Genomic DNA, 144,179 nt, shown 5'->3' with positions numbered 1-144,179 from the left:
ACATTAGCCAATACAAGCCTGCAAGTCTTTCTCTTCAAATCCCAACTACCATAAACACAATTTTACTCCAGGTTTCCATAACAACCCAGCCATTTTTCTTTTCTGCTTAAAGGGGTGGGCATTGCAGAGGTCACTGTATTCAAAGTGGCGGGCACAGTGGAGGTCACTGTTATTAAAGGGATGGGAAATGTGGAGGTCACTGTTATTAAATGGGTGGGCACTGTGGAGGCCACTGTTATTAAAGGGGCATGTGTTATGAAGGTCCCTGTTAAAGGGGCGGGCACTGTGAAAGTCACTGTTAAAGGGGCGGTGACCTTGAAAGTCACTGTTAAAGGGGCAGTCACTGTGAAAGTCACTGTTAAAGGGCAGTCATTGTGAAAGTCACTGTTAAAGGAGCGATTGTAAAAAATGATGTTACAGCATGCTTGACAAAGGCTGAGGACAGCCGAAACATTGCATTATCTGTTTGGACATATGCTATGAAATACTACAATAAAGGAGATCGTTGGAGATGCTGCTGTAACATCATTTTTTACAATTGTTCTGTGTCCACGTGGGATCCGTGGTATTGGATATAGCTGCTGCATTCCACATACAAGCTCTGGGATACCGTTGTGTGCTGCTTCTCTTCACCTTGATTTGTTAAAGGGGCGGTCACTGTGAAAGTCAATGATAAAGGGGCGGTCACTGTTAAAGTCACTGTTAAAGGGGCGGTTACTTATTATTTCTGTATGTAATTATTATTAATTATTAATATATGTAATTAAGATAATGTGCATTCTTTACCCTTTTCTTCCCCCCAGGTCCGGTGACTGTGGAGGCCAGGTCATCTGGCGCAGCACCCCATCACTCTCCTTCATGGTCAAATAGCCCTTACACAGCCTGGAGGTGTGTTTGGGGTCATTGTCCTGTTGAAAAATAAATGATGGTCCAACTAAACGCAAACCGGATGGAATAGCATGCCGCTGCAAGATGCTGTGGTAGCCATGCTGGTTCAGTATGCCTTCAATTTTGAATAAATCCCCAACAGTGTCACCAGCAAAGCACCCCCACACCCCCACACCTCCTCCATGCTTCACGGTGGGAACCAGGCATGTAGAGTCCATCCAAAGACACGGTGGTTGGAACCAAAGATCTCAAATTTGGACTCATCAGACCAAGGCACAGATTTCCACTGGTCTAATGTCCATTCCTTGTGTTCTTAAGCCCAAACAAGTCTCTTCTGCTTGTTGCCTGTCCTTAGCAGTGGCTTCATAGCAAATATTCTACCATGAAGGCCTGATTCACACAGTCTCCTTTTAAGAGTTGTTCTAGAGATGTGTCTGCTGCTAGAACTCTGTGTGGCATTGACCTGGTCTCTAATCTGAGCTGCTGTTAACCTGCGATTTCTGAGGCTGGTGACTCGGATGAACTTATCCTCCGCAGCAGAGGTGACTCTTGGTCTTCCTTTCCTGGGGCGGTCCGCATGTGAGCCAGTTTCTTTGTAGCGCTTGATGGTTTTTGTGACTGCACTTGGGGACACTTTCAAAGTTTTCCCAATTTTTCGGACTGACTGACCTTCATTTCTTAAAGTAATGATGGCCACTCGTTTTTCTTTACTTAGCTGCTTTTTTCTTGCCATAATACAAATTCTAACAGTCTATTCAGTAGGACTATCAGCTGTGTATCCACCTGACTTCTCCACAACGCAACTGATGGTCCCAACCCCATTTATAAGGCAAGAAATCCCACTTATTAAACCTGACAGAGCACACCTATGAAGTGAAAACCATTTCAGGTGACTACCTCTTGAAGCTCATCAAGAGAATGCCAAGAGTGTGCAAAGCAGTAATCAAAGCAAAAGGTGGCTACATTGAAGAACCTAGAATAAGACATATTTTCAGTTGTTTCATACTTTTTTGTTATGTATATAATTACACATGTGTTAATTCATAGTTTTGATGCCTTCAGTGTGAATCTACAATTTTCATAGTCATGAAAATAAAGAAAACTCTTTAAATGAGAAGGTGTGTCCAAACTTTTGGTCTGTACTGTGTATATATATATATATATATATATATATATAACAAAAAAAGAAAAAAAAAAAAAAAAAAAAAAGGCACCGCAGCACATCCGTAGGTGAAAAATGGTGGATCTTTATTCACCCTTGCGACGTTTCAGTCCTCTTACTGGGACTATTATCAAGCTTGATAATAGTCCCAGTAAGAGGACTGAAACGTCGCAAGGGTGAATAAAGATCCACCATTTTTCACCTACGGATGTGCTGCGGTGCCTTTTTTTGTTCTACATTGTACACCTTGGCAAGGTGCTATCGCCGCTGGCACCCATCGGTCGGACACCAGGAGTGCTGCCCTGATCCTACACAATCTATATATATATATATATATATATATATATATAGGTAAAAATATGGCAGCACCAACCAAAAAAAGAGGAAGTGGGTGCTAGCTCAAAGGGAAAGTCTTACCCAAAATGTATAATGGAAAAATAGAGCAGCACTCCAAAATTCCTGTGAAAAAAAGATGTTTTTATTCACCCATTGGTGACACAACGTTTCGGCTCTGACATGAAGTCTTTCTCAAGCAATGTGAACAATCCAAAGTAGACATATATATAGTGAGAGGAAGTGACATCATCACATTAGAGTGTTTTCAGAAAAAAACTGCTTTAACCCATACTGGCGTGAACAACAATATAAATACATCAAAATATTACAATTTATCAAAAAAGCATGTGTGATGAATTCATAATACAATACAAAACAACAATGTCATAAATATCGATATATAATTAGTACAAAATCAATGTGTACATAGAGTGCTATAAAGTTACTCCCATAAATGGTTAAAAACAGTTGTTCCAATTCATTTGTATGTGAGAAAAAGCAGGACCACATGATGGTGGGCGTAAGTGAAAACACATGCCAAGGCAACTTACACAACCACATTACAGATTGACCCCGATCGTCCAGTGCGCATGCTCCAGGCGGCGCATCATATCAATGTCATATAGAAGCGTCATAACAACCATGTGCATGCGCAGTATTCAGTATTCCTCAACAATTGCCATCTTGGAATAGGTAAAACATAGGCGAAGCACAACTGTAACACAGCGTCCCCACCTATGTAAAATACCATTCAAACCATGTGAAACCATGCTGTTCACACAAAAAACACACTGTTGCTTATAGAATCATCTGTTGAATCACATACATGGAGCACTGTGTGGGAGGCGCCAAGCCACCAGCGATTCCACAGAGTGTTAACCCTGCTGATCCCGCAACATTATGAGGGATCTGCTCGTATCATCACACTCACACTTAAGGAATCTGAACAACCGTATCATCGCAAGTAAATAACGCATGTAAAAAAGACGCCTAACAAATAAATCTGGGGTTGAAGTTACGTTGATTGTGCATCACATCGTCCATCAATCATGTAGTCCCTGGTTATTCACCACCATAATCTGTATACAAAAATGAGAAAGAAAAGAGAGAAAAATAATTACTATAAATATATCCTGCATATATTATAATATAATAGTTACATTACAACCTAACTCGAGGATAAAGACACAAGCGAACATATAGTTGGAAAGGGCAAGCTAACTTCCAAATACCTATCCTAAATTGAAGTCTGCATTGACGCCATGGGGTCTCAAAGAATTGAGGGTGTATATCCACCATATTTCTTTTTTCTTTAATAATGAAATCCTATTACCCCGCCCCCTTTCCTGGGCATAGATACATAATCTATAATCCAGCATTTGAGATATCTTTCTTTATGATCGAGATCCACAAAATGCTTGGAAACAGGCTAATCCAATCTTTTTTGTCGAATACTAAACCGATGGTTATTCATTCTAGATTTAAAATCCGTAGAGGTTTACCCAACATATAAGATATTACACGGACAAGATAATACATATATAACATGATCCAAAATACATGTCAGGTGGAAACGAATAGGATAAGTCACACCTGTAGATGGATGAACAAACATTGTTCTTTTGTATTTTATTATGAATTCATCACACATGCTTTTTTGATAAATTGTAATATTTTGATGTATTTATATTGTTGTTCATGCCAGTATGGGTTAAAGCTGTTTTTTTCTGAAAACACTTTAATGTGATGATGTCACTTCCTCTGACTATATATATGTCTACTTTGGATTGTTCACATTGCTTGAGAAAGGCATCATGTTGGAGCCGAAACGTTGCGTCACCAATGGGTGAATAAAAACATCTCTTTTTCACTGCAATTTTGGAGTGCTGCTCTATTTTTCCATTATCTATATGTGATTTATGTGTTACCCAAGATTCACAAGACCCTGGTTGATCCCCCGGGACGTCCCATTGTCTCGGGGTCTGATTCCATCTTTTGCAATATAGCTATTTTTTTGGACAAAGTTTTGCGTCATTTCTCTACAGGGGGTTGTTCTTATATACAAGACACATCGGACTTCCTGGTTAAACACGGGGAGATTGATTTGGTACACTTGTCCCCTGTGCTACTTGCCTCTTTTGATGTAACCTTGCCGTACACTTCGATTGTACATGAGAGTGGTATCTTGGCTTTTTAAAAATGCTTATGTTGTCATCCTTCACTTCTCATGCATCTGAAATTATTATTGTTCTGCTGAACATTATTCTACATTCTAATTACTTTCATTTCCAGGATGTTTTTTATTTGCAGAAACGTGGAGTGGCTATGGGGTCTCACGTGGCCCCCACGTATGCAAATATATTTATGCGGTGTTGTGAGGAGGATGTCCTCTATCTGTCCCACCACTTCAGACATGTTCTGAGGTGGTGGAGATATATCGACGACATCTTCCTCATATGGACTGGTAATGAGACTGACCTGAATGACTTTCATGTGTTTCTGAACAATCATGATAATAATCTGCAATTCATACTTGTATATTCCAATACTAAGATCCAGTATTTGGATACCAGGGATATATACAGTGTAGGTACTCTTTACACTGAATTGTATACCAAACCCACTGAAACTAACACCTTTTTGTGTTATAATAGTTCCCATTCCAGGAAGATGATCCAGTCGCTTCCCTTTTCTCAATTACTCAGGGTAAAACGTATTTTCATCATTACTTTAAGAAATGAAAGTCAGTCAGTCCGAAAAATTGGGAAAACTTTGAAAGTGTCCCCAAGTGCAGTCACAAAAACCATCAAGCGCTACAAAGAAACTGGCTCACATGCGGACCGCTCCAGGAAAGGAAGACCAAGAGTCACCTTTGCCGCGGAGGATAAGTTCATCCGAGTCACCAGCCTCAGAAATCGCAGGTTAACAGCAGCTCAGATTAGAGACCAGGTCAATGCCACACAGAGTTCTAACAGCAGACACATCTGTAGAACAACTGTTAAGAGGAGACTGTGTGAATCAGGCCTTCATGGTAGAATATCTGCTAGGAAACCACTGCTAAGGACAGGCAACAAGCAGAAGAGACTTGTTGGGCTAAAGAACACAAGGAATGGACATTAGACCAGTGGAAATCTGTGCTTTGGTCTGATGAGTCCAAATTTAAGATCTTTGGTTCCAACCACCGTGTCTTTGTGAGACGCAGAAAAGGTGAACGGATGGACTCTACATGCCTGGTTCCCACCGTGAAGCATGGAGGAGGAGGTGTGATGGTGTGGGGGTGCTTTGCTGGTGACACTGTTGGGGATTTATTCAAAATTGAAGGCATACTGAACCAGCATGGCTACCACAGCATCTTGCAGCGGCATGCTATTCCATCCAGTTTGCGTTTAGTTGGACCATCATTTATTTTTCAACAGGACAATGACCCCAAACACACCTCCAGGGTGGGTAAGGGCTATTTGACCATGAAGGAGAGTGATGGGTTGCTGCGCCAGATGACCTGGCCTCCACAGTCACCGGACCTGAACCCAATCGAGATGGTTTGGGGTGAGTAGGACCGCAGAGTGAAGGCAAAAGGGCCAACAAGTGCTAAGCATCTCTGGGAACTCCTTCAAGACTGTTGGAAGACCATTTCAGGTGACTACCTCTCGAAGCTCATCAAGAGAATGCCAAGAGTGTGCAAAGCAGTAATCAAAGCAAAAGGTGGCTACATTGAAGAACCTAGAATATGACATATTTTCAGTTGTTTCACACTTTTTTGTTATGTATATAATTCCACATGTGTTAATTCATAGTTTTGATGCCTTCAGTGTGACTCTACAATTTACATAGTCATGAAAATAAAGAAAACTCTTTGAATGAGAAGGTGTGTCCAAACTTTTGGTCTGTACTGTATATATACACATGTACTACTGAAATACAACTTAATGTGATTGAGCTGATACTGACAAAGTATAAACTGCTAGTAATGCTTGGTCGATGATCACACAACCAGAGTGGTGCAGCCTTTATTTTGGGTTCTGCAGCACGGTATATGTTGAGGCAGGGTCACATTAATACTGGGTTGCATCTCCTCTTGCTGAGATACAGGCTGCCACCCTGGCATTTAAACAGTCATACAGATACTGAATATCTTCCTGTGGTATGTCTTCCAAGCTCTTTCAACTTGAACCCATCATTCAGCCAAGGTGGTTGTTGGCTTCTGTAAATGGGAAATCTGTCGCCTTATCCAGTCCCAGACATTCTCTATGAGGGAGAGATCTGACAACCAAGCTGGCCAGGGGAGCTGCTGGATACTCTGAAGAGCATTGTATAGCCCAGGCAGTGTGTTGGTGGTGTTATCTTGTTGGAACACCACATCTCCTAAGTCAAAAAGGCTTCCTTCCACAAATACTAGATAGGAACGGCCATGGCAGCTAATAGCACAACACATGACTGCTGCTACGATTAGTACCAAAGCAGAACCTGCTTTCATCACTAAACACTACGGTTTGCCAACGTTGGCCGCATCAATATATAATACATCTAAATTTATAGTATCTGCACAACTCAGGTCAGTATAGAAAGATAGTGTGTGATCCCTCTTATAGCAGCATATGCAGTACAATGGGATGGCACATAGCAGTGGTTGTGATAAGGGGTCTCTTCCTACACAAATGCCATCTTCAGCTTCTGAACAAGGTAGCTCACATCCCCCCATGTATCCACTGACATTTCATTGTGGCTGTGTGTTGGGTGCACATCCAATACCATCTCCTCCATAATAGTCCCACTTAAGAATGTTGGAGGTACTGTACCAGATAAAGAGACAGCATGACTCTGAAGACTTAAAGGGGTTATCCAACATCATACAACAGTCCCCCCTATGTGTTGGGCCCCTCAGAGGGAATATACTTACCCCACTCCCTATGCCGCTCCTGGTCCCAGAACCGCCTCTTCTCCCTATACACAGATGAAAACATCTGGTGTTGGGGGGGAGCAGCCAATGGCTGGTGGGGACGAGCCTCCCTAGCATCGCGGGTGACGCTAGGGAGGTTCCCTCCCCCTGACACCGGATGTTTTCATCCGTGTAAGCCTGTATTACACAAGCCGATTGGGAAAGTGATTGTCGGGAGGCAATTGCCTGCTAGCTAGTGGAGGAGACTACCTCTATTACATGCAGTGATCTCCTCCTTGTCTCCATCCTATATAGTGGTTTGCCGGTGGCAGATCTGCTGCAGACAAATGAAGGTTTTTAACCCCTTAAGGTCTCAGCCCTATTTCACCTTAAGGACTTGGCCATTTTTTGCAAATCTGACCAGTGTCCCTTTAAGTGCTCATAACTTTAAAACGCTTTGACTTACCCAGGCTGTTCTGAGATTGTTTTTTCGTCACATATTGTACTTCATGACACTGCTAAAAATGGGTCAAAAAAGTTAATTTTTTTGGCACAAAAAAATACAATTTTTACCAAAATTTTTGAAAAATTAGCAAATTTCAAAGTTTCAGTTTCTCTACTTCTGTAATACATAGTAATACCCCCAAAAATTGTGATGGCTTTACATTCCCCATATGTCTACTTCATGTTTGTAGTATTTTGGGAATGATATTTTATTTTTTGGGGATTTTACAAGGCTTAGAAGTTTAGAAGCAAATTTTGAAATTTTTAAGAAATCTTTTTATGGACCAGTTCAGGTTTGAAGTCATATTGTGAGGCTTAGATAATAGAAACCTCCCAAAAACAGAAACAATTTAGAAATTTAAATTTTTGGGAAAATTTTCCAATATAATCATTTTTTTCCAGGAGTAAAACAAGGGTTAACTGCCAAACAAAACTCAAAATGGGTTGCCCTGATTCTGTAGTTTGCAGAAACACCCCATATGTGGTCGTAAACTACTGTTTGGCCAAACGGCAGGACATAGAAGGAGGGGAACACCATATGGGTTTTGGAAGGCAGATTTTGCAGGACTGGTTTTGTTTATACCATGTCCCATTTGAAGCCTCCTGTTGCATCCCTAGTATAGAAATTTCAAAAAAGTGACTCCATCTAAGAAAGTACACCCCTCAAGGTATTCAAAACTGGGTTTACAAACTTTGTTAACCCTTTAGGTGTTCCACAAGAGTTAATGGCAGATGGAGAAACAATTTTGAAATGTCTATTTTTTGGAAAATTTTCCATTTTAACCCTTCCTTTATTACCGGAAAAAAAGGGGTAACAGCAAAACAAAACTCAAAATGGGTTGCCCTGATTCTGTAGTTTGCAGAAACACCCCATATGTGGTCGTAAACTACTATTTGGCTAAACGGCAGGACATAGAAGGAGGGGAACGTCATATGGTTTTTGGAAGGGAGATTTTGCTGGACTGGTTTATTTACACCATGTACCCTTTCAAGCCCCCTGATGCACCCCTAGAGTAGAAACTCCATAAAAGTGACCCCATCTAGGAAACTACGGGATAAGGTGGTTGTTGTTTTGAAACTATTTTAGGGGTAAATATGATTTTTGGTTGCTCTATATTACTCTTTTTTGAGGCAATGTAGCAAAAAAAATTAATTCTAAAATTGTTTCTACATTCGCTATTTAGTTTTGTGGAACACCTAAAGGGTTAACATAGTTTGTAAAGTAACTTTTGAATACCTTGAGGGGTGTAGTTTCTTAGATGGGGTCACTTTTTTGGAGTTTCTAGTCTAGGCTACATCAGGGGGGGCTTCTAATGGGACATGGTGTAAAAAAAAAACTGTCCATCAAAATCTGCCTTCCAGAAACCGTATGGAGTTCCCTTCGTTCTATGCCCTGCTGTGCGGCTATATAGCCATTTTTGCAAACTACAGAATCAGGGCCATAAATATTGAGTTTTGTTTGGCTGTTAACCCTTGCTTTATTACCGGCAAAAAGGATTCAAATTGAAATTTTGCCCAAAAATAGGGGTTTTGGCACCGTTTTTGTTTTATATTTTTAACACCGTTCATCCGAGGCGTTTGGTCAAAAGTTATTTTTATAGCGACGACTTTTACGCACGCGACGATGCCCAATATGTATGCCTCTCAGACTTTGGAGACACTAAGCAGGCATCCTAAAAACTGCGGCCCTCCAGATGTTGTAAAACTACAATTCCCACCATGCCCTGCTGATGGCTGTAGGTTGGCTGGGCATGCTGGGAGTAATAGTTTTACAACATCTGGAGGGCAGCAGTTTGAGAATGCCTGCTCTAAAACTAATATTTTTATGGGGGAAAAAAATTGTTTCTGTGTCTCCAAAGTCTAAGAGCCATAGTGTTTTATGTTCTCTAGTGGACTGTTGGGGATTATAAAAATTTTGTACTCCATGGAAGTGTGATACTCCCTGAAGCAATCGATAACGCAGAGGCCCATGTGATCGGGGCACGTGTCACATTGAGTAGTGGTGTCCTTCCATATCCCCCTCTTGTGACACACTCTGCATCTTTTTTGGGTTCGTCCCTTCTTTCCAGTATGGGGGACCACACCTGGAAAGTGTTGGCCAGGGACGATCCGGGCGCCTCCAGTTCCCGAGGTACTCCGGCCTGCTCTTTCCCGGTCCGAAAAGATCAGGTCTTTGAGGACTGCCTCATAGAACTGGAGGAATGTCCCTGTGCTGCCAGCGCTTCGGGATAGTACAAAAGAGTTGTACATGGCAACCTGTACCAAGTAGACCGCAACTTTTTTGTACCATGCCCGGGTTTTGCACATGGCATTATATGGCTTGAGGACTTGATCAGAGAGATCAACTCCTCCCATATACCGATTGTAGTCGACGATACTGTCCTTATACCTGACCAGCAACAGGTTTCCACTGGTAAGTGCACGGGTCTCACCCCTGGGGATAGGTACCTGGAGGGGGTGGGCAGGGAGGCCGTGTTGATTTTTCTGCACGGTCCCACAAGTGAACGTGGATCTGGCGGCAAGGGACCTGAACAAGGGAATGCTGGTATAAAAGTTATCCACGTACAAGTGGTAACCGTTATCCAGCAGTGGGTACATAAGGTCCCACACGAGTTTCCCGCTAACACCCAGAGTGGGGGGACATTCTGGCGGTTGAATACGGGAATCTCGCCCCTCGTACACACAAAATTTGTAAGTGTACCCTGAGGTACTCTCACAAATTTTGTATAGCTTCACGCCATACCTCGCCCGCTTTGTGGGAATATATTGGCGGAAACTGATAGGGGGGGCAAGTGGCAGGGGGGGGGTCTGCTAGATGGATCAAAGAAAGTTTTGTGTAAAAGTTCTTTTTTTTTTTTTTTTCCTAACTAACTTTTCCCTTCTTTCCCTTCCTAATGGTGCCTCTCCCTCACTGACCCTAACCTACCTGGGTGGCGATGGGTGCAGGAGGGTGATGGATGCCGATTAGGGGGACACAGGAGCTGGACGATGCTGCATGGTCAGGGTGCTGGACAGGAAGAGGAGGGGAGAGAGGAGCGCAGGAAGTTTGAATCTCGCGCCTCTCTCCCCTGCACCAATCAGCACCCTGGACAGCAGTGTTCAGCACCAGGGCCAGCACCGCCTCTGCAAATCCTCGCACTGCGATTGGTGGTGTGCAATCAGTCTTTTTCCGGTTCATCGGGTCACAGGACACCCGAATGGACCGGAAACACAGAAAACCGCAGGTCGGAATTGACCTGTGGTTTTCTGAGATTGTCGATACGGGGGGGGGGGTTGAATGATTTCAGCCGGCATCCCGTTCCTGCGTTGTTACGGGATGCCGGCTGAATGATTTCAGCCGGCATCCCGTTCCGATTAACCCCCGCGGCACCGGAATTGCGAATTAAAGCCATGACATACCGGTACGTCATGGGTCCTTAAGGATTCGGGATCCATGCCGTACCGGTACGTCATGGGTCCCTAAGGGGTTAAGCACGCTTAAAAATCACAATTGCCTGATGAACAAGTGTTTGCTCATTCATTAGCGATCATTTGCACAAAAATCGGCAGATGTGATACAACCTGAAATTAAGGCTTTTCTGTAAACTGTCTACAACCACATTGTTCCTCTATCCAAGCACAATGTCTAGTGCAACAGGCTTCACTGCACCAGTAAATGGGATGTCTATTGCAGGTCTCAGAGTATACAACCCTTTCTCCTGTAATCTTCTGTAGATGAAGTGACTGAAAATAGTCATCACTGTCGCATCTAGTGGACAGGTTAGTAGGAAAGCAAGGCACAGTGCAACATCAGGTAGTGTATGGTAGAACACAGATGGGTTCTCACCTATTGTTGTTGTTGTGTAAGCCACAACAACTGTAAAGGCAAATAATCAAAGGGCTTTCCAGGGTCTGCTCAATCCACATCATGGGTCCAGCCATCCAGGCTTCAAGACATGAAGAAACAGTAAACTGAAGAACAGTAGCACAGATCAAAAATATCACTGGAATTTGCGCTTAAGCCAATAAAAGCAGTCTTTATTGAGGTATAATTAAAAGTGCATAAATAAAATGTATTTTGAGGTCTTGCCCATTATTCAGTTACAAGGTACAATCAGTGCAGTATGGATAGGAAGAAATAACTTATGATGTTGTAACCCTGAAAGGGTTGTTCCATGAAAAATATTCTAAGGTTTCAAACCAGCACCTGGATCTGAATACTTTTGTAACTGCATGTAATTACAAATTAGCATAGCCACTGAGTTATTCAATAAAATGTATCTATATAGCGCCACCTGCTGTTTTCTTAAAATTTCTTTGTCTGGCTCACATGCTCAGTTTAATCTTTTAAATACCTCCTGAGTTGTGATAGGGAGAGCAGAAAAGACACTCCCGTTGGGTTGTCAGCGTAATATCAATCTAGCAGAACAATAAATGGGGAGATCTATGGATCCATGTGAGGTACAGGGCTGGTTCGAGGTTTGTTAGAGAGAGACTGGCATGTACTATATGATGTCTGATTTTCCCTTTTTACATTAGTCATGGGATAACCCCTTTAAAGCTGGGTTCACATCACGTTTTTGACATCTGTTTTACATATACGTTGGAATTAAAAAGGATATAAAAGCATAGCACACCCCGCTTTTGTATCCCGCAGAGACTTTATTAGATTTTATGTTAACGTACACGTTTTTTTTTTTTACAATGGAACTCAATGGTGAAGGATGTATGGCATCAGTCTGAGACATCCGTATGAGATATTCTATTTTTGTACACATTAAACGGATGACAAAAACGTGATGTGAACTCACTCTACGCTCTAGAGGTCTTAGGGTAGGTTAACATATAGTGCTCAACTGACAATTCTGTACTGGTGGAAATTGTATGAGACTAAAAATGCAGCTCTTGGGACACTGGTATGAGCTGTCCTATGAATTTATCTGTCAATTGTCACATAAAGAAAAAGCACTCCATGCACTCTGTACTGAGGTTGGATACATGTGGTCATGACACATCTGAGCATCAGTTGTAATGGTCACAATTCCACCAGTCACCAGAGGAACAAATTGTACCTGGTTGTCCAGGAGGGTCCATGAGAAGTTGTAATTAAGTTCAGGAACTACAAAGCACAATAGGAAACATACATTTTTTTTCCCTCTCACCATCCCCAGGATTTTGGCATATTAAGACTCAAAATTGTGAAAATGGTAAATTTTGAGGTATCACATATAGCCTGTTTCTCAGGCTTTTGTTGCCTTTATTCGAACTTAGGGGCACATTTATTAAGACCGGTGTTTTAGACGCCAGTCTTAATAAAGACCTATAGCTGGCAGAGGATCCCTCAAAGTTATAAAGAGGCACAGGCGTGGAAAATGGCCACCACAGTTTTAGAACTGGCATGAGCGGGGCTAAGTCGCAGATAGTGGCGCTACTAACTGTTGCGCCTCCATCTATGCCTAAAATACACCTACCGTAAGTGTATATCAGCTTAGTAAATGACCCCCGTAGTTTGGACATTTTAAAGCATAAACGGACAAATACGGAGTGCAGGCTAGATATCAAACTGTTGACGGGTTGAAGAAAATTCTTTCATCAGCACAAAATAAAAAAGTTAATAAAACATGGGAAATATTGTAAATTACGTACAACAACCTTTAATACATGACACTTCATAAAAACGAATACTTTTTAGCAATTATGATAACACTACAATTAACCTTTATGCACAAATGTTGTGGGAAGTAATTAGAATCTTGCTGATATGAACCATGGCTGGCTAAAGTTAATACTAGACAAGTTTTAAAATGAAGCCTTGACATACTGGCACATACATACAATTCTTTTCACTGGCTGATCTTGAAGGCCATAAAGAAGACGCATTGTTCTTTCAAGTGTTACTTTTACGCTTGTGATTTCTTTTTTTATTTTATCTCCAGCAGACTTCTGTGTTAAATAATAATGAAAGTGTCTCTCGAATAGGCTTTTGTCTCAGAAGGTGCACGCACATGGAGAGCACAGGGTAGAAAAAAAAAACGCACAGAACGATTCAACATCATTGGAGGCATTAAACCTGGAAACGTCTATCCTAATTGGATTATATTGGGCAGGAAATCTCTGTAGCATGCTGGGCAAATGACCCTGAAAGTTTCAATTTAACTCTAATACAAAGACAAAAAAAATCCACCTTGAAAAAAAAAAGATATTTTTGAATATCTGATGTACAAGCCTTTTCCTGTAATAAGCATCAATAAAGAAAGATATTTTTCATGGATCATTTTATTAAAACACACCTTTCAGAACCATAAATATATCTTCTTTTACAAGCTTAAAAAAGACCTTGGTTCTAATAACATCACACAAGAGCTGCCAGTTCAGTAACTTTTAAAAGAATAAAGATAATAAAATAAATTCACATTTTACATTTTTGTTCCTTTTTTTCCCCCCAACACCATGGAAAGATTTTCCACTGAAGAAGCAAGAATTGGGAATTCGTAACCAAAAACTAAGGGTCTATAATTTTAAAGCAGGACATTACAGAAAAATAGAGTGGTCCGAGGAAATGTTTCGGTTTTACAGAGTCACATCTTGCCTGCAATTCTAATTTACATTTTCACGTATTCTTAAGTGCCTTTCAAATTATTTACCTAGATATTTATTTATTTTACGGCTCCCTGCTGAGCAATGAGTGGTTGGTAATTCATCCATCTGTCTTCCTTGCGCTATTTAACTATTTATCATGTCAATCACTGTGCCACTTCTGAATAGAGGGATACTATAATAATATTTAATGATTCTGCTGACACATTTTCACTATGTTTTGCCTAATGACCTACAAACTATTTTCTTGTTTGACAAGAATACATTAGCAGTATATTGATGTATGCTATCTGATCTGGTTCTGTTTGTAATTTTGCATTTGGACTTAATATTTTTTTGCTTAAAATCCATTATTCGCATGCCAGTATATATTAAAATAGTACTCTCCAAATGATAATGAATAGCATTCAGAGACAATATATGTTGCTACAAATCAAAAGACATCATTATCCTGCTTCAAACAGCATAAATAACTTGGATTTATTGGCAACAAATCTATACAGATCCCAGATCTTACAGATGCCCTAATAATTCAAAATTAGTTGGGAAAAGTGCTGCTGGGGAACAACAAATACTACTGAATACTGGCTCAATTAAACTGGTTTAATATTTTACTACACTTCTGAATGATACAAGTAACATTTCAATGCACAATTTGGTGGAAACCTGGTTGGTTAGCACTAGGCATGAGCGAATCGACTTTGAATGAAACATCCGAAGTCGATTCACATAAAACGTTGTTCTAATACTGTACGGAGCAGGAGCTCTGTACAGTATTAGAATGTATTGGCTCCCATGAGCCGAAGTTATTGCTTCTCGAAGTCTTGAGAGACTTCGCACAATAACTTCATAAATTAATTCGTACTGTAAAAAAACATTTTCCAAACTTAGGTTTGGTTCCAAGAGGTACCTTGGAGTACACATCAGTTTTCACATTGCTATTTCTATTGCTGTTCTCCTCCCTTCTCTGATTTCTATTTTTTTTTTATTCTTTATTTTTTTTTCTAGAATTTCTTGTTCCACTTTATCTAGATTTTTGCACAGTTTCTGTTGGAGACTATTGTGGGGACTTTCAATGCAATAATGGAATCATAATATTATACCCAGAACTGCTTTATTTCAACATTTGCAACGTCGGGACTTGCTATACTGTATCAACTCAACAAACCTATAAATATACAGTGACTGTTAGCAATTAATTTTACTGAGCGGCTTCATCAAAGTGTACAATACACATCCAAAGTGTACAATACACATCCAGCTTACCTAGAGAGATAGCTGAGAAGTCACAGAGCTCTGTTTATATTAATTTTTATTGATAATTTTATTCATATAATTTTTATCTGCATTTTATTTCCTTAATAAAGTATACGTGTATCCAGCTGTAATACTGCTACTATTGTATCAATTAACATATATACAGACGTGGACAAAATTGTTGGTACCCTTTGGTCAATGAAAGAAAAAGTCACAATGGTCACAGAAATAACTTTAATCTGACAAAAGTAATAATAAATTAAAATTCTATAAATGTTAACCAATGAAAGTCAGACATTGTTTTTCAACCATGCTTCAACAGAATTATGTAAAAAAATAAACTCATGAAACAGGCATGGACAAAAATGATGGTACCCCTAACTTAATATTTTGTTGCGCAACCTTTTGAGGCAATCACTGCAATCAAACGCTTCCTGTAACTGTCAATGAGACATCTGCACCTCTCAGCAGGTATTTTGGCCCACTCCTCATGAGCAAACTGCTCCAGTTGTGTCCGGTTTGAAGGGTGCCTTTTCCAGACTGCATGTTTCAGCTCCTTCCAAAGATGCTCAATAGGATTGAGGTCAGGGCTCATAGAAGGCCACTTTAGAATAGTCCAATTTTTTCCTCTTAGCCATTCTTGGGTGTTTTTAGCGGTGTGTTTTGGGTCATTGTCCTGTTGCAAGACCCATGACCTGCGACTGAGACCAAGCTTTCTGACACTGGCTAGTACATTTCTCTCTAGAATTCCTTGATAGTCTTGAGATTTCATTGTACCCTGCACAGATTCAAGACACCCTGTGCCAGACGCAGCAAAGCAGCCCCAGAACATAACAGAGCCTCCTCCATGTTTCACAGTAGGGACAGTGTTCTTTTCTTGATATGCTTCATTTTTTCGTCTGTGAACATACAGCTGATGTGCCTTGGCAAAAACTTCGATTTTTGTCTCATCTGTCCACAGGACATTCTCCCAGAAGCTTTGTGGCTTGTCAACATGTAGTTTGGCATATTCCAGTCTTGCTTTTTTATGATTCGTTTTCAACAATGGTGTCCTCCTTGGTCGTCTCCCATGTAGTCCACTTTGGCTCAAACAACGACGGATGGTGCGATCTGACACTGATGTTCCTTGAGCATGAAGTTCACCTTGAATCTCTTTAGAAGTCTTTCTAGGCTCTTTTGTTACCATTCGGATTATCCGTCTCTTAGATTTGTCATCAATTTTCCTCCTGCGGCCACGTCCAGGGAGGTTGGCTACAGTCCCATGGATCTTAAACTTATGAATAATATGTGCAACTGTACTCACAGGAACATCTAGTTGCTTGGAGATGGTCTTATAGCCTTTACCTTTAACATGCTTGTCTATAATTTTCTTTCTGATCTCTTGAGACAGCTCTTTCCTTTGCTTCCTCTGGTCCATGTCGAGTGTGGTACACACCATATCACCAAACAACACAGTGATTACCTGGAGCCATATATATAGGCCCAATGGCTGATTACAAGGTTGTAGACACCTGTGATGCTAATTAGTGGACACACCTTGAATTAACATGTCCCTTTGGTCACATTATGTTCTGTGTTTTCTAGGGGTACCATCATTTTTGTCCATGCCTGTTTCATGAGTTTATTTTTTTACATAATTCTGTTGAAGCATGGTTGAAAAACAATGTCTGACTTTCATTGGTTAACATTTATAGAATTTTAATTTATTATTACTTTTGTCAGATTAAAGTTATTTCTGTGACCATTGTGACTTTTTCTTTCATTGACCAAAGGGTACCAACAATTTTGTCCACGTCTGTATATATATACACCCTATTGAAACAGGATTGGTTAGGGGGTGGCCCCAAACTGAAGGCCAATCCCTCCCCCTGTATAATTCCAAATAAGTGACACACAGTGATGGAAAAGTGAATCAACAGAATATAGTCAAGTATGTGTTAATGATCACACTTACATATACAATGTAGAAAGAGTCATTCTCACAGTTCGGACGGGAGAAAAAGCGTACATCGCATGCTACTGCGCATGCATAGATAGCCTTTCTGAGCTCGCATTACCGTCTGGGACTATGCAGTCGTATGATTGGCCCTGCGGTCACATGACCGGAACATGGAGCTGAGGTCAGAGCTCTTTGATAATCTGACCTGGTCACATGCCGCTGTGTTTCATGGTAACATAGCAACCACAGGTCCTTGCTGAATAAAGGCACAGACTTGGTATTAAGTCCCAGAAAATAGAAACATTTATGTGAAAGACAAATTTAATCTTGCTGTTTCTCCTGTCCTAATAGAAAATATTAATGTTATTAATACAGACAGTTCCTGGCGTATTACCAACCACCGGACCAGCTTTAATAGGGGGTTAATATATAGAAAAAAGAAGTCCCTATTTATATAGATAAAGACTGTTGGATATGTAAATGGAGTCAATTGTATATTAATTCAAGGACCAAAGATTTTGGTCTATCCCAATTCCTACATTCCTAGTAGAGGGCCAAGAGCAAGGATATACACAAGAAATTAAATCAAAAGTAGGTGGGTCTAAGGGCGAACCCCCGTACGTGGGGGAGGAGTTTGAATCAGCACAATAATACCCATAAGTCCCACAATGGGATCCATTCATATGCAAATATCCACACAGACCCCAGTGATATCCACCACCGGGGAATGTATTGGAAAAAAGAAAGCCATTCACACCGGGGAACGCAAAAGGCTGGCACCCCACCAACCCCGGGTACGGGGAAGTGAAATGTGTCCACCCTGGCTGTGTCTGGGTCCAACTCCATTGTGGAGAGGTCCCCTACCCTGCCTGCATCCCTTTAATGGGCTAACCTCAAGCAAACCTTATAGGATATAGTAGTGCTAGCCCTCTATCACCCTAAATAACCTCCAATATACTGCCTCCTCATAAGAGAGACTCTAACCAGGCCCAGAGGGAGGGGGAATTACATGAAGAACAATTATCAAACCGTAATCCCCTTTACATACAACCAGCAGAGAATAATTTTGATTATTGTTCAAATAGTCGGCTTCTGGGTTGTATACGTCAATGACTGTGTGTAATCTTCTGGCTCGGATATGTGTGATTCCAAAATCTCTGTGAAACATAAAAAAACACAGGTAAGTACGGTACATATTATCACAACATATTGTCGGGTACTATATCTTACGTTACAATACAAAACAACACAATCCTAAATCCTGAGTAGCATTTAGAAGAGGAAGCCCACCTTGAACTCCAGATTGAGGCCCTTAGGTTCAAGAGTGTCAAGTTCAAAGATCCATTTCAGTTCCAAGCGCTTCAGAAATTACTCCCGGTCTCCCCCTCTGTGCAATGGGGGAACACCATCAATAATTCTAAACCGCAGTTGTGCCACATTGTGTCTATACCTGAAAAAGTGTTCTGGGACGGATAGTTCCCCCTCCAAATCCCTTGATTGAGTTTGCATTTTGGTAAATAATTTCCGGATGGAATACCTGTGTTGATTGATACTTAGTTTACATGCCTGTGTGGTCTCACCTATGTACAGTAGGCCACACGGGCATTGTAGCAGATATATCACATAATTCGAGGAACACCTTGGGGGACATTTTTTTTTAAGTTGCATTATACTAATTGTTAGCTAAGAATATTTTTTTCAATTGGTCTTTATTAAAAAATTTTAGTTTGCAGGCTTGAATGCTCTCTGCTTCACAATGAATCAGAGAACTGTTTTGTGGGCTGGATTTGTAGCCCTTATCAGTACATTCCCAACAGTTTATAAACACTCATTACAGCTATATGATTATCATTTTGATAAGAATGTAGCTTAAATTAGTGTTTATGAGCTGTCAAGAGTTCAGGGATAACGGCTACAAATCCAGCTGTCAGAGTCGTTCCCTGATGGTAGAATGAAGTGGATAGTCATCTAGTATGAAAATGCACTGAAACAGAAAGCTGCAGAAGAAAAACTGTTGAAAGTTTTTAATAACGACCAATTAAAAAAAGGATTTTTAGCCAAAAACAAGTAGAATGCAAAAATTAAAAAAATTCCCCCAAAGGTGTCAATGTCCATAGCCTTTAAAGAGGTTATTGGAGATGAATGCTCCTTCCTGATATTCTGCCTGGAGCGGCCATGTCGTACATTCATGCAGGCAAGTAAATTATTGTTTCTGGGCAGCAGATTGTGCTGTCTGTACAGCACTCTCCTGCCCAGAAACAATGCAACTGTATGAGGACGAGCAATCTCTGTAGTGATCCCTCATTCTCATATTGTGGAGGTAATCACAGCATGTAAATGCAGTGCTTCACCCCCACTGAATGAGCAGCCAGTTGTCGAGAACACTTCCTATGTAAACCCACCATTACATTTAGGGTGATTACGCTTGAAGATGCCTCTTATTTCAGAAAAGAATGAGTCACGATGTTCTGGTCTACTTTGGTTGGTGTCAAGGCGCAGTGTGGTAAATACACTCCACACTGAACACAGAAGGGAAAGGAAAGTGTATTAGGCCTGGGACCTAGTGAGTCCCTACACCGAGCCCTGACTGCTATCAGTATGAACAGACCTTGATGGTAAGAATGTTCATACGCAGGAACCTAAGTCCAATCTCACCCTAACAGGGCCCTGCAGATAGTGTCAGGACACGGATGGCCTATTCCTTCCCAGATGAAGGAATAGAAGACCCCCTCAGGCCTAATATCAGCAGGTAGTGGAAAACAACAAAGAATATAAACTTAACTTCCAGAAGAATGCGGACGAGCAGGAACTCAGAGAGAACCAACACCAGGACTTCCACTAACAAGGAGCTTTTAACCGCACAGCATGATGGGTGAGGCCAGACTAAATAGAGGAGAAGGAATGACCACTTAAGCTACACCTGAGACAACTTGTGGTCATCTCCAGCAACAACACAGAAAAGTGAAACCAAAAGGGCTATCAATCACGTGCAGCCAGTCTCATCGATCTTCTAGTCCCTGTCACAGGCATGACTGTGACAGTGGGGCTGTTTCAACCTACTAGGGGCCAGGAGACTTTTAATCGTCCTTGCTCTCTTATTAGTTATTTTTTGTTAAACTGGAATGGAGTCTTTCAGAACAGAGTCATTAAGTAAAAAGGGGCAATATTTCCCCATAACTCTTCTTAGTGCAAGACGGATTTTAAGTGGTAATGAAATTTGTGTTATAATCTTTAGATTTTTTGTTTGTGTTAGATACTTTAGTCATTGACAGTGCATTGTCAGCATATTTATTTATCTTTCCAATGATACCCTTCCCTCCCATTGCTGTCACTAAGCATGGACTAGGACATTCAGTTCAGCTCTGTCCTTGGTGCCTTTCAACACATTTTATCCTTATGTGCATATTTGAGTCGGCAACACTATGGCAAACAGCACTAGGGCTGTTCAAGCATAGCGAAGTACAGTGCTTTGAAGTTCACGCTTCTCAATATCCAGTAGTGACACAGAGTGCATCTGTTGCCACCTACCAACAAGAGGGTGTGCTGATCTCATTGTGTCCTCCATTACCATCCAAGCAGTCCTACCTTTTTAGATCGATTAAAATCGAGTTCAATCACCTTTATAGCTATGTATTATACTTTTACTATTGTTTCCTGTGGGCACTCCCACCTCCCAGGGCCAGACAACTATGTATATTCATATGTATATGTATATAAATAGAAGTGTTGTGTGAAGGCTGTTTATATGCCCATTTGCATCTGAAGAAGAGGTTGTGTCCCGAAATGTATTATATTTTGGAATTTATTAAAGCAAGATTGATTCACATCTGGATGAGCACTTGAGTCCGTGCAGCTTACTGTAGTAACCTGAGGTCCTCCAGACACCACCATACACCATTACTCACATCTGGATCATGACTGTGGACACCTGCTGCTGGTTTTAATCCAGAAATGATATATGGATAGAAGCTCACATAGTGGTTGTGGGTGTACACAACTAAAGAAGGTAATAGGAGTATCTTAAAGGGAACCTGTCACCAGTTTTATGGTGTCCTAACTAAGGGCAACATAAATAAGTGACTGATTCGCTTAGCAAAATGCTGGGTCACTTTCTTTAATTTACCCAGTCAATCTGCCAACATCTTTTATTGAAAAGCTCCAGCTCATAATGATGAGTCATGAATATTCATGAGCTCCTGACTCTCCCCGCCCACCTGCTGCTGAATGACAGTTTGTTTCCATAGGAATCAGCAGCAGGCGGGCAGGGGAGTGGCTATAGCTCTGAATTAAATATACGCTGGACTCAATGACATCACGCTGGACTCGAATCAGCTCATTAGCATGCAGCATCTTTGTGTGTATATTATGAGGTAACCATCTGTCACACCAGTAAGTGAATACATCTAAGGTACTTTTTAGTAGTTAATGATTGTATATAATTAGTTAGATTATAATCAAATATCCACATGACAGGTTCCCTTTAAGTTCTAGTACCATTTATCTTTGGTACCAGATGACTATACTACTCTATGTAGCACTGTTGTCTTTTTATCTTTTTTTATAGAATCCTGCAGAAGGCAGGTCATTCCAGTGTTGCTTTCATGGATGAGGGAGTAAAAACTAAATAAGATATTCAGTATTCAAACATTGCTTTTTCCTCTCTACTGTTTGTACTGCAGACTAGAAAATGTATTATATTAAAATCACTATTTTTTAATTCAAGTTTTTATGTTAAATATATTTAAACAGTATTTTGTTTTGCTTTTCTTGTCATCATTTACATTAAAAGAAAATCCTGAAATGTGCCACAACAGTCTATTTTGTAGTGATGACTCCTCAGCACTCATCTCATTATCATTGAAGGAAGGATAACAATGAAAGTCAACACCTGAAAGGCATATAACACAGAATGTACAATTAATAACAGGTAATAGTTCATGCACACAAAACTCTCCCATAAAAGTCAATGAGTCATTCATATTGTGAAGTATATTATTAACTATTAATTATTAAGTATAAAATATCCATATCACTGTTCACTTACACTAAAGTTAGAGAGTTTTGTTCGGCCTTCTATAAAATACCCACACCAGGATTTGATTCAATATTATAGATTATGTTTTGTGTGACACAAATATTGGTTTTCACAAATTTTGCTGCTTTAGTGTTTTTAGATCTTTGTGTCAAATGCTATACAAGTACAATTATAAGTATTTCATAAGATTTTTTTAAACTTGTACAAATACATCAATTCAAAGACTCAGTATTTTCAGTGTTAATCCTTCTTTTTCAATACTTCTACAATTTGCCATGGAATTCTGGATATCACCTTCTGGGGCCAAAACTTGACTGATGGCAACACATTCTTGCCTAATCAGTGCTTTGAGTTTATCAAAATTCTGTGTTTCTGTTTGTCCACTTGCTATTTGAGGATTGCCACAGGTTCTCAATAGGATTGGGATCTAGGCAGTTTCCTTGCCGTAGACCCAAAATTTTAATGTTTTGTTCATCGAGCCACTACCATCATGCTGGAAAAAGCATTGTTCATCACCATATTGTTCCTGGATCATTGGGAGAAGTTGCTTTTGAAGGATGTTTTGATACCATTCTTTCTTCATGGCAGTATTCTTAGGCAAAATTGTAAGTGAGCCCACTCTCTTGGATGAGAAGATGCTTTACGGTTGCCATGACATAGGGATAAAACTGAGAATAATGTAATTGGGTGAGTGTTGATGTTCCCAATAAACCATAAAAGAAGAGGCAATGCCACACTAAAACTATGAAAATTATGGAAAAAAAAGTCCCAATCCGTATGACAAAAATTGCCGCAGCAGTTCCCAATTGTGAAGTGGGTAAAGATCACAGTTCAGACCATGCGTTTTTGAGGGACCGCGCGTTCCCTATTTAGGAGGTCAAACCTCTTCAATGTTGAGGCATCCAAGATTTCTGACACAGGCAAGTAAATCAGGTCCCCACTATCAGTACACTAAGGCACCTGTGGGATAACACCACTAAAACAAGGATTCCTCTAATAGTGAAGCACCGCTAGCATTTGGTTATATAAAAAAGTATTTATTATACATACAAACATATGGTAAAACAAAGCATTCAAAGCTGTCTTTTTCAAATCTGCCCAACCAGGGTTTCGCTCCAAGCTTCGTCAGGGGCGTCACCATATTCTTCCTCCCACATGTTATATACCCTCCCCCCATATATGAATTATAAAGTTAAAACCCATAAAATCCTTATAACCAGTAGAAAATTTTAAAAAAATTCCTTCAGCATCTGCAATCGCATCCTAGGTATAATTTTCTCCCTTTCCATTTCCATTTAGTTTCAAGTTTATTCATTCATATATCCACTCTTGATTACTCACTATCCTCACTCATGACGAGAAATTCAGAACACTCCCCTAGTACACACCTCCCTGTTTTGATTGGTCTCAATCGTCGTGCCTTCTTTTAGTTATACACCTCCCTCACCTCATTGGCTAACGATCGATCTTTTGCTTCTTCGAAATTAGCTACTTTATTCCACCAGGCATGATTTTAAATCCAATTCGACATTAAGTCCCTGTGGCTGGATAGTATCTAGCTCATAGATCAGCTGACCTCCCGCCGATCTATCTTCTTAATCGCATCTCCTCCCCGCCAGTCATTTTTCACCACCTCTAATCCAGTGAATGCAAGCCCTTTAGGGTTTTTCTGGTGGACTTTTTTAAAATGCATCGATACCCCATGGATCTCCAGTCCCTTTTTAATATTATTAACATGTTTCTGTATCCGAATTTTAAATTTTCTGGTTGTGCGACCCACATACTGGAGATCACAAGGGCACTCCAGCATGTATACAACCCCTATACTGTCACACGTAATTTGCCCTTTAATTTTGAAATCTTTATCTCTTTTGGTCGAATGGATCACTGTGGTATTCATCTTTTTCTTTTTATTACTCCTATTCTTACACGGAAGACAAAAATCGCACCACGAAAATTTTTTTTTGTTTCTTTTCGTTCTTCTTTATTTTTAATCGCACTGTGACCCAATCGATTTTTTAAATTCGGTGCCTTTTTGAAAATAAAATCGGGATGACTGGGGATTTCTGCACCTATAATCGGATCGTTCTTGAGTACACTCCAATTCTTCCTAATAGCATTTTTTATAAAGCCTGCTTGGACTGTATATTTAGTGAGAAAGGCAAATCTAAAATCTTTCTTATTCTTCTTTTTTTCTCCCTCTACTTTATTAACTAACCCTTTCTTATCCCAGTTTTCTTGAACCTCACGGCTACATTTCACTAGGTCCTCTTTATTGTATCCCTTCTCCAGGAAAAGATCCTGGATCAGTGAGCTCTGTTCTTGGAGCGTTGCAGCATCAGTGCAGTCGCAGTGAATTCTCCCGATCTGACCCTTCAGGATGTTATTAAGCCAAGGGCCATAGTGGCAACTGGTCAGATCGATAAAACCATTCACATCTCTTTTTTTAAACAGTCTTTGTATTTAAGCTGCCTATCTTCTATAAAGATCGTAAGATTGAGAAAATTCACCACTTTGTCACTGATGCTGCTTGTGAAGTTGATATTCCAATCATTAATATTTAGCTGTGCGATTAGTTCTTCTAAATCTCTTTTTTCTCCTTCCCATATGAGGAAGCAGTCGTCTATAAATCTTCGCCATATATTAAGCTGTCTTTTTCTTTAAAAGAAAAGTTGGCGAAACTTGGGTTAGTTTCTCCTTAAACCAAATATACAGTAATTGTTAAACAGAAATCTACACATTCCACAATAAAATCTCCCTGTTCTTTTGTCATCTCTGGATCAGCTGTGAGTACTTCATGAATGGCCCTAATGCTCAAGTCCTTTGGTATAATAGTGTACAGTGATGTTACATCTACTGTACCAAGCCACATATTTTCTCCACAGGTGTCTATATTTTTTATCAGGTTCAATACACATCCCGTGTCCTTTAAATATGACGGGGCCTTTACAACATACTTCTTAAGAAAATAATCTATATATTCTGTTAGTCAACTTGTCAATGAGTTAATTCTGGACACAATGGGTCTCCCCGGGGGATTGGTCATATCTTTGTGGATCTTGGGGAGTTGATATATTACAGGGATCACAGGAAATTTTATCATCAAATAGTCAAGCTCTTTTTTATTTAAGATCCCTTCATTAAATCCTTTTTGTAACAAGGAATCAAGTTCTTTTTTAAATTCCATTGTGGGATTTTTTTTTCAGAAGCTGATATGTAGTTGTGTCCATTAACTGTCTGTATAACTCTGCCTCATACTTGTCAATATCCATAATTACTACCCCCCCCCCCCCCCTTGTTGGCCGGTTTGATCACTATATTTTTATAATTTTCTAGACCTCTAAGCGCTGTTATCTCTTCCCTAGTTAGGTTATGTGCTCTGGATTTCATTTCAATTTTTTCCAATTCATTGAGTACCCCCCTTCTAAAGGCTTCAATGCATTCATTGTTTTTATTCTTTGGGAAAAAATTAAACTTTTCTCAAAGTGATGTGTGCATGAACTCCTCTTTCCCTTCATTCTTTTCGGTGAGGTTTTTAGTCTTATTTTTTCCTTCATTTTTTTTCGGCGAAGTTTCTAATCAAAGCTGCTTGGCTATTCGCAAAGTATTTCGCTAAATTTAACTTCCTAATGTATTTATGCACATCCAAGAACATTTCCCAGAGGGCCTAAGGTGACCCTGAAGATTTAATAGAATGGGAAAAACTTATGAATGAATGTGGTCTTCGAACCATTAGCTTTATAATTTGTATAAGGAGGAAAAAGCTCAGAAAAATTACCAATAACATAGAAAAAATTCAGCAGTTATTAAAACCTTGGAGGAGCAAGAATATTTAGACCTGAGTAACAAGTGTCAGAATAATCTTATGAGAGCTGAGACAGAAATAAAAAATAAGAAACAAAAAAAGTATAAGAAATTATGTAAAGATTATGATAATAGTAAGGTGTATAAATGGAAAACTAAGGAGGATAAGAAGGCAAACCAAAACAAAGGAGATGTACCCATAGAAGACACAGGCATAACTAACTGCGGTGGTAATATCAGGAATCAGAGAGATGCAGGTGATCCATATAGAGGCTCTAGATATGGGGGCAAACAAGAAAACTCTAGAAAACCGCAATATGTGGATGGTGACATGCAGGGCTATAGACCCTGGAAATTTTTTACGGGAATTTTAGAAGAGGAGTGACAACTATTATCCAAACTATGGGGGGGTTTGCATCCCATCAGCATCAACAATATAATGGGTATGGTAATTCATACCAATACAGGTCTTATGAATATAGACAAAAGTATAATATAGATAACCAACAAAGGAACCCTAGAAGAAGGGATGAAAACAAATGGAAAAATCACCATGTACTCAAGGAGGGAAACAATCAGCGAATTGAGAATTAAATCAAGTAAAAAAACACAATTTTCCACATCAGGCAATAGAGGGGATTCAAAGGGAGAGCTGAATGGGAGAGAGGCAAAAGAATTTAGCCCCCCAGAAAAGAACGTTAGTAGGGGTAAAAGGGGAGGAGTCCAGCATAGAACCAACCCCCAAAAAAGTCAAGGGGGAGAAATAGGCATCTTCAACCTGAGCAACCACATGTTATCAGAACAAGAAAAAGGTGTATTGAGTAAGGGTTTAAAGTTCGCACCCACGCGAGGAATAAATAAGTTTGAAATGTTCTTGGATGTGCATACATACATTAGAAGGTAAAATTTAGTGAAATAGCCAAACAGCTTTGATTAGAAACTTTGCCAAAAAAAATGAAGGAAAAAATAAGACTAAAAACCTCACCGAAAAGAATGAAGGGAAAGAGGAGTTCATGCACACATCACTTCGGAAAAAGTAGAATTTTTTCCCAAAGAATAAAAACAATGAATGCATTGAAGCCTTTAAAAGGGGGGTACTCAATGAATTGGAAAAAATGTAAATGAAATCCAGAGCACACAACCTAACTAGGGAAAAGAAAAAAAATCTTAGAGGTCTAGAAAATCATAAAAATATAGTGATCAAACCGGCCGACAAGGGGTGGGGGGTAGTAATTATGGATATCGACAAGTATGAGGCAGAGTTATACAGACAGTTAATGGACACAACTACATATCAGCTTCTGAAAAAAAATCCCAGAATTTAAAAAAATAATTTATTCCCCTGGGGAGACCCATTGTGTCCGGGATTAACTCATTGACAAGTTGACTAACAGAATATATAGATTATTTTCTTCAGAAGTATGTTGTAAAGGCCCTGTCATATTTAAAGGACACGAGATGTGTATTGAACCTGATAAAAAATATAGACACCTGTGGAGAAAATATGTGGCTTGGTACAGTAGATGTAACATCACTGAACACTAATATACCAAAGGACTTGGGCATTAAGGTGATTCATGAAGTACTAACAGCTGATCCAGAGATGACAAAAGAACAGGGAGATTTTATTGTGAAATGTGTAGATTTCTGTTTAATACACAATTATTTATGGTTTATTTATGGTTTAAGGAGAACTACTACCTTAAGTTTCAGCCAACCTGTTTATGTATGCATGGGAATCAGAGAGAATAACCCCCCTTTTAAAGAAAAATACAGAGTTTGGTCAACTCTATATATATGGCGAATATTTATAGACGACTGCTTCCTCAAATGGGAAGGAGGAAAAAGAGGTTTAGAAGAACTAACCGCTAAATATTAATGATTGGAATATCAAATTCACAAGCAGCATCAGTGACAAAATATCACGATCGGCGTGACTATCACATACGTGACACAGAGGGAGGGAAAGAGGAAGGCCCTGCCCAAGTGAGAGGGAAGGTGGTGACCCCTGACTCACCTTGCGGCTGGCACCTGGCTGCCCTGACGTCCCTAGACGGGTTTCTCACCCGTACGCCGATCACGTGCCTAAAACCCTGGCTTTCCCTAAGATGAGCCCTAGATAGTGAACAGGGCGGTGGGAACACTAGTCCGCACCACTAGCTCTAAAGGAAAACACCAAGGGGAGGACAGACAATACAGACTAAACATATAATCCCAGGTGGGCGACAACAGGAGACAACAAAAAGCCCAACAGGGATCCGGAGGGTAGCACTCTGGAACAACAACCAGGATTCACAGCTCCAGTGGGTCAGTATAGAAGTCCAGGCAGGAAGCTCTATAACTGGCAACTAGAGAAGTGTGAGAGGAGAATATAAGGAGGTTGGGAGTGGCAGACAAGAAACAGCTGAGGAGGAGAAGCTACGGATCCCTGAGTGAGACAAAAAGGATTGCAAGGCAAACACAGAAAACAATCACTAAGAAACAACGTGATCTTTAGACATAGAGCGCGCAGCCACCCGCTGCGACTTCCTGACCCCGGGTATAACGGAGTCAGACGTGGCTCTTGACACCCTCGTGACACAAAGAGGTGAATTTTCTCGATCTTATTATCTTTATAGAGGATAGGCAGCTTAAAACAAAGACCTTTTTTAAAAAAACGGATGTGAATGGTTTTATCGATCTGACCAGTTGCCACTATGGCCCTTGGCTTAATAACATCCCGAAGGGTCAGATCGGGAGAATTCACTGCAACTGCACTGATGCTGCAACGTTCTAAGAACAGAGCTTACTGATCCAGGATCGTTTCCTGGAGAAGAGATACCATAAAGAGGACCTAGTGAAGAACGATCCGATTATAGGTGCAGAAATCCCCAGTCATCCCGTTTTTATTTTCAAAAAGGCACCGAATTTAAAAAATCGATTGGATCACAGTGCGATTAAAAATAAAGAAGAACGAAAAGAAAAAAAACATTTTCCACCAGAAAAACTCTAAAGGGCTTGCATTCACTGGATTAGAGGTGGTGAAAAATGACTGGCGGGTAGGAGATGCGATTAAGAAGATAAATCGGCGGGAGCTAGATCTATGAGCTAGATACTATCCAGCCACAGGGACTTAATGTCGAATTGGATTTAAAATCATGCCTGGTGGAATAAAGTAGCTGATTTCAAACAAGCAAAAGATTGATCGTTAGCCAATGAGGTGAGGGAGGTGTATAACTGAAAGAAGGCACGACGATTGAGACCAATCAAAACAGGGAGGTGTGTACTAGGGGAGTGTTCTGAATTTCTCATAGGAGGATAGAGAGTGAGTAATCAAGAGTGGATTTATGAATGAATAAACTTGAAACTAAATGGAAAGGGAGAAAATTATACCTAGGATGCGATTGCAGATGCTAAAGGAAAAAGTTTTAAAGGAAGTTTTAGTGGTTATAAGGATTTTATAGTTTTAACTTTATGATTCATATATTGGGGAGGGTATATAACATGTGGGAGGAAGAGTATGGTGACGCCCCTGACAAAGCTTGGAGCGAAACCCGGGTTGGGCAGATTTGAAAAAGACAGCTTTGACTGCTTTGTTTTACCATATGTTTGTGAGTATAATAAATACTTTTTTATATAACCACTTGCTAGCGGTGCTTCACTATTAGAGGAATCCTTGTTTTAGTGGTGGTGAAGAGACGTGGATAAAGGAGAGCTGTGGAGCTATACTATGTGCCTCTATATCAAGCTGCGCTTGTGAGTATATACACACAAGGAATTTCCTGGTGACCTGCAGTGCTTCACTATATGCAGATTTTCTGTTATCCCACAGGTGCCTTAGTATACTGATAGTGGGGACCTGATTTACTTGCCTGTGTCAGAAATCTTGGATGCCTCAAGATTGAAGAGGTTTGACCTCCTGAATAGGGAACATGCAGTCCCTCAAAAACTCATGATATAAAAGAAGAGGATTTTATGATAAGTACTAAAAATTCACTTCTCTAGTTCATCTTATTGGGGGACCCAGAAGACTGTTAGATGTATGATGCCAGCAATAACTTGCAAGCAGCTCGGGAAGCAAATGTGTGCGCTGGAAAACATTTGGAAGGTGTAAAGAGAAGACCAGATAGCAAGCAGTCTTGCACACCTGCAGAGCAGGGGTCCAATAGTGCACTGCCCAAAAGGCATCCACAGCACTTGTAGAATGTGTTGTAACTCAGATGTTCCTTTGACTTTTATGTGATATGACTCACCAGGAGACAAGTGGATCCACTGACAGAACCTTTTGGAAGACAAAGGAGACCAACAGGGAAGATACCGTAGATCTGAATGGCTCTACATAAATTCAGATGATATATAGAGGGTGCTCTGGGATAGGAGTGAGAGAAACAAAAAACAACAATATTCTGAAACCAGGGCCTATATAAGATGCCACAGTCAGGCCATACAATGAAATCACTTAGCACAGGACCAGCCCCAACAGGCAAGGAAAAATGTGGGGTAGGCAGACCAGGAAAATAAATCTGTAGATACAAGACAAAAGAGTAAGGGCCCAGTTAACAAAGTGAAGCAGCCCTGGGAGGAAAAAAGCCACCACCCCAGTACAGAAGGCCTGATAATAGGAGCAGAATGTATTATTGGTGGGTGTAACAGTGATACCATTTACACTGGTCACCTTCCACACTAGGGGACAGAAGGAATACAATATTGTCTGTCTCCAACTTAGAAGGGAAATGAGAAAAAAATAACAAACTCAAATAATACATGCAGAATGCAAGTGCATGGAGGTACTAAGTGAAAACTGTCTCAGTGTCTGCAGGTGGTGTACAGCCTGTATAAGACGAGCTAAAACTTAGCTTAGCATCTACTTCTTAGTGGCAGCAGCTTATACTCACGGTTTTCTGCATTCCTCAATGAAATGAAATAAATAGATCTTAAGCCACCTGAACAAATTGAACAACCCAAAATCTCTGGGAGGGAAAGGGTGTGAGCCTTTGGAAAGTCTTCGATTTTAGCTACTAACCATGCCAAGCAATGTGTTATTGGGTAGAATGACCCTTCCTTCTTGTGTCTAATGTTCAGTAACACAAATCTCTGAGCATTGCCACCACACGTTGCACAGAGCTATTTCATTCTGGACATCACTGGTGGTCCAATATTACAGACTTCAGTAATGTGGTCTTGTTACATGTACAGTATCTACCACATACCAGAATATACAGTACATTTGACTGGACAGGCTCTGTTACTTTATATAGAAATTTCCACTAATGGCTTATTGATTCTACTCCAGGATTTTAGGGTGGCAATTGCAATAATTTGCAGGAAACATTTCCTTCTTTTAGTGGGCAGAATAGAACTGAGTGCTATGCTATTCTACCAAATACAAAAATAGAAACCAGAGGTTCTAATATTTCTACCACTAATGACAAAAAGACAAGTTCAAAAACAGCAGCCCTTATTACCTGTATTGCTCTCCATACATTAAAGGTGTTGGCTGCTCTAGCTATGAAGTTCCTAATGTGCTGGAACCTGTATGTATGATTAAATTAAATAGCAGACCCCTCACAAGTCTGCTTGATTGTTTAGTTATCTCTTCATTGGGCAGGATCTGTAGTCTCAGCAACTGCACACTGCATTTCTGATTCTAACATTTCAAATGCCTTCATGCTTTGCATTCCTCCCTATAAACATATCACAGTACACACTCCTGGCAGTCAGGCACATAGTGCATAATGGTACACTGTACAAATCGAATAAGTCTAGCATTCCAGCCATGTCCCCAAATCTACAGTACTTCTTCTAAGACCTGTCCTAAGTAAGGGCCCAGGGTTAAAGTTCCTAACTCTTGAAGACCAGATGACAAACCCCGAGTTGATCCCTTTTCACCCTCCGCACTTGTTGCTTTACAAGGGCCTACTAGAGCCATAGCTACTTTAAGATTGGGCTTCAGTAATTAGGTTCATATAGGTTACACTGGGGTGGGTCTCTGCACTGATAGGAGCAGCACATGCTTTCTTCCAGAAATCATGCTTTCTTCCAGAAGCATACCGAGAGCTCTACGTTCATATGGAATTCTTCCATCTTTTTTTAATGCGTGAACATACAAATTCTTTTACACGGATACATTTTAGGCTGTGTTCACATCATGTTTTTGTCGTGAGGCAAGTAGGCAGGGCCAGGGGTGAGGGTGGAGCGCAGTGGTCACTATCCTTCCCCCTGTGTGTGTGTGGACGTGACCGTTACAGATTAACAGGCCCAATAACCACTGTATCATGAATCCTCTTATGACCCTGACTGACCATGTCTCTAACCTGACACAGATGGTGCAGGAGCTAGGAGAGAAACTCTGTTCTTTTGAGTTAGGGCAAGGTTCTTCCACTCCTCAGTCCTCCAGTCCACATTTTGAGCCCCAGATCAAGCTCCCAGAACCCTTTTTTGGAGACCGGAAGAGTTTGCAACTCTCCTTTAAGGAGAGTTGCAAACTCTACTTCTGTTTGCACCCCGTGTCCTCCAGTCCCGAGAGCCAACGCGTGGGGATTATCATTTCTCTACTACAGGGTGATCCCCAGGACTGGGCATTCTCGTTACCTCCTGGGGCCAGTTGTCTAACTTCCGTGGAGGTTTTTTTCAGGCCCTGGGTACCCTCTATGACGAACCAGACAGGGCCCTGGTAGCCGAGATGGCTCTTAGGGCACTGGTTCAGGGCCATCTCCCTGCGGAGGAGTATTGCACCCAATTCAGACGGTGGTGTGTCCCCTCAGGATGGAATGAACCAGCCCATAAGAGTCAGTTTAGGTCTGGTCTGTCTGATAATTTAAAAGATCTATTAATCAGTTATCAAATTCCAGAGACCTTAGAGGAGATGATGACCCTAGTTGTCCGACGAGTTAGAGAGAGACGTCAAGAACGACAGTTCTGATCTCAGATGGTGGTCCAGCCAGAGGCCTTTTCCAGGGACAACTCTGAGGTCTCCACCGAGGAACCCATGCAGGTTGGCATGACCCGGGGTAATCTTCATCGCAGACGCGGAGAGTGCTTTTACTGTGTTGGATCAACAAGTGTCCTAAGAGGGTCCTCTCTGACAAGTCTCCTAAGGCAAGACAACCTAAAGACCAGGTACACCCATGATTTTTCTAAATGTAAGCTTTTGGTACCCATAACAATTTCTCTGGGGGTTAATAAGTGGCCGGGTAAGGCCTTTATTGATTCCGGTTCAGCGGCCAGCTTTATTGACTTTAAATATGCTAGTAAATTGGGTATTGCAATGTTTGCTTTACCTACACCTATCCATGTCATGGCTATTGATGCTACTCCCCTGATTGGTGGTACGGTGAGGTAATGTACCTCTGAAATTTCTCTAACCGTGGGTGGGTGCCACTCTGAGAGATGTTCTCTTTTAGTCCTGGAGAACCTACCTGTTGAGGTGGTACTAGGGTTGCCTTGTCTCTGTTTATATAACCCCACAATAGATTGGTCCAAAGGAGAGTTGGTGAAATGGGGACCTAAGTGTGACTCATGCTTGTCCGTGGTCCAGGCTGGGGTTTCAGTAAGGTCTAATACATTACCCTCAGTTATTAAGGAATATTCTGATGTATTCTCATCCCCTACTCCAGAGGTTCTACCCCCCCCCCCATAGACCTTATGATTGCGCCATAGAGCTAATAGTGGGTGCCAAATTTCCTAAAGGGCGAATTTATAATCTTTCTAAGCCCGAACGCAAGGCTATGGAAGATTATATTAAGGAAAGCCTTGCTAAAGGTCATATTAGACCTTCAGTCTCTCCTATGGGAGCAGGGTTTTTCTTTGTTAAGAAGGATGGCGGTCTTAGGCCTTGTATTGATTACCGGAGATTAAATAAAATCACTGTCCAAAATAGATACTCTCTCCCATTGATTCCGGATTTATTTAACCAGGTTCTGGGGGCAACCTGGTTTTCCAAGATTGACCTGAAAGGGGCATACAATCTAATCCGAATCAAGGAGGGAGATGAATAGAAGACAGCGTTCAATACTCCGATAGGACACTTTGAATATCAGGTGATGCCTTTTGGACTTAGCAATGCCCCAGCTGTGTTCCAAAACTTAATGAACGATATTCTTAGGGAGTTCTTAGGTAAATTTATTATTGTCTATCTTGACGACATTTTGATATTCTCTCCTGATTTCGAATCTCATGTGTCTCATGTCAAACAAGTATTAGAGGTGTTGAGGGAGAACCAGCTATCCGCTAAGCAAGAGAAATGTGTCTTTGGTGTACAGGAGATACTGTTTCTAGGGCATGTTCTGACTCCTCACGCCTTTAAGATAGATCCTGGTAAGGTTTTGGCAATTAAGAAATGGGTAAGGACTTCATCCTGAAAGGCCTTACAACGGTTTTTGGGTTTCACTAATTACTATCGGAAATTTATCATGAATTTTTCTGTAATTGCTAAATCATTGACCGACCTTACTAAGAAAGGGGCGGATTTGGAGAATTGGTCTACCAAGGCCATTTCTTCATTTGAAACATTAAAAAAGGCATTTAGTAGCGCTCCCATTCTGATCCAGCCTGATCAGGAGAGACCCTTTATTGTGGAGGTGGATGCGTCCGCGCAGGAGCAGTCCCTTCACAAGGTCCTGCTAGCCTCACTAACCTGAGACCGTGTGCCTTCTTCTCCAGGAAATTCTCTCCCACGGAGAGAAACTACGACATAGTGAATAGGGAGCTGCTGGCTATTAAATGGGCATTTGAGGAGTGGAGGCATTTTTTGGAGGGGGCAAGGCATCGGGTAACTGTTGTCACTGACCATAAAAACCTAATGTTTCTCGAGTCTGCTAAGAGGTTGAATCCCAGACAACCCCGATGGGCTCTGTTTTTTACCCGTTTTGATTTCTCCATTACGTTCAGGCCGGGAAGTAAAAATGTAAAGGCAGACGCATTATTTCGGAGCTTCCATGCTTTTCAACCCACTGAGGCACCACCTGAATCCATCCTACCAGCAAACATCTTCTTAGCGGCTCTAACCCAGGATATCTTGGCTCGCATTAAAGCTGAACAACATCTGGCACCGGCATCCACCCCAACAGATAAGTTATTTGTTCCCATACAATTTTGTCTCCAGCTGTTGGGGGAGTGTCACGATTCTGCCTTTTGTGGACATCCGGGTTTTGAGGGCACTAAGGATCTGGTTTCTAGATCTCATTGGTGGCCCACTCTGACCAGGGATGTCAAGTCCTACGTGTCAGCCTGTGAGGTTTGTGCCAGGTCTAAGACACCTAGGACTCGCCCTGCTGGTAACCTACGACCCCTACCCATTCCCAGTAGACCCTGGTCCCATATCTCGATGGACTTTATAACTGACCTACCGCTGGCGGAGGGTAAGACTGTGGTTTGGGTAGTGGTTGATAGGTTTAGCTAGATGGTTCATTTCATTCCTCTGTCTAAACTTCGGAATGCAAAATCTCTGGCGTCTATTTTTGTGAGAGAGATTGTTCGTTTACATGGCATCCCGGAAAATATTGTTTCTTACTGGGGTTTGCAGTTTGTGTCCAAATTCTGGAGGGCCTTCTGTCAAAGATGTAAAATTTCATTGTCTTTTTCTTCCGCCTACCATCCTGAGAGTAATGGGCAGACTGAACGCCTTAATCAGTCTGTGGAACAATTCTTGAGGTTGTATGTTGCTGATGACCAGCAATTATGGGTCAAATTCCTTCCGTTGGCTGAATTTGCTTTGAATAACCGTGTCAATTCTTCTGCTGGGGTCTCCCCTTTCTTTTGTAACCATGGTTTTCATCCTTGTTTTCATTCTGGGCGTCCGTCTCCTCCTCTAACCCTGAAGCGGATAAACTCTCCTCCGAACTGTGCACAGTTTGGGCCCGGGTTCAATTGAACCTAGAAAAGGCTCAAAGTTCTCAAAAACTCAAGGCCGATAGGAGACGTTCAAGGGGGGTGAACTTTCAGGTTGGGGATAAAGTATGGTTGTCCTCCAAGAATCTATCTCTCAAGGTAGCTTCTAGAAAATTTGCTCCTCGTTTTATTGGACCGTATAAGATCATGGAGGTGATTAATCCGGTATTGTTTAAGTTAGGGCTGCCCGAGTCATTCCACATTCATAATGTATTTCATAAATCTCTACTTAAAAAGTATTTTGAACCTGTTGTACCTTTGAAAGCCTCGCCTCCGCCGCTTCTTGTTAGCGATGCTGTCGAGTATGTGGTGTCTAAGATAGTGGATGTCAGGAGAGTGCGTAATTCCTTACAGTACCTGATTCACTAGAAGGGGTATGGACCCGAAGAGAGATCCTGGGTACCCGCCAGGGAGGTTCATGCTTCTAGACTTGTTCGAAAATTTCATTTAGAACACCCTGAAAGGCCATCGCCTGAAGTCTTGGGTCCGGTGGCCCCTCGTAAAAGGGGGGGGTACTGTCACAGGGCACCAAAGGCCCACTCGGTCTCCCATCAGCCGCAGACCTGCTGCTTAGCTTCGGGAGCGAGGATCTGTGTTTGGCCTCATTCCCAGGGCGGCTTTGCTAGCTGGGAGGCTCCCTGTTTCTAGGTCTGCCTTGAGCGCCGAGCTGATCACTTGGTGCTCGACTTGTCTGTCGGTCATGTGACGCTGGCCAAGTCACATGACCCTCAGACCCCACTATAAATACAGGCAGCCTGCTGGCCACAGGTTGCCTGTTAATTCTAGGTTCCTGGCTATTTGTTGGACTACTGAATACTCACCTGATCCTGTTCCCTGACGATCCTTTGCCTGCTCCTCCTGTACTGCGCATCCGTCCTGGTATTGTGACCTCGGCTCCCACATGACTACTCTTTGCGGACTCCTCTGGTACTTCTCTACTCTCCTGGTATTTGACCCTGGCTTCTCCTGACCATTCTTTGCTTAACCCTTTGTACTGCGTAGCTCTCTTGGTTCTGACTCAGTCCGTTATCGTTCCGTATTTTGTCTTGTCTGTCTTCCCTGCACATATCCTAAGTAAAGGACTGTCGTCCAGTTGTCCTGTCATCAGGACTCGTGAGGCAAGTAGGCAGGGCCAGGGGTGAGGGTGGAGCGCAGTGGTCACTATCCTTCCCCCTGTGTGTGTGGACGTGACCGTTACAAAAAGCATACCAAAGTGTTGTACACTTCTTTATTTTATCCATCCTGAGTCCAGCAAAGAATACGTATATGTTAAACTAATGTATATTTTTCAATGGAACCCTGTGGTGACAGATGCCACTATATAGCCTCCACCTGAGGCACCTATTTAATGCATATGTCATGTATATACGTTAAATGGATATACACTCAACTAAAGAATTATTAGAAACACCATACTAATACGGTGTTGGACCCCCTTTTGCCTTCAGAACTGCCTTAATTCTATGTGGCATTGATTCAACAAGGTGCTGACAGCATTCTTTAGAAATGTTGGCCCATATTGATAGGATAGCATCTTGCAGTTGATGGAGATTTGAGGGATGCACATCCAGGGCACGAAGCTCCCGTTACACCACATCCCAAAGATGCTCTATTGGGTTGAGATCTGGTGACTGTGGGGGCCATTTTAGTACAGTGAACTCATTGTCATGTTCAAGAAACCAATTTGAAATGATTCGAGCTTTGTGACATGGTGCATTATCCTGCTGGAAGTAGCCATCAGAGGATGGGTACATGGTGGTCATGAAGGGATGGACATGGTCAGAAACAATGCTCAGGTAGCCCGTGGCATTTAAACGATGGCCAATTGGCATTAAGGGGCCTAAAGTGTGCCCAGAAAACATCCCCCACACCATTACACCACCACGAGCCTGCACAGTGGTAACAAGGCATGATGAATACATGTTCTCATTCTGTTTACGCCAAATTCGGACTCCACCATTTGAATGTCTCAACAGAAATCGAGACTCATCAGACCAGGCAACATTTTTCCAGTCTTCAACAGTCCAATTTTGGTGAGCTTGTGCAAATTGTAGCCTCTTTTTCCTATTTGTAGTGGAGATGAGTGGTACCCGGTGGGGTCTTCTGCTGTTGTAGCCCATCCGCCTCAAGGTTGTGCGTGTTGTGGCTTCACAAATGTTTGCTGCATACCTCGGTTGTAACGAGTGGTTATTTCATTCAACGTTGCTCTTCTATCAGCTTGAATCAGTCGGTCCATTCTCCTCTGACCTCTAGCATCAACAAGGCATTTTCGCCCACAGGACTGCCCCATACTGGATGTTTTTCCCTTTTCACACTATTCTTTGTAAACCCTAGAAATGGTTGTGCGTGAAAATCCCAGTAACTGAGCAGATTGTGAAATACTCAGACTGGCCCGTCTGGCACCAACAACCATGCCACGCTCAAAATTGCTTAAATCACCTTTCTTTCCCATTATGACATTCAGTTTGGAGTTCAGGAGATTGTCTTGACCAGGACCACAACCCTACATGCATTGAAGCAACTGCCATGTGATTGGTTGACTAGATAATCGCATTAATGAAAAATAGAACAGGTGTTCCTAATAATTCTTTAGGTGAGTGTATATATATATTTTTTGTTTTGTTACAGTAGAACTCCGTGGTGATATATGCCACTGCATGGCATTGTCTGAGTCCACTTAATGTGGGACAAAAATGTGCTGTGAAGACAGCCTGAAGGTGCTAAGTCCATACAACCTCCTCCCTCTGACCCGATGTTTCGAAGGATTCCGTCTCCTTGGGGCTGGGCACTCTGAACACAGCCGGTGACTGCTCTAATGTAGACTATTGGTATTTCACTCACATGCTATGGTTGCTTTATTTTATAAGAACATACAGGTATCTATAGGCATACCATAAATGTCCAATAGCTGTGGATCTTACCTCTGGTAACCGCATCTATCTCCAGAATAGTACTCCCCAACCCTATCCATCCTGGATACGGTGGCCAGAACTGTTGGAGATTATGGAAAGTCAGGCAGACTGCGTTTTGCTATGTCTGTATCCTTGTTTATTTTATATTGGGGTTATATAAGTCTGATACAGGAATTACCCTTTAAAGGGATTCTGTCACAGTCCAGCCTGTGACTGGGAATAGAAGATCGAGGAGACTGGCTGACCGTGATTGACAACCCCTTTGGTTTCACTTTTCTGTTGCTTGGAATGACCACACCTCTTGTCTCAGGTGTAGATTAAGTGGTCATTCCTTCTCCTCTATTTAGTCTGGCCTCACCCATCATGCATTGCGGTTGATAGCTCCTTGTTTGTGGAAGTCCTGGTGTTGGTTCTCTCTGAGTTCCTGCTCCTCCGCATACTTCTGGAAGTTTAGTTTATCTTCTTTGTTGTTTTCCCCTACCTGCTGATATTAGGCCTGAGGGGGTCTCCTATTCCTTCATCTGGGAAGGAATAGGCCATCTGTGTCCTGACACTATCTTCATGGCCCTGTTAGGGTGAGATTGGTCTTAGGTTCCTGCGTATGAACACTCCTACCATCAAGGTCTGTTCATACTGATAGCAGTCAGGGCTCAGCGTAGGGGCTCACTAGGTGTGACCATTTCCCTTTCCCTAGGTTTCAGGCCTAATACCTTTTCCCTTCCCTTCTGTGTTCAGTGTGGAGTGTATTTACCATAATTAATTTTGCATCTGCCTAGTGTACCCTGAACACTGCATATTTTTGTCCTGTATACCAGTTTTTCACGTCAACACTTTCTTTCCCCTGTTCTCAACATTGCTGCATCCTGGCAGGATGTTTACATGCCGAACTTCCTGTCTTCATCAGCCTTTCTAATCAAACCCAGCATGCTTTCTTCTGTAATGTTTCTCTGGCCTTGGTCACACTGTTCTCTAAAGAGTAGCCATGCCCTTAGCACTCCCTCTCCATGTTAATTAGGCAGAGCAAGCTCTGTGAAACATTAACCCCTTAGTGACCAGCATGTTTTGGGTCTTACTGACCAAGCATTTATCTTCCTTTTTTCATTGTCGCCTTCCAAGATATATAACTTTATTTTTCTGTCTATATAACTGCATGAGGGATTGTTTTTTATGGGACAAGTTATAGTTTTTAATGGTGTAATTTTGGGGTACACATAACTTTCTAATTAACTTTTATTAACTCTTTCTGGGAGGGAGATGGGAAAAAACAGCAATAATGCCACTGAGTTTTTAAGTTATAAATTTAACAACGTTCGTTCTTTGGTATAAATAACATAATAGCTTTATTCTCTGGGACACAGTGATAACAAATGCATATTTTTTTTATGTTTTACTACTTGTGTGCAATAAAACCCCTGTTTTTTAAAAGGAAGATAATCTTTTTGCATCGCCACTTCCCAAGACCCATAACTTTTTTTTTTTCTTTCTATGGAGTTGTGTGAGGGCTTGATTTCTGCGGGACGACTTGTAGTTTTGATTTGTATCATTTTGAGGTAAATTATGCTTTTTGATCACTTGTTATTCAACTTTTTTCTAACTACTGAAAATAAATTAGTTACGGATGCGACGATACCAAACATGTGGGGGAGATTTTTTTTTTACAATTTTTTTTCATTCCTGCTAAAAAACACTCAAGGCTGGCTTGGGGCCTATACCAGGGCCTAGTAAGACTTTACACACATCGGCACCCTGCAATTGTATTTGCAGGGTGCCGATGGGAGACAGAGGAAGTCCACTCCCTCTGTCACCGCTTACATGTGGGGGGAGCAGGGTACTTTGGGCATAAATCTGAATTGTTTGGGGCACAGATAAAAAATAAATTATTATAAAAGAGGAGAACACTTTAATGCAGCTATGTATGTATATCAACATCTGACACTATCGAAGTTCACAAATTTGACTTTTAAGGTCAGATTCACATCTGTGGCGCTTTCTCTGTGGCGCTTTCCCGTTCCAATATAGAAAAAGCTAATTGTTAAAAAAAACAGACGCTTTAGATCCGGTATATGCCAGATACCAAAGTTGCCCAACAGATTCCACTAACTATAATGGGTTCATCAGGTGTCTGCAATTCTGTCAGACAAAATACCACTGTCCACTGTAGATAACTTCAAACACCGGAATATCCCTTTAAGGCTACATTTACGCGACCGTATTAATGAGTCTGCATTCGTTCCGCAATTTTGCAGAACAAGTGCGGACCCATTCATTTCTATGGGGCCGCAAAAGATTGGGACAGCACACCGTGTGCTGTCCACATCCGTTGCTCCGTGCCGCCACCATTCATAGAAAATAGAACATGTTCTGCCAATAAGGTGTGTGTGCCCTAATCCACACCAACCAATGGCTGGTCACCTTGGGGCACTTAAGCTCAGTGCCTGAGCAAAAGGTTCTGATCTGCTAGTATCCTGCCTAGGTGTGCTGTTTTATGTTTGCCTGCCCATGTAACTATTTCTGCCTGTTTTCTGGACTTGACTTTTCACTGCCTGACCTCCGTACTGACCCAGAGATGCTGCCCTGATGTCAGACCGTTTATCAGATTACATGAACTCTGCCTGCTGTGAATTCGGTCTATCCCTGACTATGGTTTTGCTCGATCCCTTGGTGCTCTGGACCGGTATGTCTTCACCCCTGTGGGTCAGCTGTCAACCAGAGAATACTCCAAGTAGTAGTGGCCTGGTGGTTCCTCTGTAGCAAAGCCTAAACCTGTACACGGGTTAAAGGATGAAAACCAGGGGACCGCAATGATAACGGCCTTAGGAGTAATCACAAGTTAAATCTGTTCCGTTGCCAGATTAGTCCCACAGCCAACATTATTGGTGGCCTACAATTTTTCAAGATATCTGGGATTATGTAGCCTCTTGCACCACCTATGCACAGAACAAGACTTTGAGACAAAAACCTGAAGACTTTGCTTCCTCTGCTAGTCCCTGATGCCCCACAGAAGCGCATAGCTATTTATTTTTATAACTGGCCTTCCTCTGGATGCCTTGTTATCTGGAGAGTGGCTGGCCTGATTTTGTAAAATGGTTAATTTGCACCTCCGTCTGGTCTTCCTTCTGTTGGTCTTTTCACCGACTCATTCCTGAAACACATTTTTCATCTGCATGTCGAGCCCCTTCACATCGTGTCTGATCGAAGAGTGCAGTTCAAATCTAAGTTCTGGGGAGCAATCTTTGCTGGACATCAAATTGGACTTTTCTTTTGCTTAATATCTGCCCACTAATGGGCAGGTCGAACATATCAGTCAGGTCTTGGACAACTATTTGCGACACTTCACTTTTACCTGTCATTACGACTGGGTTGTTTTGCTCCTCTAGGCAGAGTTTCCTACAATAAAGCCCCTTCTTCATACTCTTTGATTGCCAATTGCAGATTCCTCTTACAGTAACTGTCTTCCTCTTACCGTAACTGTCTTCCTCTTACAGTAACTGTCTACTGTCAGAGTTCCAGCAATAACTATGCTCAGATCTGGCAAGAAACTAAAGCTTTTCTACCACAGGCCTCTGTTTACATGAAGACATCCACTAATCGCAAGCACAGCACTCCACCTTGGTTTTCTCCTGGAGACAAGGTCTGGCCTTCCTAAAAAAGCATCAGACTCAAGGTTCCCTCGTACAAGTTGGCACCCCGCTTTATTGGTTCTATTAGAGCTCATGCACATGGTCCGCATATGGCACTCCACAATGCACGGAATAACCACTTAACGGCCATTTTCATGAGCCCTAAAGTAATCAAGTTTGCGAAACAGCCTATTATCATTTAATATATAAAAAATTCAAAATTATAAATTCATAACTATGGTTATTAAAGTATAATTTGTTTTTGACATTTTCTGAATAGGCCTCTGGCACAAAATATATATAATGTACTATATTTACACAAAAGTGAGTTGGCATCTGTCATGAAGAAGCATAGAATATGTGCAAATGAGCATTTTAAGTACTATATCACTCATAAGTACACTATCTATGCTGTTCCAGGACATATAGCCCACTCACAGAACATACGGAGTCTCGCACACATCTGTGGAGCAAGGTACTGGTAAAACCAGCCTGCCGTGCACTGGATTGCAGGAGCGCACAGACTCATAGCAACCACTGACACCATGCACTCCTGCAGTTTACTTGGACTGTGCTCCATGGATTATTTTTTTAATAAAGCAAATTAAAATACTCATAATTTATCAATTATATACTCACAGATTTTCTCTTTTGATCCTGAAGTCCATGCTGTAGCGAACATTTCCTTGCAGACTTTGTCCCATGACCGGTCCTTCACTACCCAGTCTTGGTAGAGTTCAGACCTGGTGTCCCACAGGTCACGGCGCTCTTGGATGAGCACAATCTGTTTTTCAACTTCTATTGAGCTCATTATCACCTGTCACCATCAATCTATTGCACCACTTTCTTTTCTTCTACTGCCAACTTTGTCTCCCTGAAGATCAAGGTCACATGGGGCAAGATTTTTTTTCTATTTCCTGCGGATCCGCAATTGCAGATCCACAATTGCAGATGACATATTTCACCTTTCCGCATATCATCCGCATATTTGCGGACCCATTGACTACAATGGCACCACTTTCCGGAAATTGCGGCCAAAAGTAGGACATGCAGCATTTTTTTTCCAGATCCACATAACGGAACGGAAATGCGGATGTTGACAGCATACTGAATGCTGTCCGCATCTTTTGCGGCCCCATTGAAATGAATGGTGCTTCCTTGGTGATGTCTCCTCTGATGAAGATCTTCTCTGTCATCATCTTCGTCATTCGGTCCAGACAACTTCTCAATACCCCAAATACTATCCTGAAGAAAGATGAGTGCCCCATCGTAATAGTGCTATTCATAGTCCCACAAATAGTAATTCCCTTCTAGAATGCCCTGATTAGTAATACTGCCCCCTACAGTGATAATGCTCCCTAAGAATGCCCCCATTAGTAATACTGCCCCCAACCTTAATAACGCTCCCCAAAGGTTCCCCAATTAGTAGAAGAGCCCTCCAGTTTTAATAATACCCTCACAGAGCCCCCAGTAGAAATAAGGCCCTCTATTGTTTCCCCAGTGGTAATAAAGCTCTCTACAGACCCCTCAGTAGTAGGGTAGTTTTGGGTATCAAAATTTCGATACTTTTGGGTATCAAAATTTTCAATACTTTTATGCCAGTATCGATTCGGTACCAGGATGTTAATTTTTTCTATACTTGGCTACACTACTGGTAGAGAACATGGTGCTTAGCGTGAGCCATGTTCTCTCCGGCCAGACAGCGAAGAAAGAGGGAGGGATGGAATCCCTCCCTACTATGAAGCGGCCGCCGCTGAGCCCAGTGAAGTGAGCGGGTTCTGAAGCTGCCCGCACCACTGCCACCAATTAATGTGTGGCTATTTAAATCAGGAGGCGGGACGGGAGTGGTAATAAACTGCTGCGGCGTCTGAGCTAGTGAGCGCGGCGAACGGCAGCATCCTCCTACTGAGTGTTTTGTGTCCTCCCCAGATTCAGCCCAAGCCCCAGAGTCAAACAGCCAGCATAGCAGATACCTGGCCTGGCCACTAATGATAATTAACCTTTAATACAGATACAGGAGGTGGGTGGTGGCAGGAGAATCACATAGCCAACACCATAGAGGCCAGCACCTGCCTCCTGTATCTGTATTAAAGGTTAATTATCATTGGTGGAGTAGTGCGCCCCCCACAGTATTAAAATCATTGGTGGCAGTGGTCACAGGGCCCCCTCTTCATTGGTGGTGCAGTGGCAGTTGTGATTGGAGCCCCAGCAGTGTAATCGCGGGGCTCCGATCGGTTACCATGGTAATCTCCGTGCTTCTGTGTGCAAAGAGCAGAGAGTGTGAAGTCCACCAAAATATTAAAGGGTTTCCAGAAATACTGTTATGTAGGTGACTGACATTAGCGATGAGCTAATGTCAGCACTACATAACAGTATGTCTTTGACATTTCTCCGTGCAGCCGTTTTGGTAAAATAAGCACTTTTATAATATGCTAATGAGCTCCTAGGTGCTATGTGGGCGTAAAATCAGCACCTAGAGGCTCCGTCTGCTGACCCTTTATCCCGCCCAGGTCCCCTGTTCTGCTCGGCCCGCTCCTCTTGATTGATGTGACGGTTCGCAGCATCGTTGACGAAATCCCGCGCCTGCGCCGTTCACTTCTGTCTTCGGCACAGTGAGTAAAGGCAGCTCTCCTTAGGTGCTGATTTTACACCCACATAGCACCTAGAGGCTCATTAGCATATTATAAAAGTTCCTTATTTTACCAAGACGGCTGCAGGGAGAAATGTCAAAAACATACTGTTATGTAGTGCTGATATTAGCACATCGCTAATGTCAGTCAGCTACATAACAGTACCGTATTTCTAGTGGTAGAAACCCTTTAAGTATAAATAGCCCCCTTTCCCAATTTTACATATAAAATATATAAACAATAAATAAATAAACATATCACATATCGCCACATCTACAAAGTCAAAACTATTAAAATCTTTTAAAAATCTCCTATGCGGTTAACGTCGTAACATAAAAATAAATAAATAAAAACCGCACGATTCTCAAATTTTTTTCCGTCACCTTGTCCCCCCAAAAGATAGGATAGGACTGTTCGATTATGGGCCGGACGTTCCATAAAATGCGGAATGCACAGGGCTTTTTTGGTGTTTTTTAGCGTGGTATCGAATAGTATCGAGTATCGCAATACTTTTTTATGGTGTTGAAACTGAATCAAAATTTTGTTATCGCTGGTAGCAAATGTACAGAGGACAAATACTCCTCCATACGGGAGTTGGTAACGACAGTCATGGTATACTATCTATAATCTACAAAACACTTCTCATCGTCCAATAGAAAGCGGAACTGGGAACAACCTGCGCTATCTGTTCTGTTTTTCATTCCTTGGAGGTTTCATACTCCTCCAGAAGTTATTTTTGTTTTACTAAGGCTACTTTCACACTAGCGTTCGTCGGTCCGCTCGTGAGCTCCGTTTGAAGGGGCTCACGAGCGGACCCGAACGCAGCCGTCCAGCCCTGATGCAGTCTGAATGGAGCGGATCCGCTCAGACTGCATCAGTCTGGCGGCGTTCAGCCTCCGCTCCGCTCGCCTCCGCACGGACAGGCGGACAGCTGAACGCTGCTTGCAGCGTTCGGGTGTCCGCCTGGCCGTGCGGAGGCGTGCGGATCCGTCCAGACTTACAATGTAAGTCAATGGGGACGGATCCGTTTGAAGATGCCACAATATGGCTCAATCTTCAGGCGGATCCGTCCCCCATTGACTTTACATTGAAAGTCTGGACGGATCCGTACGAGGCTATTTTCACACTTAGCTGTTATATGCTAAAATAATGCAGACGGATCCGTTCTGAACGGAGCCTCCGTCTGCATTATTATGATCGGATCTGTTCAGAACGGATCCGATCGAACGCTAGTGTGAAAGTAGCCTAATACTGTCATATTTCGACAAAGATCTTTAGTCTAAGTATAACAGCAACCGCGATATCCGAGTGGTTAAGACCCGTAAGGGTCCAAGTGTTATAATAATAATTGTCACTCATTTCTCTATATTACCAAAACACTTATATTGATAAGCGCTTGTTATGCACGTCTTTCTTTATTCACGGTGTTACATTTGCAACTATGTGAATTTGAACATGTAACTCTACTCTATTCTGTAACACTGCAAGTGTCGCATATATTTTCTTTGTGAAAAACAAATAAAAAGATATTTGTTAAAAATGTTGTTATTGCAACAACCCTACTCAGTAGTAATAAGCCCCCCATAGTGTTGTTAGTAGAAATAAGACAGATCTATAAGTCAGTCCTGTAGAGCCCTCAGTAGTAATAAGAACACCGAATGTCCCCTGGATTTATAATACCCCTACAGTGCTCCCAGTATTTATACTGCCCCTACTGTTATTATGCTCACCCTGAAGTGTCCCAGTATTTATAATGCCCCCTGTAGTTATATTCCTCCCTCCAATATACAGTCCCATATAAATAACAGTCCTCTCTATCTACAGCCCCCTCCAAAATACAGTCCAATGTAAATAACATTACTTCCTCCCCAGCTGCCTTCAACATACAGTACCAAATAAATAATATCCCCCCTTCCCAGCCGCCTCCAAAATACAATACCATGTAAACATCACCCCCTCAACATTCAGTCCCATGTAAATAACATAATTCACCCCCACCAGACACCTTCAACATACAGCCCCATGTAAATAACATCGCCCCCTCAACATTCAGTCCCAAGTAAATAACATCACTCCCTCACTCAGCCCCCTGTAACATTCAGTCCCATGTAAATAACATCACTCTCTCCCACAGCCGACATCAACATACAGTCCTATGTAAACAACATCACTGCCTCCCCAGCCCCCCCGACATATAGTCCCATGTAAATAACATCACTCCCTCCCACTGCCGCCTCCAACATACATAACATAATCCCCTCCCACAACTGCCTTCATCATACAGTCCCATGTAAATAACATCACTCCCTCCCCCTCCAACATACAGTCCCATGTAAATAACATCACTCCCTCCTACAGCCACCATCAACATACAATCCCATATACGCCCCTCCCCAACAACACCCCTCCAACACATACAGTAGTTCCATGTAAATAACATCCCTCCCTTCAGCCCTAACATACTGTCCCAGTTAAATGACCACAACTCCCAGCATTACGCTGCCTCTCCCTTCACTTACATCTCATGTAGCAGACATCACCACAGCTACTTCCCCCAGGACTTCTCCTCTTCACTGCGGTCCTCTCCTGCACTGGTCACATGATGGTGACATCATTGCAGGTCCTTCTCAACAACTGTCTGTTTTACTGGTCACATGATCTATGATGTCACCACAGGTCCTTCAGCTCTTCCAGTGCATTAGATTCAATTGTATTGCCGTCCTGAGGACGGCAATACAGTTGTATCTAGCTGGCAGGCAGGACATTCGGGGCGTGGGACAAAACATCAGGGGCCCAGGCCCCGAATATTTTAATCTAGCATGCCCCTGGATAAGACACTGGGTCTGGAAACAAGAGGGTGAAAAAGTGCTTCCCCCACTGCTCTATAAAAAGACTCTTGGAGGCTACTTTTGACTAGTGTACCTCTTCTGAGAGATTATTGACTGCTAGACATGCCATTACAACACACTTAAAGACATTTTGTGCAGTCAACAGACTTTGAGAAGGGTTACATCATTGAACTGAGAGAAGCAGGATGGTTGTTTCGACAAATGTCTTGCTATCTAGGACGTTCTGACCTGGTAGGAGGTGTTGGGAGAAGTGGTTACATGACAGAATGCATCTGTGGCGAATAGGCTGCGGACGGCCCAGACAGACCACCAACAGAGAGCATGGCTTGATCTGCCAAAAAGCATGTGCAGCTCCACAATATTGTTGTTCACCATCCAGACACAGGTGGCACCTTTATTCCACACCCCTGCTCAGACCATTTCCAGGTGCTTAGCAGAAGGAAATTTGGTGTCAGGGTGCCCATTCTGTGTCCTGCCATTGACAGGCAGCCATCATCACCGTTGTTTGCTGTGGTGTTGTGAAGAAGAAACCTGGACTGCTACAGACTATTGCTTTTAGCAATGAATCCATGTTCGGTTTGGGACCCCACATCAGTCGTGTTTGAGTATGGAGGCCTTGTGATGAAAGATTCAATCCTGCCTTTGCTGTGGAGAGACACACTGGCCCAAATGCTGGTGTGATGAAGTAGGGAGCCACCACACACGATAAGAGGGACACTAACAACTCAGCAATATGTGCAGGACATCCTGTGGCCACAGCAGGAATTCCAAATGGCATTTTTCAGCAGGCTTTGCGGACAAGAATAGGCAGTTCTATGGGGGTGTCGGCCGGGTGTATTGCGGATCCGCAATTTTCTGATCTGCAATACACTACGGATGTCTGACTGGAGCCTACGAATGTGCAGGATGGGACGAATGGGACATCGATACAATTGTAACATTTTTTGGCTCTATACACCACCACAATGGATTTGAAATTAAACAAACAAGCAGACTGTCAGCTTTAATTTGAGGGTATTTACATCCAAATCAGGTGAACGGTGTAGGAATTACAACAGTTTGCATATGTGCCTCCCACTTGTTAAGGAACCAAAAGTAATAGGACAATTGGCTTCTCAGCTGTTCCATAGCCGGGTGTGTGTTATTCCCTCATTATCCCAATTGCAATGAGCAGATAGAAGGTCCAGAGTTCATTTCAAGTGTGCTATTTGCATTTATCTGTTGCTGTCAACTCTCAAGATGAGATCCAAAGAGCTGTCACTATCAGTGAAGCAAAGCCGTCATTAGGCTGAAAAAAAAGAAAAAGAAAAGAAAACATCAGAGAAATAGCAAAAACATTAGGTGTTGCCAAAACAACTGTTTGGATCTTTCTAAAAAGAACACCAGCAACACCAAAAGACCCGGAAGACCACAGAAAACAACTGTGATGGATGACCGAATAATTATTTCCCTGGTGAAGAAAACACCCTTCACAACAGTTGGCCAGATCAAGAACACTCTCCAGGATGTAGGTGTATGTGTGTCAAAGTCAACACCAGAGTGAATACAGAGGGTTCACCACAAGATGTAAACCATCGGTGAGCCTCAAAAACAGGAAGGCCAGATTAGAGTTTGCCAAATGACATCTAAAAAAGCCTTCACAGTTCTGGAACAACATCCTATGGACAGATGAGACCAAGATCAACGTGTACCAGAGTGATGGGAAGAGAAGAGTATGTAGAAGCAAAGGAACTGCTTATGATTCTAAGCATACCGCCTCATCAGTGAAGCATGGTGGTGGTAGTGTCATGGCGTATAGCTGCCAATGGAACTGTTTCTCTTGTATTTATTGAAGATGTGACTGCTGACAAAAGCAGCAGGATGAATTCTGAAGTGTTTCGGCAATATTATCTGCTCATATTCAGCCAAATGCTTCAGAACTGGATGGCGCTTCACAGTACAGATGGACAATGACCCAAAGCATACTGCAAAAGCAACCAAAGAGTTTTTTAAGGGAAAGAAGTGGAATGTTATGAAATGGCCAAGTCAATCACCTGACCTGAATTTGATTGAGTATGCATTTCACTTGCTGAAGACAAAACTAAAGAGAAAATGCCCCAAGAACAAGCAGGAACTGAAGCCAGTTGCGGAAGAAGCCTGGCAGAGCATCACCAGGGATGAAACCTTCACTGTATTTGCAGCTACCACTTCTGTAGGAAGGCTATTCCATGCATCCACTACTCTCTCAGTAAAGTAATACTTCCTGATATTACTTTTAAACCTTTGCCTCTCTAATTTAAAACGGTCCTCTTGTAGCAGTTTTTCTTCTTTTAAATATTCTCTCCTCTTTTACCTTGTTGATTCCCTTTATGTATTTAAAAGTTTCTATCATATCCCCTCTGTCTCATCTTTCTTCCAAGCTATACATGTTAAGGTCCTTTAATCTTTCCTGGTAAGTTTTATCCTGCAATCCATGTACCAGATTGAGTATCAATATCCTTCTGGAGATATGGTCTCCAGTACTGAGCACAATACTCCAAATTAGGTCTCACTAGTGCTCTGTAGAGCGGCATGAGCACCTCCCTCTTTTCTACTGGTAATTCCTCTCCCTATACACCCAAGCATTCTGCTAGCATTTCCTGCTGCTCTATGACAAGCCTACCTAAATATTGAAATAATGACCCCTAAATCCCTTTCCTCAGATACTGAGGTTAGGACTGTATCACTGATTTTATATTCTGCTCTTGGGTTTTTACGCCCCAGGTGCATTATCTTGCACTTATCAACATTAAATTTTAGTTGCCAGATTTTTGACCATTGCTCTAGTTTTCCTACATTCTTTTCCATTTGGTGTATCCCTCCAGAAACATCAACCCTGTTACAAGTCTTTGTGTCATCAGCAAAAAGACACATCTTACCATCGAGGCCTTCTGCAATTTCGCTGATAAAGATATTAAACAATATGGGTCCCAGAACAGATCCCTGAGGTACCCCACTGGTAACAAGACCTTGGTCTGAATATACTCCATTGACTACAACCCTCTGTGGCCTGTCCCTCAGCCACTGCCTAATCCATTCGACAATATGGGAGTCCAAGCCCAAAGACTGCAATTTATTGATAAGCCTTCTATGTGGGACAGTATCAAAAGCCTTACTAAAGTCTAGATAAGCGATGTCTACTGCACCTCCTCCATCTATTATTTTAGTCACCCAATCAGAAAAATCTAAAGATTAGTTTGACATGATCTGCCTGAAGTAAACCCATGCTGTTTTTCATCTTTCAATCCGTGGGATTTTAGATGTTCCACAATCCTCTCCTTAAGTATGGTTTCCATTAATTTCCCCACTATTGATGTCAGGCTTACTGGCCTATAGTTGCCCGATTCCTTCCTACTACCTTTCTTGTGAATGGGCACAACATTTGCTAATTTCCAATCTTCTGGGACGACTCCTGTTGCCAGTGATTGGTTAAATAAATCTGTTAATGGTTTTGCTAGTTCACCGCTGAGCTCTTTTAATAGCTTTGGGTGTATCCCATCAGGCCCCTGTGACTTATTTGCATTCCTTTTAGACAGCTGACTTAGAACCTCTTCCTCTGTAAAGACACATGCATCAAAAGATTCATGAGTCTTCTTTCCTAACTTAAGTCCTTTTCCTTCATTTTCCTTTGTAAAAACTGAACAGAAGTATTCATTGAGGCAGTCAGCTAGTTCTTTATCTTCTTCCATATACCTTCCTTCTTTTGTTTTTAATTTGGCAATTCCTTGTTTTAGTTTCCTTTTTTAATTTATGTATCTGAAGAATGCCTTATCGCCTTTTTTCCCTGACAGAGCTAATTTCTCTTCTGCCTGTGCTTTAGAAGCTCTTATAACTTGTTTGGCCTCTCTCTGCCTAATCTTATAAATTTGCCTGTCATCCTCGTTTAGTTTTTTTTATAATTTCTAAATGCAATCTTTTGGTTTTTAATGATTTTGGCCACTTCTGCTGAGTACCACAGTGGTCTATTCCTTTTTTTACTGACAAGCCTAATGCCATTTTCTGTTGCCTTCAATAGTGCCACTTTTAAGTAGTCCCATTTCTCCTGGACTCCAATGAAACTGTTCCAATCAAATAGGGACTTGTATACCACTAATCTAATTTTAGAAAAGTCAGTTTTTCTAAAATCTAAAACTTTTGTTTTTGTTTGGTGTGACTCAGTCACTGTACTTATAGTAAACCACACTGACTGGTGATCACTAGATCCCAAGATTTCCCCTACAGTAATATCATATACCAAATTCCCATTTGTGAATACTAAATCTAAAATTGCCTCCTTCCGGGTTGGCTCCTCAACTACTTGCTGTAGAGATAATCCAAGTAGGGAATTTAGAATATCTGTACTCCTGGCAGAACTAGCTATTTTGATTTTCCAGTTTACATCAGGAAGATTGAAGTCTCCCATAATGATTACTTCTCCCTTCGATGTCATTTTAGCTATTTCCTCAACTAGTAGATCTAATTCTTTGACTTGGCTAGGTGGTCTATATATCACACCTACACGAGTTACCTTATGATTATCAAGCTGTAAGGTAACCCAAACTGACTCTAAATTGTTCTTGCTAACTTGTATCAAATGAGATTTTATGCTATCTTTCACATACAGGGCCACCGCTCCCCCCTTCTTGCCTTCTCTGGCTTTCCTCTATAGAGAGAACCCTGGTATTGTTATATCCCAGTCATTTATCCCCTTGAACCACGTCTCAGTAACAGCCACTGCATCTATATTCTTAGATGCCATTATAGCCTCAAGTTCATTGATCTTATTCCCTAAACTGCGAGCATTTGTAGACAAGAATCTGAGCTTGTCATTTCTTAATCTTTGTGCTACTGGCATCTTCTGGCTTTGTTCCGGGGGGCAGTTGGACTGCTGGATTATCACTCTTTTGCCCCCTTTCCTAGTTTAAATGCTCCTTAGCAAATACTTGGAACTGTTCACCGAGGACATTCGTTCCCTTGAGAGAAAGATGCAAACCATCTTTCTTGTACAGTTCTTTTCCATTCCAACAAGAACTAACATGAGACACAAAGCCAAACCCTTGGCTTAGACACCATTCACCAAGCCATACATTGAATTCCTTAAGGCGCATCTTCCTGTCATGCTGAAGGTTATGCACAGGCAAAACTGCAGAGAATGAAACAGTCGATGCAACCTCCCGTATATCCTTTCCAAGTGTGTGAAAAGCTTCTTTCATCTTTGAAACCTCATTGCAAGCAAGATCGTTTGTACCCAAGATGGACAATAACATCCACTTCCCTTTCCTGCTTTGCTTGCCTAACAATATTAAGGATCCGTAGTCTATCCCTGCTAGCAGTAGCACCAGGGAGACATCTCACAACACCATTCTCCTCAAATTTCACACCTCGTATGATGGAATCGCGACCAACAGCTGCTTACTATCAATCCTCACCTTCTCCTTTTTGTCTTTGGCTGCAGTCTTGCATACTTTAGGCATGGGAGATGATTGTTTCTCACCCACTGTGCTTGAGCCATCCTCCATGTTGCTCTTGCACTCTGAAAGTGCTGCAAATGAATTATGGAGAGCCACAGACTGTGGGACATGTCTTCTATCCACAACTCTCACTCTACCAGAACCTACAGTAACCCATCTTCCATTTCTAGGGGGCTGCTGTGGCAGTGGCATTGCAATGTTCTCAGCCTGAGTTTGTTTTATGGTTAATTTACAAATCTCATATTTCAAAAAGGTAATTCCCTGCTGCATTATGGAGAGCTGTCTACAGATCAGACAGTATCCAAACCTCTGAAGAGTGGAACCTAAACTAAAAGCACAACAATTCCTGCACAGAACCATATCTGCCATTGTAAAGGTGGCCAAACAGTGAATTGTACAGTTTTCCCCAATAAACTTGCTGTAATATTGTAACCAATGACATAGATCATCAATACAGTCACAGAAAGTTTCATTAGATCCCAACAACTCCTTCTTGGTGTATTTTTTTTGGGTGGGGAGGGAGTAAGAAAAAAATAACAATCTGGACTCCTTAGGCTAGTTTCACACTAGCGGCAGGGGACTCCGGCAGGCTGTTCCGGCGGGTGAACAGCCTGTCGGATCCGTCCTGCCGCTAGTTCACGTGTGCCCCTGGACTTCCGCTCTGTCCTTATTGACTATAATGGGGGCGGAGTTCCGGCGGCACAGCAGCAGACGGCGAGAGGCAGCCGGACTATTTTTGCTGCTAATGTGAAAGTACCCTTATCTGCAGTACTATGCAATTATTGCTTCTGAGAGAAGTACAGAAGAGGAAATGCATGTGCAATAATCCCCACTGTACAGGGTGTGGCAAAAAGTCTGGATACACCGCTTTAACCGATGTAATTGTAGAAAATGTACCATATTTTTCGCCCATAAGACGCACCTAGGTTTTAGAGGGTGAAACTAGGGAAAAAATATTTTGAACAAAAGGTGTGTTAAAATGATTACATTATTAGGAGTAAGGTCACTTTTATTAGGACTGGGGTCACTATATTAGGAGTAGGTCACTTTTATTAGGGGGGTCACTCTATTAGGAGTGGGGTCATTAGAGGTACCTTAAGGATGACTTTCTGGCAGGGAACAGCTCTCACAGCAGTCACAGTGCACGTAGTCAGGAGCAGGCACATATGAAGACTGAGAGGCGGAGCAGGCATGTGTGACAGGGAAGTCTGCTTTGTCCCTCGTCTGCCTGCTCCTGTGCTTCCATAAATTTTCCTCTATAACAGCGCATCTTCGGGCCGGTCGGTCCCTACCACCCAGCACTTGCTGCGGCTAGCCGGTCCTTACCACAGACAACCCACAGAGGCGACCAGCCCCTGCATCCCACCATCTGCAGCAGGCGGCGGTCCCTGCCTCCTAACAGCCGCAGCACGCCCAGCCCTTTGCGCCCAGCACCTGCAGCGCGGCAGTGCAGACTCAGGATGGAAACATGAGTGCCCTCTGATCCCGCATTTACCCTATATACCAGAGCAAAAGTCAAACTTGGAGTGGGAAGCAGAGGGCACTTCCGGCAACTGGAGCACACGCCCGCGCATTTCTTATTTGCAATCCGTATATGGCCCGTATTTTATACACTAGAATCCACTGCTTATATTAAAGGGGTTCTGCAGTTTTTTAAATTGATGATCTATCTTCTGGATAGATCATCGGCATCTGATATGCGGGGGTCCGACACCCGGGACCCCTGCCGATCAGCTGTTTGAGAAGGCAGTAGCGCCGTGGCCTTCTCACTGTTTACCGCAGGCCCAGTGATGTCATGACTAGTATCAATGGCCTGGGCGGGGCTAAGCTCTGTTCACTACTGCCAGTGCCGCTGCCTTTGCAAATTTCCAGGTTTCAATTTCTCTATTTTTTATAATAGATAGTAATACCTCCAAAAAATAGTTATTACTTTACATTCCCCATATGTCTACTTCATGTTTGGATCATTTTGTGAATGTCATTTTATTTTTTTGGGGACGTTAGAAGGCTTAGAAGTTTAGAAGCAAATCTTGACATTTTTAAAAAAAAAATCCAAAACCCACTTTTTAAGGACCAGTTCAGGTCTGAAGTCACTTAGTGAATTAGTTTTGAAGTCACTTTGTGAGGCTTACATAATAGAAACCACCCAAAAATGACCCAATTTTAGAAACTACACCTCTCAAGGTATTCAAAACTGATTTTACAAACATTGTTAACCCTTTAGGCCCCTTGCAGACGAGCGTGTCCGGATTAGGTCCGGATGCGTCCTATTGTACTATGCATTCTGTATTCAGAATCCTATTATTTTCCCTTATAACCATGTCATAAGGGAAAATAAAAATGAACGGGTCCCCATCCCGATCGTCACCTAGCAAACCGTGTGTTAAAATCGCACAGCATCCGCACTTGCTTGCGATTTTCACGCAACCCCATTCATTTTATGGGGCCTGCGTTACGTGAAAAATGCACAAAGAGGAGCATGCTGCAATTTTCATGCAACGCACAAGTGATGCGTGAAAATCACAGCTCGTGTGCATAGCCCCATAGAAATGAATGGGCCAGGATTCAGTGCGGGTGCAATGCGTTCAACTCACGCATTGCACCCGCGCAAAATACTCACCCGTGTGAAAGGGGCCTTAGGTCTTCCACAAGATTCAGAATTTCACTTTTTTGGCAGATTTTCTATTTTAATCATTTTTTTTCTGCTAACAAAGCAAGGGTTAACAGCCAAACAAAACTCAATATTTATTGCCCTGATTCTGTAGTTTACAGAAAAAAACCATATGTGGTTGTAAACTGCTGTACGGGCACACGGCAGGTTGCAGAAGGAAAGGAGCACCATATGGTTTTTTGGAAGGCAGATTTTGCTGGACTGGTTTTTTTGACACCATGTCCCATTTGAAGCCCCCCTGATGCACCCCTAGAGTAGAAACGCCAAAAAAGTGACCTATTTTCAAACATTCATCCCTCAAGGTATTAAAAACTGATTTTACAAACTTTGGTAACCCTTTAGGTGTTCCACAAGAGTTAATGGAATATGGAGAGGACATTTCAGAATTTAAATTTCTTGTCAAATTTTCTATTTAAATTAATTTTTTCCAGTAACAAAGCAAGTGTTAACAGCCAAACAAAACTTAATATTTATTGCCCTGATTCTTTAGTATACAGAAACACCCCATATGTGGTCGTTAACTGCTGTACGGCCACATGGCAGGGCACAGAAGAAAAGGAACTCCATATGTGTCACGGCTGAGGATGGGGAAAACCCTCAGCCGTGCGATGCCAGAAGATGTTAATCGCCACTTGGCCAAGAGCACAGGATCAGGGAGCAGGTCACCTCCTATAACGTCCCTAATCTGACCCTGACTCCTAGCTATATGAGCCGACCCTGATGGTGGGAGGGCTCATACTCCGGAAACCTTTAAGTCCCTACTAGCCCTCAGGGTGGCCCTTACTAGGAGCAGGGTAAGACGACCTGTTCCTCCTGGATACGGAGGAACGGGAGTCTCACTGGCCAAGCTGCAAGGAAGGGGAGACATATACAGACATATAGATATGGCAGGTGAACAATACTGCAGTGCTCCAGACAAAAAAAAATTACCAGGAGCCATTGGCTCCTAAACTAAAAAATTTAGGAGCCAAATTACATTTTTTTAGTCGCCAAATTTAAAATGCATATAATTTTTAAAAAAAGGACTTTGAGAAGATGAGACGCAGGTCACAGTAGTGAGCCAGCACTACATATAGGAGAAAACCACATAGCTCTCACATCCAGGGACATCTTCTGGGGGATAAGGTGACTAAAAATGGCGAATTGCGTGGTTTAGAGTTTTTTTTTCTGTTACGGCCTTCACCGAGCTGAAATATTTTTTTATATTTTAATAGCTCACACTTTTTGGGACGTGGCGATATGTAATATTTTAATTCTTTATTGTTTGTAAGTTTTATATGTAAAACTGGGAAGGGGGCCATTTAAACTTTTAGTATTTTGGTGTTTTTTTTTGTTTAACTTTTTATTTAATAACCATTTCTTCCCTTAGGACTAGAACCTGGATCTTTTCATCCCTTGTGCTATTCACCCTGATAGAGATCTATCAGGGTGAATAGGATCTCACACATCTCCCTGCTGCCCTGTGCAGACAGCAGCAGGGAGCTGAACATGGCAGCCAGGGCTCCAGTAGCGTCCTGGCTGCCATGGTAACGATCTGAGCCCCAGGGGTGTAATCTGCCACTGCCACCAATAGAGGGGATGGGACCCTGTGGCCACCATATAACAATGGCAGGGGACTTGTGGCCAGTGATAATGGGGGGGGGACTTGTGGACAATGATAATGGGGGGGGGGTGAGGCTTTGGGAGGGCGCACTGCATCAGCAATGAATGTAATTAAAAAGGACCTTTCGTGGGGCTGCATAGAGCGGCGCCCAGGGATCTAAGTGCACTTACTATTAGTCCTGGGCGCCGCTCCGTTCGCCCGCTGTGGCCCCCGGTAATTTCAACATTCAGAGCAAGGAGGAGGAGACGCCAGTGTCTGTCCTTCCCCCTGACAGCAGCGCTGACCAATCACAGCGCAGAGAGAGGGAGAAAAAAACAACTCCCTCTCTCTGCGGGTGCCGGGTCTGTGATACCGCTGCCTATACTTATGTTTTACATTCATTGGTGGCGCAGTGGCGACAGCTCCTTCCCTCCTCCTCCCTGCTATCTCCCCATTGGTGGTAGTGGCGGCCGCGTCACAGTGGAGAGGGAGGGACTCCTTCCTTCTCCACTGACTGTGCTAGTGAAGAGAACTTGGGCTGCGCAGGATCGCGGCGGTACAGTCGCAAATGGCGACAAGACTAAAAAGTCTTGTCGCCATCTGCAAATTTTAAGGCGCATTGACGACCGTTTTGGTCGCCATCTGGAGCCCTGTACTGGTTCCAAACTAACATGCCACAGCCTTGCTGACTGGAACCCATGCACCAGATATTGCTGTCCACACAAACACTAAGGAGACAGAACACACAGGAAACCAGGACATCTATAGCTGTAATAAACATGAAAAGGAAGGCAACATCAACTTAACATCACATATAACATTTATGACGACAAGGGTGGCCCTCACTGGCAGATGGTATAAGGGACCAGGAGGGTGCCTCCAGCTTACAAACAAGGCTGGAGTACCCCTCAGACTACTGATCTTAACTGAGGCTTTATAGCCCATGTAGTCACACCCACACACAGACACACCCAGTGCTCACACACAGAAGGGATTTAATCCTTCCTACATCAGACAAGGGAAGACAGCAACTTAAAGGGGAAGTGAACACATAAACAACCCCGTGCATACCAAACATGGAAAGTGCACACCTATCACACAAGTTGCCATAGACAACCGCCTGCTATGACAGCGAGCAGCCTAGCAACCAGCTCCAGCTGCTCTACTGCCACATACCTAATGTTGCCAGCAGCAACCACAAGTGAGGCAACAAACTAGCAGCCCTCACCTGTGATTGAACAAGCAACCAAACCGCTGGCAACAGCAAGCGGTTTAGGAGTCACGACCATGGCCGTGGACAATATGGTTTTTGGAAGGCAGATTTTGCTTCTTTTTTTTTTTTTTTTTACACCGTCACATTTGAAGACCCCCCTGATGCACCCCTAAAGTAGAAACTCCAAAAAAAGTGACCCCATTTTGGAAACTATGGGAAAAGGTGGCAGTTTTGTTGGTACTATTTTAGGGTACATATGATTTTTGATTGCTCTATATTACACTTTTTGTGAGTCAAGGTAACAAAAAATAGCTGTTTTGGCACTGTTTTTATTTTTGTTATTTACAATGTTCATCTGACAGGTTAGATTATGTGGTATTTTTATACAGCAAGTTCTTACGGACGTGGCGATACCTAATATGTATACTTTTATTTTTATTTAAGTTTTACACAATATCATTTTTGAAACAAAAAAAATCATTTTAGTGTCTCCATAGTTTGAGAGCCATAGTTTTTTTTTATTTTCTGGGCGATTGTCTTAGGTAGGGGCTCATTATGCAGGATGAGATGACACAGTTTTTATTTTTTTACGGTGTTCATCTAAGAGGTTAGGTCATGTGATATTTTTATAGAGCGGGTTCTTATGGACGCGGCAATACCTAATATGTATACTTTTTTATTTACTTAAGATTTACACAATAACAGCATTTTTCAAACAAATAAAATTATATTTTAGTGTCTCCATATTCTGAGAGCCATAGTTTTTTTAATTTTTTGGGCACCAGTCTTAGGTAGGGTATCATTTTTTGCGGGATGAGATGACGGTTTGATTGGTACTATTTTGGGTGGCATATGCCTTCTTGATCGCTTGGTGTTGCCCTTTTAGTGATTTTTTTAATAAGTTTTTTTTATGGTGTTCACCTGAGGGGTTAGGTCATGTGATATTTTGATAGAGCCGGTCGTTACGGACATGGCAATACCTAATATGTATACTTTCTTTTATTTATTTAAGTTTTACATAATAATATTTTTGAAACAAAAAAAATCATGTTTTAGTGTCATAGTTTTTTTTTATTTTTGGGCGATTGTCTTAGGTAGGATATCATTTTTTGTGGGATTAGATGACGGTTTGATTGGCACTAGGGTGCATATGACTTTTTGATTGCTTGCTATTATACTTTTTGTGATGTCAAATGACAGAAAATGGCTTTTGACACTGTTTTTGTTTAATTTTTTTGCGGTGTTCAGCTAAGGGGTTAGGTCATGTGGTATTTACCTTTTTATTTTATTTAAGTTTTACACAATAATATTTTTGAAACAAAAAAACTCATGTTTTAGTGTCATAGTCTGAGAGTCATTGTTTTTTTTTTGGGGTGATTGTCTTTGGGTCACATTTTCTGCGGGATGAGATGACGGTTTGATTGGCACTATTTTGGGGTGCATAAGACTTTTTGATCGCTTGCAATTACACTTTTGTGATGTAAGGTGACAAAAAAAATTGATTTTTTGTGGCACAATTCTATTTTTTTTTAGGGCGTTCATCTGAGAAGTTAGGTCATGTGATATTTTTATAGAGCAAGTTCTTACGAACGCGTTGATACCTAATATGTATAATTTTTATTTACTTAAGTTTTACACAATAACAGCATTTTTGAAACCCCAAAAATTATATTTTAATGTCTCCATGTTCTGAGAGTTATAGTTTTTTATTTTTTTTTAGCGATTTTCTTATTTAGGGGCTCATTTTTTTTACAGGATGAGATAACTGCTTTATTGGTACCATTTTTTGGGACATATGCCTTTTTGATCACTTGGTGTTGCACTTTTTGTGATGTAAGGAGACAAAAATGGCTTTTATTTACAGTTTTTTTTTTTATGGCATTTATCAGAAGGCGTGGATCACGTGATATATTTATATAACCGGCTGTCACGGAGGTGGCAATACCAAATATTATTTTTTCCTATTTTTTATATATTTTTTAATTAATTGGGGAAATTTTTTTTTTACATGTGAAACCTTTTTTTAAATTTTTTTTTACAAAACACTTAATTTTATTTATTTTTTACACTTTGTGTTCCCCATAAGGTCATACAAGACCTCTTGGGGACATTTGACTTAACTTTTTTTTTTTTTTCACTATTCCTTTCTCCTGTAACTGGAGCTGAAATAGTAGCCCCACTTACAGGGAAACCCCCCCAGAGAGGCTGTACAGCGCAATACAGGGCTGTACAGCCTCAGTGCAGGGCTGATCGAGGTCTGTGAAAGACCCGACAGCTCCTGCACTCTCCCAACCCCGGCAGTCACATGACCACCGGACCGTGACAGGAAGCGCATAGCTGTGCATGCAGCGATCTAGAAGGCAGGGACACCTGGGAACTGTCTCTGCCTTCTCTCTAGGTTGCCCTGCTGTCACTGACAGCGGGCAACCCGCTCTGCAGCTGCACGATTAGCGTGCAGCTGCAATCTCTGCGTTCCAGAATGTCCATTCAGAGTTAAACATCCACCCATAGGACGTTTATATCCTATGGGTGGATGTGAGGTGGTTAATGAATAGGGCTATTCAGATGGGCATATAATCTCTGTCCGTATTTTAAATCCGCTACATGTCTATGTTTTGTACGTAATTGTTTCCAAATATGCACAATTACAGTCTATGGGAATGAATCAAAAATGCAGAAAGGAATACACATATAAATCCGGATGAAATACTCAAGCAATACTGATGGTATATTAGCAGAGCCAGAATAATGACGGATTTCAATACTCTTATGTGAAAGCGGCCATAGGTGCAGAATAAAATAGTGCGCCCAGAAAATATTTTTAGGTCCTCATCAGTTTGTAACTGTGCTGGTATCCATAATCATTTAACAACCTTACGTGTCAAGGTACTGATGTACATTCAGCCTCGGTTACATGACGTGACCCTCTATGGGAATCGGTTTATTCATATGAAAGAATCAATGTCAGCATCAAAGAGAAGAGAAAATGACCTCTAATCCACATGTAACTGTGGCTGAATGGACATCACTAAATCGATACATACATTTTTCATATATATCCCAGAACATTTACACGTGCTATGCGGGAGCAAAACATTTATTCTGGGAGTGCCTCTTTAACCCCTTCAGGGCAGTCTATTTTTGAAAATCTGACATGTCACTTTATGTGGTAATAACTTTGGAATGCTTTTACTTATACAAGCCATTCAGAGATAATTTTTTCGTGACACATTGTACTTTATGGTAAAGGTAAATTAGAGTCGATATGTTTTACCTTTATTTATTTTAAAAAATCCCAAATTTAGGGAGAATTTTGAAAAATTCACTATTTTGTAAATTTGAATTTCTATGCTTATTAACATTCCCCATATGTCTACTTTATATTTATCATTTTGTGAATGTCATTTTACTTTTTAGGACGTTAGAAGTTTAGAATTTTAGAAGCAATTTTTCAATTTTTTTTAAAAGTTCCAAAATCCACTTTTGTAAGGACGAATTAGTTTTGAAGTCACTTTGTGGGGCTTGCATAGTAGAAACCATTCATAAATGACCCCATTTTAGAAACTACACCCCTCAAGTTATTCAAAACTGATTTTGCAAACAGGAAAATAGAGGCGAAATTTCTATATTTCACTTGTTTTTTGCAGGTTTTAAATTTAAACCATTTTTTTTTCTCTGTAAGGCAGCAAAACAACCCTCAAAATGTATTACCCCGATTCTGCGGTTTACATAAACATCCCACATGTGGTTGTAAACTGCTCTATGGGCACACAGCAGGGCTCAGAAGGGAATGAGCATCATATGGTTTTTGGAGGGCAAATTTAGCTGGAATGGTTTTTTGACACCATGTCCCATTTGAAGCCCCCCCTGATGCACCCCTAGAGTAGAAACGCCAAAAAAGTGACCTATTTTCAAAAATTCATCCCTCAAGGTATTAAAAACTGATTTTACAAACTTTGGTAACCCTTTAGGTGTTCCACAAGAGTTAATGGAATATGGAGAGGACATTTCAGAATTTAAATTTCTTGTCAAATTTTCTATTTAAATTCATTTTTTCCAGTAACAAAGCAAGTGTTAACAGCCAAACAAAACTTAATATTTATTGCCCTGATTCTTTAGTATACAGAAACACCCCATATGTGGTCGTTAACTGCTGTACGGCCACATGGCAGGGCACAGAAGAAAAGGAACTCCATATGTGTCACGGCTGAGGATGGGGAAAACCCTCAGCCGTGCGATGCCAGAAGATGTTAATCGCCACTTGGCCAAGAGCACAGGATCAGGGAGCAGGTCACCTCCTATAACGTCCCTAATCTGACCCTGACTCCTAGCTATATGAGCCGACCCTGATGGTGGGAGGGCTCATACTCCGGAAACCTTTAAGTCCCTACTAGCCCTCAGGGTGGCCCTTACTAGGAGCAGGGTAAGACGACCTGTTCCTCCTGGATACGGAGGAACGGGAGTCTCACTGGCCAAGCTGCAAGGAAGGGGAGACATATACAGACATATAGATATGGCAGGTGAACAATACTGCAGTGCTCCAGACAAAAAAAAATTACCAGGAGCCATTGGCTCCTAAACTAAAAAATTTAGGAGCCAAATTACATTTTTTAGTCGCCAAATTTAAAATGCATATAATTTAAAAAAAAGGACTTTGAGAAGATTAGACGCAGGTCACAGTAGTGAGCCAGCACTACATATAGGAGAAAACCACATAGCTCTCACATCCAGGGACATCTTCTGGGGGATAAGGTGACTAAAAATGGCGAATTGCGTGGTTTTGAGTTTTTTTTTTTCTGTTACGGCCTTCACCGAGCGGAAATATTTTTTTATATTTTAATAGCTCACACTTTTTGGGACGTGGCGATATGTAATATTTTAATTCTTTATTGTTTGTAAGTTTTATATGTAAAACTGGGAAGGGGGCCATTTAAACTTTTAGTATTTTGGTGTTTTTTTTGTTTAACTTTTTTCATTGAGGGGTGCACTGACAACTTTGACCCCACAGACATTTCATAGAATCTAGAAACCCCTGGCTATAAAAATGATCATTTTTATTTCTTCCAATAAAATGTTGCATAAGCCCCCCATTTCTCATTTTCACAAGGAGAAACAGGAGAAAAGGTACCTCAAATTTTATTAAAGGGATTGTCTGAGGTATTTTTTTGTTCTTTGTATGTTTCCAACTAATCAAATATAAGGGTTTTACTATGCACTTACTGCATCTCCAGTTGTTGCTTTCTCAGATTTCACTGAGGGTCACATGACCTGTGATGTCAGCTTCTCTCACTGCTCTGATGTTTGGTGCACAAGCCTGAGAGAGCAGATATGTGTCTGTACACCAAACATCACTGTGCTGGCCACACCCCCTGCACTGCCTTCTGCAGCTGTCTGCTCTCCCTGGATTCTTCAGAAAAGATAAACCCCTTCAGGAGCACAGACTCAGGGCTAAAGGCTTTACTGAGTAGCTGCAGGCAGTGAGGAGACAAATTCTGGGCACAGGAGCTTACAAACTAGAGGAGTTATGCAGAGCATTCCACAAGAACGGGTAGGGAGAAGATCCTATATGTATCAGAAGTGTTATTGTACAGCTGGGACTTGTAGTCCTACACATATAACATGCTGCTCAGTATCCCAGCAGGCACACATGTCACTCAGGGCAGCACTTGTATTCACTCCCTTTGCAGAGCAGTGGGAGGGGCAGAGATTGTTGTTATTGCAGATAAACAAAGGGCCAGAAGAGAACCAGGTAAATATCTTTTTTGCCTAAAACTTACTTAGCTTAGGCTTCATTCACAACACCGCTCAGCCTTTCCGTTCTCAGAGCAGGAGAACGGAAAGGACGGAGAAGACACATAACTGAGCCAAATGGAGCCCTTAGGACCCCATAGACTATAATGGGGTCTGTTATGTTTCTGCTCAGAAGATGATTTTAAACTGGAGACAAAAGTCCTACATGCATAATTTTTGTCTCCGCTCCAAAATCATCTTCTGAGCAGAAACATAATGGACCCCATTATAGTCTATGGCACGGGTGTCAAACACAAGGCCCGCGGGCCGAATTCGGCCCGCCAGACCTCGTCATGTGGCCCGCGTAGCCGCCGCCAGCCTTCACCTTTTATTATCACTTCCTGCAGGCGGCCCCTGCAGGAAGTGATAATAAATCGCATAATGAGCGGCAGGGCTTTTTTTCTGGCGGAACGCACCAGAACGGCGTTCCGCCACCTTTTGACATCGCAGCCTGCCATGCTCCAGCATCGCAGGCTGCGATGTATCAGCGGGGAGGGACTGGGAGCCGGTGCGTTCACTGTGCTCCGGCCCCCAGCTCCAGTAGTTATAAAATGTGTACAATTAATAAGGATTCTATTCATGAGGCCCCCTCTGCAGTAGAACATTCAATATAGCCACATCCTACTCACAGGGCTGTTATCTTAATGCTGGCCGGCTGGGCAGACGAGCGGCAGCGTCACGACTGACGTCATGTGCCCGGCCTACTTTTTGAATGAAGGAGGCGGCGCAGGCATGTGACGTCAGTCGTGACGCTGCTGCTCGTCTGCCCGGCCGGCCAGCATTAAGATAACAGCCCTGTGAGTAGGATGTGGCTATATTGAATGTTCTACTGCAGAGGGGGCCTCATGAATAGAATCCTTATTAATTGTACACATTTTATAACTAGTCTGTACTGGAGCGGCAATGGGGGGGGGTCTGTGGATGGCACTGTTATGGGGTGGGTGGGGGTCTGTGGATGGCACTGTTATGGGGTGGGTGGGGGTCTGTGGATGGCACTGTTATGGGGTGGGTGGGGGTCTGTGGATGGCACTGTTATGAGGTGGGGGGGTCTGTGGATGGCACTGTTATGAGGTGGGGGGGTCTGTGGATGGCACTGTTATGGGGTGGGGGGTCTGTGGATGGCACTGTTATGGGGTGGGGGGGTCTGTGGATGGCACTGTTATGGGGTGGGGGGGTCTGTGGATGGCACTGTTATGGGGTGGGGGGGTCTGTGGATGGCACTGTTATGGGGTGGGGGGGGTCTGTGGATGGCACTGTTATAGGATGTGGGGGTCTGTGGATGGCACTTTTATAGGATGGGGGATCTGTGGATGCCATCCCCAGATCCCCCATTAACAGTGCCATCCCCATCTGGGGGGTTTCTTTGCTGGGCTGGACTTTTATAGCCCCCCCCCCAAATTTTACTTGCATCCCTGTTCTCTAAAGGGGCGGTTTTAGGGGGCGGTCCTAGGCGTGGGCAGATCCCCCATAAGTGTCACCCACAGATCCCCCATAAGTCCGATACAACCGGCCCTTTGAGGATGACCAAACTGCTGATGCGGCCCCCGATGAATTTGAGTTTGACACCCCTGGTCTATGGGGTCCTTAGGCTCCGTTATGTGCCTTTTTCATCCTTATGCTCCTAAATGGAGCAGGAGAACGGAACAGCTGTGGTTATAAATTGCTGTTTGGGCACACAGCAGGTATCAGATAAGAAGCGCCATATGGTTTTTGGAGGCCAGATTTTGGTTTACGGGCGCCATGCTGCTATTGATCAGCTTTTGGTGACCAATTACAGCCATTTTCTGACAACCATAAGTTTTATTTTTCTCTCAAAAGAGCTTTATCATTAGTTCTTTTTTGGGATACATACCACTTTTTGTTCACTTTTTATTTAGCCTTTTTTGGAAGAGGGATAAAAAAAAAAGTGGCAACACTGCCATTGCTTTTTGGGTTTTGTTATGACTCAGAATACTGTGTGAGAAAAATGAAGTTACCTTTATTCTGCTGGTCAGTATAATTAGGGCTCATGCACATGACCATATGTATTTTGTAGTCCACAAAAAACACAGGTGACGTCCATGTGCATTCCATATTTTTCGGAACGGGACAGCTGGCCCCTAATAGAACAGTCCTATCCTTGTCCGTAATGCGGACATTAATAGGACATGTTCTATTATTTTGTGGAACGGACATATAGAAACGGAATTCACACGGAGTAACTTCTTTTTTTTTTTTTTTGCGGACCCAATGGAATGGTTCCAAATACAGTCCACAAAAAAAAAGAATGGACATGGAAAGAATATATGCTTGTGTGCATGAGCCCTTACAGGGATACCATCTGATAGGGTAGATCATGTGATATTTTTATAGAGCCGGTCATTACAGATGCGGCGATACCGAATATGTGTATTTTTTATTGTATATCTCAGATGGAAATGTGAAACAGATGACAAATGTGCATAACAGAAGCAACAAGATCTGTTTTTTATTTATTTATTTTTTTACAGGATCCTGTTTTTTTTTCTTCTGCTCTTCTGATGGATCATAAGAATGGAAACGTGAAATCAGCCTAAGGCCCCTTTCAGACAAGCGAGTATCATGCATCAGACTCGCATCATGCGTCAGCCACAGCACTTGTCCTGATGGGTCATAGCATTATAGTGATTGTATTCTATATTCAGAGTCTATATTCTATAACACTGACATAATGCTGGCAGTGTAATCTCATACATTCCAGAACTGTAAGGGTTACATAACATCATAAATCACTATGATGCTATGCGACCCAGTCAGTGCTGGGAGGTCAGGCCAGGAGCTGTCTTATACTAACACTGCGAGTCTAGAACAACTCGCGCATCTGAAAGGGGCCTAAGACTTAAACATGTATTCCTATCTCAGACTATGGGGTCATATCGCTAGTATACGCCCCTATTGTCTGATTGGTGCGGGTACCCACCTCTGGGACACGCACCTATCTCGTAAACAGAGCCAGCAAAGTGAAGGAGGGCACACTGCAAATCCACTGCCACCCTCCAATCATTTCTATTGGGCCGCTGAAAATAGCCAGCTATTTTTGTCGGCCCCAGTGAAGTGAATGGAAGCGATGGCCGCGCAAGCGTGGTGCGCTCCTATTAATTTCTATGGGGCCAACAGAAATAACCAAGCCAGAGTGACATTTGTGTAATAATAGTCTATGGCGTCGCATTGCGACACAACAGTTGCACAAAAATCCAACTTGATGGATTTTTATGCAACTGTCGTGTTGCAGTCAAGACACCATAGACTATTACAAAAAATGTCGCACCTATATTACTAATAGAAACAGATGCAACCAGCACTCTGATATATCAGCCTCACGGTGCTCGCGTCCAGGGTCAGCGTCCCATAAATCAATGTGAAGTAAAGGGCCGGCACTCGCAGTAAGGTATGATCTTCAATCTTTCTTTATTTCGCCATGTAGAGGACTAGAAAAACAACGCGTTTCGACTGACATATTGTGTCTTTGTCAAGTTAAAGACTCAGTATGTGAGTCGGAACGCGTTTGTCCTTTACTTCGCACCTACATTACTGTGACAAATAGTCACCGTGTAGCCCTAGTCTTAATGGTGCTATCCTAACTAGTTAAATGGAGCCCGCCATGGACCGCGTGGCCACATAGTACTTAAGCACAGTGCGGTCACACCGTGTGGTCATACCCTACTACATCAGGCTGCTCAGCATACACCGAGAGCAGGATGAGGTCACTATGGTCCAACCTACAGTAAAGTCCCGGTCACACCACCATACTTTGGCTCCGAATTTTTTGCAGACCCATTCATTTCAATGGGGCCGCAAAAAACACGGACAGAAGATGGAGTGCTGTCCCCATCAGTATGTCCGTTCTGCTGCCCAACAAAAAAAATAGAATATGTGCTATTCTTGTCCATTTTACGGTCATGAATAGGCATTGTTACGATGGATATGCGCCTTTTGCAGACCACAAGATACATACGGCCGTGTGAATGCACCCTAAAGTTGTGAGGTAACTGGCTACAGTAGAAAGTGGCAGGGGCTGCCAGCTCCTCCTGGCATACTACTGAGTAATAGAGCTGCTATTAAGGAGCTATGAGTAACAAAATGGCCTTTTTTTTTTACCACAGCCAGGCTCCTCGGATAAGTGACACTACTTCTATTTACGGCTGGGACAGCAGGGGGCTATATTTAGAAATAACACATGCAGGGGTCTTGATGGGGACAGGCTTCCCGCCTCCGTGGTCCATGTTGGGCAGGACCCCTCCTCCACTCCAGGGCCTCCTATACTCTCCTCATCCGGCTTCACTTGTGCAGCCCGCACAGACGCGCTAGTTCCCGCCATTACAATAAAGTGTACCTCAGCCACCTGCCCTGTTCTCTTTACACTGTGCCCATAGCACAGCACTACACTCCATCGTCTCCTCCTCTTCCTCTCCCTTTCCCCTCCCCCAGACTCTCTCCCTCCCTCCTTGGGTGACGCAGAAACTTTCTAGAAATCCTTCCCATCGCCCTTTGCGTTTCCAACATGGAGGACCTGACGGTGGAAGTGCGCGGCTCTAACGGAGCTTTCTACAAGGTAACTGGAATGTACAGGCCAGTACCCGGAATGGCGGGAGCGGAGTGCGGGCTCTGGTCAGGCACACCGCGGCCTAGGGAAGAGGCGGCGGCTGCGGGTGCGCGGTGTCTGTGTGCGGGGATGGCGGCCGGAGGAGGCCGCGGCGGCGACCGCTCTGCAGTGTAGCGGGTGCATGGTCGTGCAGAGGTCGGGGGGCTTCACCATGGGGTGAGAGGGGCGGTATGGGCCAGGCCCTTTTATCCCCTGGGCACCAGCCAGTCGCGGATTGTGGGCGATCTGCTCGGGCATCAGCTGAGCAGATAACTGGCGGAGCATCATGGGTACCACTGCCTGCTCCTCTACATTCCTATGGCCCCGTGTGATACACATGATGCAGAGCCACCTATGATGCTGACGAAGCAGGATGCCCTGCCACACAATGTTGTAGTATGACAAACTGCTTGTGTACACCACAAGTAAATGGAAGTGATCCCACTTCTGTGCTGTCCCTGTCCATTGATGGGTGAGTAATGAGAAGCCGGGCACAGCTTACACCAGTGTTCATATGGTGCAGTTATTGCGCACACATACCCCTGGGTATAGTAGTATTCGTCCTCGCCCATCCAGTAGCAGGTTATCTAGGTGTCATTTTCCGGCTCCTCGCCCTTTGTGCGCCCCTTGTGTTGGTTGACGCAGCTTTGCTAGGAAACGGTTCTGTGTGTAAACTCTGGCTTTTCAATACCTTGTACTGCTCGAGTTCTGTTCCTCGGAGGACAGCGGTCATGGATTGTGGCAAGCAGGCCGGTGCTTCAGCATTCTAAGACCACGTTCACACGACAATGAAAGATCAGCCATTAAAACCAGTTAAGCTGTCCTTTCTGAGAAATGGATGATATCGCCCCCCCGACTTGTATGGGCTGTAAAAACTAGTAAGAGGGTGCTATGTAATTTGACAGCCAGTGTTCAGTCTTTTAAAACGGCTGCGTACACGCACAGGCTGTCATTCTTTTTAATTGCCATGTGGCGGTTGTTTTTCCACTGTCCTGTTACAGGGGTTTTCTGAGACTTTATAACTGATGACCTATCCTCCGGAGGCATGCCCGGGACCCCCACCGATCAGCAGCTGCGGCCTTCTCACAGCTTCTTGTAAGCCACTGACGTTGCGTTTTTCAGTCACATGGCCTAGGCGCAGTTCAGCCCCATAGAAGTGAATGGGGCTTAACATGATAACAAGTACAACCGCTATACACTGTACGGCGCAGTGCTTGGTGAGCTGCTAGAAGGCCGCCAGTGCCTTCTCAAACATCTGATCAGCGGGGGTCCCAAGTGATCAGTTAAAATGTCTAAAAAAACAAAAACTAAACTTTAAAAAGGCTGGTCTATCTGTCAAGGGTATATGTTTAGATACCCCAAAACTGTATTCAGACGTATGCCCTGACAGGTTCAGAGGACGCATCTTTGGACTCCGCTTCACCTGCTTTCAGCTCGTGTAGCCTGCGCTGTTCTGTCTGGTTTAAAAACGAAACAAATAGAAAGCGGAGGACATGATCTGTGTGACACATTCCTACATCCCCTGTGATCAGCACTGCACCTGCAGGACACATACCTTCCAGCACTTCTCTACCACAGCAGGTGACCACGTTGGAGAACCGGTGGGGTCACCTGTGGCCCCTGCAGCAGTTCAGGATTGTTACCTACTGACACCCGTCTTCTTTACAAGCCACTAAACGGGTTCGCCAGCATGGTTGTCCTATGGATGGCTCCTTAGGTCTAATGACGTTTGTTAATCCACAATGGGGTACATCAAATAGGACCTGTCTCCTCTCCTGACATGTCTGTTTTAATAGCTCCATATATTCCCCATGTAGTAGTAATTCTGGAACATCTATTCTTATGGCTCTATATTGTGCCATTCCTTTATTATTTCTACTAGAAGTTATGAATGAATTGCTAGCAGTCTGAAGTAAGGGTACAGAGGGGAGGTAACCAGTTTTGGGGGTGTACCTCCACAGACTCACTCTATCCAATCAGTGCTGCAATTTTCAGAAACTGCAGGTACACCCCCCCAACTGGTTACCTCCCCTCTGTACCCTTACTGCCGACTGATAGCAATTCATTCATAACTTCTAGCAGAAATGATAAAGGAATGCCTCAATATAGAGCCATAAGAATAGATGATCCAGAATTGTTAAAAGGACCACGTGGTCCATCTAGTCTGCTCTTATTACTTAGGATAGCTATTGTGTAATATAGCTTAGAGCTGCGTTAACATGTCTGCAGGCTTCAGTGTTGTAATCTCCCAGCATTCTTTGCTGTGATGTTAAATTCCAGAAAGTGTCATTATTACACCATGGGTTTTCCGGGACCCCTGCTGATCAGCTGTTTGATAAGGCAGTAGTTTCACGCCCTTCTCAGCTTTTCATGCACCAGTGACAACGTGTTCATCAGTCACGAGGCCTAGGCTCCGCTCTATAGAAGTCAATGGGGCTGAGCTGCAATACCAAGCATGGCCGCTATTCAATGTGTGGCGCTGTGCTTGGTAAGATGAGAAGGCCGTGGTGTTACTGTGAGCTCCAGTGCCTTCTCAAACATCTGACCTGTGGGGGTCCTGGGTGTTGGACCCCACCAATCAGATAATAATGACCCATACAGAGCGTAGGTCATCAGTTACAAAATGTTAAAAAACCCTTTTGAGTAAACTTAAGGAGAATCGACCATGCGTTTGCTGCAGAATCTTTGTGCTCGCCTTCACTTTGGGGGCCCTGCTCTGGACATAGGTGCTGGTCCCACCTCTGGGTCCAGCTCCTACCTGGCATTGATGGCATATCTTAGCGATACGTTATCAGTTTTGAGATGATCCAACCCTATAAGGGACAAGTTCCTTCTTGATTTGGCTTAAAAATCCGCTCTGAAAAAGCGACCGTACGAATGGCAGGGCAGATTCCCTTTGGTTACAATGTCATGCTGAATGTTCCGAAATCCACTTGGAATTTAACCCGTGTAAGTGTGCACTTATACAGGACTTTTAGCGCACCTCACTTGGAGAGACTAGGTACGGATACATAGGTGTCTATGAAGCATGTCGTATAGTTCGCTTGGTTATTTGCGATCTGTTCGCATTCTTTTATTTATTTTTTCCATGCATGCAGCATATGTGCCACGAAATCTCCAGTAGCGGCGTCAGCTGTATTTTCTTATACAGAGGGGCGGTAACACATACTGTTGGGGAACACTATTCTATTCCTAAGGAGACAAGTCCTCCTGAACATTCCCTGTAGTATAGGCATACAGTGGCATCCGGCAGTCATTGCCTCCCATTATAAGAATGCGTCCATGCGGTTCACTTGTGAACAGACCGCTACGTTGATGGACTGCACCAACGTAATCATCAGTTAATTTTGCACAGATATGAAACTGTACAATAATGTGGAAGGCGTCACTGCTTCCATGTAACGAGAAAGACCCAAAGTAAGCTGCCGGGGAGGTAAAAGCTTCAGCGCTGGGTATTTCAGCTGTCCCTGTCACTCTCCCGTCCTGAGGCACATTGTCAGCTATTTGAAACTCGTTGGCCTTTCTATTTATAAGTCTGCTTCCCTCCGTGAGGGGTTTTACATTAATAGAAGTATTTGCACGTTTCTGCAAATATTTTCCGTTATTCATCCACTTGGCCACCACCATTAAATATACTTCACTGGCGCATAGAGCGTTGGTCCACCATTCAGGACACCCCCTCTAATAGCCAAAGGAGAATGCTGCGGCAAACAATTACCTAAATGGACAATCGGCTTATGGGCCTGTATGTGTCCATACGAAGACATGTTTGGGCCATGTGTATTTAAACAAAAGATTTCTTCTGCACATCCTTCTGGCGTGCGTTCAGCCCATAGTGATGGCCTGTTTGGTGTCTCGGTGACCAAGCAACTATTTTTCACAAGAAGGCAACAGCACTCCTGTGGGCGCTGTGGCCTTCTCTCTGCTTTCCCAGGCCAGTGACGTCACATGGCCTAGGAGCAGCTCAGCCCCATTCATGTGAATAGGGCTAAGCTGTAGTACCAAGCACAGCCACAATACAATGTATGGCGACATGCTTGGTGAGAAGGCCGTGATGCGCACAGGACTCCCGCTGATCTGATATTGATCACCTGTTAATATTAAAATCCCGGGAAACCTTTTAATTTCACTATTAGTTTCACAAGAGGACTTTAATTTGTGATCCTGTGATGGTATTCTTGGGGTGTCGATGGCAACCAGTCAAGAACAGCTCTGGTAACTAATGGGGCCTTACACCCTGACACCTGGTGTCGATCCCGTGTCTCCGCACTTTGCGTGATGGCAGTAGGCACTCTCCAGCCCTTTGGAGAAATCTAATATGGCAAACGGTAGTGTTCAGTGATGAAAGCGGGTTATTTCTTGGTCCTAAAGATGGCTGCATCACAATTTACAGAAGGGCAAAAAGATGGCGCCTGCCTACACGCTGCCCACTCTTCTCAACATGCTCTTGAGAGTATCCAGCAGCTCTCCCATCCTATTACCACCTTGGCTGAAAAATCTTGAAATTGCATACCACAGGGGGGGGGGGGGGAATTTCCAGCATCTGTACGACTGTTACCGTCAGCATGGGGAGAATGCACCCAGCATTAGGCTACATTCACACGTCCGCAAGTGTTTTGCGGTCCACAAATTGCGGATCCGCAAAACACGGACACCGGCGGACCGCACATGCCAGGCACTTTAAATAGAAATGGCTTTTCTTGTCCTGTGTCTGCGCACAAGAATATGACATGTTCTATTCTTTTGTGGAATGGAAGTGCGGATGCGGACAGCACACAGTGTGCTGTCTGCATCTTTTCCAGCCCCGTTGAAAATGAATAGGTCTGCACCCATTCCGCAAAATTGCGGAACGGATGCGGACCCATTCATGTGAACGTGTGAATGGACCCATAAAGAAGCACTCCAGTTTTTATTTTTATACATATATTACTAACTCGCCGCCGTAGTTTTCCGCGCGGTTGCAATGCGTGATGTGAACACATAGCACCCGCACTGAATCCTGACCATTCATTTCAATGGGTCTGTGTACATGAGCGTTTTTTTTTTCCATCCCCCCACGACAGTGCCACACACAGCAACACACAGAGAGAGGACAGGAAACCTACAGTGGTTTCCGGTCCCTGGAGTAGGAGACCTCCAGTTTTTGTTTTTTTTTCCAGGTACTTACTGCCGGTATCCTGCTGGGGTCCATCATGCTGCGGTTACAGGCTGACGGGACCCTAGAATCCGAGGGGCTCCTCTGCATCTTGCGGCAGGCACGTGAGCATCTTTCTGAAAGTATTGCCACGCAGTATCAGGAGGTTGCTCCGGGTAACTGAGCAGCAGGTGCGTGGGCATCTTCCTGGGTGAAGCATTGCCACGCTGGTTCAGGAAGTGGCTGCCGGTAGCTGGACAGCATGTGCGTGGGCATCCTTTGATCTTCTTGACTCACTTCTGGAAGTACGTGCGGACGTATGTCAGGCCCGCGATATTCAAACGGAGGTGTTTTACCACCGGGAGGCTGAAGCGCTGACAAGCGGCTTAGCGTGACTGAGATACCACTCATTGTGTTTGAATCCAGCTGTTACAGGTTTCCAGGTTTGGAGGCAGGATGTTGTGTGTCTCTCTCTTCTCCCTGGTCAGGATGCTGGCAGTTGAAGCTGAGTATCTTGGAGGTTAATGACGGTCTGAGTAATGTCATGTTTTAACCCTAAGGCTGGGTTCACACCTGAGCGTTTTACAGCACGTTCCTACGCGCTGTAAAACGCTCAACAAGGAGAAACCAATGCTTCCCTATGGGAATGGTTCTCACCTGGGCGTTTTACAGCGCGTACGATCGTGCTGTAAAACGCCTCAAGAAGTACATGAGCTTCTTTGGGGCGTCTTGTCGCGCGTTCCCGTACATAGACTTCCAGGAACGGAAGCATACAGAGCGCTCCATCGCGAACGCTCAGGTCTGAACCCAGCGTCAAGCAGGCTTTCCCTTGCTGTTACCAGCTATGATGGAGGAAGAAAAAACACAAGAATCTGCAGAGAAAGAGATGGTGGCACCCAATTCTTTTTTTGGGTGAGTCATATGGCTGCGACATTGTTTTCTTACTTTGATCCTTCGTATTGTCTTTATTTTTAGTCAAAACCTAAGAAAATGCTGACTAAAAGAAAAAACAAGGAATGTGCTTTATACGAAACAGATCTTTCGTCATCTTGACAAAAAGTTATGTGAACACTGTATTGATAGGACTATTTTGGATGACTCCCCATCCCTCTTAGAGAATATTAAAACACTAATTAGGATGGAGGTAAAAAATACATTTAAAACCGGTAAGAAGCTTGAAGTGACGGAAAAGGGCAATGTGTCTCAAGACAATTCTTCTGACAACAGTGACTCCACTTGGGATACCCTTTCTTCAGAATCTTCCTCAGAAAAAGAATTGGTAGAACCTTTTTTCCTCCTGAAGATATGGATAGACTCTTAAGTTATTAAATTCACTATGAACATTGAAGATGTTAAAGGGATTCTGTCACCTCCCCTAATCCAAAAAACGATTTTAAAGCAGCCATGAAGCACAGCTTACCTTGATTAGGCTGTGCTCTTTTATCTTGTAATCCGTCCAGCAGTTTCTGCAAAAAACGAATGTGCCCAGAGGGGCGTTTTGTTCTTCTTAGAGAGCCCAGTACCGCCCCTCTTACAGTGCCCAGCCCGCCTTCCTTGCACTGTCTAACCGCCCCCAGCCTGCCACAGCCTCTCCTCCCCCTCCCTCACGCCGAACGAACTCTCGCACAGGCGCAGTACCCACTGAGGGCTGCGCCTGTGCGATCAGCAGGAGACTGAGGGCAGGAGCTTCATCCTCGTCACTGGGCATGCGCCGAGCCCAGTGACGTCCGATGCTCGCTCTTCCCTCAGTCAGCAGAGAAGAGCGAGCATCGGACGTCACTGGGCTCGGCGCATGCCCAGTGACGAGGATGAAGCTCCTGCCCTCAGTCTCCTGCTGATCGCACAGGCGCAGCCCTCATTGGGTACTGCGCCTGTGCGAGAGTTCGTTCGGGGAGAGGGAGGAGAGGCTGTGGCAGGCTGGGGGCGGTTAGACAGTGCAAGGAAGGCGGGCTGGGCACTGTAAGAGGGGCGGTACTGGGCTCTTTAAGAGGAACAAAATGCCCCTCTGGGCACATTCAGGACTCATTTGCATATCAATAAAAGTCGTTTTTTGCAGAAACTGCTGGACGGATTACAAGATAAGAGCACAGCCTAATCAAGGTAAGCTGTGCTTCATGGCTGCTTTGAAATAGTTTTTTGGGGTTAGGGGAGGTGACAGAATCCCTTTAAGGAAGATAAGTCAGTAGCAGACTGTGTTCTTTCCCTTATTTACAAAGAATGGAAGAAACCATGTAGAAAGGTTTTTATTTCCAAAACCTTTTAAACGTAAATACCACTTTGAGGAAGAGGCTTCATCTTCTTTGGGCAAGGCTCCCAAAATAGACTTTGCCATTTCTAAAGTTTATAAAAGATCCTCACTTCCCTTTTGAGGACACAGGTGTTCTTAGGGACCCTTTGGATAAGAAGGCTGAATCCTTCCTGAAGGGGGCTTGGGAAGCATCCACATCCTTGTTTCGTCCCAACATTGCGGCCACAGTGCCGGCTAGAACTTTAGCTTTCTGGCTGCAGCAATTACAGGTTCAATTAAAAGATGTCCTAGGGAACAAATTTTATCTGCCCTACCCACATTACAGAAGGTAGTTAACTTTTTAGCTGATGCCTCAGTGGATGCAGTTAGGCTTGGTGCTCAGACTGCATCTCTTACTAACTCTGCTCGTAGAGCTCTTTGGCTTAAGAACTGGAGTGGAGGAGATGTGGCCTCAAAACAGAAGTTATGTGGTATTCCCTGTCAGGATAATTTTCTCTTGGGCCAGATTTAGATGACTTGTTAGAAAAAGCGGTGGATAGGAAGAAAAGATTTCCCCCTCCCAATCCGTCAGGTTTTTCCTTTAGGTCTAGACTGTCCTTTCAGCCCTCAGGAGGTAATTCGGGTAGGAGACAGTTTAGAGATAAAGACCAGATATATAGATCCAAAAACTTGTCAGGGAAAGGGTTCCTTTTTGGAAATTCTTCCTCATCAAGCAAAAAACAATCACAGCAATGACGCCAAGCCAAAAGTAGGAGAAAGACTAAGATTCTTCCTCTGAACATGGGAAAAGGTAGCAGGGCCATGGGTTTTGGAGGTCATTCATCATGGCCTAAAACCAGAATTTCGCACCTTGACCCCTTAAAGATTCGTTATTACAAAAAATTGTGCTGTAAAGGGGTTCTTCCCCATAATAAAGGAAATTCAAGAACTAATAGAGAAAGAGGTCTTAATTCCAAAGGATATTTCTCCCCACTTTTTCTAGTTCCAAAGCCAGACGGCTCTTTCAGAACCATCATCAATTTGAGGGATCTAAACAAGTTTCTAATGGTTAAAGTTCATGATGGAAACTACGATACAGCTTTTGTTTCATGGCAGTGATAGATCTGAAAGATGCATATTTCCACATTCCAATGCACCCAGAGTTCCAGAAGTTTCTCAGAGTGGCAGTTTTTATGGAAGGCTAGCTACAGCAGTTCAAATTTCAGGCGTTACCCTTTGGCCTGTCTATGGCCTCAAGGGTCTTTAACAAGTGGACACAAAGTCAGTTATCCTCAGGTGGGAGGCGAATCGGTTGTTGAAAAAAAACTAGAGGGGCAGGTCTGTCACATTTCAGCCCTACATATAAAAAGAAAATATTCAAGCAGACTTCCTCACCAGGTATCCTTTAAAACAGGGAGAATAGTCCTTAAACAATTCGATCTTCTCCGTGATCACAAAGGTTTGGGGCATGCCAGTGATAGACCTCTTCGCCTCACGTCAGAACAAAAAAGTGGATCTTTTCAGTTCCTTGGATCCAAGGGAATTCCCTTATGGGCTGGATGCTCTTCTCCTGAAATGAGACTTCACACTATCCTATGCCTACCCCCCTTTCCAGTTACTTCCATTAGTTTTGAAGAAAATCAGAAAGGACTGGGCTAAGTTTGGGCCGAATAGAGCATGGTTCACTCCTCTCAGGATTGTCACAATCAGATCCTTGGATACTTCCGGAGTTTCCCGATTTGCTGTCCCAGGGTCCGGTTTTCCATGCAGCAGTAAAAGGTCTGCATTTAACAGCATGGAACTGGAAAGGGGTCTATTAAGTTAAAAAAGGGGTTTTCACAGGAACTGGTTGCTACACTTAAGAGTAGAAAACCAGTGACTATCTCTATCTATGCCATGACATGGAGGAAATTTTATAGTATTTTGTAAAAATCAATCCTGATCTCCCTGATTCGGTTCCTATATTTTGGAATTTCTTCAAAAAGGGCTGACTTTGGGGTTAGCTAAAAATTAAAGGTGCAGGTTTCTGCCTTTCAGTACTTTTTGAAGAACATTTTGCCTCTAATCTAATCCTTGGGTAATTTAGATCAGTAGATAGGATGGCCCCAGTTTCTTCCCCGAAAGTTCCCTCATGGGATCTGAATATAGTCCTAGAAGCTCTGACACAGCCTCCGTTTGAGCCCCTTGAATCATCCAATATCAAACATCTTGCCTATAAAATGATTTTACTGGTAGCACTTGCCACAGCCAGGAGAGTAAGCGAGTTGCATGCTATTTCTAAAAATCCTCACTTCACTACTATTCTAGAGGATAGCCATTATACAACCTGACCTGGCCCGCATACCTAAAGTTTCCTCAATTTCAGGTTACAGGAAATTGTACTTATCCTAAAACCCCAAAAGAAGAATTATTTCATACATTGGTTGTGAGATTTTGTTACATTACCTCAGATCCAGGTGAAAGTCTTCAGCCTTTTGTTGTCCTCTTTGGGACAAATAAGGGTAAGAAGGTTACCTTGTCTGGATGGATTAGACTTGGTATACGTGTCTCAGGCTTAGGGCTCTTTCACACGAGTGTAATTTGTTTCGTATGCAGGCAGTTTTCTGCGTTCTGTATACGGAACCATTCATTTCAATGGGTCCGCAAAACATGCGGACAGCACTGTGTGCTGTCCACGTCCGTTGCTCCATTCCATGGCCCCGCAAAAATTTAGTCCTGTCCTTTTCTGTTTTACGGACAAGAATAGGCATTTCTATAATGGGCCTCCTGTTGCGTTCTACAAATTGCAGAAAGCACGGGCACCATCTGTGTTTTGCGGACTGCAAAAAAACTGCACGGTCGTGTGAACGAGCCCTTACTTGGAGGCTGGTCTTTCTCCTCCAATCTCAGTGAAGGCTCATCCCACTTGTTCTGTATATATCTCTTGGGCAGAAAGATCTGGTGCAACTATTGAACAAATCTGTAGAGCCGTTACATGGTCATCTCCCTGTACCTTTTTCCCAGTACTATAATTTGGACCTCAACTCTTCCTCTGATCTCTTTTGGTAGAAAGGTCTTACAAGCGGTGGTCCCTCCCTAAGGAAAGATGTTCTTCTATTATTCTCTGTGTGGTGCTTTCCTGGGGCAAGGAAAGAAAATGATAATTACACTTACCGGTAATCAGTTTTTCCAGACCCCATGACAGCACCCTTCCTTATTCCCTCCCTAGGTTTTCTACTTCTTTCCTCTCATAGGAAACAAAAACAAAAAAAGTAGATGTGTGTTATGTATATGATATATATGATATATATAGATAGATAGAGAGATATATATATATTTATATTATATTATTTCCGCGCAAGCACAGACAAAACTGACTGAACTTGCAAAAGTTTCCCTAAACGCACCCTGAGCCAATCCGTATCATTCGTGCAAAAGAGGCCTTAGGCCTCTTTCACACGAGCGATGCAGAATGTTGAATCGTTTTTTTCCTGACAGCTGTTTCCTACCCATTGTCCATCTTCTTATGTATTTTTCTGTATTGTTAAATATGTCTCCCCTATCTAAAGCACCAAGTCAGGGTATACAGTGATTAGCCTCAGTTGTATAAACCTTGTGAATCACAGTGCCTGACTATCTCATCAGTGTGTGCTGACTATCCAGTGTAGTTCTGAGATGTAACTTCACACTAGTCTGCATGTAAGAGCTGAGAGGGCAGACAGGCTCAAAAGCTGGATCACATAGGATAACATAGATATCATGTAGTGTGAGAGGACAGCAGTTGTCGCTAATCTGACGTGGCTACCCTCAGAGAACCTAGCAGTGCAATGGTACCCCACCCTCTCTCTCCAAAGCCAGGCATGATGGGAAATGTTGGATTAATTAGGAAAACTATATCTGAGGAATCAAGATGGCCAACAACCCACAAATTACACATCAAATAAAACTGGTATACACAAGAGCCTCTAATTCTTTAATAATGACCTATCCTGCACGATACAGGCAAAGAAAAATAAAATTGCCCCACTGTAGAACCCAAAATAAAGGAGGCATTGTCTTGGTTGTGTGATCGTTGACCAAGCACCACTAATAGGTTATACTTTGTTAATCTTCACTCTCTTGCAATTCCAGAAGTACTTTTTCGCATTCTAATAGTATAATTAACTCCCTAAAATCAGTACATCATCTGTGGCCGTTTCCTTTCAGTCAGTGTGGACTAAGTGCACATCTGTGGCCAAATTCTACTAAAGGAAACAAATGCCAAAACCGCTTAATCTGGCATATGTCAGACACCACTGCATGCAGCGATCTCCCTGTAACTGGGTTTGTTGGGTAAACTGCATGAATACCAGCTTTTTTATTTATTTTTATTGCCGGTGTATGAGATGGAGGCTTCTGGTAAGCCTAGCCTAACAGGCAATTTTCAACCACGAGCCATACTTGGTGAGAGCTGTGTTTACATGCTGCAATCTTCTCCTCTCTATGGGGACGAGAGCTTGTTCCTATAAAGATTCAGTGGTTCGGATTTGTGCAAAAAATGGGATACGTGTTTTGCACTGCATTTATCAAGCATTTTAGACTTTTTTTTTTTTGTGTGTGTGCTTTTTACCGCTCATGACAAAAGGTGTGAAAGTGGCATTGTTTATAAGGAAATGGGATGTAGCTTAAATGTGCCTCTGTATGCCTAAAATATAAGATAATCTATAGGTAGCGTAAACCTAAAGGGTGCTTTACATGGCGCAATGGTCGGGCATAATATTGCAAACGATCTGCCAGTGTAAAGGTGCCGCTCAGTTGAGCACTGTAAAGGGGCATTTTGACTAGATAGTCTAAAGATGTGACTGTTTTATCACTGTGGCTTAGGGTCCATTCTAGGGCTGAAACGATTATTCGAATAACTCGATTAAATCGAGTCAAAAAATTCATTGATGCAGTTTCCCTGCATCGAGTAATCGTTGCATCACATGATCACTGAGCGGGAGTGAAATTAAGCGTCTCTCACCGCTTCCGTGTCCTCCAGAGGCCAGAGAGGCAGGACTGGGCCTGGCCGGCACAGAGGAGGAGGGAATCCCTCCCTCCCCACTGTGCGCGGCTGCCGCTGAACACCAATGAGGACAGATCAGGAGGAGGAGGGGAGGGACTGTGGCCACTGCGCCACCAATGAATGTGCCGGCCATATCCCACAGGGTCCCCCTCCTCCCCCCCATCAATGGTGGCAGTTTGCTCCGATCGGTTACCATGGCAGCCAGGAGTCACGCTACTGAAGTCCTGGCTGCCATGGTATGTTAGTGAGCAGAGAGCAGCGCATTATACTCACGTGCGCTGTGGCCGCCGGTTGCTCCTTCTGTCTGTGCTGCGGATTGCTAATGCTTACAGCATTAGCAATACGCAGCACAGACCTATGAGAAGGAGCGACCGGCGGCCACAGCGCACGTGAGTATAATGCGCTGCTCTCTGCTCACTAACATACCATGGCAGCCAGGACTTCAGTAGCGTGACTCCTAGTTGCCATGGTAACCGATCGGAGCAAACTGCCACCAATGATGGGGGGGGAGGAGGGGGACCCTGTGGGATATGGCCGGCACATAATCAATAGAATACTCTATTTACAAAAATATTAGTTTACTGCAGCCCTAGTCCATTCACACGTCCGCATCCGCTCAGCAATTTTGCGTAACGGGTGCGGACCCACTTATTCTCTATGGGGATGGAATGGATGCGGACAGCGGCCCTGATCTTCGGGTCCGCAGCTCCGCAAAAGATAGAACATGTCCTATTCTTGTCCGCAGCTGCGGACAAGAATAGGCATTTCTATAGGGGTGTTGCGGATCTGCAATTTGCGGGTCCCCAACACACCACGGACGTGTGAATGGAGCCTTAAAGCCCCTTTACATGGGACAGAGCAGCAGAAGATTGTCAGGAGGGAAGCGTTTCTTCCCGACAATAGCCTGCTTGCTAGTGAGGGCGACCGCTACTATTACTTGCAGCGATCGCTTCCACAGTATGGTGAAAAGTAACCGCTAATGATGAGCGAATTGACTTCGGATGAAACAACCAAAGTCGATTTGCATAAAACCCGAACTTTGATTCAGTTTCAAGGTACCACTTGGAACTGAAACAAAGTTTGGTAAAAGATTTAACAGTAGAAATTTTATTTCTGAAGTTATTACCCGAAGTCCCATGAGACTTCGCAAAGTAATAACTAAAAACGAAAAATACATTCCAATACTGTACAGAGCTCCATACAGTATTCTAGCAAAGCTTTGTGAAGCGACTTTGGATGTTTCATCCGAAGTCTATTTGCTCATCCCTACTCCGAAAACATACTAGTGAGCGCTTCCATAATGGAAGCGCTCGCTGGTATTCGTTTTATAAGCCTCACCGACATTTCCTCCCCACTTTTGGGGGGAAGGGGGGGGGGGGTGTTATTACCACAGTGATGCATGTCGCATTTGCAAAAAATGACCTGGGCAGGAAGGTGAAAACTAGCACGGGGTAGAAAGGCTTAAAGGTACCGTGGTGTTTGTGTTGTGTTCTTTTCAACGTTTACATCACATTGCAGCGGTGCAATGTAATTACAGATTCCCCCGTTCATTTGAATAGGACCTTTAGGCTCCTTTCACATTGGCGTTTTGGCTTTCCGTTTGTGAGATCCGTCATGGGCTCTCACAAGCGGTCCAAAACAGATCAGTTTTGCGCTAATGCATTCTGAATGGGTAAGGATCTGCTCAGAATGCCTGTTTGCCTCCGTTTAGTCTCCATTACGCTCGGGAGGTGGACACTGTCTGCCTGATGAAGCGGAGCCAAACGGATCCATCCTTGCACACAATGTAAGTCGATGGGGACAGATCCATTTTCTCTGAAACAATCTGGCACAATAGAAAACGGGTCCATCCCCCACTGACTTTCAATGGTGTTCAAGATGGATCAGTCATGGCTATAGAAGACATAATACAACTGGATCCGCTCATGACGGATGCATGCGGTTGTATTATTGTAATGGAAGCGTTTTTGAAGATATGACGGATCCCCCCCAAAAAACGCTAGTGTAAAAGTAGCCTGATTTGTAATTACACTTCACTGTATCTACAATGGAGACTGCATGAAGGTAAACAATGAAAAGGACAAAGCATGAGCGCTGTAACCCCCTTCAGACATCTGACCTTCGCAGGTGTCGGGAGTCGGACCCCCACTGATCAGATATTGATGACATGTCCTTAAGAGAGGTCATCAATATCTTTGGCTCGGACAACCGCTTAGTTTCTTCCCATTTAAAATAAGAAACTTGTCAAATTGCATCACCATGAAAGAAGTTGGGCTCTGACTTGCGTTTGTGAATTGGAATGTAACAGATCTTGTAAGTGAGCAGGAAGTCATATGCAAGTGGTATAAATATGGCAGAGGATAGTCTGCGCTGGACAAGTGGTCACAGGTGCAGCCAACAATTGACCAGACATTTAGCTACAGCTGGTAAAACAGGTGCTTCCAGGAATGTCTAGATAAAGCATCTGAGGTTTTCCCTGTCAAGACCTTTTACTAGTCTACTGCAGGGTTCTCCTTTTCATAGGATAGTAGTTTTCTGTACACACTGGTTGGGGATCAGTTCTGTGAGGGTTGTGTTGCTCCATCATGGACAGAATAGTATAGCCTGCTGCAGTAATCAGATTTGTGTCCATGACATACAGAACTGATTCTTCATAAGACATGAGTTTAGTAATAATGTAAGCTATGATGTTGGTGTTAACAGGCTTAAAAGGGTTGTACCATGAAATATATATTTCAAATTATAGTTTTCAAACCAGCACCTGGATCCGAATAATTTTGTAATTGCATAAATTAAAAATTTTGCATAGCCACGGAGTTATTCAATAAAATGTATCTGTATAGCGCCACCTTCTGGTTATTTTTTGTTTCTTTGACCTGCTCACTGAGAAGGCCGCACATGCTCAGTTTCATCTTTCAACTGTCTACTGAGCTGTGATAGGGAGAGCTGAGACACACCCCCTTAGCTGCAGCAGAAGACACGCTGCCCCTTCAGCTGTCATCTTGATGTAACTCTAGAGGAGCAATGAATGGGGAGATCTCTGGGTCCATGTGAGGTACAGGGCTGGTTTTAGTTAAGTTAGAAAGAGGTTGTCATGGAATATATTATGTCTGGTTTTCATTTTTTACATTAATCATGGGATAACACCTTTTTAAAGGGGTTTTACCAAAATCAGGAGGGGGGGTAGCTGATTGCTGGAGTCCCCACCGATCGCCGCGACAGCAGTCATGTGTCCACACTTTAGAATGTAGTGGTAGTCAAGCATGAACGCTGACACTTGGGTCTCATGCACATGGCAATATTTTTGCTGATTGGATGGGTACCCTTTCCGTGGCCCCACAAAAAAAAGACCTGTCCTGTTCTTGTCTGTTTTTTAGACAAGAATAGACATTTGTAATATATTGTGGGACCTGCGGAAAGGGGAAATGTGGGATTCACACAGCCTTTATCCGTGTTTTGCAGATTTGCATTTTGCGAACTGCAAAAACTGATACGGTTGTGTCTAGGGCTGCAGCTAACGATTATTTGAATAATCGATTAGTTGCCGATTAATTTCTACGATTAATCGATTAATCGGGAAAAACGACAAAATTACAAAACAGAGGTTTATATGATCTTACTTGAAAAATTATGTTCAAAGGCCATATTAAAACAAATTGTGGACGACACTTATGGGGGATCTGTGGACGACACTTATGGGGGATCTGTGGACGACACTTATGGGGGATCTGTGGACGACACTTATGGGGGATCTGTGGACGACACTTATGGGGGATCTGTGGACGACACTTATGGGGGATCTGTGGACGACACTTATGGGGGATCTGTGGACGACACTATTATGGGGGATCTGTGGACGACACTTATGGGGGATCTGTGGACGACACTTATGGGGGATCTGTGGACGACACTTATGGGGGATCTGTGGACGACATTTATGGGGGGATCTGTGGACGACATTTATGGGGGGATCTGTGGACGACATTTATGGGGGGATCTGTGGACGACACTTATGGGGGGATCTGTGGACGACACTTATGGGGGGATCTGTGGACGACACTTATGGGGGGGGATCTGTGGACGACACTTATGGGGGGGGATCTGTGGACGACACTTATGGGGGGATCTGTGGACGACACTTATGGGGGGGATCTGTGGACGACACTTATGGGGGGATCTGTGGACGACACTTATGGGGGATCTGTGGACGACACTTATGGGGGATCTGTGGACGACACTTATGGGGGATCTGTGGACGACACTTATGGGGGGATCTGTGGACGACACTTATGGGGGGATCTGTGGACGACACTTATGGGGGGATCTGTGGACGACACTTATGGGGGGATCTGTGGACGGCGTTTATGGGGGATCTGTGGACGACACTATTATGGGGGATCTGTGGACGGCGTTTATGGGGGATCTGTGGACGACACTATTATGGGGGATCTGTGGACGGCGTTTATGGGGGATCTGTGGACGGCGTTTATGGGGGATCTGTGGACGGCGTTTATGGGGGATCTGTGGACGGCGTTTATGGGGGATCTGTGGACGGCGTTTATGGGGGATCTGTGGACGACACTTATGGGGGATCTGTGGACGACACTATTATGGGGGATCTGTGGACGGCGTAGTTATGGAGAGGGGGATATGTGCACTGTTATGGGCATAACAGTGCACAGATCCCTTTCCTCATAACAGTGCACAGACCCCCCTTCCCATAGCAGTGCCATACACAGACCCCCCCTCCTCCCCATAGCAGTGCTATACACAGATCCTCCCCCCTCCCCATAGCAGTGCTATACACAGACCCCCCTTCCCCCTAACAGCCCCGGCGCTTGCATCTTTATTTTACCTTTTTACAATGACGCTCCCGCTCCTGTAACAGCCAGGCAGAGCGGACGGCGGCGTAACGTCACTCAATCACGTGACGCGCCTGCTCCGCCCACTTCATGAATGAAGGAGGCGGAGCAGGCGCGTCACGTGATTGAGTGACGTTACGCCGCCGTCCGCTCTGCCTGGCTGTTACAGGAGCGGGAGCGTCATTGTAAAAAGGTAAAATAAAGATGCAGCGCCCGCCCGCCCGCCCGCCCGAATAGCAACGAATCGGCGATTATTCGATAACTGGATTCGTCGACAACGAATCCAGTTATCGAATATAATCGATTACATCGATTAATCGTTGCAGCCCTAGTTGTGTCCACGATTCCTTATTCAAAGGCTATGTGTCTGACGATAGCTGGCCCATACACATGAGGTAATAATCTGCCTCAGTGCGGCCCATCAGTCATCTGTGGGATTGTCCATACTAACAATACCACCGGCAACAAGCCAGGCTAAACTAGCTCCCTGTTTCTTTTAGCACAATGGCAAATGATAGACAGGTTCGGCCTGCAACAGCTGGAATTTTCCAGTGTAGATGACTACATTTTCGGGTAATGCTGTCGGCAATCACGAACAACATTTTGAGCTAGTTTTACAAACAATAGTTGGCCTAAATGGCCAATTTTGGGCAATTTTGGCTGACTTTAGTCTTGTTTGGTCAGCTTAAGTTGTTCAGGTGGCATGTAAGGATAGCCACCTGAAGTTTGGAATGCAGGTTTGTGTCTGTTCTTTCTTGCTTATGGTATGACCACACAGTGCTGTGGTGGCGACGTACCTCAAAGTAGAACCAATGATAATGGCTACTTATTCTTTAAAAAGGAGCTCACACTGCTCTGAGAGAGCTAAAAGTATGGCTGTCAGAAAATAGCTGTACTGGTTCCCCCGAGGCTGATCGAAAGCATTAGTGAAATGCCATATCACGGTCCACTGCTCATTTATTTCTGGAAAATACCTGTGGTGTCACTTATTGGGGGTTTCCACTGCATGTCTACCTCGGGGGCTTGGCAAATGTGATGCAGCACCTGGGAAAACCATCCTATTAATTTCTGCAAAATACCCATGGCATCAAAATCCTGATTCGACCCCTAAATACCTTGAGGGGCTTAATTTCCAAAATGGGGTCACTTCTTGGTTGTTTCCAGTTATTTCACCCCAAATCATTTACAGTCACCACATTGGGCCTCAAATGTTGGGAGTGCTCTTTTACTCCTGAACACTCTTCTTGTATGTCCAGGCAAAAGATTAGGGCCAAATGTAGGGTGGTTATAAAACCAGGAATTGCGCTATAATAAGAGGACTGACTTTTCACCCTGACACATTCTGGGCACAACATTTTGGGCACTGAAATTACATATCTGTGTAAAAATTTCAATTTTTACACAATCTACCATCTGCCGTGCATTCATTTTTGAAAGACACCTGTGGGGGCAAAATGCTCACTACACACCCTGGAAAATTCTGTGACAGTTGTGTTTTGTAAAATGGGGTCGCTACTTGAGCTGAAGCAATATTTTATTGGAAGAGCTGAAAGGTTTCATTTTTACAGCTAAGCGTTTCTAAATTCTTTGACATGCATGTGAGATCTTAGCACTCAGTTTCCTCCTCCAATAAATTTCTTGAGGGGAGCAATTTTCAAAATGTGGTTTCCACTGTAGGGGTACTTTGGGATCTCTTCAAATTTGACATGGCCCCCAAAAACCATTGCTGCAAAATCTACCTTCTAAAAACTGTATGGTGCTCCTTCCCTTCTGTGTCCATACACCAGTTTACAGCCACATATGGGGTGTTTCTGTGAATTGCAGAATAGGTTATAAATATTAAGGTTTGTTTTGCTATTAACCCTCGCTGTGCTAGAGGAAAAAATTGGTTAAAATGGTAATTCTGCAAAAGTAAAAAAAAAATTTAAAGTTAACCTCCATTTTGCTTTAATTTCTATTGATCACCTAAGGTGTTAACGTTTCTAAAATCAGTTTTGAATAATTTGAAGGGTGTGGTTTCTAAAATCTGGTTTCTATTGGGTTAAGCCCCTCAAAGTCTCTTCAGAACTGAATTGGTCATTAAAGCGGGTCTTCCAGGATTTTAATATTGAGGACCTGTCCTCAGGATACCTCATCAATATCTGATTGGAGGGGGGCTGACATCAAGCACCCCTGCAATCAGCTGGTTGAAGACGAGGCTGCACTCCCCGCAAGCACAGCCTTGCCTTCATTGTATATCTGCTTGCCATCTGCATCACAGCAGCAAGCAGGTGTAATTACAAGCCGTCCCATTCACTTCAATGGGCCGGCTGCCTTCTATACACTTGCAATTGAACAATGAAGGGAAGGCTGTGCTTGCATGGAGTGCAGCCTTCTCTTCAAGCAGCTGATCGGTGGGGGTACTGGGCGTCAGACCCCCGCCAATCTGATATTAAGTGTTCAATATTAAAATCTCGGAAAACCCCTTTAAAGTCCGTTTTAGAAATTTGCTTAGAGGACTTTTCACCACCTCGGACATGCTTGTTTTAATTTCTTCATGCATTCCCCATGTAATAACAATTCTAGAACATCTATTCTTATGGCTCTATGTTGTGCCGTTCTGTTATTATTTCTACTAGAAGTTATGAATGAATTGCTGGCAGTCTGCAGTAAGGGTACAGAGGGGCGGTAACCAGTTGGGGGGGGGGGGGTGTACCTACAGTCTGAAAATGGTAACACTAATTGGATAGAGTGAGTCTGTGCAGGTACACCCCCCCCCCCCAAACTGGTTACCTCCCCTCTGTACCATTACTGAAGGCTAATAGTAATTAATTCATAACTTCTAGTGCAAATAATAAAAGAGTGGCACAACACAGAGCCATAAGATTAGATGTTCCAGAATTGGTATTACATGGGGAATGCATGAATCTATTAAAGCAGGCATGTCTGGAGCAGTGACAGGTCCTCTTGAAATTTGAAAATACTGCTAAAATGCTAAAACTTTTTGAACATCCTAAAAAAAAAAAAAGCAAATGACATTTACTAAATAATGCCAACATAAAATTAATTTGTGAGGCATCACTGTCTCTATTAAAAGCAGGGAATTTCTGATTCATATTTTAAAAAATGCCTATTTTTCAAAATTCTCAAAATGGCTTGAATAAGTTAAAGCATTACAAAGTTATTGTTACATTTAGTGACACATGTCAGATTTGCCAATTTAGGCTTGGTCAGGAAGGTGAAAAGTGGCTCATTCTGGGAATGGTTAAATGGGTTTTCCATGATGCTTGGATAAGGTCATCAATATCGGGTCGCCAGGGGTGCAACTCCCAACACCGCTGCTGATCGGCTTCTTGGGCCAGTGATATCACATGGCCCTAGATGCAGCTCAGTCCCATTCAAATGAATGGGACTGAGCTGCATTACTAAGCACAACCACTATCCATTAGTCCTGCATATTGGACCCCACTGATCTGATATTGATGACCTATCCTGAGGATCAATATCAGAATCTCAGAAAACCTTTGAACTTAAAAGGGTTCTGCACTTTGTTTAAACTTATGATCTATGCTCTGGATAGATCATCAGCATCTGATCGGCGGGGGTCCGACACCATTGACCCCAGGCGATCAGCTATTTGAGAAGGCAGCGGCGCTCCAGCAGCACTGCGGCTTTCTCTGTTTACCGCTGGCCCAGTGATGTCATGACTTGTATCAACTAACCTGGGCGGGGCTAAGCTCTGTTCACTTGAATGGAGCTTAGACCTCCACAGGCCAGTGGTATTAGTATTGATGTCACTGGGCCAGTGGTAAATGGTGAGAAGGCCGTGGCGCTGCTGGAGCGCAGCTGCCTTCTCGAACAGCTGATCAGCGGGTGTCGGACCCCCGCCGATCAGAAGCTGATAATCTATCCAGAGGATAGATCATAAGTTAAAACAAAGTGCAGAACCCCTTTTAAGATGACACTGTTTAGCTGGTCTGTTAGTGGTGGTATTGCAGGTACAGAGCGGCCATTACCTATACAGGCAGATTAAACAGCATGGTCCTAATTTTAGTTTTTCATTTATTTTTATTTTTTTCCTTTGCATTATACACTGCATGTTTCTATAGTTACAACCACCCTGCAGTCCATCAGCTATAGCAAAAAGTGCTGGCTCCTGTGGTGGCTGGTAACGTGGGAGCTCACACAGACTGGTGCTTTTGCCTATAGTGTGCAAGCACGGCCACTAATGCTGGATTGCAGGATGGTCGTAACCATGGAAACTAGCAGTGTATGTTAGAAAAATGAATCCAGCCAGTAAAGGAGACGATATGGATATTTAATAAGTGTCTTGTATTAAAGGGTTTCTGTCACCAGAATTAACCCTCTTTATTAAAATGGCTGACATTAGTGATGTGCTAATGTCAGCAGAATCTAGCGCTATTGATGCCCCCCTTAGGCTACCGTACTTTCACACTAGCGTTTTTCTTTTCCGGCGCTGAGTTCCGTCCTAGGGGCTCAAATCCAGAAAAGAACTGATCAGTTTTATCCCTGTGCATTTCGAATGGAGAGTAATCCGTTCAGGATGCATCACGATGTCTTCAGTTCAGTCTTTTTGACTGATCAGGCTTTTCAGAAAACCGTAGCATGTTGTATTTTTACCTCCAGCCAAAAATCCAGAACACTTTTACTGAATGCCGGATCCGGCCTTTTCTCGCCCAGTTTCCTTGGGGGACACAGAAGACATTGGACACAGAAGACCTTGGGTATAGCTCATCTCCCTAGGAGGCGTGACACTAAGAAAAAACTGTTAAGCCCCTCCTCCACAGCTATACCCTCAGCCTGGAGAGAGAGGCTGCCAGTTTTAGCTTAGTGTCCAAGGAGGCAAGACACTCCCTGCTACTGCAGGGCTGTTTTCTCCTTGTTTAAATTTTGATTTTTACTTTTTTCTTTTCTTTTTGTTCCAGATCATCAGGGACAACAGAGACGCACTAGACCTCTCTGTTTCTCCCGGGGTTGAGCTGCGCCAGTGCCGGTCATCCGCACTGCTGCCTCCCCCACAGAAGACAAGGTGGATCAGGGCAGCCCAGCTCCCCTACATCCCGCCAGCGCAAGGGTCGCCCGCACGCCAAGTCCCTCTTCCAGCGTCCTGCCACTACGGTGCCAGTAGCTGAAGGGGCGACCCTGCTGGAATGGACCGAGGGTGAAGACGACTATGGTGAGAGAGTGGCTTCTCCAGCCCTACGTCCCCCACCCCCCACCCTGGTCTCCTGCGTGCCTGACCCCCCATACTGGGCCTCTGGACCCTTCGGTCACTGCTGGACCTAGGCTGGCCCCTGGGGTGCTGCGGGGCGACATTCTACTCCTGCTCCCTCTCCTCCCTTCTGGCCCTCATGGGACGTTTTAGCAGCAGAATGCTGAGAATAGGCATTCACTTATCAGCGTCCCTCCTGGGAACGCTGTGCTCGCATCCTCACGGGCACCCAGTCTCAGGGTCCCCCCATCCCCTCACCGATGCGCTGCTCTGGACCGGGGGCTTTTTCCTGACTGCAGTGCTGCTTGGGTTTTTTACTTCCCGGCCTGCTCGGCCGCACCTCCGGCGCTTCTTCCCGGCCTGCTGGGCCGCACTCCGGCACTCCTTCCCGGCCCCCGACTGTTCTGGCCTGCGGGGTAGACTCCCGCGGCCGGCATCTGGCTGAGCACGATGCTCCAACGATTCCGGCCGGCCGTCGGCGACTTCCGGTCGGCTGGGCGCCGCAAATTTTGGCCCAGGCTTCGGGCCTACTGGGCCGCATTCCGGCGCTCCACCCGGGCCCCTGACTTCCGGTCCGCGGGGTGGGCTTCCGCGGCCGGTTTGTCCGGGCAGTCCGCTCCGGTTTCCTGTGCGGCCCCGGTCAGCCGGGTGCCGCAGAAAATTTAGGCCCCGGCTTCACGGCCTGCTAGGCCGCAATCTTCCGGCCTCTGTTGAGGGGGCGGGAACTTCTCCGGGCGCGAATCCTTCCCGCCTGGAGGTTCCCCGCCCCCAGGGGATCACGGCGCCGCCTCCTCCTCCCTTCCAGGTTGGTTGGCTGTTAACCCTTCGCGTACCGGCGGCTCCCGATGGGCCTATATGGCTGGCGCCCCTCCCCCCTCTACTTCTATGCTGGGCACCTGTATGGTGGCACTTCTTTCTGCCTCAGTGAGGCTATTTTTTATTTAGAAATGCATAAAATGGTTAACTAATGGATATCTTGTGCGCTGCGCAGGACGCTGCAGCCTTATCTCTGTAGCGCCGCCTGTATGCGTGCTCCTTCCATGAGCGGCATTGTGTCGCACTCCCCGGCTGGTGCATGTTTCCCTTCTAAGTGGTTCTTGCCCTCTCCGGGATACAGCGCTGGCCAAGTGCATGCGCTCTCTTTTTTTTCTGTAGGCAGAGTTCGTCACCCTCCAGCTATGGTGCCTGCCATGTGCAGACAACCCCTTCCTAGGCGGGATACTGCACTCTCTCGGGTTGCAGGCTTGCCTGGTGCATGACCCCCCGCTTAGGTGGAATACTGCACTCTCACCGAATACGGTGTTGGCCATGTGCACGAGAACTCTGCACTCATTGGATTCGCTGCAGGCCATGTGCACAACCCCCTTCCATAGGCGGAATGCTGCACTCATTGGATTCGTTGCCGGTCTTGTGCATGTCCTCCTTCCATAGGTGGAATCTGCACTCTCACCAGATACGGTGTTAGTCTGGTGCACGACCCCCTTCCATAGGGGGAACGCTGCACTTTCACTGGATTCACTGCCGGCCATGTGCGTGATTCCTTTCCATAGGCGAAACGCTGCACTCACTGGATTTGATACCGGCCATGTGCATGACCCCCTTCCGTAGGCGGAATGCTGCACTCACTGGATTCGCTGCCGGTCTTGTGCATGACCCCCTTCCATAGGCGGAATGCTGCACTCACTGGATTCGCTGCCGGTCTTGTGCATGACCCCCTTCCATAGGCGGAATGCTGCACTCACTGGATTCGCTGCCGGTCTTGTGCATGACCCCCTTCCATAGGCGGAATGCTGCACTCACTGGATTGCTGCCGGTCTTGTGCATGACCCCCTTCCAGGGGGGGAATGCTGCACTCACTGGATTCGCTGCCGGTCTTGTGCATGACCCCCTTCCTTAGGTGGAATACTGCACTTCATTGGTTATGGTGCTGGGCAGCCGGCCATGTGCATAACCCCCTTCCATAGGCGGTATGCTGCATTCTCATTGGATTCGCTGCCGGCCTTGGGCATGCCTTCGTCCCTCAAGCGCCATGCATACGCCCTCACTGACTGGGGTCGTTCTCTCGCTGGTAAGTTGCTGGCCGCGTGCATGACCCCCTTCCATGGTGGGATGCTTGCAACTCACTAAATCCACTGCCGGCCATATACATGTTCCCCCTTCCGTGGGCGGTGTACGGCACTCTTACTGGATTCGCTGCCGGCCATGGGCATGTCTCCTTTCCTCAGGCAACATACACACACTCTCACTGACTGTATTTGTTCTCTCGCCAGTGTGCTGCTGGCCAGGTGCCTGACCCCCATCCATGGCGGGGTGCTCGCATTCTCCCTGGTTGCAATACTGGCCATGGGCATGGCTCCCCCTTCTGGGCAGCATACTGCACTCTCACCAGATACGTTGCTGGCCTCTAAGATGGGTGGAATGCTTGCACTCCCATTGGATACGGTGCTGGCCTTGTGCGTGACCACCCCTCATTCCATGGGTGGACTTTTTGTGCGCTCACAGGACTCACAACTGTCCTTGTATATGCTGTGCTGGACTTGTACTTGTCCCCATTCATTGGCGGAGTAGTTGTACTCTCACAAAATTCGGTGTTTGGTGGATTATTGCACACTCACTTAATGCTAGGATTACCCTGTGCATGTCCACTTTTCACTAGGTGGACGTCCTGCTGGATGCGGTGTGGCCATGTGCATGGCCCTCTTCTGGGCGGAATATGGTATGTCTTACTTCTCTGAAGTAGGTGCTGGTCTTGGGCATCACCCCCTTGTGGGGCCGGCTTTGCACGCTTGCTGCCCGCAATGTTTGCCAAGTACATTGCCCTCTCTTCTGGGCGGACTGCTTGCGTTCCGTCGCATGCCATACTAGTCCTTTGTGTATGTCCCCCCTTCCGGTTGCACTTTGCACTTCCGTGGATTCTGTGGGACTCTGTGGCTGGCCCTCCTTGCTGTTTGACTATTTCGCAGTGGGCGGACGCTCTTGGGCACTCTGTGCGTTGTTGAGCCGTGTATGCCTTCTCCTTCCGTAGGTGGGTTGGCTTTCTCACTGCTTATGGGGCTGCTTGTACGTATGCCTCCATTCTTCCTGCGACTTGACGTTTTTCTCTTGGGATACGGTGATTGCCGCCGGCCTGGCATTCTTCTCTGAAGAGATCTTTCTGTTCACCTGGCCTGGACGGGCTCTATTGCTCTCTACTGCAGCGAGCTGGGTGGTATCCATTCTCTGTTCAGAGGGTATATTTGGTGTTTCCGTTGTGACGGTATCCACCATATTCGTTGGCCCTTCCGCCTGGGGAGTGTTTGTGGTTCCTAGATGTGTACCCATTAGTTAACCTGTGGCATTGCTTCCCAGCACAAGCGGTCACATGGTCGAGAGTGCTGTCTCCAGCGTCCCTCGCAGTCTACGTTGGCTCTGGCGGGATTACGGTTCCCTCGCCTGTTGCCTTTCCTCCTCTTGGATGCGTTTTGGTTTGAGTCCTTCCTGTTGGCACCCTCCGTGCTTCAGTTTGTTTTGCTACCAGGTTCTATCCGCTCTTTTCGAGCAGGTCGCCCAACTTCTCTTGGTTGCTCGATTACCCAGGTCTCAGGGACCTCCACTTTCGATTCGTTAGGGTATTCGCCTTCTGCGAATTGGTGAGCCGGACATCTCGGAGTAGCGGAGTTCTGCTTTTGAGCGGTCCTGTGGCTTCCCTGTTGCCCGCTCCTCCTTGCGGTTGGAGGCTGTCATCCGTCTTCTCGGCTATTTTTCTCTCGACGGCTCTGTTTTGGCTTCTCCGGGGTCAGTTTTACTCCGATGTGGCTTCTGCCCCGGCCAGGCTTCAGGGGCTGTTCCTTCACTGCCCTCCCCCCTGGGGAGACCATGGTTGTTCATATGGATGGTCCCGGTGTTCCTTATGACCTCGTACTGTCTCCATGGTTCACACTGGCTGTACTAGCTGTGTGCCTATTACCGGGTTTGCCGCATTCTGTCCTCCCGCTGGGTGCAGATTACTTTTACCATTCTGGGCGATGGTCCTACTGGACTTTACCTTCTCGGTAACCTGGCGGGCCTACTTTCTTCTGTCAAGATTACCCTTCAGGCCCCCACACCGGGACTGTAGAACACCACCTTCTTGTGGTGGCTACAACGACAAGGACTTTAGCCTGACTTGTCCTGGAGTCTGGATACTGGCCGGGTCCCTTTCGGTTCCTTCCGTTTGTCCATCTGCTCCCCCACTCCGCACGGATTCGGGACGGCGTTGCTCGGGGGCCGACGGGACCAGTTTTCCCGACCTTTTTGCCCGTGTCACTGATTTGCGCTTACTCGCATTGGGTTTCCTCCCGTCTGCCCAGACGAGTCCAGCGAGCACACTAGTGTTAGCTCCCGGCCGTGCTTCGTCCAGGTTCTGTTGTCTGACTTAGGGTCTTCCCTGGGGTTCTTTAGGAAGCTGGTCATTCACCCAATTCTGCCTTTCTCTTCCCATGATTCGGTCTTCTCCAGTCTGGCCTGGACCTGCGACTGGGACTCTGTTACTTGAAGTGTCTGCGGTTTTTTGTTTGGACGTCTCCGACTCTTGTCGACGCTCGGTCTCTTGTTTCCAGGAGGTCCGCGCCAAGGTTAACGGCTCCTGGGTGCTTTCCTCCGCTTTAACCAAATGGCTATTGCTGTGGTTACTGCTCAAGGGCAGGGTTCTGTTTTTTTGGTGTCACCGTTCATTTCACCAGAGCGGTTGGTGCCTCCGGGGCCGGAGGCCTTGGGCTTCAGCCATGTCATTGTGCAGGGTGGCCACGGTCTTCCTTGCACTCTTTACCAGGTTCTCCTGAGTGCGTACTCTGGCTTCGGCGGCTGCTGCCTTGGGCCGCCTGGTTTTTGCAGGCGGCATTTCCTTGCTGCCTTCGGGTGCTTCGCCTTGGTGCTGTGGTCCCTCCCCTCTTGGACTGCTTTTGAACGTCCCAAGGTCTTCTGTGTCCCCCAAGGAAACTGGGCGAGAAAACGAGATTTTTGTATTACTTACCAGTAAAATCTTTCTCGCTCTTTCCTTGGGGGACACAGCACCCACCCATTCTTTGGTTTTCTCTGCACGGTTTCCGAGTTTTACCCGTTGGGTAGTTGGCTTGTTGGTTCCACTTTTGGACTTTGCCTTTTTTCACTACTTGGACACGCAACTGGCAGCCTCTCTCTCCAGGCTGAGGGTATAGCTGTGGAGGAGGGGCTTAACAGTTTTTTCTTAGTGTCACGCCTCCTAGGGAGATGAGCTATACCCAAGGTCTTCTGTGTCCAAGGTCTTCTGTGTCCCCCAAGGAAAGAGCGAGAAAGAGATTTTACTGGTAAGTAATACAAAAATCTCGTTTTTCCCATTGACTTGCATTAACGCCGGATTCGGCTTTTGCATGTTAAACCCTAAAAATATTTTTTAATAAGTCCTAAATGGCGGATCTGTTTTTTTCCAATGCATTTTTTCATTGTGATCAAAAACGGTTTTCATAATTTTTTCCGGATCCGGCGGGTAGTTCCGGTGACTGAATTGAACTCTGGATACAAACAACGCTAGTGTGAAAGCAGCCTTACTAGGTTGTTGCTGCTGTGGCTCCTCGAAGCTCTTTTCCCATTTCATTCCACGCCCTGCCATCTTTGATTGACAGGAGACCGTTCGTAGTCTTCTGCTGGCCCTGTGTGCTAGGTAAACGGCACGGCGCAGACGCAAGATTTACCCAGCACACAGAGGGAGAACAGAGCTTCTAAGACCAACTCCGTCCCCCACTCCTAGAGGCTTATTTGTATATTACAAAAGTAAGAATTGTGCCGTAAGGGGGACATCCATGAACATGACACTAGCAGAGTTGGATTCTGCTGACGGCACATCACTGTCAGCCATTTTGAGGGTTAATTCTGGTGACAGAAACCCTTTAACTTTCCTTACATAATAAGCTATTTGCTGAAGTGACACAATCCCTTCAATGGTGACAGGACCGCACTGTGTAGTTGTACCCTAAGGTTAGTTTTATACAAGTGTGTTCATTCCTGGAAAAAAGCTTTGTGTGTGAGCCGTATTTTCCGGCCTGAAGCCCCATGTGACGGAGACTCCACAACATTATAACTTACAATGCTGTGTGTTCGTGCCAGATCTCTGCTGTACTGAATTTCACTCGTGTAAAGCCTTCAGCGCAGTTCATTACAGTGGAGGTCGTGCAGGGACACACAGCATTATAATGCTGTGAGTCCCTGTCACAAGAGTAGCATCCAGGCTAGGAAATAATGCTCACACTCGTCTTAAACTAGACGTAAGGTGAATTTAGATGGGCCGATGAGCAGGAGATTGTCGGGAAGGAAGCGATCCTTCCTGATAGTTGGTGCGCATTAATTGGAGGTGAAGCGTTGCATTTACATGCAGTGATCTCCTCCACAGTATGAGGATGAGGGATCACTATTGCTATAGCTCGTCCTCATACAGCTGCATTGTTAATGTAGATCGCTGTTTAGACTGAATATACAAGTCTAGATCCATTGATGTACAAGGCTGGTTCTAGCTTTGTAAGGGCTCCTTCAGACGGCCGTATGAATGAGTTTGCTTCCGTGGTTCTGCTCCGCGGAAAAGGTAGAACAAGTACTATTCTTGTTCACAATCGTGGCACATTATTGTTCATATATGGTTGCGGCAATGTGCGGTCCAAAAATTGCAGAAAACACACGGCAGGTATCCGTGGCAGTTTGAATAGGCCCTTAAAAAAAGATGGTTATGTACTATGTCTGATTTTAATCTTGGGATAACCAATTTTGTACAGATTCAGTGAGTAAGGAAGTTGTTTTTTTTTTTTTTTTTTTTGTTCTATGTATTTTAAATTAAAAATATTTCTGCTTTCAGGGATTCATCAAAGATGTCCATGAAGATTCGCTCACAGTTGTTTTTGAAAACAAGTAACTATGCCCTATTCTAATTCACATTTGGCCGTCTCTTGTCTGCTTGCTTTATTGTAATGTGCCATTGCTTTCTAATCTCTAGCTGGCAGCCGGAACGTCAGGTTCCATTCCATGAAGTTCGGATGCCACCCTTACCTGACATCAAGAAGGAAATAACCGAAGGGGATGAGGTTGAAGTAAGTAAATAACACTAAGTAGATGAAGTTCAGATCTCGCTGATTTGTCTTTTCCTGTAACTTTTCATGTTACAAGTGCAGTTTACAATAGATTACTTGCTAAAAATATACATGTAAGACTTCGTTCTGCCGTGGCGATTTTGTTCCAAAGTGCGGTAAAATGCATGTGAATGGAAAGTCCATCAGCGAGTCTTGAAAACCCCCTTTAAAGGTATTGTCTCACTTCAGCATATAGCATTTATTATGTAGAAAAATGTGATTACAAGACACTAATGTACTGTGACCATATTGCTGAATTCACTTTTTGATCACATTATACACAGCTTGTTTCCATGGTTACAACAACCATGTAATCCAGCTGGTGGTCATGCTTACACACTATAGGAAAAAGCCTCGGGCTCTGCAGTCCCAGCCACCAGAGACCAGTGCTTTTTCCTATAGTGTGCAAGCACTGCCACCACTGCTGGATTACATGGTGGTCGTAACCAAAGAAACGAGCAGTGTATAATGTGGTGAAAAATGAATCCAGTCAGCAAAGGAAGCAATATGGATAATAATACATTAGTATGTACCTTGTATTAACTTTCTCTACATGATAAATGCTATTTGCTGAAGGGAGACAACCCCTTGAACTCTTTCAGGACACAGCAAATTTTGGCTCTGATTTTATTTTTTGCAGGTTGAGTTATTTTTTTTTTTTTTTATAGCACTATGTACTGTCACTGCAAAACATCCACGATTCATTTTGTTATGAAATGCTTTCTCTGTACAGTAATGTTCTGTGGGGATCAGTACAATTACAATACCAAATTGTTATATTTGTTTTACTACCCTACGGGATAAAAAATTTCTATGGAAAATTGTAATACTTCATATATTTTCTGATGTAGCGATAGGAGGTCTCAGCTTATAATATATGAAGTATTACAATCTGTTCAGTGCACTCCAATGACATGGTTACATCTTGGTATGCATACGACCACATTTTGCAAATCCACAGTGGATTTTTCAGACTGGTACACAGATAGTAGCCACCTATTTGCTAGCTGATTCCCTGTTAATATAGATGAAATACCAACTGAATGTCAGCTGATTTTGTCACAATTTAGGCCCCTTTCAGACGAGTGAGATCCATACTGCAAACTCGCAGCACGAGTATGAGACGGCTCCCGTCCTGTCCTCCCAGCACTGATTTGATTTATGATGCTATGTAACCCTTAGGCCTCTTTCACACAGGTGTCGCTGCTTTTGTCCAGATGCGTTGCGGCAAACCTGCGCGAGCAGGCACGCAATTTCAGTCAGTTTTGTCTGCGATTGCTTTCCATTCAGTTTTTTTCCACGCGAGTACAATGCGTTTTGCACACTGTGGTACCCGGACTGGGTTAGGTGTTCTGTTGATTTTATTATTTTCCCTTCTAAAATGGTTAGAAGGGAAAATAATGGCATTCTTAATACAGAATGCTTACTAAAATGTCTATTGAGGGTTTATAAAAAAAAAAACAAAAAAAAACAACTCGCTCTTCATCCACTTGATCGCGCAGCCGGTATCGTAGTCTTTCTTCCTGCAGGACCTGCGCTGACATCATTGCGCTCACCACCTGGTGAGCACTATGATGTCAGCGCAGGTCCTGCAGGAAGAAGAAAGAAGACTATACTGGTTGCGTGATCAAGTGGATGAGGTGAGTTATTTTTTATTTTTTCTTCTCAATGGACATTTTAGTTAGCATTCTGTATTAAGAATGCTACTATTTTCCCTTTATAACCATTTTAGAAGGGAAAATAATTCAGTGTATTGACTTTTAATGGGGTCCAGGGTTTCTCATCCTTATTTACTAACATCTCCTAACAACCATGCTCACTTTTAGGGCTGCAACGATTAATCGATGTAATCGATTATATTCGATAACTGGATTCGTTGTCGACGAATCCAGTTATCGAATAATCGCCGATTCGTTGGTATTCGGGCGGGCGGTCGCTGCATCTTTATTTTACCTTTTGACAATGACGCTCCCGCTCCTGTAACAGCCAGGCAGAGCGGACGGCGGCGTAACGTCACTCACTCACGTGACACGCCTTCTCCGCCTCCTTCATTCATGAAGTGGGCGGAGCAGGCGCGTCACGTGATTGAGTGACGTTACGCCGCCGTCCGCTCTGCCTGGCTGTTACAGGAGCGGGAGCATCATTGTCAAAAGGTAAAATAAAGATGCAAGCGCCGGGGCTGTTAGGGGGAAGGGGGGTCTGTGTATAGCACTGCTATGGGGAGGGGGGGAGGATCTGTGTATGGCACTGCTATGGGAAGGGGGGTCTGTGCACTGTTATGAGGAAAGGGATCTGTGCACTGTTATGCCCATAACAGTGCACATATCCCCCCTCTCCATAACTACGCCGTCCACAGATCCCCCATAAGTGTCGTCCACAGATCCCCCATAAGTGTCGCCCACAGATCCCCCATAAGTGTCGCCCACAGATCCCCCATAAGTGTCGTCCACAGATCCCCCATAAGTGTCGTCCACAGATCCCCCATAAGTGTCGTCCACAGATCCCCCATAAGTGTCGTCCACAGATCCCCCATAAGTGTCGTCCACAGATCCCCCATAAGTGTCGTCCACAGATCCCCCATAAGTGTCGCCCACAGATCCCCCATAAGTGTCGCCCACAGATCCCCCATAAGTGTCGCCCACAGATCCCCCATAAGTGTCGCCCACAGATCCCCCATAAGTGTCGCCCACAGATCCCCCATAAGTGTCGCCCACAGATCCCCCATAAGTGTCGCCCACAGATCCCCCATAAGTGTCGCCCACAGATCCCCCATAAGTGTCGCCCACAGATCCCCCATAAGTGTCGCCCACAGATCCCCCATAAGTGTCGCCCACAGATCCCCCATAAGTGTCGCCCACAGATCCCCCATAAGTGTCGCCCACAGATCCCCCATAAGTGTCGCCCACAGATCCCCCATAAGTGTCGCCCACAGATCCCCCATAAGTGTCGCCCACAGATCCCCCATAAGTGTCGCCCACAGATCCCCCATAAGTGTCGCCCACAGATCCCCCATAAGTGTCGCCCACAGATCCCCCATAAGTGTCGCCCACAGATCCCCCATAAGTGGTCGCCCACAGATCCCCCATAAGTGTCGCCCACAGATCCCCCATAAGTGTCGCCCACAGATCCCCATAAGTGTCGCCCACAGATCCCCCATAAGTGTCGCCCACAGATCCCCCATAAGTGTCGCCCACAGATCCCCCATAAGTGTCGCCCACAGATCCCCCATAAGTGTCGCCCACAGATCCCCATAAGTGTCGCCCACAGATCCCCCATAAGTGTCGCCCACAGATCCCCCATAAGTGTCGCCCACAGATCCCCCATAATGTCGCCCACAGATCCCCCATAAGTGTCCGCCCACAGATCCCCCATAAGTGTCGCCCACAGATCCCCCATAAGTGTCGCCCACAGATCCCCCATAAGTGTCGCCCAAGATCCCCCATAAGTGTCGCCCACAGATCCCCCATAAGTGTCGCCCACGAGATCCCCCATAAGTGTCGCCCCCACAGATCCCCCATAAGTGTCGCCCACAGATCCCCCATAAGTGTCGCCCACAGATCCCCCATAAGTGTCGCCCACAGATCCCCCATAAGTGTCGCCCACAGATCCCCCATAAGTGTCGCCCACAGATCCCCCATAAGTGTCGCCCACAGATCCCCCATAAGTGTCGCCCACAGATCCCCCATAAGTGTCGCCCACAGATCCCCCATAAGTGTCGCCCACAGATCCCCATAAGTGTCGCCCACAGATCCCCCCCATAAGTGTCGCCCACAGATCCCCCATAAGTGTCGCCCACAGATCCCCCATAAGTGTCGCCCACAGATCCCCCATAAGTGTCGCCCACAGATCCCCCATAAGTGTCGCCCACAGATCCCCCATAAGTGTCGCCCACAGATCCCCCATAAGTGTCGCCCACCAGATCCCCCATAAGTGTCGCCCACAGATCCCCCATAAGTGTCGCCCACAGATCCCCCATAAGTGTCGCCCACAGATCCCCCATAAGTGTCGCCCACAGATCCCCCATAAGTGTCGCCCACAGATCCCCCATAAGTGTCGCCCACAGATCCCCCATAAGTGTCGCCCACAGATCCCCCATAAGTGTCGCCCACAGATCCCCCATAAGTGTCGCCCACAGATCCCCCATAAGTGTCGCCCACAGATCCCCCATAAGTGTCGCCCACAGATCCCCCATAAGTGTCGCCCACAGATCCCCCATAAGTGTCGCCCACAGATCCCCCATAAGTGTCGCCCACAGATCCCCATAAGTGTCGCCCACAGATCCCCCATAAGTGTCGCCCACAGATCCCCCATAAGTGTCGCCCACAGATCCCCCATAAGTGTCGCCCACAGATCCCCCATAAGTGTCGCCCACAGATCCCCCATAAGTGTCGCCCACAGATCCCCCATAAGTGTCGCCCACAGATCCCCCATAAGTGTCGCCCACAGATCCCCCATAAGTGTCGCCCACAGATCCCCCATAAGTGTCGCCCACAGATCCCCCATAAGTGTCGCCCACAGATCCCCCATAAGTGTCGCCCACAGATCCCCCATAAGTGTCGCCCACAGATCCCCCATAAGTGTCGCCCACAGATCCCCCATAAGTGTCGCCCACAGATCCCCCATAAGTGTCGCCCACAGATCCCCCATAAGTGTCGCCCACAGATCCCCCATAAGTGTCGCCCACAGATCCCCCATAAGTGTCGCCCACAGATCCCCCATAAGTGTCGCCCACAGATCCCCCATAAGTGTCGCCCACAGATCCCCCATAAGTGTCGCCCACAGATCCCCATAAGTGTCGCCCACAGATCCCCCATAAGTGTCGCCCACAGATCCCCCATAAGTGTCGCCCACAGATCCCCCATAAGTGTCGCCCACAGATCCCCCATAAGTGTCGCCCACAGATCCCCCATAGTGTCGCCCACAGATCCCCCATAAGTGTCGCCCACAGATCCCCCATAAGTGTCGCCCACAGATCCCCCATAAGTGTCGCCCACAGATCCCCCAAAGTCCCACAGATCCCCCATAAGTGTCGCCCACAGATCCCCCATAAGTGTCGCCCACAGATCCCCCATAAGTGTCGCCCACAGATCCCCCATAAGTGTCGCCCACAGATCCCCCATAAGTGTCGCCCACAGATCCCCCATAAGTGTCGCCCACAGATCCCCCATAAGTGTCGCCCACAGATCCCCCATAAGTGTCGCCCACAGATCCCCCATAAGTGTCGCCCACAGATCCCCCATAAGTGTCGCCCACAGATCCCCCATAAGTGTCGCCCACAGATCCCCCATAAGTGTCGCCCACAGATCCCCCATAAGTGTCGCCCACAGATCCCCCATAAGTGTCGCCCACAGATCCCCCATAAGTGTCGCCCACAGATCCCCCATAAGTGTCGCCCACAGATCCCCCATAAGTGTCGCCCACAGATCCCCCATAAGTGTCGCCCACAGATCCCCCATAAGTGTCGCCCACAGATCCCCCATAAGTGTCGCCCACAGATCCCCCATAAGTGTCGCCCACAGATCCCCCATAAGTGTCGCCCACAGATCCCCCATAAGTGTCGCCACAGATCCCCCATAAGTGTCGCCCACAGATCCCCCATAAGTGTCGCCCACAGATCCCCCATAAGTGTCGCCCACAGATCCCCCATAAGTGTCGCCCACAGATCCCCCATAAGTGTCGCCCACAGATCCCCCATAAGTGTCGCCCACAGATCCCCCATAAGTGTCGCCCACAGATCCCCCATAAGTGTCGCCCACAGATCCCCCATAAGTGTCGCCCACAGATCCCCCATAAGTGTCGCCCACAGATCCCCCATAAGTGTCGCCCACAGATCCCCCATAAGTGTCGCCCACAGATCCCCCATAAGTGTCGCCCACAGCAGTCCCCCATAAGTGTCGCCCACAGATCCCCCATAAGTGTCGCCCACAGATCCCCCATAAGTGTCGCCCACAGATCCCCCATAAGTGTCGCCCACAGATCCCCCATAAGTGTCGCCCACAGATCCCCCATAAGTGTCGCCCACAGATCCCCCATAAGTGTCGCCCACAGATCCCCCATAAGTGTCGCCCACAGATCCCCATAATGTCGCCCACAGATCCCCCATAAGTGTCGCCCACAGATCCCCCATAAGTGTCGCCCACAGATCCCCCATAAGTGTCGCCCACAGATCCCCCATAAGTGTCGCCCACAGATCCCCCATAAGTGTCGCCCACAGATCCCCCATAAGTGTCGCCCACAGATCCCCCATAAGTGTCGCCCACAGATCCCCCATAAGTGTCGCCCACAGATCCCCCATAAGTGTCGCCCACAGATCCCCCATAAGTGTCGCCCACAGATCCCCCATAAGTGTCGCCCACAGATCCCCCATAAGTGTCGCCCACAGATCCCCCATAAGTGTCGCCCACAGATCCCCCATAAGTGTCGCCCACAGATCCCCCATAAGTGTCGCCCACAGATCCCCCATAAGTGTCGCCCACAGATCCCCCATAAGTGTCGCCCACAGATCCCCCATAAGTGTCGCCCACAGATCCCCCATAAGTGTCGCCCACAGATCCCCCATAAGTGTCGCCCCACAGATCCCCCATAAGTGTCGCCCACAGATCCCCCATAAGTGTCGCCCACAGATCCCCCATAAGTGTCGCCCACAGATCCCCCATAAGTGTCGCCCACAGATCCCCCATAAGTGTCGCCCACAGATCCCCCATAAGTGTCGCCCACAGATCCCCCATAAGTGTCGCCCACAGATCCCCCATAAGTGTCGCCCACAGATCCCCCATAAGTGTCGCCCACAGATCCCCCATAAGTGTCGCCCACAGATCCCCCATAAGTGTCGCCCACAGATCCCCCATAAGTGTCGCCCACAGATCCCCCATAAGTGTCGCCCACAGATCCCCCATAAGTGTCGCCCACAGATCCCCCATAAGTGTCGCCCACAGATCCCCCATAAGTGTCGCCCACAGATCCCCCATAAGTGTCGCCCACAGATCCCCCATAAGTGTCGCCCACAGATCCCCCATAAGTGTCGCCCACAGATCCCCCATAAGTGTCGCCCACAGATCCCCCATAAGTGTCGCCCACAGATCCCCCATAAGTGTCGCCCACAGATCCCCCATAAGTGTCGCCCACAGATCCCCCATAAGTGTCGCCCACAGATCCCCCATAAGTGTCGCCCACAGATCCCCCATAAGTGTCGCCCACAGATCCCCCATAAGTGTCGCCCACAGATCCCCCATAAGTGTCGCCCACAGATCCCCCATAAGTGTCGCCCACAGATCCCCCATAAGTGTCGCCCACAGATCCCCCATAAGTGTCGCCCACAGATCCCCCATAAGTGTCGCCCACAGATCCCCATAAGTGTCGCCCACAGATCCCCCATAAGTGTCGCCCACAGATCCCCCATAAGTGTCGCCCACAGATCCCCCATAAGTGTCGCCCACAGATCCCCCATAAGTGTCGCCCACAGATCCCCCATAAGTGTCGCCCACAGATCCCCCATAAGTGTCGCCCACAGATCCCCCATAAGTGTCGCCCACAGATCCCCCATAAGTGTCGCCCACAGATCCCCCATAAGTGTCGCCCACAGATCCCCCATAAGTGTCGCCCACAGATCCCCCATAAGTGTCGCCCACAGATCCCCCATAAGTGTCGCCCACAGATCCCCCATAAGTGTCGCCCACAGATCCCCCATAAGTGTCGCCCACAGATCCCCCATAAGTGTCGCCCACAGATCCCCCATAAGTGTCGCCCACAGATCCCCCATAAGTGTCGCCCACAGATCCCCCATAAGTGTCGCCCACAGATCCCCCATAAGTGTCGCCCACAGATCCCCCATAAGTGTCGCCCACAGATCCCCCATAAGTGTCGCCCACAGATCCCCCATAAGTGTCGCCCACAGATCCCCCATAAGTGTCGCCCACAGATCCCCCATAAGTGTCGCCCACAGATCCCCCATAAGTGTCGCCCACAGATCCCCCATAAGTGTCGCCCACAGATCCCCCATAAGTGTCGCCCACAGATCCCCCATAAGTGTCGCCCACAGATCCCCCATAAGTGTCGCCCACAGATCCCCCATAAGTGTCGCCCACAGATCCCCCATAAGTGTCGCCCACAGATCCCCCATAAGTGTCGCCCACAGATCCCCCATAAGTGTCGCCCACAGATCCCCCATAAGTGTCGCCCACAGATCCCCCATAAGTGTCGCCCACAGATCCCCCATAAGTGTCGCCCACAGATCCCCCATAAGTGTCGCCCACAGATCCCCCATAAGTGTCGCCCACAGATCCCCCATAAGTGTCGCCCACAGATCCCCCATAAGTGTCGCCCACAGATCCCCCATAAGTGTCGCCCACAGATCCCCCATAAGTGTCGCCCACAGATCCCCCATAAGTGTCGCCCACAGATCCCCCATAAGTGTCGCCCACAGATCCCCCATAAGTGTCGCCCACAGATCCCCCATAAGTGTCGCCCACAGATCCCCCATAAGTGTCGCCCACAGATCCCCCATAAGTGTCGCCCACAGATCCCCCATAAGTGTCGCCCACAGATCCCCCATAAGTGTCGCCCACAGATCCCCCATAAGTGTCGCCCACAGATCCCCCATAAGTGTCGCCCACAGATCCCCCATAAGTGTCGCCCACAGATCCCCCATAAGTGTCGCCCACAGATCCCCATAAGTGTCGCCCACAGATCCCCCATAAGTGTCGCCCACAGATCCCCCATAAGTGTCGCCCACAGATCCCCCATAAGTGTCGCCCACAGATCCCCCATAAGTGTCGCCCACAGATCCCCCATAAGTGTCGCCCACAGATCCCCCATAAGTGTCGCCCACAGATCCCCCATAAGTGTCGCCCACAGATCCCCCATAAGTGTCGCCCACAGATCCCCCATAAGTGTCGCCCACAGATCCCCCATAAGTGTCGCCCACAGATCCCCCATAAGTGTCGCCCACAGATCCCCCATAAGTGTCGCCCACAGATCCCCCATAAGTGTCGCCCACAGATCCCCCATAAGTGTCGCCCACAGATCCCCCATAAGTGTCGCCCACAGATCCCCCATAAGTGTCGCCCACAGATCCCCCATAAGTGTCGCCCACAGATCCCCCATAAGTGTCGCCCACAGATCCCCCATAAGTGTCGCCCACAGATCCCCCATAAGTGTCGCCCACAGATCCCCCATAAGTGTCGCCCACAGATCCCCCATAAGTGTCGCCCACAGATCCCCCATAAGTGTCGCCCACAGATCCCCCATAAGTGTCGCCCACAGATCCCCCATAAGTGTCGCCCACAGATCCCCCATAAGTGTCGCCCACAGATCCCCATAAGTGTCGCCCACAGATCCCCCATAAGTGTCGCCCACAGATCCCCCATAAGTGTCGCCCACAGATCCCCCATAAGTGTCGCCCACAGATCCCCCATAAGTGTCGCCCACAGATCCCCCCTAGGCCAATCCCCATAAGTGTCGCCCACAGATCCCCCATAAGTGTCGCCACAGATCCCCCATAAGTGTCGCCCACAGATCCCCCATAAGTGTCGCCCACAGATCCCCCATAAGTGTCGCCCACAGATCCCCCATAAGTGTCGCCCACAGATCCCCCATAAGTGTCGCCCACAGATCCCCCATAAGTGTCGCCCACAGATCCCCCATAAGTGTCGCCCACAGATCCCCCATAAGTGTCGCCCACAGATCCCCATAAGTGTCGCCCACAGATCCCCCATAAGTGTCGCCCACAGATCCCCCATAAGTGTCGCCCACAGATCCCCCATAAGTGTCGCCCACAGATCCCCCATAAGTGTCGCCCACAGATCCCCCATAAGTGTCGCCCACAGATCCCCCATAAGTGTCGCCCACAGATCCCCCATAAGTGTCGCCCACAATTTGTTTTAATATGGCCTTTGAACATAATTTTTTAAGTAAGATCATATAAACCTCTGTTTTGTAATTTTGTCGTTTTTCCCGATTAATCGATTAATCGTAGAAATTAATCGGCAACTAATCGATTATTCAAATAATCGTTAGCTGCAGCCCTACTCACTTTCTTTTATTACTTGCTTGCTGATGCTATGCGGTTTTCACGCAGCCCCATTCATTTCTATGGGGCCTGCGTTACGTGAAAAGCACAGAATATAGAACCTGCTGCTATTTTCACGCAACGCACAAACACTGTGTGAAAAACAATGCTTATGTACACAGCCCCATTTGAAATTGTGTCAAGATTCAGTGCGTTCACATTACGCATTGCACCCGCGTGGAATACTTTCCTGTGTGAAAGGGGCCTTACAGTTCTGGAATGTATGAGATAGCACTATGTCAGCCTTGGGCATAAAATCCGCTCCACCCTTGTATATGAGTTTTAATTTGCTGCTGGAAGCTCTTGACGCCAGAGAATAACCCAGTAGCCGTGTACACACATCGTTTCGGGTATTATTTTTTGGGTTGATTTTGATGCTGCCTATTTCGTAGGGAATTTTGGATGTAGATTCAGCATGGAATTCCCCCCTCATTACTTTCATTCATTTTATTTTATTTTTTTTCTTTTCTATAGAGATGAGAATTGCTTCAACGGATGGTATTTCAAGTAAATTTCTGGAGCTGGTGTCTGTACCACGAAGGCTGAAAAAACACAAAATACTTTTTCAGCCTTAGGCCTCATGCACACAAACATATCTTTCTCGTGCATGGCATTGGGGGACACAGCACCATGGGTATATGTCCAACTACCACTAGGAGGCACTAGACACAAAAAGTGTTGGCTCCTCCCAGGTGGGCTATACCCTCTCCACAGGCACGAGGCTATTCAGTTTTAGTCTAGTGTCCGTAGGAGGCAGACCTGTCCTGCTTTTTTGCAGGTTCTGCTGTTTTTTATTTTTATTCTTTTCTTTTTTCTCTCTTCCGCAGGTCTCGGTGTTCTCCACCGTTATACCTGCTGCAGGCTGGGGCTCCATCGTGTTCCACTTTAGTTGCCCCCCTGCGGGCGCGTACTTCGGTACCATCGCCGGTCACCCAGTCCCCACGGACTGCATCCGCAGTGGCTTGCCGGCATTCCCACGGTTTCCGTGTTGAGTCTGCCGAAGGGGTGACCCTGCTGCGCCCGAAGACATCGGATGGTGAGTATATCTGATGGTGAGTATACTCCCCTGTGTCCCTGCCCCAGGGTTAGGTTCCCTCCTGTGGCCAGGGGGATGGGATCCACCTTAGCTGGGGGTCCTGGGGAGCCTCCATCTTCCCCCTAGCCAACCCCCCCTTTTTTCTGGGGGGGGTTATATTCTTGTTTTCCCTCCCTTCTCTTCCCCCTTGGTTGGTCTTTTCTCTCCTCCCTGGCCACACAGTCTTCTCCCTGGCTTCTCCGCTACTTTAGTCCCCGGCTTCTGCCGGGACTAGGCCTCATCTTCTGTGGCCCGTTCCCGGCTCCCAGGTGCTCCGTTTGCCCTGATCCACCTGTCCCTAGGTGTCGCTTCTCCCCCCCTACCCTCCTCACCTATTTTTATGATTCGGTGGGCCCTCTGCCGGCCGCGGTTCGCCCCGCCCCCCTCGCTCCATTCCCGGCCGCCTTAATAAATCGAGGCCCCGGCTTTTGGGCCTGCTAGGCCGCAATCTTCCCGGCCCCTCCTCCTTGCTTCCCGGGCTTTTCTGAGCCCCGCCCGGCCCTTGGGAGGGGCTATCTCTTCACCCTTTCCTGGGCTAACGTGTTTTTTCTGCTGAAGGGGGTGGTTAACCCCTTCCCTCCCCTCAATTGCTTTATGTCCCCTGCAGCCCTACTGACCACCTCTTTTGGGGGGACAAGCTGCTGCAGCGCCTCTTTGGGGGAACAGGGCGTCCGGGTCAGGATAGACAGCCTCTGCTGGCTGCTTTTTGAGCATCTCCTCTCCCAGCCTCTCCTCGGTCGCCACGTGTTTTCACGTGCGTCCGCTGTCTGCACCTCTCTGGGTCTAACAATGGCTGCCGTGCGGTCAGCCTGTCCCTGCTGGGTGCAGTACCTCTTCCCAGATCCTTTCCCCGAACAATCCCTTTGTGTCGGTCCCCCATGAATGGGCTCCCTCCGTGTCAATGCCATGGGAACCTTGACCGCCTCTCCCTGGCGGTGTCACTGGCCGCTACCAATCCAAATTGCGGCCACCTCTGCCCTCCCAGGGTCCTCCCTGCAGATGGGGCACGCTCAGTTAGGGGTACCTGCACCCGGGTTCGGCTAGGGGTAGCTCACGGTACTCCCTCGGGTGGTCTCAACGGGGTACCACCCCTCCTCGGCATCCTCGGATCCCCCCCAGGACAGGCCTGAGGCTGGTGACGAATCCTTCCTGTCACCCCATCCGTTGCCTCTGGGGACACCTCTGCGCCGATTCCCTCGGAACAGAGCATCAGGCGGTCTTCCTCCATACAGAAGCCCTCTGGGAGGTCAAGACGAATGTGGACGGTGGAACCTTTCCTACCCAGGGTTGGTATCCCCTCTAGTGGATTTTCGGATGGTGCTCCCTGACCACACAGGTATTCAACCGCACAGGTAAGGCAGCCGTCCCCGTGTTTAGCATACTGAGTCACCTACGCGGTGTTTCTGATACGTACGCCTTCTCCTTAACAGGGGGATGCCTGCACCACTGCCATAGGCTGTCCCTGACAAGCCTTCCTGGTTCCCCTATACCAGGGGCTATCCTCTACATATTTGAGAGTGTTTCCACAGGGTCCCCATCCTGGTGGTGGTGTTCGCCACTCTACCTCATTACAGGGGGTTCCTGTTCTGGGCAAGCGGTTAGCTCGGCTATCGCCTCCTGTAGGTTGGGGAGTTAAGAGCAATTGTACAGCTGCCTTGCCCCTTTTCATAGGTAGTGTACCTACACCTACTCCAGATGCTGGAGCCATTACTCCTGGCTGGCTCTGGGGTGTTCCATACAGCACTATTTCTCCCTTCCGGGCGAGATGTACAGGCCGCTTCGATTGCCGTTGCAATTGCACCTGTCTGTTCCCAGCCACTTTGCTCCCGTCATAGGTAGAGTATCTACGCCATCTCCTGATGCTGTAGCCAATTCCCCTGGCTGGCGCTATGGTGTTCCGTGCGGCACTATTTCTCCCTTTCTGGCGAGATTTACAGGCCGCCTTTAATTGCCGTTGAAATTGCACCTGTCTATTCCCAGCCATTTTGCTCCCTTCATAGGTAGAGTACCTACGCCATCTCCGGTGCTGTGGTCGATACCCCTGGCGGGCTCTATTGTCTTCCAGGCGGCAACATTTCTCCCTACGGGCGAGATATAGAGGCCACTTTCTATTGCCATAGAGTTGCCCCTGTCCGGTTCAGTTACACCTGTCTGTTCCCTGCCACCTTGATCCCTTAACAGGTAGAGTACCTGCACCATCTCCGGATGTGGTAGCCGTTCCTCCTGTCCGGCTTTATGGTGTACCATGTGGCATTTTCTCTCCCTTACAGGACGAGATTTTGAGGCCTCCTCCAGTTGCCGTGGCCATTGCACCTACCTCATCATAGTGTGCACCACACAGCCATCTTACTTCCTTCATAGGTAGAGTTCCTGAACCGTCTTTGATGCTGCAGCCGTTACACCTGTCTGGCTTCTATGGTGTACTATGCGGCCCTGTTTCTGTTGCCATTGCACCTACCTGATTGTAGTGTGCACCTGTCTTGTTCTTTGTGGTACCGTGCGGCCCTATGGGTTCCATTGTTAACGCGGTTGCTGTTGCACCTCTCTGGGTCTGGGGTGCACCATGCGGCCACATTGCTTCGATCTTAAATGAAGTTCCTCTTCACAGCCATATTTCTACTTTACAGGTTGTGTACCTGTACCCTCCGAATGCTGTCGCATCCCCAGATGCTGTGGCTATGTTTCCACTCTCCTTGGTCGGCAACATGCAGCCACTTTACCTTTATTTTAGGCGTGTGTTTGTAGTACCCCAAGTGCTGGGCCCTGTGGTGCGATCTGTGGCCCAGACAGTTTCTTTCTTACTAGGTGTTTTCTGCCCACGGGTTCTAATCTGTGCTGCAGATGTTGGTTCCATCCGTTTGGTTCTTCCATACGTCTGCCACTCCGTTACTGTCGTCCTCATTGGTCTCCTTGTGCCGCTCAAGGCACTGTCAGCACCAGGTCACCCTTGTTCAGCATGTGCATGGTTACCATATCTGGCAGGGGTGGTTCAGCCCATCCCCCACCTTATCGGTCTAGTGCTGCTTCTGGTAGCTCCAGTATATGACTGATCTGTCTGGTCCGGCGGGTGGTCCTCATTCAACCTCCTACTCCATGGCCAGGTGGTTGTTGGCCTTTGTGCTAGAGTTGCTCTTGCTTTCTCTTTAAGGTCCTACGGTATGCTGTGCTCCGCGTTACCCCATGTTATAGGGGAGTACTCACATTGTTTCCTATTGCTGAGTGGGCCATTCCTGGTGTAGTACAAGGATCTCCACTGGATCTTCTACCTTGTTTGGACATGTTGCTGGTGAGCATCGGCCGCGGCAGTGGTTTTCGGTCATCGCTGGATGTCCGCCTCACGGTATCCTTCTGGGTCCACGGCTTTTATCATTGCTGGACGTCCTCCCTGACGGGTCAAGGACAGGACCTCTGAGCGCCACACACACCTGTCTGAATTTTCAGCTGATTGCTCTGGTATCGGACAGGGCCCCGTAGTTCCTTCTGGGTCCAGGTGTTTTCGGTATTCCCTTGTATTTTCTGCTTAGTTGTGCTACATGGCGAAGGGGCAGTCCTCTTGGACCTTGCTGTCGTCTGCACCTGTCTGGTACTTTCTCCCCCCTGGAAGTTTTCTGTATGCCGGTCGCAGCTGGTTTCTACATTTCTATGTAGGCTACCCCGGTTTTTTCATGGCGACTTCTGCATTCCTTATGCATATCGATGTCTGTCGTTTTGTGGTACCTCCGAGCTGCTGTACTTGCCCTCTCTGGGACAATGTTTACGGTTTGCTGGTCAATGTTTTTGGTGCGGCTAGTTGTCCATGGCCAATGTCCCTTCCCCTATGGCGGTTTCTTTTCGCCTTTCCTGGATATGCTGGCTTGCGTTGTCTTCCGGTGGTTCAGCTCCTGGTTCCTTGTGACCCCATCTGGGTACTCCTTTCTGGAGTCCCTGTCCCTGTTCATTTGAGGTCCTCTTGGGATTTGTCTTTTTTTCCATCCTCCCACGTAAAGTACCTGGTATTGAGTGGTTTGGTGCTACGGTTTGCAATTCCACCGTATGGTCTCCTTCGGGAGGGACCTCCTCCTGTTGTAGACCCCTTCCTCCTTAGGCTGTTTGGAGTGCTCTTCTTCTACTCCCATGTCTGTCAGTCCAGTGTGTTCCTGCCAAGGTTGCCTGGGCCTGTCTCTGGTTCCTTTTTTCCATGATACTTCACATGCCCAGAGTTTCCTCTGGTCTTGCGCTTTACAGTGCTATCTTGTTTTCGGAGGCTTGTGCCTCGTTTCCTGTTTTTGGGGACGCAGGAGCGATCGTTCTTTGTTCCTGGCTTTTACCTACAACCCCCTCCTTCTCCAAGGGTTGGCAGTTTCCTCTAGCAGCCTTGGGTTTTCGCCTTTACATGGGGCGCTTGGCTTCTTCACCTGGCCTTGCGGTGAGGGGAGTCCCTCTCCCTTCACATGTGAGCCTTGCTATGGCTTCCCTCACTCGTTTGGTTTCCAGTGCTTCCCTGTTTCTTTTCTCCCCTGGCCTTTCAGGGGATGGCCACAGGTTTATGGGTCTGAGACAATGTAGGGCGTTGGGTCGATCCAACACGCAGTGCTGTCCTAATTTTTTTCTCCAGCCCTTGGCTGCGCTTGGTGTTCCCTTTTGCCACCTTCTTGCATTTGGGATTTTCTTCCAGACATTTGTCCTGGGGTGCTGGCAGCCTTCCCTGCTTCTTCTGAGGTTTCTTCCTTGTTATGAGACCTCTTGCCCATTCCGTGTTTTTTCCTGTTGGGTCACATGGTCACATTCTCCTGCACCTGTATGCCCAGCCGGTGGCACGTCTCTTCTTTTCCCACCCTCAGGGACTGCTTTGGGACGTCCCATGGTGCTGTGTCCCCCAATGCCATGCACGAGAAAATTGGATTTTTTGTACTCACCGTAAAATCCTTTTCTCGTAGTAGGCATTGGGGGACACAGATCCCACCCTATGTTTTTACTTCCGCTTCTCCGGGCTGGTCTCTTGATCTTTCCCGGTACGGGAGTTGTTGGTTCCTTGCTTTTCTTCTCTCTCCTACTGCTTTTGGTACAAACTGAATAGCCTCGTGCCTGTGGAGAGGGTATAGCCCACCTGGGAGGAGCCAACACTTTTTGTGTCTAGTGCCTCCTAGTGGTAGTTGGACATATACCCATGGTGCTGTGTCCCCCAATGCCTACTACGAGAAAAGGATTTTACGGTGAGTACAAAAAATCCAATTGTTTTGTGGTCTGCAAAATACGGACAGTCAGTGTTGCATACCCAATTATTTAAACGGGTCTGTGGGTTGCATTTTGTGGTCCAGGACATATCCATAGATCCATTCGTATCCATAGATCCATTCCACAAAATGCATATGACGTACCCATTTGAAGTCAATGGGTCCACACAAAAAGACTGCACAAGGACCACATCCATATTTTATGGATCCATGGTTTGCTGACCGCAAAACGGATATGTTGTGTGCATGACGCCTTGGGGTGGATTTAGAAGCTCGTGTTTTGCAATCTTTATGTAATGGCTTCTTTTTCAAAAATGCTGTGGTCGTATGTTACTTTGGCTACAGTAAATTATCGAAAAATCAATGTGCACAAAATTTTGGGGGATGATGGCATTTTTCAAAACGTGCTTTAGTGGTGGCATTTTATAGACTAAAATTTTTTATATATATGCAGGAAAATAAAACTTGTTTTTAATTACAAAAAACATAAACTGTTTGTAAAAAAAAAAGTGTAAATGCCATGAATTCTATTCTAATAACTCGCTTGCATGATTTAGAATGATGTCAGATATTTCTGTACATTTTTTGGATAGGTTTACTCCAGAGCTAATGACCAAGAGCCTTGTGGATGGTGGCTTGCTAAAGTCCGAATGATGAAAGGAGAGGTATGTTTCTATCTGCATTGTGATTGAGATTTATGGTAACTAAGGACATTTAATATTGGTTTAGTTGCATTATTTGCGTTCAGCTTCTTCAGTATTATCTCCAGCAAATATCTTTTAATACTTTGTCCAGAATAAGAGTTAAGGTGGCGGATGTGGTTTAAACTTGGTTCACATAACATTTTTCATACGTTTAAGTCTACTTTCACACTAGCATTTTGGCTTTCCGTTTGTGAGATCCGTTCAAGGCTCTCATAAGCGGTCCAAAATTTATTAGTTTTGCCCTAATGCATTCTGAATGGAAAACTGAATGCATCAGTTTGCCTCCGTTTAGTCACTATTCCGCTCTGCAGAGTTTTTCTGTCTGTCCTGGGATGTGGAGCGAGACGTCTGACACAATAGAAAACTGATCCATTATGGCTATAGAAGACATAATACAACTGGATCCGTTCATGACAGATACATGCGGGGTTGTATTATTGTAACGGATACGTTTTTGCAGATCCATGGCGGATCCGCAAAAACGGCTGTGAAAGTAGGCTCAAGTATACAAAATAATATACATTAACAGATGCATCAGACAAGATGCCATACAGTGGAATCAGTCACCATAATTTCATTGATAAAATTAAAAATACATTGTCTTTTTTTTTTTTTTTTTTATTTCCCCCTGTGTCACAGGACGCAAAAGTGCAGTGTACCATGCGTTTCCAGAAATCAGTATACATTAAGGTATACACTTTTAAATAATGACTGGCACTGTATGGCATCTGTAACTTTTTTTTTGCACTTTTTATATACATTAAACTAATGTAAAAAAAAAAGTGATGTGAACCCAACCTTACCCATTTTATAGTTTGATTTAGTATCGCAGCAGTTTAAAGATGGAAGTGATAAATCTTAAACATCTGAAAATTTATTTTATTCTAAAAAATAATAATGTTAATTGCCGGGGACACTGGGGACAACTGCAGCATATAAGGGGTTAAAAAGCCATGATCAGAGCTGAATCCAGTTTCTGGCTTTGAAGCAGGTTCCTGGCTGCATATTAGTCTATATCTGATGTGGCTAGTGCAGGAACAGTTCCTGTGCCATCCAGTTGATGTACCTGTATGTCCATCTGTAAGGAATAGGTTCTCGGTATAGGCTCATTGTTTCTTTGGTTGGGGGACGGGGTCACTTCATTGCTTAAAGACTATTTACACTTTATTTTTATTTTTCTATTGTACTCATGAGGTAAAAATCCTTTTTCAATTGATCTTTATTTACAATATAGAACTGAGATGCTCCTATCTAGGGATTGACAGTTATAGAACCGAGGTTCCAGCTGCTGGGTGTCGCCCTTTTCGGGGCAGGTGCTCCGATCACAGCCTGTCAGGGTTCTCCCAGCGTCCAGATTTAGTGCATATAGGGATAGAACCTAGACTGAGCACCCCCACTACAACAAGTAAATACTAAGCGCCCCCTGTAACAAAGCCGCACTACACATACGAGTTTACAGCTGTAACAATACCTGGCCTCCTTCCATGTAAGTAGTGCACCATCAGCATTGTTTTACACAGTGTCTCATTATCTTAATGAATCAAAAATAAACGTTATGTTTTAACAAATACAATAAGGTACACTCAGTTCAGCAGTAGAATTTTTTTTCATAAATAAAGGTGAAATATATTGACTAAAATTTATGACTATCATGAAGTACAATGTGTCCAAAGCGATTACCACATAAATTGACACAGATTTGGTAAATTTAAGCCTGGTCAGGAAGGGGGTAAATGGCCCGGTCTGGAAGTGGTTGAAACAATGACTCCTACATTGGGGTGGTGGCACTGCAGCTAATGTATAGATAATGTATAATAAAGAAAAGACTAGGGGAGATTTATAAAGTCCCCAGGCCTGTCCACACCAAACTTTGCTACCCGTTTACAACACACTTGTCATGGTTGCCAAATGTGGGCGGGGATGAACCTGTGCGACTTGATAGTGATTACTTACCCAGTTTTCTGGTGCAAGTAACACCTGAAGTCTGTGCCAGCTCATAGCCTGAGTAGATAAAAAAACATTTTGGCCTCATGTACACAGCCATATCTGTTTTGCTTAACACCGTTACAGGCCCTGTGTGTCCCATACTGCACATCTTCCTTCCCCCCCCCCCCCCCAACATTGTAAAAATGCCTATTCTTGTCAGCAAAATGGACTAGAACAGTTCTATTTATTTATTTTCGCAGGAGGCGCGTAGGGCCACATGGATGAGGACGGCACTGTTTGCTGCTCCATAGAAATTAATGGGTCCACGTGTGTTCTGCAAAAACTGATTTTTAGATCGGACCAAAAATAGTCTAGTGCATGAGGCCTTAACTTCATGCACAAGACTATTTGCACCACTTAACCACTATTTGCACCACTTAACCACCTTAACCATTTTAGGCATTTCTATTCTGAAATACACCTCAATTATGCGTATTTCAGGCGCAGATGGCGGCGCAACGGTAATCTGCGACTTCACCCCCTCACTCCAGGTCTAAAGTTGTGGGCAAGGAAGGGGATGGGCCAGCATTATCCTTTAATAAATCCACATATGATTTGAAATCCTAATGAGGAGTGCAATAATGTGACAGACTGCAATGATTTACACAGTTTGTAGTTTAAAGAAATTGTTTTCATTCTTTAGTTTTACGTTATTGAATATGCTGCTTGTGATGCTACCTACAATGAAATAGTGACGTTTGAGCGGCTTCGACCTGTCAATATAAACAAGCCTGTGACAAAGAATTCCTTCTTTAAATGCATGGTGGATGTTCCAGAAGACCTAAGAGAAGCGTGAGTTGTCTTAATAAAATTTAAAGTAACCCTGAACTTTCTGGGCTAAACGTTTAACCCGTTGAAGTTGTTGTGCCACAAAAAATATTTAACATTTTTACCAAAGTGTGTGAACCTCCATTTAGTATAATTGGATACCAATCAGCAATAGCATTCTAAGGCCACTATGATAACGCAGTATTGGAAACAGCGAACCACTTCTGCATTTTAGACCTGTCTGGTTTTGGCTACAGATACTTGTGCAAAATACTGACCAGAATTCAGCTTTACATGAATGACAAGTATTTTCATATTGATGTAGATTTTGTGGACTAGTGGTTTATATCTATATGCCTTTTCAGGCATTGTTATAATAGTGCAGTTTCTGTTCAATGCAAGCTTATCCTGATTCCTGGACCATAATTGTCATAATTGAATGTTACAGTACTATGGCATGCTAAATCAGCTCTTTTCTTGCTTGGATTTTAGATGTAGGTGGCAATGATTCGTTTATACCGTTATCCTTGTAACCTACTACTTGACCACAAGGTTGTAATAGCAGAAAGCCATCTGTAGTAATGCAGTTATTGTGTTTTATGCAGGTGTGCCAGCGAAAATGTGCATAAAGAATTCAAGAAAGCTGTTGGAGCGTGTAGAGTGTATTTTAGCTCAGAGACTAATCAATTAATTATACTGGTAAGTATGTGCTTTATGGTAAGTAAGCAGCAGCATAGGAAGGGTTTCTTGTTCTGTACCCAAATCAGCAGCTTAAAGAGGACCTTTTCATCAGGCTAGCTCTGGTCTAATTATCCTACCTTGTAGGGCGCCCCCCACTGATGCCACGGCACTTATTTTTTTTCTTTAAACCCCCCCCCCCCCCCCTCCCCCTGTTCATCCGCTGTTGGCCCCGTATATTTTGGCACCTTATATTCTAATAAGGTGATTCGGTTATACTAGGCAGAGACTTGTATTTTCCCTGGGAGTGGTTATCTTCTCCTTGGCTAAGAGCAGGACGCTCTGATTGGATGCGCTCACAGCCAGGGAGAAGATAACCACTCCCAGGGGAAAATACAAGTCTCTGCCTAGTATAACAGTCACTCTATTATAATATAAGGTGCCAAAATATACGGGGCCAACAGAGGATGAACGGGGGGACATGTAGGAAAAGTGCCATGGCAGCAGTGGGGGGCCGCCCTTTAAGGTAGGATAATAATTAGACTAGAGCTAACATGATGAACGGTCCTCTTTAAAACCGCAATTAGTTTGACTTGTTTCTAAAAAGAGATGTACTAGGGGAAAAAGCAGTTTGATGTACATTAAAAGTGTTAAAAAGGCTTTTAAAGGGCTGTTAGCAGTTCTATATTGCTCTAGTCTTCTTTGGTCCACCAATATGTTGGCTGTGCTCCAGTCCCCCATTTGTAAACTTCAGGCACAGGTGAGAGGGTCAGGTGTGCTCCTGCAGAATTTATATGTCCCCCAAGTGGCACGTAGCCCAGTGAATTGCTGCTTGGGAACACAACGTCTGTCAGGCTGCAGCAGCATATATGACCCCTGTCCATGATGGAAGTTTACAAGTGGGGACCAGAGCACAGCAAACGTAGCGGTAAACTGAAGGAGCCGGATCCAATTGGTGGGAAGCAGCTAAGTATACTTCCCTCTACAGGTCCAGCGGGGAGGGGACAGTTAACAAAAAAAAAGGTTTTAAAAAGCTGGGCAACCCCCTTTCATGCTTCATGTAGGAGCCATATCGTAGGCCCTCCCCTCTGAGTATTATAGCAGTCGTGTCTAACTAAGAGAACACTAGAACTACCCCTCCTAAACTAACGTTTTCTGCCATGTCTGTCTTGAGAGACAAGACTGCTGTCGGTTCACTGACGGATCAAGTTACATGCTGCCCATTTAAGACTATGGAGAAGGGAGGGGTGAGGAGTGACCTGCAGTGAGAGAGATCAACACATGCACTCCTCATAGAAGTTTATGGAGAGGGAAGGAAGAATGCTGCCAGAGGGAGAAAAAGGCACATTTCTCTGATCCAGACATGACAATTTGTTATATTCCTGTATTATAGATGTATGCAAACTTTGTCGAAATGACTATTCAGGGTGTAATATATTGTCATTTTAGAAAGGTTGGTATATCTTTAGTATGAGTTTTAAGCTAATGTGGCCTTCCCCCCCCCCCCCTTTTTAAAGTCTGCAAGTGAAGCGACAGTGAAGCGGGTAAATATACTGAGTGACATGCACTTAAGAAGTATTCGCACAAAGCTGATGCTGATGTCAAGGAATGAAGAAGCCACCAAGCATTTAGAAGTATGTCAATTTTTATGTTATGTTTCACATAAACCCAGTCTTTTTGTATTGTTTATAATCGCTCATATCTTCGTCCCTTGGCTTGCTTTCAATTACTTATTGAGATATGAAAATCGTTGGTTGCAATTTCTAATCGTATCTTCTCTCCTCAAAGATTATAGGATGGATACTTGTCCTCTGAAGTTACAATTGTTAGTAATGCACAAAACCTGAAACCAATGGCAAGTAATCTGTGGAGAGGTTATACTTGTACATATAGTTTAACCCCTAGATGACCGCCACTGCACATATACAACAGATGTCGTCTTTTTAAATATGGCACTCGCTCATGGTGCCATAGCTACTGGGTTTCTGCTGATTCAAACTGCAGAGGCCTGGGGCTCATGTCTGCAATTGACGATCTTGCCAGTCATCGACATTTAGACGTTCAGATGGCGTGGTCAATTGTGACCGTGACATCTCAAGACTGAAAGCGAACGGCTCCCCCTAGTGGTGGTTGGGGTTGCTGTTCATTCTCTGCTGCAGCCCCTATCCTGCTGAATGATTTTAGGCTGTTTCAGCTATGTTCCTATGGATGCACTGCAATCTGATATTTGCAGCAAGTTTTCTAAGGGGGGGGGGGGGGGGGGGGGATATAAAAATCTAATCTCTTCCCCCCCCCCCCCCCTCCTTAGAATAAAAATAGACAATCAAAAAAATAAACGGACATTACTGTGTCCAAAAACATCCCTACTATAAAAATAAGTTATCCCATAAAGTGTAAAAACTAAAATGATCAATTTGCTATTTTTTCATCACTTCACCTTCCCCAAAAAATGTAATACAAAGTGATCAAAAAGTCATACACGTGACATGGGATCAATAAAAAAAACTACAGATCGGCCAGCAAAAATCAAGCCCTCACACAGCTCTGTAGACCTAACTATAAAGTTATGGGGGTCAGTATATGGCGAATAAGACATTCACTTTTATTAGTATGCAATATTAAATGCTGCCATTAGAAAGAACAACTAATTGTGCAAGAAAAAAAAACTCATATAACGTTTTGGCTCTGGGAAGGCTGCGAGTGAAAAATGGAATCGCGCAACACCAAGTTCTAAGAAAAGATTTTCCAGAATTCAAGTATTTACAAAGACCCTAAGGCCTCTTTCACACAAACGATACAGATTGTGTTAGGATCTGTTCATCAAAAAACTGAAGGTATTGCACGCAAGTTCAGTCAGTCTTGTCTGCAATTGCATTCAGTGTTTAGTTTTTTTCCTTGCGGGTGCAATCTGTTTTGGATGAGTCTTTCACACGCATGGGGAAAAAAAAAGCATAACAATCTACCCTTCCTAGCAATAATCAATGAACCGCATTGTATCCGCATGCAATGTATTTTTTTCACGCAAACAGTTTACTTCTGTGGAACCAGAGCTGCTTGAAAAATACGCTGACTATAGAACATTTACAGAATGTTTTTTCCCGAACGCAGAAATGATGCTTGAAAAAACATGTACACAGACCCATTTAAAATGAATGGGTCAGGATTCAGTCCAGATGCCATGTTAGTTTTCCATTTTGATGCAATGTGTGAAACATTCTTGTGTGAAAGAGGCCTAAGCATACATGTTTTTATGCTTTCTGTTCATGTAAAAAATAAGGATGAGAACTTGTGTTTTTCAAGTTTGGCGTACAAGGTTTGGGTTATCTAAGAATTCCGTTATGGATTCCGCTACCACGGATCATAAGTTAGATAACCCAAACCTTGAACGCTGAACTTGAAAAAATGCAAGTTTGCGCATCACTAATAGAAAACACTGCACGTTGCTGGATTTCAGTGACAGATCCCTTTGACTTCCAGTGGCTCCATTGGCTTTTGCCAAGGTGTCTGTAGTTTTGCAGCATTATTTATTGAGTCAGTGGAGATGTGAATATACTGCAATCCTTTGTGTTTAGTGTACAAAGCAGCTTGCCGCAGCATTTCATGAAGAATTTGTCGTTCGAGAAGATTTAATGGGACTCGCAATAGGTACACATGGAAATAACATCCAGCAAGCCAGGAAAGTTCCGGGTATTACAGCTATCGAATTAGAAGAAGACAGTGGAACATTTCGAATCTACGGAGAGGTTAGTCTGTTACTGCATCCATATAGTAATCAATGCAGATGTATCCTAGCCGTGTCCATATTTCTGGGGGGAAAGATCCACAAAATATGAATAGCTTTCTCACTTCTCATTAGAAAGGGCTATTCTAATCTACAAATGCAGACAAGAATAGGATATGTTGAGATTTGCAGATCAGACACAAGTCCAGGCAAAAATGGATGTGCATGCCGCCATAGAAATGAATAGGTCCGAGTGCTATCCTGGAAAAGAGGATAGCACACTGAAGAAAAATGCAGTTGTGCGCATGGACCCTAAGGCCCCTTTCACACGGGCGACTTTTCCGTGCGGGTGCGATCCGTGCGGCGAACGTATGGCACCCGCACTGAATCCTGACCCATTCATTTCTATGGGGCTGTGCACATGAGCGTTGTTTTTAACGCATCACTTGTACGTTCAGTGCAAATCGCAGCATGCTCTATAATGTCCGATTTTGACGTGACGCAGGCCCCATAGAAGTGAATGGGGTGTGTGAAAATCGGATGGCATCCGCAAGCAAGTACGGATGCCATGCGATTTGCACGCATGGTTGCTAGGAGACCATCGGGATGGAGACCCGATCATTATTATTTTCCCTTATAACATGGTTATAAGGGAAAATAATAGCATTCTGAATACAGAATGCATAGTAAACCAGCGCTAGAGGGGTTAAAATAAAATAAAAAATAATTTAACTCACCTTAGTCCACTTGTTCGCGAAGCCGGCATCTCCTTGTGTCTCCGCTGCTGATGAACAGGACCTGGGATGAGCTGCTCCATTAAATAGAGCTTAAGGACCTTCGATGACGTCACTCCGGTCATCACATGATCTTTTACCATGGTGAATCACCATGGTAAAAGATCATGTGACGTACCATGTGATGACCGGAGTGACGTCATCGAAGGTCCTTAACCGGTATTTAATGGAGCAGCTCATCCCAGGTCCTGTTCATCAGCAGCGGAGACACAAGGAGATGCCGGCTTCGCGAACAAGTGGACTAAGGTGAGTTAAATTATTTTTTATTTTATTTTAACCCCTCTAGCGCTGGTTTACTATGCATTCTGTATTCAGAATGCTATTATTTTCCCTTATAACCATGTTATAAGGGAAAATAATACAATCTTCAGAACATCAATCCCAAGCCCGAACTTCTATGAAGAAGTTCGGGTTTGGGTACCAAACATGCGCGATTTTTCTCACGCGAGTGCAACGCATGACAATGTTTTGCACTTGCGCAGAAAAAATCGCGCATTTTCCCGCAACGCACCCGGCTCTTAGCCGGGCCAAAAAAATGACGCCCGTGTGAAAGAGGCCTAAGACTTGTAAAGTATATCTAGTATACAAAATACTTTATTACAGAAACTCCTTTAATATGAAAGCCAACTCGTAAAACTCCTGATAAACAGGTTGCTATCAGCTGCTCATTTCTTTTCCTGTGACCTGTATTAAATGCTGGCAATTCAAATAAATGCTAGGTAGCAGCTCTGTTTCAGGAGTCTGCCCTCTTTGCCATCTCAGATGAGACAACCTATTTATTAAACATAACTGAAATACCTTAGCAGGAGAAAGAGCAGTCTTTAAAGCAGTTATCCAGAAATTTGATATTGATGCCTATCTTCAGGATAGGTCAGCAGTATCGGGTCCATTGGGGTCCAAATCCTTGCTCTCCCATAGATCATCTGTTTGACAAAGCCACTGCCAAGTTTACTAAGCACAGGCTGTGCTTAGTATAGTAGATTGGCCGTGCTTGGTATTGCAGCTCAGCCCCATTCATTTGAATGGGCCTGAGCTGTGTCTGGGCCACGTGACTGATGGACAGTGACTTCACTGGCTAATGAAGAGGCCTAAGTGCTCACAGAGCACTGTGGCCTATTCAAACAGCTGCTCTGATATTAATAACCTATTCTAAGGACAGGTCATTAGTGTCAAGTGCCCAGATAACCCCCGTAACTCTTAAGTACAGTACAGTCCTGGCCACCATGTTTTTTTTTCACTGCTGATTGGCACTTTTCAACCACTCCTTTGAAGATGGTGAATACTATTTTTATATTACACTACATGCAGGCTGTTTCCACCCATGAGACAGTCTCCTTCATAGAAAATTTGACCTACTCTATGGGGGTCATTTATTAAGACTGGCGTTTTTAGACACTAGTCTTAATACCCCTTTATCTGGCGGTGGGTCCGAAGTTATGAAGAGGCGCAGGATTCTGCATAACTTCAGCACATCCAGCATCAGTCTAAATGTAAGACGGGCCTGTCCCCTTCTCCACCCACTTCTTTAGACCTGGCGCAAGTAGGGAAAAGTTGCAACTAAGGCTCCTTTCACACTAGCGTTCGCTGGTCCGCTCGTGAGCTCCGTTTGAAGGGGCTCACGAGCGGACCCGAACGCAGCCGTCCAGCCCTGATGCAGTCTGAATGGAGCGGATCCGCTCAGACTGCATCAGTCTGGCGGCGTTCAGCCTCCGCTCCGCTTGCCTCCGCACGGACAGGCGGACAGCTGAACGCTGCTTGCAGCGTTCGGGTGTCCGCCTGGCCGTGCGGATCCGTCCAGACTTACAATGTAAGTCAATGGGGACGGATCCGTTTGAAGATGCCACAATGTGGCTCAATCTTCAAGCGGATCCGTCCCCCATTGACTTTACATTGAAAGTCTGGACGGATCCGTCCGAGGCTATTTTCACACTTAGCTTTTTTTTTGCCATTTTAATGCAGACTGATCCGTTCTGAACGGAGCCTCCGTCTGCATTATTATGAGCGGATCCATTCAGAACGGATCCGCCCGAACGCTAGTGTGAAAGTAGCCTAACCACTGTGCTGCAATCTATGCCAAAAACTCTTTAATATAGGCGTGTTTCTGCATAATAAATGACACCCTCTGTTTTGAGGATCCCCATATAACTGTATCCATCCAGTCCTCTCAAGAAGGTAAACACTGGCAATATTTTATACAAGACATTAAGTCATCAATCCTAGCAAGGACTGAGACGAGTCCAGCCTTGCAACACCCCATGTATCACTCCAGATTCATGGACTGCAGCACAGCACATTTTAGATCTGCAAAAGATATGCTACATCTTGTATGACCTATACGGTTCTGTCTGCTTTACACAGATGCTGATATTTGTTTTGTTTTTTCACCTACATCCAGTTGCTCATATTTATAGTGAATTTGAATTATTACCTTTTTGTGTTTCTTTTCAGAGTGCTGAGGCAGTCAAGAAAGCACGAAGTTACTTGGAATTTGTAGAGGATTTCATTCAGGTGCCCCGAAATCTTGTTGGTAAGATTTGCTTACTGAAGGGCTTTCGCTGAGCTGTCAGCATTTGGGGTGTTGATGACCTTTGTCAAAAGTCTGCACACTTCACTTTTGATTCACTTGTTTGCTTTTTTTTTTTGTGCAGGGAAAGTTATTGGCAAAAATGGCAAAGTCATTCAGGAGATTGTGGATAAATCTGGAGTTGTAAGAGTGAGAATTGAAGGAGATAACGAAACCAAGTTACCCCGCGAAGATGTGAGTAGCCATATTGCCACATAAAGCTGGTGTACTTTTTTTTAAAAAAAATTGGGGGGTGGGGTTCATTTTGACCCTTACTCCTTTTCTTAAGGTGGAGTGCTTTTTATTTATTTTTATGCATAGAAATATTTTGTTCTATTTGTACAGGGTATGGTTCCATTTGTCTTTGTCGGAACAAAGGAAAGCATTGGAAATGTCCAGGTTCTTCTAGAATATCATATTGCATACCTAAAAGTAAGCCTTGTTTATTTAAGTACACATTTTCTAGCATTGCGGTAACATCTTAGGAAGGATAACATGTTACGATCTTGTTTAAATTTTTAGGAGGTAGAGCAGTTAAGACTTGAAAGACTTCAAATTGATGAACAGCTACGCCAGATTGGTATGGGTTTCCGACCAACTTCAAACCGAGGCACAGAGAAAGAAAAGGGTTATGCAACTGATGAAAGTACTGCCTCTTCTGTCCGTGGAAGCAGATCCTACAGTGGACGAGGCCGAGGTCGTAGAGGACCCAATTACACATCTGGTTATGGTATGTGGGTTCTAGACATTTTGGTCGGTACTGTAGGCATGTAGTTTGCCTTTAGATTCTTGTTAAAAATAATTTACAAAATTTGTCATTATGTACATTCCTCAGTTTCAGCAACACTTATTACATAAAATGACTTATTCAGCTATGCAAACATTAGCAGTAATTTGCAGCAAGCACTACCAAATTCAAACAACTTCCAATAGCATTGTCAGCCCCCCATGGTCTTGGTTTGTATACAAGACTGCGATCACCTAATGAGCTGGAGTACTGTCTAGTCATTGGACTCTGAAGCAGTAGAAGCAAGTTCTCCGCAGTAATGAATCGTGCTTCATAATCTTGCTGTCTGGGAAATTAAACTGGAGTTTGGCAAATGCTCCGTGCCCAAATGCATAATAAGGTGGGAGGATATATAATGTGAAGCTCTGATGGTTTGGGTTGAGCTGCTCAAGTTCAATGACTTTCTAGTGAATGCAATGCTTCCTGCTGTGTGCCAGTAGTTTTGGGGAACTTCCTTTATCCGCTCCTTTCCTTTGATGGCTTTGACTAACACTGCATAGCAAGAACCTCTGTCCCATCTTCAGTAGGACAGTGTTAGGCCCTTTCACACGGGCGAGTATTCCGCGCGGGTGTGATGCGTGAGTTGAACGCATTGCACCCGCACTGAATCCCGACCCATTCATTTCTATAGGGCTGTTCACATGAGCGGTGATTTTCACGCATCACTTGTGCGTTGCGTGAAAATCACAGCATGCTCTATTTTGTGCGTTTTTCACGCAACGCAGGCCCCATAGAAGTGAATTGGGTTGCGTGAAAATCGCAAGCAAGTGCGGATGTGGTGCGTGTTTTTTTTTTTTTTTTTTTTTTTACGCACTGTTGCTAGGAGACTATCGGGATGGCGACCCGATCATTATTCTTTTCCCTTATAACATGGTTATACAGAATGCATAGTAAAATGGCGCTGGAGGGGTTAAAAAATATATAAAATAATTTAACTCTCCTTAATCCACATCTCTTCTGTCTTCTTTCTTTGCTTTGTGCAGGAACAGGACCTGTGGTGACGTCACTCTGGTCATCACATGATCTATTACATCATCCATCACCATGGTAAAAGATCATGTGATGACCAGAGTGACGTCGCCACAGGTCCTGTTCCTGCACAAAGCAAATAAAGAAGTTAGAAGAGATGCCGGCTGCGCAATCAAGTGGATTAAGGTGAGTTAAATTATTATTTTTTTAACCCCTCCAGCGCTATTTTACTATGCATTCTGTATTCAGAATGCTATTTTCCCTTATAACCATGTTATAAGGGGAAATAATACAATCTACAGAACACCGATCCCAAGCCCGAACTTCTGTGAAGAGGTTTGGGTACCAAACATGCAGAGTTTTGCACTTGCGCGGAAAAGTAGCGCATGTTCCCGCAACGCACCCACACCTTTTCCCGCAACGCCCGTCTGAAAGAGGCCTTAGTCTCTGCCCCATTGTTTGACCATCCCCCTCAGCTGTTCCCCATCTGAAAATGGAGCAGATCCTAAAGGGAAAAAAAAAAACTGTCTTCTGCTGGATTTCTAGAATTTTGTTTTCACAAACATAAATTTGCTCATACTCTTGGTATGCAAATTTATCTCCTGTTAACTTTGATCATTCATTTTAAGGTTTCCCGAGATATTTGTGCTGATAACCTATCCCCCGCTGATCAGCTGTTTAAGAAGGCAGCGGCGCTCCAGTGATTGCTGTGGCGTTCTCGCTACTTATGTTATGCCAGTGACATCACGTTAATCATTCACATGACCTAGGAGTAGCTCAATCCCATAGAAGTGAATGGGGCTGAGCTGCGATACCAAGCACAGCCACTATGCAATGTATGGCGCTGTGAGAAGGCTGCGGCACTCACAGGAGTGCCACTGCCTTCTCAAAACAGCTGATTGGCAGGGAGCTCGGCTGTCAGACCCCCATCAATCTGATACTGACGACCTATCCTGATAGGTCGTCGGTATAATCCTCTCTGAAAACCCTTTTAAGCAATGCTTTGGTTTGTAATTTATTTTTATAAAAAATTTTAGGTACAAATTCTGAACTGTCCAATCCCTCAGAGACCGAATCAGAAAGGAAAGATGAATTGAGTGACTGGTCTCTAGCTGGTGAAGATGATAGAGAAAATCGCCAACTGAGAGACAGCCGAAGGCGCCCTGGCGGAAGAGGCCGTAGTGGATCTACAGGACGAGGGCGCGGCGGATCTAGGGGTGGCAAATCTTCCATCAGCTCTGGTATATTTTTTATAAAATATATAGTTTTACGATTGACTAGGCGCTGAATTCGGTGTATGTACATACATACTTAAAGGGGACCTTTCACTATTCCTGACATACTAGTACCTGGCAGTGTAAGGCATGATCAGTGGATGTCCCTGCACTCATTTTATTGTGCACCTCCTTCTCTTTTGCTTCCCTGTATGCTAATTTGTATCATTGGTACAGGGAGGAGATGGGTGTGTTTCTAAGGGGGCGTCTCCTTCTCCTTAGCAGCGAGCTGCCCAATCGCATCAGCGAGTGTCGCAACCAGGGAGAGGAAAAAAAGTTTACCTTCTAGCAGGTACATCTACTGATCATGCCCTACACTATCAGGTACTAATATTAAGTCAGGACCAGTGAAAGGTCCTCTTTAAAAGGGAGTATTTCACCAACAGCCTTCATATGCCACTGTTTGCATAGACGCGTAGCTGTGGTTCACCTGATTACAGCGCTTTTTTTTTATTTTTTATTTTTTTTTATCTGAAACTCCATTCTCTAATACTTTTTCTTCATATTCAAATTAGACCTTTGATACAATGTTAATCACCATCGCTCCTGTTGCACCCAAGCTCATGTCCTATGCCAAATGTTACACATGTGCAACAACACTAAAAGATCCGAGGCACATTCACCCAGAACTTATACACAGGAAACAAGCTCTGAGCTCCACTACAGCACTTTGGTCAGAGCAATTGTAGACCTAATAAAGGGAATGTATGCAAACAGTTGGAGCATGTCGCTGGTGACACACATAGCTGTGGTTCACCTGATTTAAAACACTGTAGTTCAAAAGTTTGGCACTGCAGTCCAGAAAAGGTTATTGTAAACTTGTGTGGTCAACGCAAGGACATGAAAATCCTCACTAGTCCCAAACATCGCAGCCATATATTGTAAAATAATTGGACATACAAACTAAGTTTTTTTTTTTTTTTTTTCTTCTTATTTTGGATTTTTATTCGCAGTGCTAAAGGATCCAGACAGTAACCCCTACAGTTTACTTGATAACACTGAGTCAGACCAGACAGTGGATACAGATGCAAGTGAATCTCACCACAGCACTAACCGCCGAAGGCGGTCAAGGAGGAGGAGGACTGATGAAGATGCTTCTCTAATGGATGGAACAACTGAATCTGATAATGCCTCTGTCAGTGAAAACGGCTTGGGTATGTTTTTATAGGAATAATCTGATTATGAAGTCTTGATTATAGATTCCTCTTGTGTAACTGTTAGGAACATTAAAAAAATATATAATTTTGTAACCACTCGGTCTGAAAACTTCCAACATGTGCAAACATTTTCATCATATTATATCCCAGGCCATTGACACTGTCTCTACATCTATTTCTACATATGTCATAAAATGCTTTGTAGCCTAAAGTCATTTTAGAATATTATTCTAGGAAATTGCATTATTTCATATAAGGCTACTTTCACACTGGCGTTTTGGTTTCAGTTTGTGAGATCCGTTCAGGGATCTCACAAGCAGTCCAGAACGGATCAGTTTTGCCCTTAATGCGTTCTGAATGGATAAGGACCCGCTCAGAATGCATCAGTTTGGCTCTGCTTTGGAGGCAGACACCAAAACGCTGCTTGCAGACGTTTTGGTGTCCGCATGACAAAACTGAGCCAAACCGATCAGTCTTGACACACAATGTAATTCAATGGGTACGGATCCGTTTTCACTGACACAATAGAAAATGGATCCGTCCTCCATTGACTTTCAATGGCGTTCAAGACTGATCCGTATTGGCTATGTTTAAAGATCATACAAACGGATCCGTTCTGAATGGATGCAGACTGCTGTATTATCGGTGCGAATCTGTCCTTGACTGATCCGCACCAAACGCAAGTGTGAAAGTAGCCTAAATTCTAAATTATTAAAGTACTTTTTTTTTTTTTAAGTACTGTTTCGCCACTTTTTTTTTTTTTTTTTTTTCTCCTTAGTCAGACATACCAAAGAAGCAAAAAAAGCTAGGTACTTTAGTACCAAAAATTAACAAAAAATTGTGTGAAACAAGCCATAGAGCTCTTCCAGAGTAGTTAAAATTTTGATGCACTTTACTGTTACAGATAGTGAACAAAAACCCCAGCGACGCAATCGTAGCAGCAGGCGTCGCTTCAGGGGTCAGGCAGAAGATAGACAGCCAGGTAACTAGTTTGGGTGGAGTTATTGATGACTAATCTGCATGGGAAATGCACTGTTTTCAGGTACTTGTGCGATGTTGTGCCTAACATATGGATTATGATGGCATCTTGCTAGCTCCTTTCCAACTACTAAATCTAGACCAGCGATATGTTTTTTTTTTTTTAACCTGAGAATACCATACAGCTGTCATTATTACTAATATGTTAATACACAAATCACCCCTATGCAGTATGCTTTACTGGATGTATTTGTGTGACCCAGTAGAGTTATTTGTAATGCTACTGTATAGAGAAGTTTCTGGAAATGGTTATAACTGCACGATCAAGTACTGGAGTGCTTACACATAAGATGCCTTGTCCCTTTTTAAATTTCTGATCCATCCTACATAATGCTTTCTGTTTCCAGTGACAGTGGCAGACTATATCTCAAGGGCAGAGTCTCAGAGCCGGCAGAGAAACCTCCCTAAAGAAGCACTTGCTAAAGGCAAAAAGGAAAAGGTGAGCTGTGATTTCACTGAAACCAGTCATGTCCATTATTCATTACTTTTAATTATTAAAGTCACTTGTGTTTTCTTTTGAGTCATCTCACAAAGGTACAAATGCAAAGCCACATATTCATTGCATATTTGGCGCGCAGCTCCTGGCAGCATCGCAACCATCGCACAGCCAAGTGACTGCCAGGAGCTGCAGGTCCCTGCTGATGGCTAATGAAAAGTGGTAACTCATTGCAAACGCCTTATTTCTAGACTTGCTGAGTCTTCAAGTAAAAACACTGCATTTATTCCGACTATAATTGAAAACTAAAAATATAAGACTGGTATGGGATGTGCTGTCAGATGGTGAGGTATTCAGTCGTACATAAATTTGTTTTAGGGTACAGTTAAACTCTCCATCAGCACCTTAATCCACCTTGGACTCTACTTCTTAGCTCCTTCCTCTCAACACACAGGAAACCTCTGGTCCGCCAGTCACCTCTGTGACCGCTGATGGTCATTTCCTGTATGTCAAGAGGGACCAAGAAGTAGAGAGCAGGGACTTATGAAGCATTAGAGCAGGTGCTGCAGGGGGTTGGTGAGTTTAGTTTGACTGCCCCCCTCCGCCCCCAATTTTAATAAGTTACCATCCAACAACCTCTTTTTAAATTGCTTTTATGTTATAACTGTTCTCTTCTAACTAAACCACCTATCATGCAGGTAAAGGATGTCATTGAAGAACACGGACCTTCTGAAAAGGTCACTAATGGACCACGAGGGTCCAATGGTGACAGTTCTTCGAAATCACTGACAACCGCCCCTGAAAGGAACGCTGCAAGCTGTCAAGACGTGAGCAAACAAGAAGCCATACTGAATGGGGTGTCCTAAATGGAGTGTCCTAGTTTACAGTTCCTTTACATTACATTTTACAATAGTGCTTGTACAAGCTTGCCAAAGATAGATTAAGGATCGCCAGTCTTTACACCACACTTTCAGTTCCTCCATTTGGAATAAAGAAAGGGGAGGGATCCTGATAAACATGTTAAACATAAGTTGATACCTACTGTGTTCTAAATACATCATCAGATGTGCCTTGAGATAGTATACGAAACATTAAAGAAAAAAAAAAAAGAAAAAAGTGCTGGCTATAGGAAATGTTTTGTTTCATATATGGCATTGAATGGGGGGCGGGGGATCCTGCATAATATTTGTTCTGAAAGCGTTAGCTGCTTTTGTTACATTTTTAATAATATGCAACCACTTCTTCACCTGAGGAAAACTAGAAAATGCAGTCTAAAAGTATTTTGCACTGAACTGTAACTTCTCCATTGGTTAGGTCTGGAAACTGGTCGTTTTAATACATGTTTGTTTTTTGTTTTTCTTTTTTTATTAAAAATTAAAAAAAAAGCTGTATGGAGGAAAAACTGCAGACCACTGGAACACAAAAACTCATCTGCAGCTATTGGCAGTGACTGTTCTTCATTGGAGCTTTGTTTGGTTTATTTATTAAACTGTACAGTATTTAAAATCAAACATTGCTAGAAACACTAAAACCGAACGTAGTCATGTCCACCAAGGCAGAATCCGAACTACTGAAAAGATCAATTTCCAGAATGTTTCTCCTGTATAAAAACTGCATATGTTAGTCCTTAGTATGGTATTTTTTATTTTCGTTTTGGTTGTTTGATGTGCAATATGTTTTTTTTGTATGCAGGTAGTAAAACAAAAAGACACAAAAAAATAAACTTTGATCTTCCATTTTTGATTATCAGCCTAGTTTCCTATGTGGGAAATGCAATGATTTCTTAACCCTTTCACTGCTTGCATGTCCAGCAGCGGAGAGGTTAACGTGTCTTTCATCGACATTTATTCCATGTGGTAAATACAATTGACCAGTTTTAAGTGCTCGATTCTACTCAAAGTAAGCGGTGTGATTCCTTTTTTTGTACTGGACATTTATCCTTGACTTACATCAAGTGTCGCGATTCAAAGCCTGATGTTGGCCGCAGGCATTGGAGGCCACCCTCTTCAACTGGACAGAAATCCGTGAAATAAACATCTTTCCAGCACATACTTTTCAAGCATATCTTGTAGTCTTCTTTTCAGCTTTCTTGTTTTAAAGTTCTGTTACTTATTCCGAAAGAGAGAGAAATCCAGGCTCTAGCTATCCAGTCTATTATAGAACATATTCAAATCTGAAAGTGCTCTGTGGGTATTTCTTAACCCAAGGTATAAATGTAAAATATGAATGTAGTCGTAGATGTACAAAGCAATAAAGGGAATAAATAGTATATGCAGTGTTTTGTAATCAGAAATTATTTCATGGTTCTTAAGTTAGTGTGCATATTTAATTAGTAGCTGATTCTAGCTTGTAGGACGATTTACTATTCTAAAATTGTTCCGTTTGCAGAAAAAATAGCTTAACTGCCTTGCACCAGATTTATATATTCAGGTTCTTTTAGCACCTCACTAGTGTCTAGAAAAGTGGGTATGGCATAAAATGTGGCATAATTAACAGTGTGTTCCCATATCAGACAAAGGATATGCTCCCCATTGATAGGTGTCAGCCCCACCCATCTCATAAACTGAGCAGACAATAGTGAAGGAGGGCACATGCGTGTCCTCTCCCCATTAATTTCTATTGGGCCGCCAAATATTTCCATTGGCCCAATTGAAGTAAATGGAAGTGGTGCTGTGCAAACTTGGTTTACCCGCTTTAATTTTGCTGACTGTTTACGAGATAGGTGCAGGTCTGTCTGAGATTGGGAATACCCCTTTAAGCCATAAGCGTGAGGAATTGTCTAAAGCATGGATGCACAACCTGCGGCCCTTGATACCATTCTGTGTGGCCCCCAACTATCTGGTATAAGAAATGTATGTCTGTCTTATGGCTGCTCACATGTATTTTTCATATATTCCCCCATTAGATGGGAGTCCTGGAAGTGTAACCAGACATTTATAGCATATACAGTATGTACAATACACCATAAATACAATATTTCAGTTCTTAATACCCCTTTAAATTTTATTTTCGGCCCTCGTGATTGGTTCAATCTGGCAATGTGACCCCCAACCAGAAAAAGTTGTGCACCCCTGGTCTAAAGTCTAGCAAGAGCTTTTATCTAGCCATGTATTCTGTAGTGAGCATGTTTTAAGGTATTATGACAAGATTTCTTCAGCCTGTGCAGTTTACACACAGCTCACAATTCTGTCATGCTCTGTATGTTTCTACATGTTTTAATTGCATTTTTTTTTAGCCATCATTGTACTGTTTTTGTTTCTTTTTTTGTGGCATCTCATTAATTTTCACAGGTGTTTGAGCAGATGCGGTTTCTTTTTTTTTTTGGGCAAGCCATGTGTTTTCTACAGGAAAGTATGTACCCCCTCTGATTTAACTTCCTTTGTAGATCAATATGCAAAAAAGAAAATGATGCCACTCAACCCCCCCACCACACACCCCCCTTTGCAGGGGCGATAGATTTCTACAAATGTCAGAAAATGAGGCTACAAAAGCCACACCCAGTGTATGTTAATTATTATTTTTTTAACGTTTGTACTGAGTTTAATAATTTTACATAGACTTTTCAAATCGCCCATGATAGCACCACAAGAGAGAGGAGATCTGGCCCCCACAGACAGGAAACCTGTAGCATAAAATGTTGGAGGCTGCCCTCCCACTTCAGGATGGTTTCCTGTCTCTGAGGGTAGTCTGTAATGGTGCTGTGTGGCTTCTCCCATTAGAGTCCTCAATACCTGCAATCCCCGATCCTGTAGCGAGTGGCATCACTAATGTGCTGTTCGGGATTAGTAGAGACGTGGCAGCCTCTGGAGGGAGTGTTCTGAGCACATAGTATCTGGTGGTGTTTGGTGCTCTATAGCTTCCTGAGCGGTGAAACAGGAAGTGAGATGTACAGATTAGGAACGCAGTGGATGTTGCATTGTAAGGAAACGTCACTATGCTTAGTGTATGTTGACAGAGGTGTGTGCATGTGCGTATTGTGGTGCCCTGGCAGTGTATGGGGAGGCTGGAGAACCCAGGAGTTGTTTTCTGTGTTTTAAAGAGTCCTCTGCCAGCATCTGGAGCATAGAGGAGGGACAATGTGGAGGATCCCGCTTCCTCTCCCTGTACTGTATGCCCTGCCTAGAGCAGAATGGTCGCCTGATAGGGGCAATTCCGTGTCAGGAACCTCCTGTACACCCTAGGCCAGTGATGGCTAACCTTGGCACTTCAGCTGTGGTAAAACTACAACTCCCAAGATGCCCTCTTGCTTGGTTGCGCTCAGAACTCTATAGAAATAAATGGAGCATGCTGGGAGTCATAGTTTCACCACAGGTGGAGTGCTAAGGTTAGCCATCACTGCCCTAGGCTGTCCCTGACCCAAAGATAGATAACCACCACTGTATATGCAAAAGATTAGTGATATCACAAAAAGTTATACTGTGGCCCATAAGGTACTGTTATTTATATGTCAATACCCTATATTATACAACACAGAAGATGAGCTATATCATAGATGTCTATAGCTCTCTGAGGCTACACAAGTCCAGAATGATGTTGTATAATAATGTATCCAAGAAAAATAAGGATAATCCCATGAAATGAAACTGTGCTGACATGTTTTTCCCTTTCAAAGGTAATGGCTCATCAGGGGACAGTATTCAATGAGAAAATTCTTGTAAAAAAAAAAAGTGAAAATAAAAATAAGAAAATATAACATCCCAATTAATGGGAAATATAGATGGACCATATGTTTAAATGAGGCTTCAAATTTCACAATTCACACATTTAAGATGGCATAGGGTAATCTCGTATACAGCCACAATCACAATGCGCCATGTGTAAAAAAAAAATCACATGTTCCACCTTGGTTTTCACTCCCTTTAAAAAAAAACATGCTGATGTATAATTAACAGAATAGGGGAAAGCCAGAAGAGGCAAAGGTGTCACTATTACCGATATGCAATGAGACAACAGTCTCCTGATACTTGCGTATCCACCGGATTGATAGCGGAGTGCTGATGTTAGAGAGTTTCATGGGCAGAAGGGTGGTGGAGGCCTGTTGTCGGTCAGGTCACAGCAGGCATCCTCAGATGGAAGAGGTTTCTTCTTTAATCAGTCCTTTGGGGATGAAAAGAAGTCTAACCAGTAATGACGCCAGGGAACATGGGGGGGGGGGGGGGGAGAATAAAAAGAAATTCTTCCTGCATGGGAGCAGATTTCTACATGCGCTTTGGTGTTCGACACAATTGGACAGGGCCTAAAGCTAGAATTTCGAATTCCCCCTCCATCAAGGTTCATAGTTACAAAGCTTCAGAGATTGAACCAAGGTGCTATAGAAATGGAAGTACTGAAGCCGTTGAAAAAAAACTGATTCTAGTCCCTGTTTCTAGAGAAGAGAGGTTTTTACTCTCCTCTCAGAACAAATATAAATTTTAAAAAAGCTCAATCGATTCTTAGAAGAAAAAAAAATCTAAATGGAAAAGGTAAAATCTGCAATAAACTTGCTATTTCCCCATTGTTTCATGTCAGTACTGGACCTAAAAGATGCCTATTTTCACATCCCAATGCATCAAGACCATCCGAAATATCTCCAGGTGGGAGTCTAAATAGAGAGGAATTCTCCGCATCTGCAATTCCAGACCCTTCCCTTCGGACTGTCGATGGGGACAAGAGTGCTCACAACATTTTTTATCAGAGATGGCAGCTCTTGTGAGGGGAAACAGATATTCTTTATATACCTTACGTGGACGATTTTCTAATTGTGGCTGATGCTACGTTTCTGCAGCTATCCTATGTAAGTTTAGTGTCAGGTTTTGGAGAACCTGGAAAAAGTCTGAATTTTTTTTAGGGTTAATTCTGGATTCTGTGTGGCAAGTGTTTTTGACAGAAGAAAAAGTGTCCAAGATACAGGGGAGAATCAGATTTGAACAAGAATCCTCTAATCTCATTAAGAAAAGGTAGCAGTACTGTGTGCCCTGTTGCATTCCAGAGAATTTTGAGTAGCGGATTGTGTCAGCCCTGAAGTGGGGGAATAAACTCCTAGAGACAAAAATGACTGTTCCAGATCAGACTAACCAACTTAAAATAGTGGTTGGTAGAACAGAACCTGACTCAGGGATTTCCTTGAAAGACAGAAGCTCTATTATGTATAACAGGAGATGCAAGCCCTTGGGGTTGGTGGGCCCACATTCAAGACTTATCCTTTCAGGGGCAGATTAGAGGAAGCATCCCCCAATATGAAAATGCTGATGGTAAAGTTTTCAATGTTGAATGTTCTTCCAATGTTATCAGGTAGACATTTAAGGATCATGTCACATAATAAAAATGTAGTATCACATAAACCGACAAGGGGGCACAGGAAGCAGAAGCTTAATGTTGATGGCCCAGGAAATTCTTATTTTGGCAGAGCAGAACTGTCGATCAATCTCAGTGGTTCACATCAAAGGGTCCGGGAATGTTCAGATGGGCTCCCTCAGTTGGCATTTGATTTCTCAGGGAGAATGGAGTTTGAGTACATCAATTTTCAAAAAGATAGCAGACATTTGAGGTGTACAGATTATAGACCTTTTCGCAACAGAGCAGAAGAAAAAAGTGAGGATGTTCATTTCTCTTGCTCCAGGGGCATCCCCTTGTGGTTTGGATGCCATTCTCCACAAGTGGGATTTTCCTCTGGCCTATGCCTTCCCTCCAATTCCTCTAATTCCCAGGGTTTTGAGGGAAAAAAAAAAAAAACGGAAAACAAAACCAGGGTGATTCTAATAGCCAGCCCCATTTTGACCCAAAAGGGCTTGGTTTACCTGGCTGAGGAAGCTGTCAGTAACTGTCACAGGTATAGGGGAGGGGAACACACCAGATAACACACAGAATGAAATAGACAGGAGTCTAGGCCTCAAAGCTAAGGGAGAGGGATGGTGACCTCCTAGGAATCTCTAGACCTTTCAATGACTCCTGCCAATATGAGTAGACCCTGAAGGTGGGAATACTCATACACCGGAACCTAAGCCCTGGATACCCTGGAAAGCCCTAGGATTGGTGGCGGAAAATGAGACTACTGGTTCCTTCCCAGATGAAGGAACGAGCGTCTCCCTGAGGCCTAGAAAACCACTAATAAAACTAACAAAATGCACTTAGCGTAAAGCAGAATGGAGGAGCAGGAGATCCAAAGGAACAACACACCAGCTCAACCAACTCCAGCAGAAAATATCAACCGCATGGTAAGCAGTGTGAGTCAGAACTAAATAGGGCCTCAGTAATGACTACAAGCTGCACCTGAGAAGAGGTGTGGTTATTACAAAACAACAACACTGCAAGGAGAAAACAGAGAGACGGTCCACTACCCTCACATGCCAGTCTCTCCGATCTTCTCACCTCTGTCATGGGAGGGACCGAGACAGAAACAGACCTATGGATTCTTACACAAATCCATAACTCAGGGCTGGTTTGCCATCCATAGATAAAGAGTCTCCATCTGACTGCATTGTAATTGAAAGGGTCCTTTTAGCCAGTAAGTGGTTGTCTAGAGCCTTGATTGATGATACTCTTCTTAACAGGAGAGAAAGAGTGACTATTTCCTTCTATGCTAGGGTTTGGAAAATATTTCTTGATTTTGCTCGAATAGATTTTAAAAGAATTCCATATCCATCTCCAATTAATCAGATTTTTAAATTTCTACAAAAGGGTTTATGTCTAGGTTTATCAGGCAGTACCCTTAAAGTTCATATCTTTGCCCTGTCTGTCCTTTTCAATGAGAAGGTTCCAGCTAATACATGGGTTGCAATTTTTTTTTAGATCAGTCAGCAGATCTCATCAGGTAATTACCGCTAAAGTTCCCCCATGGGACCTGAATTTAGTGCTAAACACCTTGACTAAACCTCCATTTGAACCTATTGGAGCCATATCCATAAAGTGTTTATCCTTTAAAGGAAGTCTGTCACCAAAATATGACGTTATACACCACTTACATGGCTCTCTAGCACACCTATGCATGATTCAAATGGTGCCTTTGTAATTTTCTTCTGACTTTCACAAGCAGGAAAAACAACATTTAATACATATGTAAATGAGGGCTCGTAAGTGCCCAGGGGCGACCTTTGGTGTGTAGGAGCCCAGGCTGCTCTGCCTTCTTTTTACATTACTTCTCGCCAGCCTCTTCCTTGCCCCGCCCTGCAAGTTCCTTGCATCATCCACAGGATCGGACGATATTCTGCGCAGTGCACCGCTGGCGCAGGCATGCGCACTGTGATGCCCATTGTGGGCACAGCATCGCTACATGTAGTGCTAATGCGCCAGCACCGGCGTGAAACCAGTGACTAGGGGGCAGACCAGAAACAAACTGGAGGCCAGCACATGCGCACTACATGTAGCGATGCCATAATGGGCATCGCAGTGCGCATGCCCGCGCCGCTGGTGCACTGCGCTCGCACAGGATACCGGCCAGTCCTGTGGATGACGCAAGGAACTTGCAGGGCAGGCCAAGGAAGAGGCTGTGGAGCCCCTACACACAAAATGCTGCCCCTGGGCAATTGCGTGCCCTCATTTGCATATGGATTTAACTGCATTTTTTCCTGCTGGTCCGAAGAAAATTACAAAGGTACCATTTGAATCATGGATAGATGTGCTAGAGAGAGATGTAAGTGGTGTATAACATCCTATTTTGGTAACAGACTCCATTTTAATTATGCCTTTTGGGGGCTTTAACTGGAGGAAGTCTTCCTCAATGTTTTTCCTCCCTGTTTCAGGGAAGAAATAAGGTACAAGCAGCCCCTAAGAACTCTTTGGCGGTGGATTACTCCGACTGTTTCCCTGGCCTATACATCTTTGGGAGGCTCTCCTCCTGATGGTCTTCGAGCTCATTCTACTAGAACAATATCCACCTCTTGGACAATTGTAAGGCTGCAACCTGGTCTTCTCATACTACTTTCTTTAAACATTACTGTTTGGCGTTAAACTCCGCTTCTTCTGACTTATCTTTTGATACTAAGGTACTTTCTGCTATTGACCTACCCTAATGAATTCCTTGTTCACTCACTCTCATGGTGCTGTCGTGGGTTAAGGAAAAATGAAGATTGCTCTTACCAGTAATTAGATTTTCCAGAACCCACAATAGCAACCTTGTTCCCTTTCCCTTCTCTTTTGGGTTTTTGGGGGTGCTTTTCATGGGTGTTGCCGTAAAAAATAAATAAAGGGATATATATTTGTTGGAATACTAATAAACGGCAGAGTTCCTCTCATCCTTGGAAAGACATACTGAAGTAGGAGGAGAACCCCTCACTTTTTATGCTGCAGGTTTCCTGTCTGGGGATGGATCCTCACATTGCTCCCGCATTTTCACTGCTCATATGCCGTGGTCACTTTTGACCACAGCATCTGAGGGGTTAAATGAATGCAGTTGCCATTATCTGTGATCACAGACATAAGCCCCGGGACTCTACTGTCTAAAACCGCAGAAACTCAGCAGCTATGGCACTTGCAAGCGGGCGCCTTATTTAAAAACTGTATACAATTGATGGCTGGCACTCTACTTGGGTATATTTTGCTTCGGTGCTCAGTGATGAAGGTAATCTCCGCAATAGTACTGTTAATTAATTCACAGCAGTCGAGTTGATGCAAATAAAGTTGAAAACTGTATTGAAATGCCACCAGTGGTTCACGGCCTTAAAGTAATTCTGACCAGAGGAAAAGTTGCGTTTTTGGTCAGAATTACTTTAAGGCCATGAACAAGGTCCGGGAGGACTGAAACTTTGGCCCAATCACACTGATAACCACTGGTGGCATTTCAATAAAGTTTTCAATTTTATTTGCATATTTAAAAACTGGACATGTGCTGTATATGCCCGGATGCATGCTGTAGCTCTGTGTTTTTTCAGGAAATCTCTGTAGGAGAAAAACTCCATTAGAAAAAATGTCTGTCGACCAACACCCTGTTTGCAAAAAGTATGGCATTTTTACAGAGACATCGCCCGTTACAAAATCCTGCCATGTGAAAGCTGTCTGAGGCCTTATTCACATGTCAGTGATTTTTATCAGTGCCTAAGGCCTCTTTCACACTTGCGTTGTCCGGATCCGGCGTGTACTCCATTTGCCGGAATTACACGCCGGATCCGGAAAAACGCAAGTGAACTGAAAGCATTTCAAGACGGATCCGTCTTCAAAATGCGTTCAGTATTACTATAGCAGCCAGGACGCTATTAAAGTCCTGGTTGTCATAGTAGTAGTGGGGAGCGGGGGAGCAGTATACTTACCGTCCGTGCGGCTCCCGGGGCGCTCCAGAATGGCGTCAGAGCGCCCCATGCGCATGGATGACGTGCCATGCGATCACGTCATCCATGAGCGTGGGGCGCCCTGACGTCACTCTGGAGCACCCCGGGAGCCGCACGGACGGCAAGTATACTGCTCCCCCGCTCTCCACTACACTTTACTATGGCTGCCAGGACTTTAGCGTCCCAGCAGCCATGGTAACCATTCAGAAAAAGCTAAACGTCGGATCCGGCAATGCGCCGAAACGACGTTTAGCTTAAGGCCGGATCCGGATCAATGCCTTTCAATGGGCATTAATTCCGGATCCGGCCTTGCGGCAAGTGTTCAGGATTTTTGGCCGGAGCAAAAAGCGTAGCATGCTGCGGTATTTTCTCCGGCCAAAAAACGTTCCGTTCCTGAACTGAAGACATCCTGATGCATCCTGAACGGATTTCTCTCTATTCAGAATGCATTAGGATAAAAACTGATCAGGATTCTTCCAGCATAGAGCCCCGACGACGGAACTCTATGCCGGAAGAAAAGAACGCAGGTGTGAAAGAGCCCTAAGCCAAAATTAGGAGTGCAGCCTACACAGAGATAAGGTATAATGGAAAGATTTGTACCTGGCTTGTATGGGGACAAGCAATCAGAGTAGCAGTTGCTCTTCCCATACAGAGAAGATGATTGTTGCATGTAAATGCAGGTCTCTCCTCTGCTCAAGAGCACTCAGTTACCTGATGCTAGAGAATCACCCAGTGTAAAAGGGTTTTAAAAAAACACTGGCCAGATGTTAATGTAGAATTACAAACAAGGCATTTTTGTAGTTCCATTTTAAGATCCTATCCTGGCATTTATTTATTTTAGTCCCTTGCCATTTTTCAAGTAGCTGCATGCTCTGGAGTTTTTTCTGGGATTTTCCAATACACTTTTCTATAAGAGAAAAAAAAAGTTAAATGATGTGACTAACAACTATGTTACTATATCACCCTAAATGTCAGAACAAGCCACCCCCATAAGATACTGCGGTAGTACCCTGAGTATCCTTATTTTTTTGTGGCAGTTTATGATGCAGTTTTTGCAGTGGGTTGAAAGGGAATGAGAACTATAAAGCAAGGACTTCTGCCTGCTAGATCCACTCGTGGATTTGGATAAAAAAACGTTGTATGACACACACCTAAAGGTGGGACCAGGTAACTCATTAGCTGTGGATTTGTACAGTACCAGCAAAGTGGATGAGAATTTCTGAACTCTAAAAAAACTCAGCAAAAAAGGTCCGGCATTGCGGATTTGAAATCCGTAACATGTCAATTTATACAGCGGATTTCACACTTTACAATGGAGAGGGTGAAATCTACTGGCTTTCCTATGGCAAACCGCATGTTATACACATGCAGAGCCACTTCCAGTAGGTGGCACTGGCAAGATGTTCTCTTTCTTGGGACATACCTGTTTGCATATTCGTTTCACATGGAGCATTGCCTAGAAGTTTCTATACCATGGAGCACTTCCAGTAAGTCTCCATACAGGACTGGTCTCTTTAAGGAGATTCAGCACCCTGGCTAAGTTACTGGATTTAGAAGGAAAATAAG

At 44.6% G+C, this 144,179-nt stretch overlaps 1 protein-coding gene across 2 annotated transcripts; it reads left to right on the top strand.

Moving 5' to 3' along the window:
- The first annotated feature begins 69,442 nt into the window (after nt 1-69,442).
- On the top strand, nt 69,443-134,644 carry FXR1 (FMR1 autosomal homolog 1). Of its 2 annotated transcripts, XM_044292327.1 has the most exons (17): nt 69,443-69,549; nt 98,876-98,928; nt 99,014-99,107; nt 116,094-116,165; nt 118,834-118,982; nt 119,564-119,657; nt 121,154-121,270; nt 123,209-123,379; nt 126,600-126,678; nt 126,800-126,909; nt 127,060-127,146; nt 127,237-127,444; nt 129,508-129,711; nt 130,698-130,898; nt 131,806-131,883; nt 132,287-132,378; nt 133,074-134,644. In XM_044292327.1, exons 1-17 carry the CDS (start codon nt 69,499-69,501, stop codon nt 133,239-133,241), a joined length of 2,028 nt encoding a protein of 675 aa, XP_044148262.1. In that variant the 5' UTR covers nt 69,443-69,498; the 3' UTR covers nt 133,242-134,644. The 2 variants fall into 2 exon arrangements, with proteins under 2 accessions (XP_044148262.1, XP_044148263.1); XM_044292328.1 differs by lacking the exon at nt 131,806-131,883.
- The last annotated feature ends 9,535 nt before the right edge of the window (nt 134,645-144,179 follow it).

This window comes from Bufo gargarizans, chromosome 4 (assembly GCF_014858855.1).
Source record: "Bufo gargarizans isolate SCDJY-AF-19 chromosome 4, ASM1485885v1, whole genome shotgun sequence".
Lineage (NCBI taxonomy): Eukaryota > Metazoa > Chordata > Amphibia > Anura > Bufonidae > Bufo > Bufo gargarizans.
This window is presented reverse-complemented; position numbering and strand designations above follow the sequence as displayed.

Excerpts from the sequence above, each read along its gene's own strand:
- FXR1 (XM_044292327.1), top strand. The coding sequence starts at position 69,499 with ATGGAGGACCTGACGGTGGAAGTGCGCGGCTCTAACGGAGCTTTCTAC. Across the intron at positions 99,108-116,093 it reads CCGAAGGGGATGAGGTTGAA|GTTTACTCCAGAGCTAATGA; the intron begins GTAAGTAAATAA and ends TTTTTTGGATAG. Across the intron at positions 116,166-118,833 it reads TCCGAATGATGAAAGGAGAG|TTTTACGTTATTGAATATGC; the intron begins GTATGTTTCTAT and ends TTCATTCTTTAG.